Raw genomic sequence first — 144,179 nt, 5'->3', positions numbered from 1 at the left:
CTTGTGCTTAGAAAAATTGAGCTATACTTCAGGCCTTTGATAAATTACTTGAAATAAAATTCAGGTTTTAAAATGAAAAAAAAAAAATCATAGCCATGCTTATTCTTTGAGTGTCAGTCAAGGACCTGTAAATATTTTTTAATTTTTTTGACTATTTAAAAAATATGTTAGTTTTCCAAGCAAAGGGCAAAAACTGTGTGCTTTGCTTAGTCCATTTCATTTGCAGAACACTGAAAATATCTGTAAAAATGATAATACCTCACTCTGGTTAGCCAGAGCCAATTAGATTTGTCAGTGTCAGTCTCTATCTTATTGATCGAAACTGCAGGTAGTAAAAAACATTCGTGGGTTTTCTAAGTGTTCTTTCTTGTTTTGGATTCCTTGTTTAAATCAGAATCTTACTGAACTAGAAATAAGAAAGTTTAGACTCCCTCCTTGTTTTTAGGAATATAATGTACCCAGTTGAGTGGATTTCTATTTTTCAAAGGCATAATAATCCAGTTAAAATGCAGTGATTCTCTTAGGTACTACATAGATTTCACATTGTATAATCATTGCATTCAGCCACCAAATCAATAACTCTCATTAGAAAGCAGTGTTTCTTTTAATACCATTAATTTAGCCTGTTTTGAAGTCCTTATTAAGAATTCACCTAGCTAAACGGTGACAGTTATATGGATTAGACAAACTTGCTCTATTGCCTCTAGTTCTGAAAATAGATTTTAATTATCATATAAGATTAATTAAAAGAAAAATTTAATTCAGTATGACCTTTATTTTTTACATCATGAAGCACTGAGTAACAACATCTATATACTATGCAGATTATGTATAAAATCAATGAATTTATAATGCTGTATGGAAAACAGGTTTAAATCTAAACAAATGAACCTCAGCACTAAAAAATTAAGCAAATGTTTATTACATTATTTTGGATATTGACCTTTGGATACAGAAAGAAAACATTTTGAAGAAGAATCTGAGTCTCCAGATTTTATTTTTAGAGGAGTAGGTACTTCTGGACACCATCTGGTCAGCCCATGGCATTCAAAATAAAACAGTGTTTGGAATATTGAAATTAATTATTAAAATGACAAGGAGAATTTTAAATTTTAACTTGCAGACTTGGGATAATTTTGACTATTCCTGGTATAAAATGACACGGGGTGTATCTTTCTGGCAGAGTTTTGATCTTGTGAAACAACTGCAACAGAAACACATGAATGTTCTTCTAAAAAATACATTTCAATCTCCACTTCAACTTAGTGGATCAATATACATAGGTAAGACTCTTCAAACCTAGAATGCAAGGAATTAATTACGCTGCTATTAAAAATAATAGAGTAACTAATTTCTTTCACATAAATCATTATTTATTAATTTTCTAATGGATTATACACTCACATTTTATTTCTTTTTGGAATTAAAAATGGATTTAGGGCCAAGATGTCAGTAGAAAAGAGGTTTCTTTGTAGAAAAAAAATTGCAGAAAAATATTGATAAAAACATTGGACACAAAAATGTTAGTAAAAACATTGGACGCGATAGAAACAGAAGTGTTAAAAGAAATAAAGAATAAATCGGGGTGTGGAAAATGTATTTCTTCTTAAAAAGTATTTGTAAAAGCATGAGATACAGCTATCTTTACAAATAAATTAAATGTGTATAAATGGAGAAGACTGAACTATAATCCAAATAGTAAGTCTAGTGAAATTTGACATATGATAGATCAACATTTGTGAAAAGAATAGTTTAATCACAATACTAGGTCATGTCTCCTCGCAGTTTTTCTTTACGTAGTTGAAATTAAGAGGGACAGCCTGGAGGATATTCTAAGTTTGGTTGGGCCTATAATCACAACAAAATATTGATCTGCTTTCTCAGATGATGGCATTTTGGGTGCACACCACTCTAAGAAACTAATAATACAAAAGCAATAAATGTTCATTTGTGAGATAGTATGTATAATTCTGATAGAATTTGGTCACCTATTGTTCATTGTTAACGTCAAGGAATAAAGAAACAGTCTATGAAAAGTTTCAGATAAAAACCCAAATGATAGACTAAACATAAAGCTGAGCATTAGTGTTACTTGACATGCTCAGGCAACCTGCAATGTGTTATGAGGCCCTTACTTAATTTTCAGTTTAGATAAGAAAGTTAAATAAATTATCATTCATAGAAGTCATTAAAACAAACTTCACCCATGCATTTGCCAGCCAGAATTCACTGTAAAATTTTCATTATGTGAAAAAACCTGACGAATAAGAATAATGACTTTTGCCACAAGTTGGCACATTTCCCAGGCTAGAACACAGAGAACCTATCTACCAAAAACTATGTCCTTCTACCCCCTTCAGTGAATAAACTACTGTTTTTTGTTTGTTTGTTTGTTTTTAAGTTTATTTCTCTCACATATTAACAAAGACTAAAAGGAAACAGTTCAAGATTTCCTTGGCAACTCTGTGATTATCTGATTATCCTTCTTCTTTCACAATGTCACTTCCAATTTCTGGACCAAGATGGCTGCCTGAGGGCTATAGTCATCAGAGCTGCAGTATGATGAACAGGAAAGAAGAAAGGATGAAAAAGGGAGCATCACTGTCCTTTAATGACTCTTTCACAACGTTGCAAACATCAAAGAGTGAACTGATCTTAATCCTTCAAAATAAACAAGAGTCAGGAGGATTTGAATTTGAATCCCAAGTCTATTTTGGGAATATTTTATAAGACTAAAACAAAGTGTTTTATGTTCTGTGCCTCAGTTTCTCTAGCTACAACGAAAATATAAAATGTTATATTATTCATCTTCCTTACTCAGGGGCTAGAGGTGATGACAAGAAGAGATTGATATGCACTTCAAATATAGACGTGATAGTGATACTTCGTAACATAAAAACAATATTTTATGACTAATGGACAGAATAAATCCTTTGTCTTTCTGGCACAATATGCATAACTTTAAAAGAGTGTCAGAGAAAAAAAAAGCAACATTTTTTTTTTTGGAAGATGTTAAGATGGAAGATGTTAAGAACTATTTAAATGACTTTATAACTGTGTATAAACTTACTTAGAATAGGGATGCATTGAATTGTTTTAAATAAAAAATTTTCTTAGGTCAGAAGGGAAATCATTTTTGTGACTGTGTGAAAAATACATTCTAACATTGGATACAATTCCACAATTAATCTATTGCCCTTTATCCTTACACCCATTAAATTATGTATGTATTCTTGGCATTCAAAGACTGCACATGATATTACTTTGTTTTGCCTATACTTTTAACACAATATATTTCAGCACCTTTTTAATGTGATTCTTCAGGATATTTCAAAAAGAATTATGAAAGATGGTAGACCTACCTGCTGGATATCTATATTTACTGACAATAAAAATTGGTCCACTTAAATTTTAAGGAGATAAGACAATCTCAAATGAAATGTAAAATCAATAACTGGTGCATTTTTATCTGACATACTGGCTAAGCCACATATTAGAGATGAAAGTTAGAAATTAAAATGAACACAATATGGTAATTTCTTTTTTGGTGTTAGATATTCTTTCCTCAATAGAAGAGATGCGTTCTAGCCATTTTTTGTGTGAAATGAATTTATGTTAAGTGAATCTTCCTTTCTGATAGAAAATTAAAAATTTATTCTGTTGATTATAAAACAAGTTCTTATGGACTTGACCTTTGACAAATCTCCTATTGGTGCTTGGTACCAGCATGAGCTAACTTTATGGCCCAAACCAATAGGACAGTTTGCTGAGGTCTGGGAGCAGCATCTCCAGAGAATCCCTAATGTCCGAAAATTTGGTCAAAATCTAAAGTGTATTTTGCTGTACAATGCACTGTTTTTTTCTGGAGTTTTATTTGCCTTCAACAAGTAAGGCAAGATTTCCTGCTTCTGTGATGACGGCAGGCAGGTAACTCCTTTATGAAGTTTGATTTTGCTCCCCGCAGTGAAGGTGAGTTTGAGTTTTTTCCTGTTTCTAGGATGATACAGAGAAGTCTTCAGCCTGAGACCCATCCCTAGGTAAATAGCTGAGTTAGGGTTTTGTCTTGGCTAAAGTTTAACAACAAGCTGGTCTTAATTTCTCTCTACCATTAGAACATTCTGTGATCATATTGTTGGGGTGTCTTGTTGTTAGTGGTGGTGGTTTCGGTCTTTCTTCTACCAGATTTGACCAACTCTACCTGACATGGTCAAATTCGAGTGAGAATTCCAAATTACAGGTAATAAAGCTTCTCTAATCTGGCCAAACTTCTTCGCAGCTTGAAAAGAGGAAACACAAACAACCCACAAACAAAAAAACTAACAAAAAAACGTGCTTGGTTTCTGTGTTTGCTTCCTGTCTTTAAAATGAAATATATTTTATGTAATTTTCTTCCACACTGTATCTCCTTCTCCCTTTGCCATCTGCAGTACCAAAAAAATCTAAAGAAGGCTTCTAGTGACTTGAATCCCTTTAAAGAATTCAAAACAAAGGCACCACTCACTCCTTTTGGGGTGTTCTGTTTTCTTTGTGGAGTTTCAAGAGTCACAGGCAGATTCTTCTTAGGTCTATGGCTCTGTTTTCTTATGTGAAAGGAACATATCTTGGGCCCCCAATGTTACTAAGCTAAAGAAAAAGTAAAATTCAAGCTTGGAATTTCTTAGGGCAAACCTGCCTTACATTCTATTCAAAGCCATTTCTCTGTTCACTGAGATAAATGCATATCTGATAACCTCCTTTAAAAAAGTTAATCAGAAACTCAAAAGATTGCCACTGTTTGTCTCCCACCTACCTGTGACCTGGAAGCCCCCTCCCCGCTTTGAGTTGTCCCGCTTTTGCTTCCAGTTGTCCTGCCTTTCTGAACCAAACAAATGTTTATTTTACGTAGGTTGACTGATATCTCATGTCTCCCTAAAATATATAAAAGCAAGGTATGCTCTGACCACCTTGGGCACAGGTGGTCAGGACCCCCTGAGGCAATGTCACAGGTGGACCTTCTCAACCTTGGTAAAATGAACTTCCTAAATTAACCGAGACCTGTCTCAGATTTTCAGGGTTTATATTTTGTCAATCACAGAGGGATTCTGAGTAGAGTTACCCCTGACCTTTCACAAATCTATCGGTGCTTGGTACCAGCATGAACTAACTTTATGGCTCAAACCAGTAGGACAATTTGCTGAGGTCTGGGAGCACCCTCTCCAGAGAATTCTGGATTTCCCCAAATTTGGTCAAAATCTGAAATTTATTTTGCTGTACAACTCCCTTTTGGGGGGGAGTTTTATTTGCTTTCAACAACAACAACAAAAAGGCAAGATTTCCTATTTCCATGACAGTGGAAGGCATATAACTCCTTATGGATTTTGAGCTTGCTCCCAGCAGGGAAGATGAGTTTGAGTTCTTTCCTGCTTCTAGGATTGTAGAGAGCAGTCTTCAGCCCAAGACCCATCCCTAGGTACATAGCTGAATTGGGGTTTTGTCTTGGCTAAAGTTTAATCACCAGCTGGACTTAATTTCTCCTTACCATTAGAGCACTTGGTGATCATATTGTCGGGGTTTTTGCTGTTTTTTGTTTCAGTCTTTCTCCCATGAGATTTGACCAACTCTACCTGACATGGTCAAATCCGAGTGAGAACAAAGCCCCCTGAGTGGGTAACAAAGCCTCTCAAATCTGACAAAAATTCCTCACAGCTGCAAAAGTAAAACAAGCAAACAAAGCAAACAAACAAACAAAAACGTGTGCTTGGTTTCTGTTTTTGCTTCCTGTCTTCTAAAAAAAAAAAAATATATATATATATATATATTTTGTTTACTTTTCTTTACCCTATACTTCCTTCCCCCCTTGCCATCTGCAGAACCAAAAAAATCTAGAGAAGGCTTCTAATGACCTGAACCCCTTTAAAGAATGCAGAATAAAGGCTCCACTTACCCCTTTTGGGGTGTTTTGTTTTCTTTGTGGAGTTTCATGACTCATGGACAGATGATTCTTCTTAGGTCTAAATCTCTGTTCTTCTGTATTGCATGACCTGACCTCTTTGGCTTGGGGGGTGCTAGAGATAAACTTGCATTGTGAGAGGATTCGACCTCGGCATGAATAATGGCAGATGAGAGCTACAAAGTTACAGGTGACTGAGTACAGTTTACAAGAAGTTGTTTAGGCCATTTTGGTTTCTTTTCCTTTTCTCTCCTAGGAATTTAATCTCAATTTGGTTTGTCTATGTGTATTTGAATGAGAAACTGAACTGTTGTTTTTATAGATAAATGAGAGACTGAGTTTTCTCAGCCTCGAAGAGAGAAGGGCATTTGCTCTTTCCCCCAAAAGCCACCCCTGGGTGACTGGGAGGCTTGTGTGAATGTTGGGGGGTGGGGGTGACCCCCACAGGATGTGGGGTGGCCCTGAAAAAAAATCACCAACAAATATTAATTTAAAAAATGGCTCATCCAGGAAACCCATGTAAGGGCTGATCACCCAGCATTTTGTGGCCTCTCAGAGGTTGTAGACCTCTGGAGAAAGTGAGACCTGTAAGAGGGCGGAAATTACTCAGTGGTGACACACTGTAGACTCCTGTCCACAAGCAGCACACATTGATCCACTACACAAAAACCGTAGGCCACAGCTCACTTTTTCCTTTTATGAAAAAATAATAATAATAATAATAATAATAAGCAGGAAACAAATCATCTAAGAATGGGGAGAAAACCAGGAGAATGACCCTGTCAGGCCTCTGAGCCCAAGCCAAGCCATGGCATCCCCTGTGACTTGCACGTGTGCCCAGATGGCCTGAAGTAACTGAAGAATCACAAAAGAAGTGAAAATGACCAGTCCTTGCCTTAACTGATGACATTCCACCACAAAAGAAGTGAAAATGGCCGGTCCTTGTCTTAAGTGATGACATTACCTTGTGAAATTCCTTTTCCTGGCTCATCCTGGCTCAAAAACTCCCCCACTGAGCACCTTGTGACCCCCACCCCTGCCCGCCAGAGAACAACCCCCTTTGACTGTAATTTTTCCTTTACCTACCCAAATCCTATAAAACGGCCCCCCTTTATCTCCCTTCGCTGACTCTCTTTTCCGACTCAGCCCGCCTGCACCCAGGTGATTAAAAAGCTTTATTGCTCACAGAAAGCCTGTTTGGTGGTCTCTTCACATGGACGCGCATGACAGACCCCCTTTTAAGCACTCTGCATGTTTTATGTCACCTCTACTTGCCCGAGTGAATTGGAATATGGTCATTGTTCACATTTACATTAAGGAAAAAGAGTCCTAAGGTCGACCTGCCAACTATAGAGTTTTTTGGTCCCCTTTTTCTCTATTTTGTTTTCTGCCTGCTTTAAGTCTACTGTTACTTTTCTATACTGAGATAAAAACCACTGTTTAGACGTAACAGGTTTTTTTTTATTGCAAGCCAGCAAATTTGTATTTATCTCATGGCTAAAATACTGAAGTAAAAGTTCTAGGATCTTTGTGTGTCTGTGTATACGTGTGTATGTATGGGTGTGTGTGTATAGATTTGAAGGCTTTTATAATAGATTTCTATAATTTTATGTTTAATTGGGAATTAAATCATTTTAATTTCCATCTAGTTCACCAGACTTTCTCTTTGTACCTTATGATGTACATTTTGCTATCTGATTTTCACTTGAGCTGTTTCCTTTAATATGCAAATTTTAGACTATTTAGCTGACAACTGCTTAGGGTAAGATAGAAAAAAAGGAAAAAAAGGAGGTCTTTATAAGTCTATAAGATGTACTTCTCTTGACATGCCTAATGCATTTATATATTTATGTGTGTGTACACAGAGTTTCACTACTAAAAATATATAAAAGAACTCTCATTAATTGGCTTTTAAAAAGCACTTAAATCAGATACTAAAAAAAAAAAGAATAGTCAAATGCTTTTTGAAGTTCACATGACTTAAGTAAATAAGCTGACTTTAAAATTATTGGCATAGTAATATTAGAAATGCCTCAAGAATTTGCCAGCATATATATCTGTTTGCATTTATTAATCAAGCAATTTCATACTTATCTCTGCCAAATACTGCAAAGTTTTGAAGTTTGGCATAGGGATTCCAAAACTAAACCCAGCCCAAAACAGAATGATCTTTGCTTGTGTAATCTTTAATAAATAAGAAATTGGTATTGGTTTAATTTTCAATGGGTATATTATTAGACTATTTTAGTAAATGGTGTGCCAATATCCTGCAGAAGTAACAGTCCACGCTAGCAATTTCACAAAGCTCTTCCTCACCTGCAGATCACCTAACCCATGTTACTATTGTCAGAGGTGTTCAAACCAGAGTGACTCCATCTTGAGTGAGGGCTAGGAAAAATAAGGCTGGGACTTACTGGACTGCATTCCCAGGAAGTTAGGTATTCCTAGCCTCTAGATATTTAAGGTTAAGGGAACAGATTGATAATCTTTACTAAACAGATCCAGACTTAGGGTCTTGATATCCTGATATCTTGAGAACAGAAGCATTCCTAATTTTGCTTTAAAGATAATAATAATATAAATTCTTGCAAAATACAGTAATTAAGACATTTAATCCTTCATCACAAACCGTTGTAGCAGAGCACATCTCCCCATGATCTTTTTTTATCCCATATATAAGCAGTTTCCTCCTCTTACTTTCAGGAACACCCTACTCTGTCTATAGGGTAGCTGTTCTTTCACCACTTTACTTTCTTAATAAACTTGTTTTTGCTTTGCACTGTGGACTTGCCCTGAATTCTTTTTTGTGCAACATTCAAGTACCCTCTCTTGGGTCTGGATCAGGACCCCTTTCTGGTAACACTATTAAAACACGGAAAAGTATTGATGCTGCACCGTTCACATTACCTGAACTTATTGGTCTGTTTTAAGGCATTTCTTGAGATTATGCCTGAATGTTTACAATTGGCTTGGAAGGGAGGCAATTGAAGTATGAAAGTGAAGTGTAAGAAAATACATGCTGAACTGGTAGTGGCCTGGCAATTGTCTGCTAACATTAGCATATGAATGGACCCTGCTTGTGTTGAGTCCTGTTCTCCTAATGTAAAGACCTGTTATTTGACTTTCAGAGGTATCATCATTAGGACGTATTAGCAAAATGGTGTTTTTGATATTGACAAAAGATTATCATGATGCTAAGACTAGCAAAATATTGAGAATTAGCTAGCTTCAACAAGTCCTGAAGTGAAGTTATATATGCATATATTAGTTAGCACTGCTTTCAGGAAAATGAGTAAAGTTAGATATTAGCCAGTTATGAATGTATCATTTTAACTAGTGCAAGTGACATTACAGAGTTTTCAACTGAATACATGCTGTTGATGTATTTATTAATATTTGAAAGTAGAATTTGAGACTATTTGATTTCCTGAAGTTTGAAATGTTTTCATAAATCCTTATTAACATGTGTGTGTCTAAAATATATGTTTTAATTAGTTTAATATTTATTAATGTAACTTTTGACTATACTATAAAAAGTCAAAGAGCACTAAAGTGCTTCTGGAGAATAGCAGTCCCATGTGCCACCCCTCCAGAGCAAACACTTTTAAGTTTTATCTCTTGATTCATGTGTTTGCTTCCACGTTTTTGGATAATAGCTTTGATTGCTATGTTTGCATTTTTTGTTTCCATATAATATGTATTGACTTCCTTTTTTCGCTAGATGAGAATTTAGTTATCTCACTCTACTTTATCTCTTTTTCAACATTATCAATAGAATTAAATTTCATTTTTTAAAAATTAATATTCAGTGGTTCATTTGTCAGGATTATGTAAATATTGCCCACAACTGGGGTACCTAGGATGCTGTAATTACATTTGCTTTTTTGTATAACTCTTTGCCATATCCCAGTGTTAACTTTCCATCTTTTTATTGGCCTAATTCAATTTAATTTAAACATTATTAAATATGTTAGATCTGTAAAAGACCTTTTAATATTATTTTTTCAGGCATTCAAACAAATGAACTAATTGATTCTTTTCTTTCTTTTTCTCTCAGGGATTTCTTCTGACATTCTCTGGTCTTCTTGATCTCAGCTGGATCTAGAGCTCTCTAAGATGAAATTGTAGCTGACAATGACTTTCCTTATAAGTCTATAGTAAGCTTAATATAAGCCTAATAAAGCTCATAAAGGGCTTTCTATATTAAGCACCTATTCTTTGTATTGCTTACCCTTCTCTTTTCCTAATTTACTACCTGATTTTATGAAGCCCATATGTGGTTGGCAAAATTATTTGAAGGCCTCGAAGATTCCTGACCCCTTATTCCTGTTATTTATCTTGTCCCAGTTATTCAATCAAATTTGAATCTAGGTACTGCTGTGAAAGGATATGACAGATATATTTAAGTGTTTAAATCAGTTGATCTTAAGATAGGGAGATTATCTGGGTATGTCAGGCCTAATTACAAAAGCCCTTTAAAATCAGAGCCTTTTCTCCAGCTGATCATAGAAAAGAAAGTGAGAGTTATGAAGCACAGGAAGACCTCAAGCCAGTGTTGCTGGTTTGAAGATGGAGAAGGCCACATGCTAAGGTATATGGGAATGTGGGCAGCCTCTAGGATATGCAAACAGGGACATTACATCTACTACCATGAAAATATGATTTTTGCCAACAACCTCAATAAACTGGAAAGCAGATTCCCCCTCAGAGCTTTCAGATAAGATCAGTCTTCCTGGCAACATTGATTTCGGTTTCATGGGACCTTAATCAGAGAATTCAGCTAACTCCAGCCAACCCCAGTTCAGACTTCTCACCTACAGAAATTTGAGATAATAAATAAATGTTCTTTTAAGCTGCTAAATTTGTGGTAGTTTATTATGCAACAATATGAAACTAACATGGCATCAATCATCAGTTTCCTGAGATGATTTATAATTTCTTAAATGCTTAAATCTAAATTTGATACTGTGTTTAATATCTTAGTTTTTACTTGTCAACATATTCTGTATTTGAATATCAAGATACATCTAATGGTCACATACTAAAATAGATTTCTCAGGTGTGTTTGAGGTGAGTACCTTTTTAATCACCTAAAATATGGCGATGGGGTTTGTATAGTGTTGATTCAACTAAAGATTACATGCCATCAAATGTACCTAAACTTAAATCAAGGAAAAGTGGTAGCAGCATCTTGAAGATACTGTGTTATATTTTTTGTATACATTTACCTTTCATTTATAAATACCTGTTGTGTTCTAAACATCATGATATAACCTGTGAGGAAACAGAGATTAACAAGATTAAGTGTGGACTCTAGTGACCAGAATATACTTTGCTTCAATGTTTTAATAATTATGCAAGCTTTTTTCAAGAATATGGAATGCATTGTATACTCATACCTTCTTTCAAAAAGTTGAGCAGTGAAAAAAACTAATCAAAGAATGTATTGTTTTGACTCTATAACGTTAAACAATCAATTTAGTTTTTTTCTTACTAAATGACTTTGTTGGTGAAACGTAGCAGTCATATTATGACTTCTCTTGCTTCAGAAATTAATGAAAAACACACTAGTCTCCTGAACAAGTTATCTCAGATAACTTTAACAAATCTATTGAAAATAACACCTTGGTTTTTATTGATATTTGAAACAGCGTTGGATAAATAAATGCATAAACCTTGTCAGTTTCCCATTACTCTAAATGGAAAAGTTGTAAAACCACTCCTTTATATTTGCCACAATGGCAGATTTGTTCCATGAACGGTAATGCATGTTTTAAGGTATGAACAAAATTGATTATGTAACCCTAGATATATAATGGAACAGAAGGCTAATGCTTATGCTGATTCTGCCTTAAGTAAAATCCATCTGTTTACTACTGAGGTAGCATGCAACTCAGCTTTGTTTGAAAAGAACAAGATAAATACTTGAGGCTGTTTTGTATCTGCTAATACAAAAGTGTAGGGAAACACACAGTAAAACTTATATTTTTAAAAGACACCGTTCCCAGCAAACTCTAAGTATTTACCGTCTCTCAAATGTGATCAACCCAGAAAAGGCACATGATAGGATCCTTGCAAATCTTCCCATAAACCCTAGTCAGCAATCATGTGCATACAAGTATTGGAGACACTCACAGAGAAGCAACTGATTATTGAATTTTATGTGGAAGAAATTGAGATGAACAGTTAAAAGGAAATTTATATTAGATTTTTCTCTTATAGGTCTGCAGATGTTTTCTTTTTGAAGCATTATAAAAGCATGAAGCATAGCTTTGAAAATGTCATTAAAAATATGTTTCTGACATAATCATTTATTTCAGAAGAAAATGCTTTGTTCATATTATAGTTGATATTTTCAATGAGGTGTTTTGATCAGCCTTATCAGCTCTTCAGTATTTGCCAAATACCCTCCACCAAAAGTCATGTTTCTTTTATCTATACATAGTTCTATTAAAGTCTGGTACATTTGTGATCAAGATCAAACAATATTTCATTTGAGAAACTTTCTATAACTGCTGTGTTTTCCTCTGCACTTGACTGAATTTGCTTAATCTTCTAATAGAGTGATTATTTCCTTTTTCCTTGCTATGTTTTTAATGATGTATATTTTCCTCAACTCGGTCAAATTGCAAGCTCCTTGAAAACAATGATATGCATCAGAACCAGAACCTTCATACAAGACTGACATAGTGGTGACTTCATAAATGCCCTGTTGAATTGAATCTTAAAAAGTAATCCACGTCATCCATCAGCAAGGAAAGAACAATTAGTATATCTCGATTGAGGATCATTTGTTTCCTTAAAATTACCCAGGGAGAAAAAAATAGATGAGGCCAAGAGTGTTCCTCATAGTCTGCTAAATATAGCCACAACCAAAGGTTTCATAGGAATAGCAAGAAAAGCTCTTGGACACTTGAAAGAGAAGGAGAAGATACAGCAATGCAGGACTGAGGCTGATAATAATCAGCAAATTTGCAAAAGATAGAAATATTTAAAACCCGTAGATTTTATGTCTTTGAATTACTGTTTTATATTTATGTCTTATGTATTACTTACCAGAATGTTGTTCATATTCACATTATATAATATGTGAAAATATTTTGCAAAATTCTAAGGTTACACTGAAATGACTTCTATCATTATTATATTACCTAACCAAATATTGGCTTTGTAAACATCTCTTTCTGACTTCTCAACAATCAGTCCCCAAAGGAACAATTTCTTTTGTAGTATCCTGCTCTTTAAAAGCACCAAATTATAGGTCCATACTGTTTCACTGGCAAAAGGTCCCAAAGAAGTTATTAAACATCCCCTCACAGGAAAGACCCTGAAGAAATATCCCTTTGAAGTGATGGCAAACGTAATAATTGGCTTGGTAATTAAGGTTTTGCATTCATGTAACAAAGTTTTCAGTAAAGCATTTATTAGCATCTATCAGTACTTAAAGAGGAGTATTCTCAGTTTCAAGAAGACTTCACTATTGTCAGAATATATAATTAAACCACTACATAATTTGCACTGTAGTATATAACAAACCTCTTTTAGAAACAAGACAACCTGCAGCTTTTATTTTTTATATTTTAGTTAAAATAATATATGAGTGGAAAGCCATTTAAGAATTTACAAGAGTTACATATACAAACAAATACATACTGATAACACTGTTGCTTTTGTGCATTTATAAAACACAACACATTTAGTTAGTCTTCTGCCTGAAAATCCAGTTAAAGTAGCTTGTTATTAAAAATGTGTTTCAGGAGTTGCCTGGCTCCCTTATAACTTACAAAACTTAACCATTTGTTACCTAAACTAAAAAAGTAGATCAGTAATTGTTTTATTTGGAGGGAAGAGTAGCTTCCATGTTAAGAAATGCTATCTAAGAGAATATGATCTTTCCATCAATGCTAAGCTCTGTTTCTGCATCTGTGAGTTAAAGTCTGTTAAAATTGCTTCATTATAAATGATTCAATGACCGAATATCTATGCAAGAGGGGAAAATGGAGTTCTAAAAAGCCACTGGTACATGCTGAACAGTTCAGACCACTAAGCAATCATTTTGCCAAACAACTGTTTTACTTATGCCAAATTTCTATCAGGTTCTCGAGGCACAATTAATGTCTTTTTATTTTTAAAACAATTTTTGTTTTATTTTATTTTTTTTTTTAGGTTCCAGGGTACCTGTGCAAAATGTGCAGGTTTGTTACATAGGTAAACATGTTTCATGATGATCTGCTGCACCTATCAACCCATCACATAGGTATTAAGCCCAGCATGCATTAGCTGTTTTCCCTAAAACTCTCTCCCCCAACAGTCTCCCCCGACAGGCCCCGGTGTGTGGTGTTCCCCTCTGTGTGTCCATGTGTTCTCATTGTTCAGCTCCCACTTACAAGTGAGAACACGCAGTGTTTAGTTTTCTGTTCCTGCGTTAGTTTGCTGAGAATAATGGTTTTCTTGAATTTAATACAAGAGAACTTATCTTAAGAGAAAATACGGATAACTTCTTTTGCCAAACAGTGAGAATTATGCAACAAAGACAGGGTTGCATTCTAGATATTCCAGGAAAGTTTCAATTTTATGATTTATGTAATTTTCAGATATTAGGTTTCCATTTGTGTTCAGCATATAGAACTGATACACCTCAACATTTCTCCTATTTTTTCTTTTAACTGATAAGAATTCAGAAGAGTTAATTCAGAGTCCAATTATTGTATGTAATTATCTTCTATGATTAATAATATCAAAGTTATTGTTTTCATTTTATTGATTTTGTTGTAATTTTATTTTTGATGATTCTCTTTTGCATTATGTGTAAATTTAAAAGTCACAAATCGTTTTTCAAAAGACTCTAGGACGTCATAATAAATAACTTCCAGAATTCTTTGGAAATTTCCTGAACTCTTTCGTTTCTTGGCCTATTTAATAAAGGCTGTGTACTTTCATAGAATTCATATTTTGTACTTTAATTTTAATCCTCGAATTTGGTTTCTCAGACTTCAATTAATGATTCCTGCAGGGCAGTAAGAAAGAGACAACCTCTGATTTCACAAAGTCATTGTTCTATTTCATGATTTGTTATAATCAAATAAGTATTTTTCAAAAATTTACTTATGTCTTTGACATCTATAAGTACATAGCCAGTGATGGAACTTAAACATAACTGTATACATTTGAACAAATATATTTAATTGCTAGTTAATAGTGTTAGGTTTTGTGTTCCTACCCAAACCTCATATTGAATTTTAATCCCCATAATCCTCACATGTCGTGGGAGGGACCTAGTGGGAGGTAATTGAATAATGGAGGCAGTTTCTCCCATGCTGTTCTCATGATAGCGAGTTCTCAGGAAATCTGATGGTTTTATAAGCGTGTGGCATTTGCCCTACTGGCACTCACTCTTACTCCTGCAGCCCTGTGAAGAGGGGACTTCCGCCATGATTGCAAGTTTCCCAAGGCCTCCTCAGTCATGCAAAACTGTGAGTCAATTAAATCTTTTTTTCTGTATAAATTACCCAGTCTTGGGTATTTCTTTATAGTAGCCTGAGAATGGACTAATACAGTAAATTGGTATTGAGGTAGTGGGGTGCTGCGGTAAGGATACCTGAAAAATGTGAAAGCGACTTTGGAACTGAGTAACAGGCAGAGTTTGAAACAGTTTGGAGGGCTCAGAGGAAGACAGAAAAATGTGGGAAACTTTGGAACTTCTAGAGACTTGGAGGCCTCAGAAAATAGGAAGTTGTAGGAAAGGTGAGAACTTCCTAGAGACTTCTTGGCTTTGATCAAAATGCTGATAGTGATATGGACAATGAAGTCCAGGCTGAGGTGATCTCAGATGGAGATGAGAAACTTGTTGAGAACTGGAATAAAGGTGATTCTTGCAGTGCTTTAGCAAAGAGGCTGGTGGCATTTTGCCTCTGCCTTAGAGATCTGTGGAACTTTGAACTTGAGAGAGATGATTTAGGGTATCTGGGGGAAGAAATTTCTAAGTGGCAAAACATCAAAAAGGAAGCAGAGCACAAATGTTTGGAAAATATGCAGCCTGATGATGGGATAAAAAAGAAAAACCCATTTTCTGGGGAGAAATTCAAGCCTGCTACAGAAATTTGCATAAGTAATGAGGAGTCAAATGTTAATCACCAAAGGGGAGAATGTCTCCAGGGCATGTCAGAATCCTTCACAGCAGCATCTCCCATCACAGGCCTGGAGGCCTAGGAAGGAAAAATGGTTTCTTGGGCTAGGCCCAGGGCCCGTGCTATGTGCAGCCTTGGGCCACCGCCCTCCAGATCCTAGAATGGTAGGTTAACCAACAACTTGGGCTGTGCTATGCACCTGGAAAAGCCACAGACACTCAATGCCAGCCAATGAAAGCAGCCAGGAGAGGGGTTGTACCCTGCAAAGCCACAGGTGTGGAGCTGCCCAAAACCATGGGAGCCCAACTCTTAACATCAGAGTGACCTGGATGTGAGACATGGAGTCAAAGGAGATTATTTTGGAACTTTAAGGTTTAATGATTGCCCCACTGGATTTCGAACTTGCATGGGGCCTGTACACCCTTTGTTTTGGCCAATTTCTCCCATTTGGAGCAGGTACATTTACCCAAAGCCTGTACCGCATTGTATCTAGGAAGTAACTTGCTTTTGATTTCACAGGCGCATAGGCAGAAGGGACTTGCCTTGTCTCAGATAAGACTTTGGACTTGGACATTTGGGTTAATACTGGAATGAGTTAAGGCTTTGGAGGATTATGGGGAAGTCATGATTGCTTTGAAATGTGAGGACATGAGATTTGGGAGGGGTCAGGTGTGAATGATACATTTAGGCTTTGTGTCCCCACCCAAATCTATCTTGAATTATAATCCCCATAATTCCCAAGTGTCCTGAGAGTGAGCCAGTGGGATGTAATTGAGTCATGGGGATGGTTTCCCCTATGCTGTTCTCATGATTGTGAGGAGTGAGTTCTCATGAGATCTGATGGTTTTATAAGTGTGTGGCATATCTCCTGCTGGAACTCATTTTTTCTCCTGTTGCCCTGTGAAGAGGTGCCTTGGGCTATGATTGTAAGTTTTTTGAGGCCTCCTCAGCCATGAGGAACTGTAAGTCAATTATACCACTTTTCTTAATAAATTACCCAGCCTCAGGTATTTCTTTATAGCAGTATGAGAACCCACTAATATATTAGTTTAAATTAGCAAACAATGTAAAATCAACTACCCCAATATGGTGAATCATATCTTTAGCCCAGATATTTCCTCTGAATACCAAGGACATGTTTCAATGGGCCTATTCAACAAAAGCCTATGTAGCTTTTTCAAAAAGCTGCCTATGTAGCTTTTTGAAACATAGCCTATGTAGCTTATTCAAAATCTCCACTTGGATGTATCCAGGGCTTCACATGCTTAAACTCCTGGTAGATGCTATTATCATGATCATCTTTCACATGTAGTACTCCAACAGTCTCCTAAGTATTCTACCTTCCAATTTATTATCCCTGCAGTAACAGGACTGCCTTTTATTCAAATTGCAAACCTAACGAAACCTCATCATCATCTACAATCTTCTACAATTAAATAGCTTCACATCACTCTGTGGTTAAAAGAACAAAAATAAAAACTTTTGATCATGACCTTCAAGTACCCGTGGCTTCCCCTTATCACTTTAGCTTCAACTTCAACTATTTCTCCATGATTTCTACTCTAGTCATGCTGGTCTTCTCATATGCCCTTGTACTTGGAAAGTTCCTGCCCACTATGGGTTCTGGAACAGTCTTCCCTTCCTCTTTATCTTCTTCTTCATTCTTACTTTATAGATATCAACTCCATCAGCACAGTCCCAGAACTTCACCACCCCTGAATTCCAAGGCTAGGTCAAAACCACTCATGACATCAAGTCCTTCTTTTTGTGGTTATTTTATTAATATCTATCTCTTCTTATGAGATTTTAAGTAATAACATAAGGAATTGTGTCTATTTTTTTTGAAAAGTTGTTTCTAATTTCCAAGCCTAATGGTTGATTTATAGTAGGTATTCAATATAACATTCATTGGATGAATGAATTGGGGTTAATAGAAAGATGCCAATCATTCTAAATGAAATCATTCTAAATGTAACAATCATTCTAAATAAAAAAAAATTAGTAATGATATTTAATGAAATCTTATTACTTTATTTCTAAAACCTAGCTCCTAGAAAAGTGACACTAAGATGAAGAGAAAAAACATGTTTTAGAAATATGGGTTTAAAGCGATGATTTGAATAAAGCATTGGGGTAAGCAAGAAAGGGTTTTGGATAAGTCCAGGATAACATGACAGGTGCCAGATAATTTGGAGACGGAATTCTAAATGAAACTCCACCTCTTTATAACTCTCTGGAGGCTCAGTTTCTCCTTTGATGCTTGCAGTGAAACAGCATCTTTTAATAGCTATATGGAATTTTTAAACCATTGAGTAATTTGTAACAGCTTTCTGTACAAGTTAGTGGTCTCAGTTGTCAGTGGGTAAGACAAGTTCTACTAGCTTCTGTCTTAAAACATAATTTTAGAAATGAAAATTCTGGAAACTGTAAGTGTTTGATGAATGTAAGTATAGCCTGGCTGAAACTCTAAGCCATTGGAACTCTGATTCTCCTTGAAGAGAAATTTCCATTTTCTACAGAGAATAAAATACATGGAGATTAAAATATGCTGTGTTGGTGATTTTAAAAAGCCATCAAGAGAATGAAGTTAAAAATCAAAGATGAAACAGATGAAAGCCAGACCCCTGACTCACTGGGTACTCCTCTCCAGGGTAGTTAAGATACCTGGATGGCCAAAAGAAAAAGCTACATAGCCTATGTTCAGAGAATGTGAAAATAGTATTTCTGAATAATAGGATCTTTCCAAATTTTATTTCATTAGTGGAAGTCTTACATTAATTCCCAGTATTCTGCTTTCATCTATAATTTCCCCTCAGATGGCCACCTACATTAAATAAAACAAATGGTACTATAGTGTCACTGACTGAGAATTGTGAAGAATTTGGGGATCTAGAGTTGGAAGAACTCTAATCTAATTTAATCGACATCAGTGTGCAAATATGCACATGGACTGAATTAGATTACGGTTCTCCTCCAGGTGTTAGCATTTAACCTCTGAAGGAGGGGTAAAATGTGATTTTTAAACATTCAAGTATTCTGGGACTTCTTGAAGGCTGTGAGGTATTGTGACGTTTAGTTATATTAACAAAGATGTTGGTAATGCATTTGCAACTGTGATTTTGTAGAAACCTTGCAGAAAAGAAGATACTAATTAAAATGTAGATATGAAGTTTAGATGCAAATACAAAAATTGCTCATATTAAAATATTATTGTATTTAATAATGCACCCTAGTAAAGCATGGTTTTAAATGTTGAAGTGGAACAAATTACTTTTTATCATATGAAATAGTTTTATTTTTCATTTATTCCTTTACACTGACATAAATACAGCAATTAAATTACACTTAATGATGTAACATAATAAAAATATTTCTTGCCTTTAGTTTAATACGTAGGTATAGATGGCTGTTATCCTTTTAAATAGTGTTCCGCTTTCTAACTCCTGCTTTGGCAAACATGGAAAATATTAGGAGGAAATGCCTTTGAGAATTACTATTATATAGTGTGAATTTTAGGACATGGTTACTAATAGAACTGAGCATTTAATTATAAGGTAGCTGGTGATGGTAAGACAGGAGAATGAAAAAAAAATCATTAATGCAATTATTTCCAAAATAGATAGAGATCATTAAAGTTTAGAATCTATTAATAATCATTTTTACTCAAACTTCAAATCTTATATCAATTAATTTTGCCTTTATTCTAGCTAGAATAGTGTAATACAGCAGACTCTTTCTGAATAATAAAATGTGGCATAAATGAGGTGCTGCCACAGCATGCATTGGATTAACAGAAGATAACTTGGGACCCTGACATCCTAGGCCAGGATAACAGATGCAGGCTACATTCACCTAAGTAGAGATGAAAACATGAATCATTATAGCCATTTGCTTTTAACAGATACTTTACAGTATTTATTGCTTTTCTCCAAGAATGGCTTCATAACAAACATTATAAACACATTGCAGGCCCATGGGAAAGATTTGCAGTTAAATGCCGTCTCACACTAAATTAGATTAACAGTTTCTTACTCGTCTCTAGGCTACCCCCCACTTTGTATATATACCAGCTCATCTCATGTCCTTAGCAAATACTGTTTGTTTTTACACTCTCAGAATTATAATACATACGCCAAGATCAACAAATAGAGAGAAAGTGAGCTGCAGGTTCTTAGTTCCAGACATATGATAAGTATTAATAATTGAGTACAACATTCCTTTCCACTGACCTTCATCTGATCTTCATGCCAAAACCTTTCTCAGTATAGTATTCCAGGAAGCTGCTAACAAAGGATTCAACCTCATATGTTGAAACCCCTTTGCTATTGTGGGTCTATGCCAGTACTTTCAAGTCTCTTTGACTTTATAGCACATGTAGTCATGAAAAATGTGGACAACACTACGCTTTAACAGATAAGGCTGCCCATAACTAGAGATTATGAATCTGTGGGTTAGAGACCACCTAGAATGCTCATGAGATTCGATAGCTCAGAACCCACTTGCTGAGCTCTGACTGATCAAGGTGTTGGCACAGTCTATCCAAAACTAGAAACAACACTGGCAGGGCAGGATCTGATGTCAAGTAAGGTTTTCTTTATTCTGTATTTGCTGTGAGTATTATTAGCTGTCAAGCTGTCTTCATAATTGTAAGACAGTTCACAACATCACGAAAAACTTATTTTCCCAAGCCGTGGATTAGATAAAATAAGATCTTTGGATTCAATTAATCTGATACAGGTATGACAAAGCATTCTCTTTTCAAACAATCAGTTTGTCTTAGAGATACCTACAGAATTTCTATTAGCATATATTTCTGTCTACTTTAGTGTTAATGATCCCATTATCTGGCTATGTGTTGCTGTAATTGAAATTAGCCACAGTTATATCCATCATCTTAGCCCTCATAGTCACAGATAAACGATGTGGATTTATAGCAATTCTACGTTGGCATTAAAAAGGTATCCCTTTCAGTTTCTGCCTTCAGGTAAAATGTATACTATGTGGCTTATTAATTCTGATGTATTGATTCTATATCCTTTTGAAACTTTTTTTTTTTTGAAATTAGTATTTTGGATCTGATACTAACATTTGTTCTGACCTCAAAGTCATTTGCATTACCGAGTAGTATTTCCTCCCCATAATTTATGTCATATGTGATCTAGAAGGGGAGATATGTATTAAAATAATTATCTCATTCAATGCAGATAATAGTTTTAAAATATACCGACATGCTTTTCCTTATAATTGTTTGTATTCAGCTTGAGCCCTCCCCTCCCCTGACAAAGAGACACCCATTTGTTTCCTGAAAGGAGGGGGTGGGTGGGTATATTACGATTATTATATAAAGAAAGCAAAGAGATAGTTTGGTTTTTAGATTTTGGTTCCCAAAATAGGGCACAGTGGGTATATTGGCTTCTTCCTCTGTATGGACATACTACAGAGGAGTGTTTGGCAGTATTCTCAGAGCAGGGAAAGTCTGACAGTAGCCTGGGGAAATCGAAATAATCATAAAGATTCCCCACATTAGCCAAACTCTGGAGCAACAAGGTGCCACACAGGTGTTAAGTTAGGAATGCCCGAGAAAGATGTCTTGGATCTGCATTTAAGGGCAGACTCAAAACAACCCTATTCATTCCAGATTGATATGGAGAAAGTTGCCAAGATATTTTTACCAGACCCCTAAGGGTTGGGAAAACTGGTAAATCAAAATTAGTCTAGGACTGATGAAAAGAAGTCACAAAATACAGAGAACTCACAGTCATAGGTCATGGCGGGAACATGAACTTTGGCAACATATATCTGTGTGGAGGACAACATTTTGTAGGAGGTGCAGCCACATTTCAGTGTGCACTGTCACAGGACAGGAACAGAGACACCTCACTGAACTGGAGACCAGTAGATATTCAGAGCACATTCTGCAGTTCACAGGATTCTTCCCTAAGATACTAACTTTGAAATAGAGAATGTGGCAGGCCTATTGAAAGCAGGAAAGGGCATCCTGATAGGGAATTTGAATGTTGTATTAAATCCGAAGTGTCAGGTCTATGTGAAACAAACATCAGATAAAACCAAAATAAGACAAAAACTGTTTCAACATGAGTAAAACAAATATTTTAAGAAAAAATCAATTGAGCTATAATTTATATACCACCAAATGTGTTCATTTGCAGCGTACAATTCAATCATTTTTAGTAAATTTGCAGAGCTGTACAGCCATTACCAATTCCGATGATGAAGAGGGGTGGAATGGGGGCAGGGAAATTAGCAATTACAGGTAACTCACTTTTACAACATTTCAATCACTTATTATACATATGCATAAAGTTATGCATATATATACAGATTACATTTATGAAAATGTATATATATAAACATCATGATCCTATTCTGTAAAAAAGTGTTCATTTTTCATTATTTTATTATTTGTATCATTCATTCATTTAATGATTTTTATATTGAGAAATATGGAGAACACAAGGTAGAATAAAATTGTCTTTCTGTTTAAGAATTTCATAGCTTGATGTGAAAGATAGTCACAAAAACAAACAATGACAGTACATGATGAAAAGTTTTATGACAGATGAATTCCCTGGAATCATTTTATGTCTTTCATACTCCTTACAACTCTATGAAATAAGCCAAACATTATGAATATCTACATTATATAGATAAAGACTCTGTAGACCACAGCAGTTATAGTAGCAAACACAGTGAGAGGAAAAACCAGAAGTTAATTTTATATTTTTTGATACTTAAAACATTTACATATATTTGGCCTTAAAGACAGTAGATTTTCTCTACTGAAATGTAACCCAGTTTTTATAAATGTTACTGAGGCATGCTTTTTTTAATTTTTTGAGAATTTGTTATTATTTTTCAACCTACAATAATCTATTCAGTACCCCCTGTGCCAAATACTGTGCTAGCCATTGTGGCGCCTGCAGGATTAAAAGTTCTTTTGCTATTATCAGTTCTTATAGAGTGATGTTGAATTGTAGGAATGTGAGAATTTGGCTTCCTTACTGATTAGAAAGATTATTAGGAAACTTTCCAACCTGTTGGAGGCGAATGAGGGTTAATGCAAAAAGTTGACTTAGAAAAAGCTTTATTCTAATTGCAGCTTGGCCATATTCTAGTTGTGTGAATTTCAGCAATTTGTTTTGTCTCTCTAAGCCTATTTTTGCTTTTACAATGGGGATACAAATCAATTGATACAACTCTATCTAAGAGGTGAAAATTAAATGTTATATAATAAAAGTGCTCTTTATAGTACCTTCCTCATAGGAGGTAACTTCTGATTATTTTTAATGAATGCATTAGTACACTTAAATCACCTGCATATATTTCGGAACCCTCTAAGCGGTATATTGTGCCTTGATTTAAAAATAATAATAATAACCTGTAATCATAGCACTTTGGGAGGCTTAGGCCCAGCTACTCAGGAGGCTGAGGTGGGAAGAGCACCTGAGCCCAGGGAAGTTGAGGCTGCAGTGAGCCATGATTGCACCACTGAACTCCGGCCTGGAAGACAGAGTGAGACATGTCTCAAAAAATAAACATACAAGTATAAAATACTAATGCAGTCCCTGCCTTCTGGCAGCTTACATTTGATAAATTAAACTGAAAAAAATTGTGGGTATGAAATAGGAAACAAGTAGACAAGTTACAATGAGTCACTTAGAACTTGAGTTCTTCTTATAATATGGGTTAAAATTACCTGTTGCCAGGTTTAAGGTGAATGGTTTACCATACTGTTTTATTTTCCATGGTTTGGATTGAAATGTATCCACTAAGGTCAGAGAACCAAATATTAGCTTTAATTACTCAATAAATATGTTAGAGAATGCCACAGATTTTTTACGATTTTCCTACAAGTCTAAACCTTGGCCTACAAGTCTAAACATGTGGGGATAATTGGGTTTGCAATCTAGCTGCTTGTATAATCCCAGCTTGCCTTACAGTGTAGTGAGAGCTCCAGGTAAAGAGCACAAGTGAGCTTCAACATTTATTCATTTTCCCCTCACACTGGGGAAACTCGCACCAAGGGGTCACATTCTTGCCATCTAACCAATCAGATGAATCAGATGAATCTGCCAGTCAGATTCTTGCCATCTAACCAATCAGATGATCAGATGAATCTGCCAGATTCTTGCCATCTAACCAATCAGATGATCAGATGAATCTACCAGTCAGATTCTTGCCATCTAACCAATCAGATGATCAGATTAATCTGCCAGTCAGATTCTTGCCATCTAACCAACCAGATGATCAGATGAATCTGGGAGTCAGATTCTTGCCGTCTAACCAATCAGATGAATCACTCCTGCTCACATAAGGAGAAGCTTGTGAGAGGTAGAGGAAGAGCAACAATTTCTACCTACAGAAATTATTTTACAGCGTGCTATTAGGTGTGCAAAGAGAGAGAGGGAAAGTTTCACTCTACACATCTGAGGTAGAAGTTTGATAAGAATTAAATGAGGGTGTGTATAAAACGCCGAGCGCACTGCTGCCCATATATTACCTGCTCAGTCAAAGGTCTCATCTCTGGGGAAGAAGGGATTGCTGTGGGCTGTAGGAACTGTGAAGGCCTCGGAGAAGTCGTACTTTGAACTGATGAGTCAAACCTTGAGGAAAATGTTAACATAAAGAGCTTCTGTCTCCGTCAAGAGACGTAACCTCTCCAGTCTCCGAGCTAATTGAGGGGCTTGAACCAGTGGCCTTGGGTCAATTTCGAGCTCCAACATCCAGAGGTGGCATTTGTATTGGGTTACCTGACAATGACTGGACTAACTTCCCCCTCCGACACACACCAGCAGGTGACTGAGCCTCCCTAAACACCTCCTGATTCCTCTTCCACAGCCTAGCTTTTGAGTAGGACTTATTCCACAACTGAACAGTTGGAATTGCTTCTGATCGTATGTGCTGAACTGCTTAGCATTTATTTAATTCTCATTTCTTACTGTGTCCTTAAATCTCTCCATTCTTAACTAGCAGAAGTCAAGAGGGAGCACTTCTTTGATTGTCTCTACCCATTTCAAAATGTCAGAAGGTAATAAAGGGAGTTGTCTGAAACCTGAGGAGCTTCTGTACTGTTTCTGACTGAGAAGTAGGGATCAGAGCTGAGCCTCAGGTATGAAATTATTTTCAGTCTCTGGCTTGCTCAGCCTTCAAGTTCTGTTCACATCGTGCCTTCTCAGACTAGTAACAGAAGGAAAAGCTGAGGTTGTTTTTGTTGTTCTTTGTTTTGTTTTTTTAAATAAAGTAAAAACAGAATGATCAGAACATAACACTGCTGCTGAATGCACAAGGAACCATCTTCTCAAAGGTCCTAAGAGTGAGGGATGTAGCATGATTTGGATTTTCTCCCATGAGGAGCATTGCTGATTTGCTCTGGGTCTCAGGATTCTCCCTGCAAATGTAGATTGTGTACACATCAGAGTATTGGCTGCCACAATCAGAGGGAATGTAGGAATTTCAAAGAGTTTTCAGTTTATGCTTCAGCAATTGCTGAAAACTCACCCTTTAAAGTACAGATATTACTAATTCCCTGTTTCTGCGCTTAATTGCTAATTATACAATCTGTGTAAATGCAAGATATGTGACTTCTCCAGCTCCGCAAATGTCCTTGCAGCTGCCTATACACTCAAATTAAAGCCCAATGCAGCTGTCCTAGAGGTAGTTTTATGTGATTCCCTGAATGGACAAATTCCATTTTGAATGCTGTTTGGAAGTCTCTCCTTGCACCACTCAAAAGTCACTTACATTATGGTTGCTTTCTTCCTGTTCAGCATGTCTTCTCTTCCTGGATGAAGTGAGAAATTGCCATTTTGCTGTTCCTTGCTCACTTAAATGTGAGTTACACAAGCCTTTTTAAAATTTCATTTCCTCTCAGGAAATGTTTTAAAATATCTAATTTATTTCTTTTGGTATCCATCCAGAAAAGTATATTTAGCTCTTTTTAATGCATTGCCTATATCGAATGTGATTTTTTTTTCTTGAAAACCTTATTTCATGGAGTACAAACCTCCCTTTATATTTCTAGCACATTAACGTTATAAAAATTAGTACTTTCCCATACCCTGAGTAATCCAGATGTCAGCAAGTGTTACCAAAACTTGGGCATATGATTAATTGGCTTGAGCCCGGATGACACACCCTGTGGTAGCCTAAGACACTCTTCAAGATGTTCACCAGTTAATGGAGATGTTTTAATGATCACCACTGACATGGGAATCTTGCTCTGATGAGTCCTGTCTCTGTTCTCTCACAGTATCCATTCAAATACGTAACACAGCTTCTCTCTTGGTTTTCATGAAACATGCCACAAACTCTTTGAAAATGTAGTAGAGTTTATTCAAGGTTTGTGAAGGAAAGAGACTGACAGAAAGAATTTGCATTTTCAAAGTACCAAAAAGCTTAATTTCAGTATTAGATATCTGTATTCTAAAAATGCTCACCAAACACCCATCTCTGGAGTATTTGCATAGACATTTTCATTCCATGCAGTTTCTAACCTCACACCATCATGCCATACTGGCTACTTTCTCTCCTCTTCCTCTTCCCACTTCTCATACCCTCCATCCAGGATTGAATGGAGGAATCCAAATTCTTTGCTTCATGTTAGGCAGCTGTATTTGTCTCTCTCAGTCTTGATTTTCAAGCCTGCATATCCAAACCCATACAGCTACGCAGATGTGAAAAATGAATTTCTAAGTAGAAATAGACAGGATTCATCTTTTTAGAGGAGACTTGTAGGTATAAATAATTATTTTTCTTTCACTGTTTTACTTGCATCAACTGTTTGTTGTGAGTTCTTTTATTCATTCAGCAAATACAGCTGTCCCCTCATTCTCTGTATCCACTGATTTCACATCTTTGTATAAAATTAAGCACGAATTGAAAATATTTTAAAACCCCAACAAAATAGCAGTTACAATATAAAAAAATATACAGATAATAAATGATGGAGTACAATAACTATTTAAATAGCAGTTATGTTGTATTAGATATTATACATAATCTAGAGATGATTAAAGTATACAGGAGAATGTGTGAGGGTTATTTGCAAATACTACACCATTTCATATAAGGGACTTGAGCATTCCTGGCTTTTGGTATCCACAGGGATCCTAGAAACAATCTCCCATGAATAATGAGAGATGATGGTATTCTTTTAATGCCTATTATGCAGCAACTTTCAAGTTAGCACTTGTTCTGGGATAAATTTGTACCTGTTAATAGGAGGCAGTATAAACATAGTAGAAGAAAGCCTTAGACACAGAGGAACTTGATTCCAGTTCTGATTGATTCATATTTTCACTTATTCTTTCCAAAAATGGTTGATGTAACCTACTCTGGTTCAGCAAGATATTAGATACAGGGAATGCTGAAATTATTTAGAGCCCCTACTCTCAAACATAGTGGAACAAAGTAGGGAAGAGAGATGCAGATGCTGGACCGTAAACTGAGGAATCTGACCTCTATACAAATCGAGGTTGAATGTGTCTTTTTTTTTTTTTTTCAGAGTCTGTGTTTACTTTTGACTAGCGAAGAGCTTTCAGAAAATTAATGTTGTCTCAAATGAAATCGATTGGCAGAAATCAGAGGGATAGAGGAAATTTACTCAACGCAGAGTTGACTTAAACTGTGGTGAATATTGACTTTCTGGGGTCAAAAATGGATGTATTGGTTTCTTTTTTGTTAACATTTAATATTTCCTGTTATTAATAAGGAAATGTTGCAGCCTAAGTAAATTAAATCAAGATGGAATTTATAATTTCTTTGAAAATAATAAAATTGCTATTGCAGATGTTATTAAACTATTAGTCAATGTAATTTTGTCAGGATTATTTACTATTGATTAGGAAATAACCTGATGAATCATTTGGAAGGATGCTTTTTATTTTTAGCTTTGACTAACAAGAGTGTTTGACAGAAGCAAGTTAAAATAGTGTGTTATACTGCTATAGCTATGCGAATTTACATTAAATGCTTTATTTCAGTATTTTAGTATTTGCTGTTAATAAAGAAAATTATGAATCTGAACACATTTTAGTTGGCCTTTGAACACTTTGAGTTTATGAGTTTGAAAACAACTTCAAATTAAAGATATATTGGGATTTCATTGGGGCCCTTTGGGTCTTTAAAAATTAATCTGATGGAGCATGGTACAGTTAGGCCAAGTTTGCAAAGACATATGAATCCGGATCATATGGACCAAAACATTTGCTTCTCAAGTAAAATCTAATCTAGTTAGTTCCTTTTTTCCATGTTGCATATGTCTGAATTTAAATTATCTATGTTTTCCATCTCAAAGATATGACGTTGCTTTTTTTTAAGCTCTGAATTGTTTCCACCCATTATCTTTTTAAAGAATTCTTTGATTATATTTCCCTTTTATTATAAAAGCACTATTTTGTAACTTTTAGATATCAATCTGTCTCCAGTACGAGTACTACCTCTTTTATGAACAACCTTTGTTTAGCTATTATATCTTATTCACTTATGTACCTATGTGCCTTTGCATATTTTCAACTCTCAATAAATGCTTTTTGAATAGAATTCCCATAGCTAATTAAAAGTGTCAGCTGTTAAAATGGACTTCACACTTCTTTCTTTTGAGGTGAACAATGCACACTGGGATCTGAGAAGGTGGTTTCTTAAATCTCTTACTCTTAGGAGGATACCTACGTTTTCTTAAGTGCATACTAAGTTTCTGGAGATATATAGGATTGCAGTCCAGAAGCTGTGCTATAACTACCAATTCTCCTTAGATTTCAGTGAGGTGAACAGAGTAAAAACATGCTGTTTTGTGAATGCATCTTCTGCATATATGGCACCTTTCTTTATCTTCAAATAGGATCAGTGTTAGTAGATATGGGTTTTCCGTGAAGATAATTAAAAGCCATATAATTTCACAGGTATATATTTGGAGAGGTTTTAAAGACCACATCTCCAAATATATAAGCTTTTGTTTCCACAAAGTCTTGATCCACTTCCTGTGATTAGCCCCATTTTACAGTTGAGAGACATTAAGAGATTATGACTGATCCAGAATTCCAGAGCAACGTATTGAGAAAAATAGGAATAATACCCTGATTGATGCTTCTTAGTTTCTAGGAGAGGGAAATTATATGAATCCATTACGAAAAGAAGACAGAAGATAAAATTTAGAATCTATATCAAATTATTTGTCTCTGAGTCAAATTTCATCTGAAAGCATATTATGTTCTAGGTGTTTGCCATTGGGACAATGTAATGTGTTTAATTAGAAAATATATTTTAAAATATTACTAGGTTGCTCAGCTGTCAAAATTATGTAAAGAAAATGGTAAGTGCAAATAATTATAAAAATATTTAAATGTTCTTATATGACTTTTTAGGAAATGTGCTTCATTTTCTTTTTACACATAGAAATAAAATTTTCCTGGGTTCTTTGGGAATGTGATTGTTATAGTTACATATGTATGTATATTTTTTAAAGAAAATAAGGTTGAGTTTCAGCCTAAGCAAACTGCTGAACCGAAAAATCACTGTGAGAATTTTGATTAATATTCTGTAGATAATTTTCAATCTATTTTTGATATTTTAGCTTAGATTTTGGAAGACAATTGAGAAAGTATTTTTTAACAAAGAGAAATTCATTATCCCAAAATTAAAAGATGAAGAGTGGAGAGTAGATGTATGGTTGACATTTTACAAAGAAAATACTTTAGAGTTAATAATTTCTAGCTGCTACTCTATGTAACACAGCATTCAGTTGATGGCAATTTGTTGTGTTTCCCGGTCACCGTTAAGCTATTACATTTTTTAAAATTTTAATTATTTTATTATTTTCTGCCATGCTAATTGCTTAAAGAAGAAGAGCAGTGATTTGAGTGGTGAAATAAAACAAAATAAAACACAGACAGTTTATTGTCATAATATTTCTAAATTGGAAGTAAGTGTAGCCGAATGCCTCTTATACAAGGGGCCAGAATATCTGCAGTTGGTTTCACATTTAAAAACCTCAGCACCCTTGCACAAGTCACATTGCTTTTCTGACTTTTCAATTCTTCATCTATAAGAATAAATATATATGACTCTTACCTTATCTTCATAGCTATTGTTAATGTCAAATGAGTAATGGAAATGAATAATCTATACAATTGTAAATTAATAATGATGCGGTTGAAGATGATTCAAGGGAATTTTAACACTCTGTGTAGTGATCCGAATTTGGCTATTCTAAACAATTTTCTAATATTTAAATTGTAAGCCATGCATATTTCATGATTTAAATATCAATCATATGTCCACTTATTCGGCTAATATTTATTTAGCACTTACTGTGGTCCAGGCATGATGCAAAGCATTAGGGGCTCCATGGCCCACCTATACCACATATTATCATCTTCTAGTGGAAAAAGCTGGAGAGTAACCTGTGTGAATCTCATATTATTTATTTTACCAGAAAAGAGTATGAACATACATGTATACTTTTATATCTTATCATAATATCCTCTAACTGAAAAACTTATCCAGTAGTTTCTTCTCTATTTTGTATACAGGTCTTTGGCCTCACATAAGTAGGACATGGCCCCAGGAGTTTAATAATCACTCAACTGAGTATTTTAATTAGGAATTAAGTAATTGTATTAACAATTTTTTGATTGAAACTAGATTGAGGGCAAAGATCATATAAATATGTGAGATCACCAAACACCCAGAGAAGTCCTGGGAATAACAGTAGTTCAGTAAATGTGGAATTTGCATTTTAAAAAGGAAACTTGTCTGAGGCAGGTGGATCACCTAAGATTGGAAGTTGGAGACCAGCCTGACCAACATGGAGAAACCCCGTCTCTACTAAAAATACAAAATTAGCCGGGTGTGGTGGCGCATGCCTGTAATCCCAGCTACTCGGGAGGCTGTGGCAGAATTGCTTGAACCCAGGAGGGTTGCGGTCAGCCAAGATAGTGCCATTGCACTACAGCCTGGGCAATGAGATTTGCTAAACTCCGTCTCAAAAAAAAAAAAAATAAGTAAAATAAATAAAAAGGAAACTTGTTTATATAATGAAGTACTTAGACCATCTTATTTTTGCCCTGATATATTTTACTTAAAGAGTTTTCTAAATAAATAAATAAACATATTTATATGTATATACATATGTATATGTATGTGTGTGTGTGTGTGTGTATATATATATATATCTCCCTTTTCAACTATATTCCACTATCTCCAAACAGTATGTCTAATATAGTCACTTGTTCTGTCGAGATCCCCATTGTTTTCTTGTTACAGCAATGTGCGTAACTCTGTGATATGGAGCACAGAAAACTATAATGCTTCTGTTCAGTAAAAGTGGAGAAAGAAGCTATTTTAGGATATATATAGCACTAATCACAATGCCTAAATATCTTAATTATAAATAACATATAAAGAACAATGAAAAGGTAGAAGGAAAGAAGAAAAGAAGGAAGTGAGGGAGGAAGGGAAGGGAAGAGAGAAAGGCAAACTACAGTGGTGTGTACAGAGGTTCATTAAGTGATAGGTAAACAGTGCTCCCTACTAAAACTTTACATTCTAGCCCCCCAAAATATTAGTGTGGCATCAGTCAATTTCATATCTAAAAAATTATCTCAGTTTATTACTAATCATGCCAAGAAGCAAGTGTGTTAATAATTTATAATCTATCTTCGAGACAAGCTTTTACTGTTTCTACATTATTTAAAATGATGTTTTCTTTGTTTGCCTGTTTATTTAATCGATTTAATTCTTATATATTATTCCAATTAAAACTTAGCTAGTTGACATTTAGTCATTTGCTATCCCAAGTTTGAGTTGAAGGATAGAATTTTTAATGAGATCCTTTCAATCATCCAACAAATATTTTTTATCACCTATACTTCTGGATACTTAGCATATAGCAGTGGAATAAAATGGGGGAAAATTATTATTGTTTTCACTGAAGTTATTTACTAGTAGGGGAAGTGACATGGTTTGGATCTGTGTCACTGTGCAAATCTCATGTCAAACTGTAATCCCCAATGTTGAAGGTGGGGCCCGGTGGGGGTGATTAAATAATGGGGATGGATTTTGCCTTGGTGCTGTTCTAGTGATGAGTGAGTTTTTACGAGTTCTGGTCATTTAAAAGTGTGTTGCAGCTTCACCCTCATCTCTCTTTCTCCTGCTCCAGCCATGTGAAGTGGCTCACTTCCTTTTTGCCTTCTACCATGATTGGAAGCTTCTTGAGGCCTCCCCAGAATCAGAAGCCATAATGCTTCCTATACAACCTGCAGACCATGAGCCAATTAAACCTCTTTTCTTTATAAATGACCCAGTCTCAAGAATGTCTTTATAGCAGTGCAAGAATGGACTAATACAGGGAGACGTACCAAACAGATGAACGAGTGAAATATTTAAAATGTCAGAAGAAAATAAATACTATGCATACAAATGAACACAGTAAGGAAGATAGCCTGTGACAATGGAGTGATTTTAAGTAGGGTGGCCAAAGGATGCTTATTTGATTTAATATTTGAATAGTGACATGATGAAAGTGAGGAACTGACACGTGCAAATATCTAAGGTAAAATGTTACAGGTGGAGGACACAATGACTGAAGCGCCAAGGTGAAAATGTACTTGGAATATTGAGGTAAGGCAAGGAGGTCAGTCCAGCTGGAGCTCAGTAAGCAAAAAGGAAAAGGTAAGAGGTTAAAGGTAGGAAGTCAGAAAAAAAAATTATATATTTATATTAGATATGATATATATATATATATATATATATATATACACACATACACACACACACACACACACACACAAAATGGGGATGGATTTTGCCCTTGGTGCTGTTTATAGTGACAGTGAGTGAGTTCTTATGAGTTCTGGTCATTTAAAAGTGTGTTACAGCTTCACCCTCATCTCTCTTTCTCCTGCTCCAGCCATATGAAGTGGCTCACTCCCTTTTTGCTTTCTACCATGATTGGAAGCTTCTTGAGGCCTCCCCAGAATCAGAATATATATATATATACACATATATATATATGTGTATATATATATATATATATGTTATTATAAAGACATCATCTTCTACTGAATGAAAGTGGAAGCCATTGAAGGGTTTGGAATAGAGGAATGATAGCATCTGACAGGATCTTACTTCTGTTTTCAGAGACAAGGTCTCACTGTGTTTCCCAGGCTGGAATGAAGTGGTGTGATCATAGATCACTGTAATCTTGAACACCTGGGCTCAAGCCATTCTCCTGCCTTGGTATCCCAAAGCTCTGGGATTACAGATATGAGTCACCATGCCTGGCCAGATCTTACTTTTTAATGTAATGATTCTGGGTTTTCATTCGAGATAGACTCAAGGGTGGTAAAGACTGAAGTAAGGAGACTAGTGAAGAGGCTATAGCAAGACATGGTGGTGAGTTACACCAGTACCGTAGCTGCAGAAGCAATGAGAAGAATTTCATCACACTCATTCTTGTGTACGACACACACACACAATGTTTCAAAGATGACTTAAAGAGTTTTGCCTTGAGAAAATGAAAAAATGTAGTTGTCATTTGATAAAACATGTAAAATTTCAGGAGGAATAATTTTCTGGCATTTTGGAATGGAAATCAGGATTTGGTAGCAGTCATGCTAATGTTCACATGTTTATAACTTCATAACGTAGTCTCTATCAACCTTACAAGTCATGTGGTATTGAACATAACTTTCCATCATCCTTAAGAAGCTTCAAAGCACTAATATTTTATAACCATTAAATTTTTACTTCAAACTTTTTTGGATCAAATTTTGTATGTTTTTGTTTTTCTACTTTTCACATGGAACTCAAAAAATGTACTTTTAACCTTGGAAGTAATCATAGGGACTCTTGAATTTGAAGTGATACTAAACACCCACACTTCATTTGCATTTGTTTACTACCTTTACTTTTGCAATTTTTAATTTCATAAAGTGTCTCAGGACTTCCTATAAAGGTGTACATATAAAAAAACTCGTATAATCACACCATGCAGAGATAACTATTACTTTCATTCATATTCCTTCTTATCACTCCATAATCCATTCACAACTCACACTTGTGTATATATTGTGAGAATGTTATATACCAGGGAACTGTACTAAATGCTTTACATGGGTTGGCTAGTTTAAGTTATACAACAGCCTTTTATCAGTCATGTTATTACTTGCAAATAGTGAAAACAAACCATGTAGTTTAAACATTAAAAAAACAAATTTATTAAAGAATATCAACTTAAAGATTTCCCAAAATTTGCAAATCATGCTGGGGTGCTATACAGATGGACAATGTCCAAGATTGCAGGACATATTTGGTATGATAGAAAGATCATAATTGCTTCTGTGATTCACAGAGAATGCATGTGACACCACCAATTCTCCTAGCACTGAACACTGGATGTTACCTCTGAAACGTTTGGATCTGCTTTCCATGGACACCCATGCATGATAAATTTTCCTCAAATAGAGTAAGTGTGTTAAAATTCTGGGAAATCAAAAATACTACTGGAATGATCCATGTCTTAGACTGCCCAATACCAGTATATTAATTTTTTTTTTTTTTTTTTTTGAGATGGAGTCTCGCTCTGTCACCCAGGCTGGAGTGCAGTAGTCGGATCTCGGCTCACTGCAAGCTCTGCCTCCCGGGTTTACGCCATTCTCCTGCCTCAGCCTCCCAAGTAGCTGGGACTACAGGTGCCCGCCACCTTGCCCAGCTAGTTTTTTTGTATTTTTTAGTAGAGATGGGGTTTCACCGTGTTAGCCAGGATGGTCTTGATCTCCTGACCTTGTGATCCGCCCGTCTCGGCCTCCCAAAATGCTGGGATTACAGGCTTGAGCCACCATGCCCGGCCAATATATTAATTTTTTATATGCTTAAACCTTCAAATAACAAAAGCACAGTAATAGAGACTCACATAATAAAACCAACCCTTGATAGGCAGGCAAATAGGAAAGCAAGACTAATTTATTGTCTCTCTAAAAGAGGGTCATCCAAATTATTATTATTTTTATGTTGAGCTACAGCTCTCATCAGCAGGTGATTGTGATTCTTCTATAATTTCATTACAATGAATCTCAATGGACTAAACTGGGAAGGTCACCACCACCAATGAACTCTCTTTTGAAAAAAATTACGAGGGAAAAGAGAGAGGAGAAACACACACGCAGACGCACACACACACACCACACACACATACACTCACAATAGTTAGCATAGCCAATCATATACAAGACCCTGCACAGAATCCATGCTGGCAAGGGTGGTGGCAGTTACCTCCAGTATTCAAAAGCATCAAAAATACATAGTAATTAGGTTATTAAACAGAAGTACCAAAATGTATAATAAGCACTGCTGAGGAGTGGGTTATATTTCTAGCTCTGAAATCTAGGATCCTTCGCTTACATGTTCTGTGTGCTGGGGAAAGTTGCTTAACCTCACGAGCCTTCAGTTTCTTCGTCTCTAAAATAGAGATATCAATAATATACCTATCTCATAGAACTATTATTGTAATAATATGAAATAATGCATGTGTCTCCTATTCAAATGTAACTTAAATTTCACTATGGGTATATCTGATTATCTGACTGGTCCTGAAAAGGATCATGTTTGGCTGCTCTTGCGAGTAAATCAGTAACTCAACAGTGGCAGTAGCCAAATGAGCAACAATGAGGTGAAGTTTCAACAGCAGAGGTTGCAATACTCTACATGTTGTATATAACTCAGGATTATTTCAGCAAAAGAATTGTTATGCCTATAAAAATAAGAAAACAAATTTTAAAATAGTTTTCTAGTGCAAAAATGCAAAGATATACTTTATACAATATCTGTTTTGCTTTTGTATTGTATATAATAGAGAAGTAGTATGGGAAAGGGCACACATTGATATAGCAGAAGCATTGGAATAATAATTATGTCTAGCAATTAGCAAACATCTGTCATAGTTCAGATACTATACTCAGCACTTTACATATATAATTTCATGTAATGAACATAGCAATTTTTGAAAGTTGTAAAATTGAATATTAGAGAATATAAGTACCTTGCCCTAAAGTACACAATTTAAAATGGCCATCTGACTTCTACATTATCATGGTAAATCAGGCACTTAAGGATCAGATATGTAATATCTACTTTCTGCCATAGTGCATTCTTATAAACTGCAAGACAAAGCGAATAATTATAAAATGAATAGTATTTTCACAAAGAAACAATGCCATTATTGAAAATTGTATTGTTAACCAATAATATGACATTGAAAATGTCATGCATATATATCAAGAATATGTCATAAGAACAAAGAAACCGTGACCATAAAATGTGCTAAATGTAATAGATATTAATTATGTATTTGATGAATAATAATGCTGCTTCTCTTTTTTGAACTTAGAAAGGATGTTGAGGAATTTTTTCAGTGGCTTCTGTCTCTAAGAAAACTCTCAAGTGGTGAAAAAAAAGCAACTTCAAAGCTTTCTTCTTTCTTCATAAACGTCCTTTACTTTTGTAGTCATTTGGATCTACTCCATTGACTATTTTTTTAAGTTACTATGATAGCATCTAATATTGGGGAAAAAAAGAAAAAACAAAAAGCTTTAAATGTAGTGATTTAGAAGACCTAATTTCTAGCTTCGTCTCTGCTGGAAATTACCTATAATGCCCAAGCAGTATTGCTTCTTTTCTGTTCCTGACTTTCTCCATCTCTATGAAGATACTAGATTTGGTGAACTCTAAAGGCTCCTTCAGGGATAGAACTTTCTAGAAACTGGTATAGAGTACCCAGTCCTTGGATACTGATCTAAATTGTTGGAGAGCAGACGTTTTGTCAATCTGGTTCTGTTGACTATTGATTCTTATTTGTCCGTTCTTACCACAGGATCAAATTATGAAGGGAATCTCTTCTAGGTTATATGACTTGCTTTGGTCATAACTAGTGTTTACAGACACATAGTGTGATATGTCATAGTAAAATAAGAAGGAATCTAGAAGTTCTGAATTCAAATCCTGTTTCTTCATTTACTGAGTGACCTTCAACTAAGTCCCTTAACCTTCTTAAACCTAGAATTTCCCATTAATATAACAGAGGGGATAGTTATTTTCCTACAGGGTAATGATAAAGATTATGTGAAATAATGTATGAAAACATCTTGTGTGTATCTATTTCCTTATAATAGAGGCTGATGTAGAAACTCAAACCCAAGGGCATCTTGATAATTTGTTAGAAAGCTACTCCCTCATGGGACAGTGTGCCTAGACAAAAGAGTTTAGAAGTAGGGTAGAGATGCTAATTAGCTGTCAATTGATTTTGAACTGATCAACATAACAAAGCTTAAATAGACTCTATTGCTATTATCAGTGCCTGTTAATTCACTCAGAGGATGTGAGCAAACTATAAACCTGCAAAGGATTACAGAGGATGCCTAGTGCAGTGAAGCCCTGTACTGAATGAACGAATAAGACCCCAGGGAAGCTTTTAAAAATTACCAGTTTCTAGAGCCGTTCCCTGGATATTATGATTCAATAGATGAAGTGTGGTGGCTAGGAGTTTGCATGTTAAAGAATCTTCCTAGAATATCAATGAACAGCCAAGACTGAGGACAGTTGAACTGATCAGATTCCTCATTTTACAAGTGAGGAATACCTGGCAGAGGGAGGAAGATTGAGATTCCAAAGCAGGAACTTGAAAAAAGTTCTGATACTTAATCCTTTGTTCTTTCCATAATATCACATGGCAAAAGACAGATAGCAGAGTCCGTGGTATTTCCTGCAAGCCAGGACCATTGTAGGTGGTATCCTGGCTGTCTATGCTGAAGTCAGGTTTATGTTCTCATGCACATAATGCGAGCCATGGAGTGCTGGGGCCATTTGTCAGAGACAACCGTCTACAATGTCACATTACCAGGTGGTTAATAGTGTACACTCACCTGAGGTAGGCTGCCACATTAAAATGGAACACAATGACAAGGGAGAATCTAGATGTAAAATTGAAAGGGTCAGAAACTGCTCAGAAGTCAGAGGAAGAAATAAGAAGTGGAAGCCTGAAGGCGTTTTCTGATATTGCCTTGGTATTTGATTGGGATTCTGTTTCTAGACATAGTTAAAGGAAACAAGACCAACTTGATGGTCAAGGTGCTATAAGTAGAAGATCAGCTGGCTTCCCCAATTTTTTTGAAACCAGAAAAGTAGGCTGGGCGTGGTGGCTCACGCTTGTAATCCCAGTACTTTGGGAGGCTGAGGTGGGTGGATCACGAGGTCAGGAGTTCGAGACAAGCCTGGTCAACATGGTGAAACCCCGTCTCTACTAAAAATACAAAAAATTAGCCGGGCGTGGTGGCACGCGCCTATAGTCCCAGCTACTCAGAAGGCTGAAGCAGAAGAATCACTTGAACCTGGGAGGCGGAGGTTGCAGTGAGCCAAGATTGAGCCACTGCACTCCAGCCTGGGCGACAGAGCTAGACTTCGTCTCAGAAAAAAAAAAAAAAAAAAAAAGTAATAGGTTTATATGTATAGCAACTAAGATATTATAAAGTTCATTACCAGAAAGTTTATATCTTGGTCAAATATATTTACCTAATAAGTGGAATATGAATATTAAGATACAGTATTAACAAAGTCATTAAAACTCATGATTTGAGAGAAACTAGATCTGTAGTTGGGGCAACAACAGTTTATTGACTGGAAAAATCTTTCCAACTTTTAGTTCTGGTTAAAATCCTTCTGGGGTAGCAGCTTTTTGTTTCTAACTTTAAAAAGCTCCCATACACAATCAATTGTACTATTTTATTCATTTTGAAATGTTTGACAGTGGAAGGACTGGGAATTGAACGACTTTGATTGCAATCCTGACTTGCCATGGACCAATGCCATGACCTTGCAGAAGTTCCTTTTCCCCAGACTGGTCCCCATTGTACTCACTGGAAAGACATGATCTCAAAGGGCTCTTCAACTCTAAGAGTCAGTGAGAGCAAAGGTTTGGGCAGAGATGAAAATAAGATAGCAGGGTGCATCTGGAAGGTGGAGGATGGAATTGAATCTGATCCTAATGCATCTGTGGGGATCAGAGTTAAAATCAATAATGTATGCTGTTGTTTCTCTTTATCTTTTTTTTTTCTTTTTTTCTCCTAATGTCTTTCCCCATCTATTCAAGCCTTTGTAATATTATGTCTCCTAACTCTAGCTTTAACTCCTGAATTATATTAGGATTTTGCTAAAGTTCATAAATTTTAAGCAAAGAGATGTAGAAAATTGTTAAGGCTTAAAATGAATTTCAACACTCAGTGATTGCATATCCTATGCTTCCTACTGGAAGTGAAAGAAATTTTTCATGGAGTGGAGGGCAGGAGAATGATAAACAATCTGTTTTCTTCAAATTTCTATGAAAATGTGAAAGCATTCATAGGGAGACAAAACTAAATTAGAAACCCTGATAATCCTTCTAGAGCAGTGCTTTTTCTTTCATGAAAGGCATTGTGAACTTTCACCCATAGAAACATTTCAAGCACAATTGAATGCATTTGTAATTTTTGAATCCTATATTTGAAAAACATTTGAAAGCCAAAGTACTAAAATCTAAAGAAAATGCTTTTCTATCGGCCTCCTATCATATTTTATACTGTGATAGTTACATAACTTGAAACATGGTGTTTTTAATGTAGTATTCTCAAGCAATTGTTCGGGGAACAAATACTCACCGTATGGTACACTGGAAAATGCAGAAGAAATTTTGAAATCAGAACAAATTGGACTGCAATCTCCCTCCCACTTCATAGGTAAAACAATTTTGGAAAATCACTAAGCCCCTAGTTTTCTTACTTGCTTCTCATGAAGGTAGAGTGTAATATATGTAAAAGCACTTTATGAACAATACAGGTTACAAGAGAAAGGGAACGTGTTGTCGGCCCATCAGCTCCTCAAATGTGCTTTCATTGGGTGGCAACATCTCTAATGTGAAACTGATATTATCTATATGTGATTACTAAGATTATGATTATTATTCATTTGAAGTATCCTTAGTGCAGGGTTTGGCACAGACTAGTTACTCAATACATATATATTATTCTAGACTTTTCTTTTTTGCTTGCAAAACGTTAAGTTATGGGTATAATAGTTTGATTATTAACATGATCACACTTGAGTTGTTATTCAGAATAATTGTGTCCTCAGCAAATAATCAGAACATTAATAGGCAATGCAAATAAAGAGTTTATGAGTGAATGACAGCAACTGGCCCAACTTCAGCACTAGGTTTCTAATAATTCAAGCCTGCAGATTGTGCCGTATTTTTATTCATTTGCACTGCAAAGTGTTTTTTTTTTTTTTTTTTTTCCTGTTAACTCCTTGTTATTTGGCCTTGTGTCATTTCAGTAAAATAAATTTGGTTCCATCAAATTCATTAGGCAAGCTGTGATGTGGGAAAAGTCAAAATTGATCTTCGCTGAAGCTACTTTCAGACAGTACCTTAAGCTGGGCATTTAAAAGTGGTGTCAGATAAACTTGGCAGCCATTTCTTTCCACAGACATTCTTAGTTGAAGCTTTTGGTCTCTCTTCTTCACTCATGGGATGGTTCCTCTTGTCCTGGTTGCAGAATAGGGCTCGAGCAGTGAGGATTCTCAGCTTTTCTGTTTTACAGCCCTAGAGACTTGGCTGCTGCAGCTGGGTATGAAGCAGTGATTTTCACATGCCTTTTTCATCACTTTTTTCCTATGAGAAGATTGCTTTTGACATTCATTTTCAAGTTACATATCGTTTTCCAAGAATATATCTCTCACAAAAGCTGTAGAATGCCAGTAATAAGTGCATTAGTAGCTAAGAAGCTCAGTCTGGCAACTACCTTGTCTGCTTTAAGTCAGAGTGAAATACTTCCAATAATTTAACTATTCTTAAACAATCACTTGATGTAATATTTAAATCAAAACACTGAAATCTTCTGTGGTTTTTGATCTGTATTAGTTCAGTACTGCATAGATAAAATGTTTGATATCTGTACCTGAATTTGATCTATACGAAGCCAGCATGAAAAATTGAAGGGGGGATTAGATACTTGTTTATTTATTTTAATTTATTTTGGAAAATGATTAACTTATTTATTTGTCAGAATTGATTGTTTAAATGAATTGACTGATTGTACTCTTTTTTGGGGTTGCAGTTAGAATACCCTCAATCGACAGAGTCATTGGTCCAGCATCTTACAAGTATCATCAAAATGGCTATCATACGTAGGAAAGGCAGTAAAGCAATGATATTCACTGGGAGCCCCTTGCGTAGGTCAGGAACTATGTTAATTATTATATCTTATTTCACTTAATTCTTGCAATAATCTTAAAAGGTAAATATTATCCTAATTTTCAAAGGAGGCATTGGAAGGAGAGAGCATGAGTAACTTCCGCAACACTCTAGAGTCAGGATTCACACGTAAGTCAGACTCCAGTCTACAGGAATGTGCCACAACACCAAGCTCCTCAATGACTTGTTTTGCTCTTGTCCTATCTTCCGTGCACTTAACATCTTTATCGCTATGTTCAAAACTAAAATACAATTTTAGTGCTTATTTATCCAGTTTTATTTTTTCAACTTAATACCAGCCACAGACCATTTTAGTTTCCCCATCTCTCTTTGAAAACTATACAATTCAATAACCATATGTGTGGATGTGTCTTTATAATAGAATGAATAGAATGATTTATATTCATTTGGGTATACACCCAGTAATGGGATTGCTAAGTCAAATGGTATTTCTGGGTCCAGATCCTTGAGGGATTGCCATACTGTCTTCCACAATGGCTGAACTAATTTACACTCCCACCAACAGTGTAAAAGCGTTCCTATTGCTCCACCGCCTCGCCAGCATCTATTGTTTCCTGACTTTTTAATAATCGCCATTCTGACTGGCATGAGATGGTATCTCATTGTGGTTTTGATTTGCATTTCTCTGATGATCAGTGATGTTGAGCTTTTTTTCATATGTTTTTTGGCTGTCTGAATGTCTTCTTCTGAGAAGTGTCTGTTCTTATCCTTTGTTCACTTTTTGATGGGGTTGTTTTTCTTCTTGTAAAGATGTTTAAGTTCCTTAAATTCTGGATATTAGACCTTTGTCAGATGGGTAGATTGCAAAAATCTTCTCCCATTCTGTAGGTTGCCTGTTCACTACAATGATAATTTCTTTTGCTGTGCAGAAGTTCTTTAGTTTAATTAGGTCCCATTTGTCAATTTTGGCTTTTGTTGCAATTGCTTTTGGCATTTTTGTCATGAAGTCTTTGTCCGAACCTATGTCCTGAATGGTATTCCCAAGCTTTTCTTCTAGAGTTTTTATGGTTTTGGGTTTTACATTTAAGTCTTTATCTTGAGTTAATTTTTGTATAAGATGTAAGGAAAGGGTTTATTGCAGCACTATTTACAATAGCAAAGACATGGAACCAACCCAAATGCCCATCAGTGATAGATTGGATACAGAAAATGTGGTCCATATACATCATAGAATCCTATGCATCCATAAAAAGGAATGAGATCATGTTTTTCCTGGGACATGGATGAAGTTGGAAGCCATCACCCTCAGCAAACTAACACAGAAACAGAAAACCAAACACTGCATGTTCTCACTCATAAGTGGTAGTTGAACATTGAGAACATATGGATGCAGAGAGGGGAACAACACACAGTAGGGCCTGTTGGAGGGTGGAGGGTGAGGGGAGGTAACTTAGAGGATGGGTCAATAGATGCAGCAATCACCGTGGCACACATATACCTATATAACAAAACTGCACATTCTGCATGGGTATCCCATTTTTTTTAGAAGGAATGAAGAAAAATAAAATAAAATAAAAAGAGTTTAGCTCAGCTTTGTATCCTCGAAAAAGAAAAAAAGAAAAATATGCAATTCAAATTTCCCTATGTACAAACTGAATTCTTAAAAAAAATAAAATTTTGTCTTAAATTACAAATTATAAATGTAAATCTTAAATTATAAATTCTTAAAAAACATGTCCCCCATAGTGAGAAAGAGCTGCAATTAAAACAGTGGTTAGTACGTGCCCAAGACGGCTGAACAGGAACAGCTCCAGCCTCCAACTCCCAGTGTGAGTGACACAGAAGATGGGCGAATTCTGCATTTTCAACTGAAGTACCGGGTTCATCTCACTGGGGCATGTCGGACAGTTGGCACTGGTCCATAGGTGCAGCCCGACCAGCAAGAGTTGAAGCAGGGCGAGGCATCACCTCACCTGGGAAGCTCAAGGGGGAAGGGAGTTCCTTTTACTAGCCAAAGGAAATTGAGACACACAACACCTGGAAAATTGGGTAACTCCCACCGTAATACTGCGCTTTACTAAGGGTCTCAGCAAACGGGCACACCAGGAGATGATATCCCACACCTGGCCCAGAGGGTCCCACGTCCACGGAGCCTCCCTCATTGCTAGCACAGCAGTCTGAGATCTAACTGCAAGGCGGCAGCGAGGCTGGGGGAGGGGCGCCCGCCATTGCTGAGACTTAAGTAGGTAAACAAACCTCCAGGAAGCTTGAATTGGGTGGAGCCCACCATAGCTCAAGGAGGCTGGCCTGCCTCTGTAGACTCCTCCTCTGGGGACAGGCCATAGCTAAACAAAAAGAATAAACCTCGGCAGAGGTAAATGCCCCTGTCTGAGAGCTTTGAAGAGAGCAGTGGATCTCCCAGCATGGAGGTTGAGATCTGAGAACAGACAGACTGCCCGCTCAAGTGGGTCCCTGACCCCTGCGTAGCCTAACTGGGAGACATTCCCCACTAAGTGCAGACCAACACCTCACACCTCACATGGTGGGGTACACCCCTGAGATGAAGCTTCCAGAGCAAGAATCAGACAGCAACACTAGCTGTTCAGCAATATTCTATCTTCTGCAGCCTCTGCTGCTGCTACCCAGGCAAACAGGGTCTGGAGTGGACCTCAGGCAAACTCCAATAGACCTACAGCTGAGGGTCCTGACGGTTAGAAGGAAAACTAACGAATAGAAGGGACAGCCACACCAAAACCCCATCAGTACATCACCATCATCAAAGACCAAAGGCAGATAAAATCACAAAGATGGGGAAAAAGCAGTGCAGAAAAGCTGGAAATTCAAAAAATCAGAGCGCATTTCCCCCTCCAGAGGAACACAGCTCATCGCCAGCAACAGAACAAAGATCTGCACCAAGTGGACCTAATAGACATCTACAGAACTCTCCACCCCAAATCAATAGAATACACATTCTTCTCAGCACCACATCGCACTTATTCCAAAATTGACCACATAGTTGGAAGTAAAGCACTCCTCAGCAAATGTAAAAGAACAGAAATTATAACAAACTGTCTCTCAGACCACAGTGCAATCAAACTAGAACTCAGGACTAAGAAACTCAATCAAAACCGCTCAAATACATGGAAATTGAACAACCTGCTCCTGAATGACTACTGGGTACATAACGAAATGAAGGCGGAAATCAAGATGTTCTTTGAAACCAATGAGAACAAAGATACAACATATCAGAATCTCTGGGACACATTTAAAGCAGTGTGTAGAGGGAAATTTATAGCACTAAATGCCCACAAGAGAAAGCAGGAAAGATCTAAAACTGACACCCTAACATCACAATCACAATTAAAAGAACTAGAGAAGCAAGAGCAAACACATTCAAAAGCTAGCAGAAGGCAAGAAATAACTAAGATCAGAGCAGAACTGAAGGAGATAGAGACACAAAAAAACCTCCAAAAAATCAATGAATCCAGGAGCTGGTTTTTTGAAAAGATCAACAAAATTGATAGACTGCTAGCAAGACTAATAAAGAAGAAAAGAGAGAAGAATCAAATAGATGCAATAAAAAAAGATAAAAGGGATATCACCACCGACCACACAGAAATACAAACTACCATCAGAGAATACTATAAACACCTCTACGCAAATAAACTACAAAACCTAGGAGAAATGGATAATTTCCTGGACACTTACACTCTTCGAAGACTAAACCAGGAAGAAGTTGAATCCCTGAATAGACCAATAGCAGGCTCTGAAATTGAGGCAATAATTAATAGCCTACCAACCAAAAAAAGTCCAGGACTAGACGAATTCACAGCCGAATTCTATTGGAGGTACAAGGAGGAGCTGGTACCATTTCTTCTGAAACTATTCCAATCAATAGAAAAAGAGGGAATCCTCCCTAACTCATTTTATGAGGCCAACATCATCCTGATACCAAAGCCTGACAGAGATACAACAAAAAAAGAGAATTTTAGACCAATATCCCTGATAAATATCGATGCAAAAATCCTCAATAAAATACTGGCAAACCAAATCCAGCAGCACATCAAAAAGCTTATCCACCATGATCAAGTGGACTTCATCCCTGGGATGCAAGGCTGGTTCAACATATGCAAATCAATAAACATAATCCAGCATATAAACAGAACCAAGGACAAAAACCACATGATTATCTCAATAGATGCAGAAAAGGCCTTTGACAAAATTCAATAGCCCTTCATGCTAAAAACTCTCAATAAATTTGGTATTGATGGAACATATCTTAAAATTATAAGAGCTATTTATGACAAACCCACAGCCAATATCATACTGAATGGGCAAAAACTGGAAGCATTCCCTTTGAAAACTGGCACAAGACAGGGATGCCCTCTCTCACCACTCCTATTCAACATAGTGTTGGAAGTTCTGGCTAGGGCAATTAGGCAAGAGAAAGAAATCAAGGGTATTCAGTTAGGAAAAGAAGAAGTCAAATTGTCCCTGTTTGCAGATGACATGATTGTATATTTAGAAAACCCCATTGTCTCAGCCCAAAATCTCCTTAAGCTGATAAGCAACTTCAGCAAAGTCTCAGGATACAAAATTAATGTGTAAAAATCACAAGCATTCTTATACACCAGTAACAGACAAACAGAGAGCCAAATCATGAATGAACTCCCATTCACAATAGCTACAAAGAGAATAAAATACCTAGGAATCCAACTTACAAGGGATGTAAAGGACCTCTTCAAGGAGAACTACAAACCACTGCTCAGTGAAATCAAAGAGGACACAAACAAATGGAAGAACATACCATCCTCATGGATAGGAAGAATCAGAATTGTGAAAATGGCCATACTGCCCAAGGTAATTTATAGATTCAATGCCATCCCCATCAAGCTACCAATGGGTTTCTTCACAGAATTGGAAAAAAATGTTTTAAAGTTCACATGGAACCAAAAAAAGCCCACATTGCCAAGACAATCCTAAGTCAAAAGCACAAAACTGGAGGCATCATGCTACCTGACTTCAAACTATACTACAAGGCTACAGTAACCAAAACAGCATGGTACTGGTACCAAAACAGAGATATAGACCAATGGAACAGAACAGAGCCCTCAGAAATAATACCACACATCTACAGCTATCTGATCTTTGCCAAACCTGACAAAAACAAGAAATGGGGAAAGGATTCCCTATTTAATAAATGGTGCTGGGAAAATTGACTAGCCATAAGTAGAAAGCTGAAACTGGATCCTTTCCTTACTCCTTATATGAAAATTAATTCAAGATGGATTAGAGACTTAAATGTTAGACCTAAAACCATAAAAACCCTAGAAGAAAACCTAGGCAATACCATTCAGGACATAGGCATGGGCAAGGACTTCATATGTAAAACACCAAAACAATGGCAACAAAAGCCAAAATTGACAAATGGGATCTAATTAAACTAAAGAGCTTCTGCACAGCAAAAGAAACTACCATCAGAGTGAACAGGCAACCTACAGAATGGGAGAAGATTTTTGCAATCTACTCATCTGACAAAGGGCTAATATCCAGAACCTATAAAGAACTCAGTCAAATTTACAAGAAAAAAAACAAACAACCACATCAAAAAGTGGGCAAAGGATATGAACAGACACTTCTCAAAACAAGACATTCATACAGCCAACAGACACAAGAAAAAATGCTCATCACCACTCGTCATCAGAGAAATGCAAATCAAAACCACAATGAGATACCATCTCACACCAGTTAGAATGGCAATCATTAAAAAAATCAGGAAACAACAGGTGCTGGAGAGGATGTGGAGAAATAGGAACACTTTTACACTGTTGGTGGGACTGTAAACTAGTTCAACCATTGTGGAAAACAGTGTGGCGATTCCTCAAGGATCTAGAACAAGAAATACCATTTGACCCAGCCATCTCATTACTGGAGATATACCCAAAGGATTATAAGTCATGCTGCTATAAAGACACATGCACATGTATGTTTACTGCAGCACTATTCACAATAGCAAAGACTTGGAATCAACCCAAATGTCCATCAGTGACAGACTGGATTAAAAAAATGTGGCACATATACACCATGGAATACTATGCAGCCATTGAAAAGGATGAGTTCGTGTCATTTGTAGGGACATAGATGCAGCTGGAAACCATCATTCTCAGCAAACTATCTCAAGAACAGAAAAACAAATACCACATGTTCTCACTCATAGGTGGGAATTGAACAATGAGATCACTTGGACACAGGAAGGGGAACATCACACACTGGGGCCTATTGTGGGGAGGAGCGGGGGAGGGATAGCATTAGGAGATATACCTAATGTAAATGACGAGTTAATGGGTGCAGCACACCAACATGGCACATGTATACTTATGTAACAAACCTGCACGTTGTGCACATGTACCCTAGAACTTAAAGTATAATAAAAAAATAAAAATAAAAAAATAATAAAACAGTGGTTAGCAATTCCCAGTCTAGTAGTCTAACAAATAGATACCTTGTACGTTCAATGTTTTATTTTACTTTTCATTGTGTTAAATAATTTTTACTAACATTCACAAATTTCAAATGAGGACAATTTAAAAATACAATTAGCTCAGAGCAGAATTCCACAAAATTAGTCCTTCATGCTTGAGCTGAGTGACCTGTTCATGGACCAACAAATATGTCAGTGTCCATCTCTGAAGGGCAAGATTTCAAGTCTCAAAGCTTCTCACACTGCATGTACTGAGAAAGTATACTTCTATGTGATTGTCTTAAAACTGAGTCCTACCAATGGAGATGAAATGGTAAGAAATTTATAAGTCCTCCTCAGAGACAGAAAGTACATTCCCACACTTATCACCTCCCATAATTGTTAAGGATCACAATTATTATAGTTATTTTATTGAACTCATATTATGTGCCAGTAATTTTGCGAGAGGCTTTATATACACCCTACTAGCTGCCTTTTTAGGAGGTATAATTAACCTTATATTCTTTGATTCAGTAATTTCAAATGCTGAGGCTTACAACATCTGTCATTCAAAAAGAATCACTCACTGACTCTAAAGTCCATTTTTTTTCACCATGTTATAGCTGCTTCATTTAAATAAAGGTGAAAGGAGTTGAGAGATGTGTCTGCTATGTACAGCATCTGAGATTAAAGAAAAGAAAACCACAGAACAACTAAGAAGTGTCCTTATGTTTGTATATTCAGAATCAATCAGTGATGGTGTGTAAACATCTACAGATTTGCTTTGCTTCTTTGTATTGCTTGGGGTGTTGAGAGTTACAGTTTATAGTATCATGTCTTTTTTTTAAGAAAAAAACAATTCTATCTTTGGAAAAAAAAGGAAACTTACTTATAGTTTAAAAGTGTCATTTCTATAAAAGCACATAGAGCCAGTTCCTGAGAATTTTCACTGATTTTGTGTATGACTTTCCAGAAAAGCCTTGTCCATTCCAATAGGTGACACAAGAAAAAGTAATATTCTGACATTTTCTATTTGCTATAAATGATTATTAAAATAAATTCACATTGTATTCAATTTTTAAATAATTTGGTAACATCATTTAATGTCAATTAGTTAAATCGTATAAGCTTATTTGTAACTCTTCCTTATATTTTAGAAATGTTAATCCATTATTATTTGTTCTTTTTGCTTTTGAGGGTTTTATTTAACTTTTAAGTTCAGGGGTACAAGTGCAGGTTTCTTACATAAGTAAACTTATGTCATGGGGCTTTGTTGTGCAGATTATTTCATCACTCAAGTAGTAAGCCTAGTACCCATTAGTTATTTCTCCTGATTCTCTCCCTCCTGCCACCTTCTGCCCTCTGATAGGCCCGAGTGTGTGTTGTTCCTCTCTATGTGTCCATGTCTTCTCATTTTTTCACTCCCACTTATAAATGAGAACATGCAGTATTTGGTTGTCTGTTCCTGCATTAGTTTGCTAAAGATAATGGCCCCTAACTCCATCCATGTTCCTGCAAAGGACATGATCTCATCCTTTTTTTGTCTGCATAGTATTCCATGGTCTATATGTACCACATTTTGTTTGTTCAGTCTATCATTGATAGGCATTTAGGTTTTTTCCATGTCTTTGCTCTTGTGAATAACGCTGCAATGAACATACACATGCATGTATCTTTTTAATAGAATAATTTATATTCCTTTGAGTATATGCCCAGAAATAGGATTGCTGGGATGAATGGCATTTCCATCTTTAAGTCTTTGAAGAATCACCACACTGTCTTTCACAATGGTCGAACTAATTTACACTCCCACCAACAGTGTATAGGCCTTCCCTTTTCTCTACAACTTCACCAGCATCTGTTATTTTTTGACTTTTTATTAATAGTCATTCTGACTGGTGTGAGATGGTGTCTCGTGGTGGTTTTGATTTGCATTTCTCCAGTTATCAGTGATGTTGAGCTTCATCAGATTGTGTGGGTCACATGTATGTCTTCTTTTGAGAAGAGTCTGTTCATGTCCTTTGCCCACTTTTTAATGAGGTGTTTTTTTTTTTCTTGTAAATGTATTAACTTTCTTATAGATTCAGGATACTCGACCTTTGCTAGATGCATAGTTTGCAGATATTTTCTCCCATTCTGTAGATTGTCAGGTTACTCTATTGATAGTATCCTTGACTGTGGAGAAGCTCTTAGTTTTAATTAGATTCCATTTGTCAATTTTTGCTTTTGTTGCAATTGGTTTTGGCATCTTCCTCATGAAATCTTTGCCCATGCCTACATCCTGAATAATATTGCCTAGCTTGTCTTCCAGGGTTTTTATAGTTTTGGGTTTTGCATTTCAGTCTTTAATCCATCTTGAGTTGATTTTTGTCTAAAGTGTAAGAAAGGGGTCCAGTTTTAATCTTCTGCATACACGGAATCCTTTCACGATTGCTTGTTTTTGTCAAGTTTGTCAAAGATCAGATAGCTGTGGGTGTGTGGTCTTATTTCTGGGTTCTATATTCTGTTCCCTTGATCTATTTGCTTGTTTTTGTACAAGTGTTGTGCTGTTTTGGTTACTGTAGCTCTGTAGTGTATTGTGTGGAAGTCTAAGTGTCTTTGAAGGTCTCTATGAATTTGAGTGCTTCTATGTTGGGCACATATATATTTAGGATACTTAGACCTTCATGTTGAATTGAAACCTTTACCATTATGTAATGCCCTTCTTTGTCTTTTTTTATCTTTATTGGTTTTACGTCTGTTATGTCAGAAACTAGGCTAGCAACTTATGTTTTTTTTCTGTTTTTCATGTTCTTGGAAAGCATGGAATTTTCCTCCTTTTTTTTTTTTTTTTTTTGAACCTATGTGTGTCTTAGCATGTGAGATGGGTCTCTTGAAGACAGCATGGCAATGAATCTTGGTTCTTTATCTAGTTTGTCATTCTGTGTCTTTTAATTGGGTCATTTAGCCCATTTACATTTAGTATTACTATTGTTATTTGTGGATTAGATCCTGTCATCATGATGTTAGCTGGTTATTTTGCAGACTTGTTTATGTGTTTGCTTCATAATATCACTTGTCTGTGTACTTCAGTGTGTTTTTTTAGTGGCTGGTAATGGTCTTTCCTTTCCATATTTAGTGATTTCTTCAGGAGCTCTTGTAAGGCAGTTCTGGTGGTAATAAATTTCTTCAGCATTTGCTTCCCTGGAAAGAATCTTATTTCTGCTTTTATTATGAAGCTTAGTTTGTCCAGATATAAAATTCTGGGTTGGAGATTCTTTCTTTAAGAACATTGAATTTTAGTGCCCTATTTCTTCTGATTTATAGGGCTTCAGCTCAGAGGTCTGCTGTTAGTATGATATACTTCCCTTTGTAGGTGACATGGCCTTTCTCTCTGGCTGCCTTTAACATTTTTTCTTTCATTTTGATCTTAGAAAACCAGGTGGTTATGTGTCTTGTTGATGATCTTTTCATAGAGTATCTTACTGGGGTGCTTTGCATTTCCTGAATTTGAATGCTGTCCTCTCTAGCTAAGTTGGGGAAGGTTTCACAGATGATATTCTGAAATATGTTTTCTAAGTTGGTTCCATTCTCCCCATCTATTTCAGGTGCACCAGTCATATATTCAGTCTCATTACATAATCTCATATTTCTCAGAGGTTTTCTTCATTCATTTTCACTGTTTTTTCTTTATTCTTGTGTGCCTGTCTTATTTCAGAAGGGAAGTCTTGAGCTCTGAGATTCATTCTTTTGCTTTGTCTATTCTGCTATTACTACTTGTGATTGTAATGTGAAATTCTTGTAGTGTGTTTTTCAGCCCTATCAAGTCAATTACATTATTCTCTATACTGGCTATTTTGTCTGTTGGCTTCTGCAATGTTTCTTTTTTTATTATTTGAACGAATATTTATTTAAAGTTTCCAAAGTATTATGAAGACACTGTGCTAAGCTGAAGGTGGAATATGCAATATAAAAGCAGACATAGTCCCTGTCCTCAGGGAGCTTACCATCTCATTGGGGAAACAATCAGCAGACAAATAAAGAAAAATAAAATTAGTGTCTTAATAGATAGCAAAGTCAATTCTTTAGGAAGAAATCATATTCTTCTTTAATTTTCTTTGTAATGACATATTTATTTAGTTATTTATTTAAATTTCAATAGTTTTGAAGAAACAAGTGTTGTTTCAGAAAGGTAGTCTTTAAGCACTGAGGTTCTTTCCTCCACTTGGTCTTTTCTGCTATTACTACTTATGATTGCATTATGAAATTCTTGTAGTGTGTTTTTCAGCTCTATCAGGTCAATTACATTCTTTTCTATCCTGGCTATTTTATCTATGAGCTCCAGTAATATTTTATCATGATTTTTGTCTTCCTTGCATTGGGTTACAATGTACTGCTTTAACTCAGTAAACTTCATTCCTCTCCATATTCCGAACTCTACTTCTGTCATTTCAGCAATCTCAGCCTCAACATGTTGCAAACACATTCTTTAATCCAATATCTCATGTAACTGTAATATTTGTTTATGGTTGTTAGTGTTTGTTCATGAGTTTTGCAATTTGCATTGCTTAAATTCTTACTATGCGGTCAAAACTAGGTATCTCTTTCTGTATTAAATTTGACTTAGGTATTAAGCTTAAAATCCATTTCCCATCCATTTAAAAATAAAACCATTCATGAATATATTCTCCTTGTACTTTAATGGTTTAACATTTAAATTAAATTTAATAACTTTTGAAAATGTCTTTTCAGATGTATCCTTAGTCATGTATACATCATGTCTGAGGATGTAGACATGAGAAGTAAACATTTCTCAATATTTATAGCAATCTTTTAGAAATATATGTAAAGCAATTTTAAACTGCAATATTTTTTAGGTCAAAAATTCAAACTCTAGAATTATATAATATATTCTCCTTGTACTTTAATGGTTTAACATTTAAATTAAATTTAATAACTTTTCATCAGATTATAAAAATTGATATGTAATCATTGTGAAAAATTCAAACAACACATAGAATTGTAATAAAGAAAGTAAAAGGAGCCAAAAATAGTAGCATTAAAAATTTTCAGTGTGTTGAAAATGTCTTTTCAGATGTATCCTTAGTCATATATACACCATGTCTGAGGATGTAGGTGTGTGTGTTGTCCTAAATGCTCCATGCACTCTGCTATTGCCACTCCAAAATATGTTGTGGTGCCTTTTTATGTCAATTAATACAAATATTTTTCATTACCACCAACAGTTACATGGTGCACCATTTTGTGGACTTGTTAAAATACATTTCATTAACCATCTGTTTCCAGTTTTTTATTATTTAGACAGTTATTTGATAAGATCATTTGTGTGCATATGTGTGTGCATGTATACCCTCATCTAATTGTCAGGTTAATCCATTATTATATATTTCTAGACTTTGAATTTTTGACCTGAAAAACATTGCAATTTAAAATTGTTTCATATATATTTCTAAAAGATTGCTATAAATATTGAGAAATGTTTACTTCTAACATCTGCTTAATCTTTACAAATTTGATACTTAAAAACTTCTACATCTCATTAAAAGTATATTTGAATGTCAGAGAAGTTAGCACATATACTCCCAAGTATAACATTTTATTAAATTCTCAATTTAATTTTCCAAGCATAAGAAGTTTTTACTTGAAGTGAAATGGCAACACAAGGTAAGAACAGATGTAGCATATTTTGATGTATTTTTTTTGACTCCATGCAGTTGCAGTTATACTTTCTTTACAAATTGGCATCTTGCTTGATTTGTGAAGTTCCAGACTTTCTTTCCCACTCCTCTTTTATACACAGAGCTAGTAATTTTATTGCAAAAGAACAGAGCAAAACAGTGTATCCTAGACCATTTCAGGGCATGTGTGCATGATTTTAAAACCAAAATTAGTTAAAACCAAAATTAGTATCAGAAAAGCTACATTCTCATTCAGGTGGTGGTAAGGGAGGGATTGAAAAATTTGAATGCATCAATATAGGATCCTGATATCATTAAACAGTATCTGCCTCTATCTTTCTGGTATTTCTAGATGAAAATAAACAAAGAGGGTATCCCATGAAAAGAAATAAAAATATGACAAAAATTATGAAATATTAGAGAGAATATTGGTATCTACAAATGCTATCCTCCCAGTAAATATGGTTGTACACAACCACATGCTATGGCTGTATGAACTTCATTGCTGCAGTGGTATAAAATATAAGCCAAGAAGCTTTAAGAAATGAGGATTAGAAAAGCCTTTACTCTATTTTAAAAGGTTTGAATTTATTCAACAGATAATGGGAAACATTCAATAATTTTAACCAATGAAGTAATATGTACATGTTTGAATTTCAGACCTGATATTTTTGTGGAGAGTGGATTAGAGAAGTACTCACATAAAGAAAAAGTAGAGAGTGAAGAGGCTGTTGAAACAACACTGGCAAAAATTAATGGTTGAATGAGGAAAATAAACTTTTAAGAGGCAAAAGTGATAGGACTTTGTAAAAGATGTTATAAATAAAGAAGGGAAAAGTGTCAAAGATTACTGGTTCATATGTTGAATAGGAAACATAGGATTTAATACAAGTTTTACTTTTATCAAGAATATATTATAAAGTGATAAGTTCAAGAGTATTAAAGATGTGTGCAAATGGTGATTATTATCATGCCAAATCAAATTTAAGATAGACAAGAAGGAAAGAAAACATATCAAATACATGATAGTCAAAAGATAGTAATATTTATGGTTCTGGTGGGAGCAAAGAATGTTGGAATTGTAGTTCTAGAGGAATTGAGCCAGAAAGATAGGAAATGGCAGTCAGAGAGTGGGTTGCTTGCCATTGAGATTACCTAGTATTTGCAGTTATTGGTAGTTATTTTCAGATATGAGTGGGAGTGAGTGGCTGAAGTGGGATGGAAGGCATAATCATTGGAAGAGAGAAAGTTCAGGAACTGAGAACCCTTGGTGTTGAGAGAATTTTCCATAGGAACGTTAAAATCCTTGAGGATCAAGACAGGAATAGGGACTACAAAGCACAGAGCTGCATGGAACATAGTTCTGAATTAGCAAAAATTCTAATGGCATTAAAACTTTAAAAGGCAATCATGGCATTGTTTCTTAGAGATTCCCAGTGTGATCATAAAACCTATATCATCACTTTTAAAAAGATTCCCAGTCCATAGCCTATAATAAGGGCAAGTTTACACATGTACCATTTAATGAAATCAATCTCTCATCACAAGTGAATGGGATACAGATGGACACCTGACCATTATATTCTCATCAGACCACTCAAATACTCTTCACTAGAAACTTTAATTGGGGTCCAGTGACTGGGTCAGTCATTAGTGGGAAATGTAGTTCAAGAGTCATGTAGAGTCATGGGCAGAGGCTCCAATTCTGGGGTATCCCTGATTAGTCATGTGTATTTGCTGAGAGTTAAGGAGAGAAGGCTTCTCTGAGAGAGAAGCAGGAGAATGGAGCAGCACACAGACACATGGACATAAACACACACATACACACACACAGAAAACTATCTTGATTCTAAATTCTCATGAGGTCACGTTACATTTCCTATTACTATATTCTGTAAATGCTCATGTATCCTTACCATACTTCTAATATTTAGCTATGCTATTTTGATGGGATTCCTTCTCCATGCAATCACATTTGCTTTATGAGAGCAGCTACAATTTACGCATTCATTCAATAAGCATTAAATGAGCACTTACTAAGGGCCTGGACTGTGGGAAGCACTATGGAAGATAAAATCATGAGCAAAATATGGTTTCTGTCAGTCAGAAAATCAATAGTGGAGAAAACAAATATAAAATATAATTAAAACACAATGTAATGAGTGCTAAACTAGAGATGAGTGGTAAATATTATGATCTCATTAGACAAAAATTCAATATGTTAGTTAATCTGAAAAATCTGGTAGAGTCAGAAAAACCCAGTAGAATCAGGTCAAATGAGACAAAATTTAAATTTGCCTTGAGCAATAAGCACATATTTGCAAAGTGAAAAAGTTTGAATGTCTACATGGAGAAGTGAAGGTCCCTTAGAACAAGAGTCTTGAATAATTCCAAAATTCAAGGGTGTGTTCGTCTGTTTTGCCTTGGCCATAAAGACTATTACTGGAGACTGGGAAATTAATAAAGAAAAAAGCTGTATTCGGCTCAAGGTTCTGCAGGCTGTACGAGCATGGCACCAGCATCTGCTTCTGGCGAAGCCTCAGGAAACTTACAACCATGAAGAAAGACAAAGGGAGAGTAGGCAGGTCACATGATGAAAAAAAGGAGCAAGAGAGAGACGGAGGAGGTCTCAGACTCTTTTCAACAAATATATCTCACACTCACCCATTACTTCAGGAAGGCGCCAAGCCATTTGCCAGGGATGTTGCCCCATGGCATGATTCAAATGCCTCCCATTAGTCCCCACCTCAGATGTTTCAAGATGAGATTTGGAGGGGACAAATATCCAAACTATATTAGAGGGTTACGTAGATTGGACAAATTAGCAAAGGAAATGTGAAAGAAAAGGCAAAGGTAAGAAACTAGGAGACTGTGATATCATACAAACTCAGGGCAAAGAGTGCTTCAAGGAGGTAGGTGTCAATTACATTGGACATTACTGCGACATTAAGAAATACAATTTTTGAAGGTTTATATTACATTACTGATACTGGTTTCCTTAGTAACCTTAGTTGGAGAAGTTTCAGTACAGCAGTGAGTGCAAAATCCGGTTGAAACGCCTTAGTAGTATGTGGGAAGTAAGGGATTGGAGAGAGTTAATACGGACAATTAATTTTAAAAAAATGGCTTTGAAGGTCAACAGAGCAGTAGCTGAAGACAGAAGTAAAATCACAGGATAATTTTTTTAAAGATGTAAATATTTGCATGCGTTAAAATGGAGCTAAAGATCGTATCATATGTCAGTGAGTAGAGAAAGAATAATTAAATGATCTTGTGACAATCAGTAAAAGGTTATAGAAAGAGTAATTAAATGATGGTGTGACAATTAGTAAAAGGTTATGCACAGAGATGTTAAGCTTGGCTTTATTTACAATAACCTGGAAAGAAATGAGCCGTAATGTCACAAAATGTCCCAAAATAAATTATGAAAATCTTGAAGACTTTTCATAGGATTTGGATAGATTATTGTGAAGAATTTAAAAATAATGTTTCACAGTAACATTAATGAGAAAAATTATAGTGGCCAAAAATTAATGAAGTGAAAAATAAAAAGTACAGGGTAATATATAAAGCATATTAACTATGATTCCTATTTTGCCATTCAAATACACACAAACACTGGAAAAAGACTGGAATAAAAGAAAAGAAATTGTTGAGCAGTGATCTCGGTAGTAAGACTAATGGTGATTTTACTTTAAAAAAACTCAATTTTTTAACTTTCAATAATAAGTATGTATTATTTTTATAATCAGAAAGAAACAAATACTGTTCTATACTAGATGAGTTAAGTATGTTATATATTTCTCTAGGAGACAAAAATCCTATGCTTCTAAGAATGAGATTTATTCTCCCATCAATTTATTATATCATTATCATCGCCACCATCTCTCTTTTTAAAATTTATCTCCTACGTTACCCAGAGTGCATCATCCAAATATTTAAAAACTCTGAACATGAACTACTAGGCTTTTCAAAAGGTATGTGTAGCGTGTGTGTGCACGTTTGCATTTAGATGATGGCAAAAATGTGTTTCAGGGTCTTTTTTTCACTCTATTTCACACCTACTTTAATTTTTCAATCCTGCATTCAGGAGCTAATATATTTAGAATAAATTCTAATGAAGCCATGGAAACTATTTAATGTTATGTCAATTATTGGTGATTGTGTGGGCAAAAATGGAGCCTGTATGGCTGATTGGAAATTTTTTCTCTTTTATAAAAAAAGAAATCTTGAAGGGTTCCAATTTGCTATGATTAACGATACAAGTAAGCTGAATTTATAACTCCAATAAGAGCAAAGAAAGATATTTTTTCAATGTGAACTGGAAAAACTGTGAAAATCATGACACCAAGATGTTACCTTCCCATTATATTCTTAAAGATTTCAGTTTCTTATTTTTGAAATAATTTGAGGTGAAAATACCCAGTATTAACATTTAAAGTAGTAAACTTTTCTGAAGTGTCTTATTGTCTGAAAGCCTTTAACTGAACTTAGAGCCTCAATGTGAACACTATCGGGGTCACATGTTGTCCCTAGCACCATCTGGTCACACAGAGAAGTCCTTTAGAACTACTGCAGACTTGGGATTGGAAACACATACTGTGTTCTATCTGAAACTGTTAGCTTTCATTGTGAATTACCCATATGTATCTATGAAATCCAAGATGGTCATTCATGGTGGGTGACTCTGAAATGAACCAGATCAGCAATCTAATATGACAGTATATCGCACAATGAAGATGACGACAGCCCAGGATTTTCTGGATTTATTTAGTATAGAAATGAGACAGAGAGAGAGAGAGAGAGAGAGAGAGAGAGAGAGAGAACTCAGGATGGTCTTTCACAAAATGGATTAAGGACAAACTATTTACTTGATTGTGCTGTCTGAGTCAGTCATTTAACAGAAAGATCAGAAAATTTAAATTTAAAAATCAGCCCATTCATAACACATAAACCAAATGAGTTAGGGAACCTCAACTTCTCCCTAATATTCTTTAAGAGCATGAACATTTTCACATTTCAAAGAAAAACAAAGAAACGAAACTAGCAAAAGTCAATATGAAATTAGTATTGGAAACCTTTACAAAGGAATAACACATTTGATAAAGATGGCACAGCAAGTGTCCAATTTAACTAACCACTTGTGTCCCAAGCATATGGAAATGACTGATAAACTATCAGAAGGAAAGACAAACAAAAACACAGCAAATTCAAAAGCAATATAATTTCTCTATGAACCAAAAGGACAACAGAAAAACAGTGTTAAAATGGGCTGAAGGTGCAGCTGTGCCAAGCTTTCTGTTTGTAAGCAGACAAATGGAACGAGGACTTGTGCTCCTGTGTAGTATTAGGAACTTAGCGTCCTCTATAAAGACAGGTTACCAAAGCCAAGCTCATTGCTAGAAATCAGGCCCTGAATTATCACTTCCCATCTTCTTTAGCTGGGAAAATGTTTGGGACTATGAAATTTTAAAGAACTCAAGAACTAAGAAATTAAAAATATAAAGATAGGATCTATGACCAGAAACCTTTGTTATCTGCTTGACAGCTCTGTGATTTTCTCTTGTTTATGATTAATGAACGGCATCATAAGAAAAACTAGAGTCTGCATGGCACTTAAGGGGTTCGGTAGATAAAATTATACAAACAAGCAAAGGGAGTTCATTCGAGATAAATTTTCTGAGTTTTGTGTGTGTGTGTGTGTGTGTGTGTGTGTGTGTATGTGTGTGTGAGAGAGAAAGAGAGAGAGGAAGAAAATGAGAAAGAAAAGATTTTTCCATTAAAGATAAGCCTGCACAGAAAAATTCTAAAACATAATAAGAAATTTCATGCTAAGAAAGGCAAACAAAATAATCAGCATTATGAATATATATTTATTACAAATTAAATCAATTTAAAGAGACAATATGTAAAGACTATGAAACTGATAGGTTTAAACAAAGGAAAATTACAAATCAATATCCACAATGTCATTTTCTGCCACTTTTCTACAGAGATCAATAATACTATTTTGAAGAACAAAGAATGGGGACTTGTCCTATTATATATCAACATTTATCAAAAAATGGCAATTATGACAGAGAGGTATTGTTGAAATGATTACAAATGGACAAGTAGAACAGAATAGACATCCTAGAAACTGGTCTACTTACGTATGAAAACTGAAAATATGAAATAGATGGCAATTCAAATATGTGGGGGAAGAATAAATGATACCGGAAAATTGGTTATTCATGTGGAAAAAATAAAATTAGATTGTGCATCGCAGCAGGTCAAAACTAAATCCAGGTGGATAAAAGAACTGGATGTGAAAATCAAAATTGCAACACGTTTAGAATACTATATAGAAAACTGTCTCGATGACGACAAGATAGGAAAATGTGCATTACAAATGATGAAAAAATGATAATATGAAGAAAATAATTCTATCACTGGCTTAGGTTGTAATAAAAAATATTTGGTAACATTACCAAAAATGAAGCAGAATGAAAAGTGGAATCTTGGGAAATTTTATTTGAAAAAATGAATAGCTTGAAAAAGATTAATATATAGAATTGATAAATAGCTACCAATAAAAATAATGGTTAGTTTATAGTACACCCGTAAAATGTGAAAATCTGCAGCTGTTAAACAATAAAACAGTTCTATATATTTTGATAAAGAAATAAATCTATGAAATGCTATTAATGAAATCAAGCAAGATTTAGAACAGTGTGTATAGTATGCTACCTTTGAGTATGTACATTTGAAAAGCACATACATTTTCTATACTCAATAGGTTACAAGATGCAACAACAACAAAAATATTCTTAGGAAAGGAATTTGGCTAAAAAATAAAAGGTAAGACAATACCAGGGGCTAGAAATGGGGTACTTCATATACTGCCAATGTAAACTTAAAATGGCATCAACAGGTAGCAATTTCATAGTTTCTAATTAAGTTGAATATGTGCATTTGTTTGATCCATCAGTTTCACTGTAAGTCATACACCTGGAACAGTGGTTCTCAGAGTGAGCTGGGGACCCTTGGGGAGGTCCTTGAGATGCTTGTAGATGGTCAGGAAAGGACAAGTTATATTTATATTATTACTAAGATATTATTTGTCTTCTTCACCATATTGACTTGTGTACTAATGGAGTAAAATCAATGATGAGTAAAACTGATAGCATATTAACATGAATCAAGATGGAGTAACAAAACATACTAGTAAACATCTTAGCTTTCATGATCACATATTCACAGTGGAAAATAAAAGACAAGAAGAAACAAGCAAGTTTTATTTAACAATATCTTTAACGAAACAGAAAAAATTAGTAATTGCACTAAATCTTAAACCTTGAGAATGTATCTTTAAAAAATATTATTGGTGACAAAATGGGAGGTACATACAAAGTACTTCTACTTTATACCAAAGTATATAATGTCTTAAAGAAACGTACTTCTGTGATTGAGTTCCAAATGGAACTAGCTGCCTTTATTCATAGACTGCCATTTTAATTGAAGAGATAAATGACAAAGCATTGTTTTCTACTTACTAGTTTTTCCTTCTATGTTTAGTTGACATATAATACTTGTATATATTTATGGGATACTGAGTGGCACTTTGATACATGTATACAATGTGTAATGATCAAATCAGGGTAATTAACATTTTTGTCACTACAAACATTTATAATTTCTTTGTGATGGGACATTCAAAATCCTCTTTTCTAGCTTTTTGAAAATGCACAATAAATTACTGTTAACCGTATTGACACTACAGTGCTATAGAGCACTAGAAATTATTCCTCTATCTAGCTGCAATTTTGTATCTGTTAATCAACCTCTCCTCTATTCCTCCTCCTCATTACCCTCCCAGTCCCTAATAACTACTATTCTATTCTCTATTTTTATGAGCTCAGAGCTGTTTTTCAATTCCAACATGTGAGTGCAAATATGTGCTATTTGTCTTTCTGTGTCTGTCTCATTTCATTTAGCACAATGTCCTCCAGGTTTACCCATGTGGTTGCAAATAACAAGATTTCATTCATTTTTATGCCCAAATAGTATTTCATTATGTATACATACTGAATTTCTTTATGCATTAATCTGCTGATGGATATTGCATATCTTGGCTATTACACATGGGGGTTTGGGTATCTCTTTGATATATGGATTTTTTAAAAATAAACACCCAATAGTGGAATTGCTGGATCATGTGGTAGTTTTATTTTTAGTTTTTTGAGAAACCTCCATACTATTTTCAATAATGACTTAAAAATTTACATTCCCACCAACAGTATACAAGGGTTACCTTTTTTCCACATATTCACCAGCCTTTGTGGTTTTTTGTCTTTTTGATAATAGTAATTTTAACTGGGATGAGATGATATCTCATTGTGGTTTTAATTTACATTCACTAATGATTAGTGCTCCTGTACATTTTTTCATATACTTTTGGCTACTTGTATGTATTTTTTTTTTGAAAAATATTCAGATTCTTTGCCCATTTTGTAATTAGAATTCTGTTTTATTTTGTTTCGTTATGTTGTGGGTGTTTTGTTTTTTGTTTGTTTTGCTTTTGAGTTGTTTGAGTTCCTTGTATACTCTGGATATCAGTTCCTTGCTGGATATATAGTTTGTAAATATAGCCCCCATTCTTCAGATTGTCTCTTTGCTCTGTTGTTTCTTTTGCTCTATAGAAGCCTTTTAGCTTAATGTAGCCTTATTTGTCTATTTGTGTTTTTGTTGCCCAAGCTTTTGAAGTCTTTCCTATAGCATCTTCGCCTACAACAATGTCGTGGAGCTTTCCATGTTTTCTTCTAGTAGTTTTACAGTTTCAGGTCTCACATTAAAGTCTTTTATGTAATTTGAGGTGATTTGTGTATATGGTGAGAAGTAGACATACAGTTTCATTCTTCTGCATGTGAGTATCCAGTTTTCCCACCATCGTTTATTGAATAAGTTGTTCTTTTTCTAATATATAATCTTGAAATAAATGGATTTATTTCTGGGTTCTCTATTTTATTGAACTGGTCTATGTTTTCTGTTTCAACACCAATTTCATGGTGTTTTGGCTACCATCGCTTTGTCAAACTATTGTTATTTAGACAGGCTTTTGGTAGACATTTTCTGAGAAGTGAAGGGAGTGTACCACTTCAAGGAAAACAAATGAGAGTGGTTGTTGCCAATGATCTTACTTGAAAATTCAAGCAAAAATGGGAATTTTTCAAAATTTTTTATCTACCATGCAATCTTGACCATTTCCTAATACTTAAAGACTTTTCTGATGAGTTTGGCAATGAAATTCATAAATATAATTTTTTATATTGTATAAATGAAAAGATGTGCTTTTGGAAGGTCTACATACTTCAGGGAACCACTGTTTTCTAAATCACCAATTGAAGATGCTACAAATTAGTCATCAGTAAAAATCCAAAGTACAAGAAAAACGAATGGAGTTTAACATAAATAAGTATACAACTTTCTATTGATTTGGTTTCAGATTCTACATTGCAAATAACCTTTAAGAAACTACCACCTATTGAGTTTTGGTGTAATATCAAAGAATATCCTTAATTACCCAAAAAGGCTTTTAAAACACTGCTCTCTTTTCTTACCTCATTTCTGCCTGGGGCTGGATTTTATTGATATACTTGAAAGAAGGCATTTCACTCCAGATTGAATTAGGAAAATTCAGATGGCATTTTTTTATTTTTTATTTTTATTTTTTGGTCAGAAATCAAAGATATTTTCCAAAATATAAAATGATGTCACCTTTCTCACTACATGTCTTATTTTATAAATATAATTATTTCTCATAAGTGTCATGTATTTTAATGTGTAATTGCTTTATTATTGTTATATTTAAATTAGTTAAAACATAAATATATTAACTTTTTTAGTTTTAATTCTTAAAACTAAATACTGATACATATAATCCACATAAACAAAAGAAAGTCTCTTTGAGGTCTGCAATAATTTTTAAGAGAGTAAACTGGTCCTGAGACCAAAACATTTTAGAACTGCTGCTCTAGAGAAAATATTATTTTCGATTGTTGTAAAATACACAAAATTTACCATCTTATTTCAAGTTTATAGTTCAGTAGTGTTCAGTATATTCACATTGTTGTGTAAACTACATAAATTCTTGAACAGGAACACAAAAAAATGAAAAAGATATTCAATGAAGCATCATTTATAACATTGTTTATAACTGTATTTAGATTGTTTATGTGGGAAACAATGTATCTATCAAGAAAAAAGTTAATTTAATATTAATATCTATAAATGCTGTTGTGTGTTTATACAATGCAATTATATTTTTCCATTGAAATGAACAAATTAAATCTACATATATCAACATGGAGAAATTCCAAAATGGTAGTGCCATGCAAGAAAGTAAGCTACTGAAAAAGTGTATAGGTGAATATAATTTATCAAAATATGTAATGTATGTAAAGCTTGAAAATATGCAAACAGTGTTGAATATTGATTATTGGCATATACACAGGAAGTAATAATATATAGATGTGTGTAGGAATGATTTATACTTATTCAGAAAAATGATTACTTCTGGAGGGGCATGGAGAGAGATGAATTCAGGCAGGGCCACACTGGGGTTTAACCATATCTATATATCTTTTCCAAAAAAGAAAAGAAGAAAATAACTGAATATAATTAACCAATGTTAATTAACCAAAATTAACCACTCTGTCACCCAGGCTGGAGCGCAGTGGTACAATCATGGCTTACTGCAGCCTCAATCTCTCGAGTTCAACCAATCCTCCCACCTCAGCCTAATGAGCACCTGAGACCAGCGGCACCCACCACCATGGTGGTTTTTGTATCTTTATTTTTTTGTAGAGACAGGATCTCTCAATGTTGCCCAGGCTGGCCTGGAACTCCTGGCCTCAAGAAATCCTCCTGCCTTGGCCTCCTAAAGTGTTAGAATTATAGGAATGAACCACTGTGTCCAGCTGGAATTTTCCAAAGATGGAAAGCTGGGTAGTAGTAAAAATATGCTCTCCATGTATCCAAAATACTATTCTGTATATCCCCAGTGAGAGAGATTGACAGCGAATAAAAGTATCCTCCTTTCCTTCATTCAATTGACAAATATTCCTTGAGCACAGGGGATACAATTGTGAGCTGAAATGCATTTCCTAATCTCAAGGGGCTGACATTCTAACAGAACAACCTATATAGACCCAGGCATTGTTCTTATGTTAATGTATTTAAAGATGATCTTTATCTTGAGATGAATGGGAAGTAGCTTTAAATGGTTTTGAATTTCATCAGGTTCTTTTGATCACTGGGCTGAATTGTTGCCCTGGGACTGAGTCCCTACCTGTTCCTTATCACACAATTCAATAAAAAGGTACAGATATTCATTCATCAGATATTTATTGAGTGCTCCTATGTTCCACACACTGTTCTATGTAATATAGATACAGCAGTGAACAAGACAAAGTTCCTCTCTTAATGGAGCTTGCAATCAAGTTCAAAATCATATAAAATTCAACTATCAGTCAGTTTATGCATTTATTTATTCAATAAATATTTATTGAATGATCATTATGTGCCAGACACTCTTCTAGAAACTGAGAATAAGAGCGAACAAGACAAAGTTTTTGTTTGTTTATCTTTTTTCTTTATGATATTTCCTTCAAGGGGAGACAAATAATAAGACACCAAAAAACAGATACTTGGTAAGCAAGTACACAAGGTAACATATAGTTGTAAGTATTATGAAGATAACAGAACAGAGTGATGGTTGTGAGATTGATGGGTGAGAGTTGAGAAACCCTTTCTAATGAGATATTTACACAGTAATATGAAATACATGGACAAATGAACCATGGATTTCTGGCAGAGAAGAGGAAATGCAAATGCCCCAGGAGGAACATGCTTGGTGCATTTGAGGAGCAGCTAGGAAGCCAATGTGACTGTCACTGAGTAATCAAGGAGAGCTCTTGGAGGTCAGACCAGTGTGGTAGGAAAGAGCTGGATCATGGAGGAGACTGTCTCAAAGAACACCTCTGTAAATGTCTGTGACACAATTGTATGCTATAAATATTGCAACGAACTTTCTTCATTTAGCCATTCAAAGGCCTTTGCCCCTGACCTTTTGGTCAGATTGAGTAGTTAATGGGGTTATAATCCCAGAAACTGAAAGTAGAATGGGGTAAAAAATTCCTCTTCGGTTGGGCTTTCACTCTTAGACACTGTTATAGTAAATGAGAGAGAGCCAGGACACAAGAGGTGCACTCAGTTCCATAGGCCAGGTCACCACACAACCTGGCACAGAGTTCAACCCTCATATTTGATTATAATCACCTAGTTGCACAAAATGTAAACCTGACCATGACCATTAACTCCTCCTTGTGCCTCAAATAATGGGGTTAAAAGAAAGGACTTAGAACTAGAGTGTCTATACTATTAGTGAGAGGAGGGGCCAGCTGGGCTTCCTGAGGCTCAGAAAGCTGTGAAACTCACTCATTTCCTGTATCAGGACTTACTTCGGTCCTGGATGGATAATATTGAAGATATATGCTTAAACTATTCCTAACCCCAGGATTTGTGCATGTGTTTTCTTCCCCAAGAAAGATATAAACAGTGAAAATTTTGCTGTAAGTTTCCGTGTGTCCTTTCTCCCTCTCTCCCTTCCCCCTCCCCCCGAAACTAAAGTAAAAGGAATGTTAACTGCCTGTTTTTCTGTGACCAGCAGACCTTATGTATGCTCCTAATTCCAATTCCTTGTAAACATACTTTGTAAAGTCCTGTGAGATCCAGTCTCCTTTGCCATGCCACCGCAAGGTCATAAAGTAGATAAAACCTAAGTTGCAATTCTGGTTTTCCTCAAGATCTAAGACATGTCACAAATGGTTAATTGTCTTTGTTTCTCGCTCTGGTAATGAGAGACAGGACTAGCTGGATTTCCTAGGCCGACTGAGAATCCCTAAGCCTAGCTGGGAAGGTGACCGCATCCACCTTTAAACATGGGGAGTGCAACTTAGCCCACACCCGACCAATCAGAGAGCTCACTAAAATGCTAATTAGGCAAAAACAGGAGGTAAAGAAATAGCCAATCATCTATTGCCTGAGAGCACAGTGGGAGGGACAAGGATCAGGATATAAACCCAGGCATTGGAGCCAGCAAGGGCAACCCCCTTTGGGTCCCCTCCCCTCATATGAGAGCTCTGTTTTCACTCTATTTCACTCTATTAAATCCTGCAAATGCACTCTTCTGGTCCGTGTTTTGCTATGGCTCGAGCTGAGCTTTCGCTCTGGTCTACCACTGCTGTTTGCCGCCATCACAGACCTGCCACTGACTTCCATCCCTCTGGATCCAGCAGGGTGTCCTCTGTACTCCTGATCGGGCAAGGCGCCCATTGCCACTCCTGATTGGGCAAAAGGCTTGCCATTTTTCCTGCATGGCTAACTGCCGGGGTTTGTCCTAATCGAGCTGAATACTAGTCACTGGGTTCCACAGTTCTCTTCTGTGACCCACGGCTTCTAATAGAGCTATAACATCCACTGCATGGCCCAAGATTCCATTCTTTGGAATCTGTGAGGCCAAGAACCCCAGGGCAGAGAACACGAGGCTTGCCACCATCTTGGAAGTGGCCTACCGCCATTTTGGAAGCAGCCCACCACCATCTTGGGAACTCTGGGAGCAAGGACCCCCCAGTAACAGTAACATCATCCTGCCGCACATATTTCCGTGTTAAAGGATTTAAAAGGCAATTATATTATCAAACTCTGGCTACCCATTGGGGACCCCTTCCACACTGTGGAAGCTTTGTACTGTCACTCTGCTCAATAAAGCCTACAGCTTTTTCTCTCTCTTGGTCCGTGTCTCCATCACTCCCAGCAATCCACAGCCACACCAATTCTTTGGCGTGGCTAGGCAAGAACCTTAAGCGTTACATTAGGTTGGTGCAAAAGTAGTTGTGGTTTTTCCTGTTAAAGGTAATGGATTAATAGGATTTTGAATTCACCTTTCTTAGCTGTGTGACATTAGGCAAATGGCTACATTTCTCTACTTCTCATTCTCCTTACTTGTAAAATGGTGTTAATAATCAAATGTTTGCCATAGGGCTGCTGTGAGAGTTAAATGTAATAATTCATGTAAAATCTTAGACTCATGCATGCCCCATAGTGTTTTAAAATACTGGCTGTCATCATCATTATTGATCTTATTATATTTTAATGATAATGTTTGTGTGCTGTTTTTTTTTTTTTTTTTTTTTTTTGAGATGGAGTTTCGCTCTTGTTGCCCAGGCTGGGGCGCAATGGCACAATCTTGGCTCATCGCAACCTCTGCCTCCCGGGTACAAGTGATTTGCCTGCCTCAGCCTCCCCAGTAGCTGGGATTTCAGGCGTGTGCCACCATGCCCGGCTAATTTCGTATTTTTAGTAGAGGTGGGGTTTCTCCATGTTGGTCAGGCTGGTCTTGAACTCCCAACCTCAGGTGATCCACCCGCCTTAGCCTCCCAAAGTGCTGGGATTACAGGCGTGAGACACCGTGCCCAGCGGCAATTATTGTTAACCCAATATCCATTAGTTTAATTCATCTTTCATGTGATATATGAATTTCCTAAATCTGCTTGTTGGGGATCTGCCCTCAACTTTAGTCAATTCTAGACATTCCAGCTAGTGTGGTCTTTTTGAAGTTTCATAATGATAATGTACATGCTCTTGCTTAAAAGCAGTGTTTTCGCAGAAAGCAGTGGCTCACACCTGTAATCCCAGAACTTTGAGAGGCCAAGGTAGGCAGATTGCCTGAGTCCAGGAGTTCAAGACCAGCCTGGAAAATATGGTGAAACCTCTTCTCTACTGAAAACACAAAACATTAGCTGGATGTGGTGGCAGGCGCCTGTAATCTCAGCTACTCAGGAGGCTGAGGTGGGAGAAACACCTGAGCCCAGGAGGTCCAGACTATAGTGAGCAGAGATCACACCACTGCACTTTCAGCCTAGGCAACCAGAGTGAGACTGTCTGGAAAAAAAAAAAAAAAAAGCAATGTCTCCACTGCCCTTATGATATAAAGATCAACTTCTTAACATGACTTTCAATGTGTGTCATGATCTGTTCATGGTTTTCTAATTTCATTTCTCACCACTATTTTCCTCAGATACTTAGTGTCAGCCTCTCTTAACTATGTTCAATATTCTAGGTGCATGATGCTCATCTGTCTTGGCCTATAGAAGTTGTTCTTAAACTATGATCTATGGACCAGCCACATCAGTATCAGCACCACCAGGGAACTCATAAGAAATGCAAATTATTAGGCTCCACTCCCAAACTATTGAATCAGAAATTATGAGAGTGGGTTCTGGTATATGTTCTTTATGAAAACCAGCAGAAGATTCTGTTGCACAATCAAGTTTGAGAACCGCTGGTCTGGATATCTCTCTTTTTCCAAGGTCCTCAAGATTTTGCTTGAAGAACGTACAAGAAATTTTCAAGACCTCATCGTAGATCTTACCTCTTACTCTCTAAGAAGGCTCCTTGCATGCACTTTCCATTGTATTTGTTCATCTCTCCCTTTAGACTATGATGGTTTGGAAAGCATAGAAGTGTTTGCATAGGTTTTGCATACCCAAAATACAGCATAGTACCTTAATGTATCATATGTGGTTCAAAAAATTATATAGAAATAAGTGAATGAATAAATAAATAAATAAACAGGTAGTATGAGAAAATATTATCTTAACAGTGGGCACTATTAAGAAGAGAACCATGTTTAGGAAAATGTTTTCACATGCCACTTATGGGTAAAAAGTGACATCCTAAAGGCATGAATTAGAATGGAAGGTAAAAAACAAACAAACAAACAAACAAACAAAAAAAAACAGTTAAACTGCTCTGCGTAAGAGGTGAACAAGAATATCTGAAGTTGGATAAATAAAAGACGAGATAACCAAAAGACAGAGGTTAGCCAATATGACAGAAAGATGAAGAATTTTAGAGAAAAGTTTTCGAGTGGAAAAAGTCCAGTGAGGCTTTTAAGAATAGATACATACAATGTTCATGTCTAGGTTTGTGATACTGCAATCAGAGGTGTCCTCTGTCGGCCATCAACTATACATTAAAGTATAATGAAACTGAACAGCTTGTGTCACCATGTTCCGGAGATTAATGTGGCACACCAATACAAGAAACTATGTGCTGCCCTACAGTAACCTCTCTATGATGTCTCTAGAGATAACCTAATTGTCAGGAAGAAGGCAGTGGTCCAGAAGTCCCAGGCAGTGGAGTCAAGGAAGGTGCAAGAAGCTGCTTCCACATAAAAATAATTCAATCATAGATATATCTTTCTTCTTGTTATTCTTGTCATTGTTGCTGCTGCTGCATCCCTCAAATATAGTAGACGGAGGCCATCTTCGTAGGTGGAGGACGGTTAATATCAGTGTTACATATTTGATAACTTTAAATTATATTCACAAATTCTTTGATAGGCTTCCCTTCAAGAAGTGAAGCTGAACTCATTTTCAGTATGAGCTAGACTTAGCAACTTGCTTCCAGTGGTGAGAATATGGCAGAAGTGATGACATGTCACTTCCGGTGGGTACAGAAGGACTGTGACTTCCTTCTTGCTGTTCTCCAGCACCGCCCCCCTCCCCAACAATCAACTCTCTTCCTTTGCCCTCTATCCAGTAGCCAGTGAGGAACTGAGGCCACCTAAGTGGGCTTGGAAATGAGTCCCTTAACCCCAGTGAAGCCTTCAGATGATTGAAGCCTTTAGATGATTGAAGCACTGTCCAGTAGCTTGACTTGCAAGATTGTGAGAGACTCTTGAGCTGGAACCAGTCAGCTAAGTAGCTTTTGGATTTCTGACCCATAGAAATTGTGATGTAGCAAGCATTTGTTTTTTAAGCTTCGAATATGTAGATAATGCGTTACACAGTAATAGATAATGGATACACATATGGTTATCCTATCTTATGAGGAATAAACTGAAATCTCAAGAGGTCAATGGGTTTGTCCCATGAACAAAAAGCGATAAATTCTTAGAACCGTCATTCAAACCCTAGCCTTTTAACTCCTAATTCATTAGTCCTACCATTATATCAGACTGCCATCAGTCATGTGTAACTTATTTATTATATTCCCAAACCTAGAATATAATTCTAAAGGCATTATTAAATCTTAATCAGAAATATCAAAATATGAAGATCCCTGATTTAATCATTCTCTTTGTGTATCCTAACCAAGAACATGCATACCAACTCCAAAACTCCAAAAACTAATTATTAGAACAAGAAAGTACCAAGGGACCTTTGAGATATCTGTAATAAAGATTCACTATGTACACAGAGAGAATTAACCCCTCAGAGAGGAAATTACTGGAAAATGCCACAGCCTGAGTTAGAGATGGTACAAAGATTCACCTCAACTGTACAAAGACAACGTTTTTGAAATTTAGTTTTAATGTAGTTACAAGTTGATGTGCTCAAGACTTGGCACAATGGCTGGCACAGAATGTCAAAACACTCTTGACACAGAGTCTCGCCCTGTCACCCAGGCTGGAGTGTCACCCAGGCTGGAGTGCGTGATCTTGGCTCACTGAAACCTCTGCCTCCTGGGTTCAAGCAATTCTCCTACTTCAGCCTCCCAAGTAGCTGGGATTACAGGTGTGCACCACCACACCCGGCTCATTTTTTGTATGTTTAGTAGAGACAGGGTTTTACCATGTTGGCCAGGCTGGTCTCGAACTCCTGACTTGTGATCTGCCTGCCTCAGCCTCCCAAAGTGCCGGGATTACAGGCGTGAACCACCAGGCCAGGCCCAAAACACTCTTATCTAACCTCTTGATAGATTAATAATGCTCTCTATCACTTCTGTAAAATACAGTGATGAATGCTCTAAGGCATACTGAGAATTCACAGCTAATTACCTACCCACCTGTACGCATCTGCTTCCACCTGTTGAGTTGTATGCTCACCAACAGCCATTATGTTCATTTCCAAATCACTTTATGCCAAATGTACAAATTATTGTAATAACTTGATTTAATCGAAAATTACAGAAACTAATTGAATATAATTTTAAAATGAGGGGTATCCTTTTTATGAAACCTCAAACTATTGGAAAAGATTTGATAGAAGAAATTTGTTAATTAAAAAATGTTTTAGAATTAGATATGGGAGAGAGATTAGAAAAAACAAGAATCTAGAAGCATTCTGCACCTTAATTGCTTAAGGGGGTGTCCTCAAGTTTCTGCTACATTTCATAGAAAGTGAAACTTGATATTAGAGATGATGCCTTATCATGTGGTTTACAATGATAAGCTTAGTCAAAGGGCCCATGCACACTTAAAAGGCCACGAGAAAGAAAAATGAGGCCAACACAGAGAAACATAAATGTTTGTTTATATTATGTGAAATTACATAAGTTGTCTAAGATAAGTATATGTAATTTGTAAATGATTCTCAGCTTCAGCCAATGTTTTCGATTAATCAGCTAAGTATTGGTCACAATTATATCAGATAATAAGGCTTCTGCTGTAATGTATATGAAGTGTGTAATAAATGAATTAATGCAAACTTTGACGAAATAGATAAAACAAGACACCCTACAGATGTAAGGCATTTTTCATTTGATTCGGAAATTTGCCAGTACTCACCTAATTTACACCGAAATTTCAAGCTTGTTTTTCATTGTTGTGTAATTAGAAGACATCTGAACAAAAATAAAGAACTTCAAGTCTTTTTTGTTTGTTTCATGTTGCGCTTATCTCCCTCCTTGGCAGGGTAGGTTTCTTCCTTTGGGTGTTTTGTGAAATTTCTCCCTTGGAAGCTCTAGTTGATTGGCTTCCATACTGGGTGAGAGTTTGTAAGCAGAGTAGTTTTTCCAGTGCCATCCACAATGTGATGGTGGTTTCTGACAAGAGTTTCCAGTGCTGCTAAGCAACCATTACTGATGGCTAAAAATAGGGAGCAACCATCATATTTATGGGACTCTGAAAGCTTAAGGAGCTTTTACAAGCCAATTGCTTTGGTACATAATTACTATAAGATTCAGCTTTTGAAATGGATTAAAATATATTATATGTGAATCTGCAATAATTTTCTACAGCCAAAACTGTTCCTCAGATTAAAGGCTTTGTTTGCACTGACTTATTTTCTATTTAAAAATATTAACTGTATATCATCTGGTAGACATTTTCTTCACGTGTACTTATTTCCCTGAATTAAAGAGATGCAATAATATATAAACAATACAAATATGGAGGGTAGATTGGAAACTTCCTTCTGAATGAACTGTTGATTTCTTCACACTTGTGTCTTTATATATTACCATTTTAGCATGAATTCATTTACCTCTGCATTATTTCATATTTGCATTCATTCATTCAACATTAATTACTTATAGTTACCATTTTTCTATCTCTTTTCAACCATCCCTCTTTTCATCTCTGCATTTATTTATTGACCTAGCTGCCCTGCAAGTGTCCATCTTCATCAACTCTTTATCTCTCTAGCTATTTGTCTAGTATCATATCATGTCCTCTAATTTATTCAGCCATCTCTTTATTTTGAAGTTGTACTTAAAACCATTCCAAAACTTGCATCACTATCCTTTTCTGACTCCTTATATATAAAAAAATGACTCGTAGCACCTACCACTCCCCGCAAATAATACGTCAAATTTCAAGCTCCATGAGGGCAGAGGACATATGTCTCTTTGTGCTTACCTTGTGTCTGCAATCCTAGCACAGTGAGTGACTGGCCTTTAATAGTTGCTGAATACATATTCATTAAATGAATGCATAAATCTCTCTCATGTGTTTATATACCCATCCATTTCTCACTCTTTTTGCCAACACTCCATCAGTTTCTTTCACATCATCATCCTTTTTATCACCTATGTTCACTTCTATAAGCTGTCTGTCAGGTTCTTCACTCATCGTCCCAACTATTCATATATCCATTTCTATACCTAAAGCTCCCTATCTGTATCAAGCAGCTATCTAACATTTTGTTAATATATTACAAGATATTTTTATTTGTTCATAATTACATCTATGCCTCTTTCTTTCTTTCTTTCTTTCTTTCTTTCTTTCTTTCTTTCTTTCTTTCTTTCTTTCTTTCTTTTTTTTTTTTTGAGACAGAGTCTGGCTCTGTCACCCAGGCTGGAGTGCAGTGGCCGGATCTCAGCTCACTGCAAGCTCCGCCTCCCGGGTTTACGCCATTCTCCTGTCTCAGCCTCCCGAGTAGCTGGGACCACAGGCGCCGCCACCTCGCCCGGCTAGTATTTTGTATTTTTTAGTAGAGACGGGGTTTCACCGTGTTAGCCAGGATGGTCTCGATCTCCTGACCTCGTGATCCGCCCGTCTCGGCCTCCCAAAGTGCTGGGATTACAGGCGTGAGCCACCGCACCCGGCTGCCTCTTTCATCTCCTTGTCATTCATTAATCCATCATTCTCCACCATGCTTTTAACCTAAGTTATATTGTGTATCATTTTAATATCGAATGATAAGGTGTGCAGTTTCCAGTGAAAGGCCCAAAGGAAGGATGACAGAGAGTTTGCACCTTTCTCCATTTATTTTATACAAATTCAATTATATAAATTCAGCAAATAAAAATAAAAAAGAAGAGAAAAAAGACACAGCAACTTAAGTAGTGCCTGTCACTTCATTTAATGAATGTAGCCAATAAATGAAACATGATATATCTATTCCTAAAGTCCTTCAAATGAGATTACAAAATTTAAGAACAGATATTCATACAAACGGCCTTGAAACACAACCCGACTATTTTTTGTGTGGCTCACCCAGAAAAACAGCAATTTGTTCCAAATTTTCAGTTAAAAATAGCTATGTCGGATCTACTAACCAACAGTAGTATGCTTAAGAGCACATTCCTATCTCCACCCATTCAATGTCACAGCCACCTAACTGCATATAGTAGAATAATTTTAGAGTCCATTTCAAATGCATTTTTCTTTTCTACAAGCCACAATTGATTTTACCGTGATCTCAAATTTTTCTAAGCTAACAATCATTTTAATCATTTTGTCTAGTCTCTCAGTTTCTTTTATAATGCAGAATCTTCCATTCTGGATCCCCTCTCCTCACACTGTCAGCTGGACTGCTCTGTAGGACTCTTAAATGGCTGCAATCCTGAAATTTCCTTTATTGCTTTATTGGATTCTATGTCTTCATCTACCTCGCTTTGTATTTTTCCTAGAGGATATTCTCAAAAAACATCTTGAAATACATGAAATGAACGTGTTCAGGCCCTTCCTGCTTGGTTCTTCTTCTTTTTTTTTTTTTTGAGACGGAGTCTCGCTCTGTCGCCCAGGCTGGAGTGCAGTGGCGCCATCTTGGCTCACTGCAAGCTCCACTTCCCGGGTTCACAACATTCTCCTGCCTCAGCTTCCTGAGTAGCTGGGACCACAGGTGCCCGCAGCAACGCCCAGCTAGTTTTGTTTGTTTTTGTGTTTTTAGTAGAGATGGGGTTTCACCGTGTTAGCCAGGATGGTCTTGATCTCCTGACCTCGTGATCCGCCCACCTCGGCCTCCCAAAGTGCTGGGATTACAGGCGTGAGCCACCGCGCCCGGCCGAAAAGTTCCTTCTTTTACCTTTACATTTGATAGTTTAGAGAGCGAAAACTTTCTCACATCCGTGCATTTTCTTCTCAAAGTTTGAAGCATTTCTTTGTTGGTTTCTCGCATTCAGCATAATTGATGAAAAGTTTGATGTCAGAACTACACATTCTTTTGTAGGTAACTGCCTGCTTTTCAACAACTCCAGCCCTAGCTCTCAGGAGGAGTTTGCTTTTGTATTTTCTTTGCTGTTAGAAAACTTTACAACTCTATAGAAAAGAAAGGTTATCAATTTTCATTTATTGTTCTGGGTATTTTGATATGAAGAGTTCTGTATTCTTTGGGAAAGTCTCTTCTATTATTTACTGAATATGTTTTACTCATTGATTCTGTATTCTCCCTTTATAGAATGCCTAATAATCATATATTAAAACTACAAACACTAATTTTATATTTTCCACATTTTAAATCTTTTTATTTCATTATTTTATAAGATGTATTTAAATTGAACTTCAAGTTTTTATATTAAATAAAATATTTATTTGTTTGGTGATTTAAAATTTGTTGGTGATTTTAAATTTCCAAGACATTTTTCTTTTTCTCTGATTTTTCTTTTTCCATAGTTGTGTGTTTCCTTTTTTTGGGGGGTGGGGATTTTCTATCTTGTTTCACTCTCTGGAAACTTACTATAGATCTTTTTAAAGTAATTTTTATTCTTTTAATTTTGTTTCTTTCATCTGAACTGATTTGCTTTTTTTCTCTTGTTTTCTTTCTGTACATGTTTTTCTTAGATGTGTGGTGATATTCCTTTGTTCATATTTTAGAAGGAAGCAGCAAAAACCTACTAGAGACTGTTGTTTACTTGGTTGGAGATTTCAAATGATGGGTTTTAGTTTATCACAAAAAAGAGTAGAAGCTTGAATGTATGTTCTGGAACTACTAAATTGCAGAATACCCATTAATTTGCTATGAGCTGAAAATATCCAAATAACCTCTGTTTTGTTTAACTAATTTTATTTCTTTAGTCAATAATTTTAACTTTTTTCCAAGCAGTTAAATACATTACTACTCGGATTGTTCCACTTCTGGTGTTACAGGGTGAGAATATTCTTAGACCTGTGACCCAGTGAAATTGTGGAAAATTATACACGTATTATATGTATATGATATATTTATACGCATGTGTGTGTGCACGCATGTGCATGTGTGTATACATTTAAGTCTCAGGAAATGGTACTAAATGTATATAGCAAATTGAGAAACCTTTATTCCAAAAATCTATTAAAATTCTTCAAGAATTGTGAGAGTCTGTGGTTATTGAACTAAGAACCATTCTCTTCTTCCTGTGTCAGAGCTCAGTGAGCCAGAAACTCCATTCCAGACGGATGCAGCCCAAAACAGAGGAATTCTTCTGCCTCCAGCTTTTAGTCACAGGACTAACCTCTCAGGAAGCATGGGCAGGAAGTCAACATTTCTCATCCGGTCCCCAGCTACCTGTTGCTAAACGTAAATTCTGGATGAGTGAAACTAAGAAATAGGAGCTTCCTTTTTCTTCCCAGCCCACGCTTGTGAGACTAAGGCTCTACCTTGGGTGAAGCACTGCCAAGAATATTGGGTCACTGATTAGCCTTTTCCCCTCTTGCAGGATGGCAACTTCATGCTGGGAGAGGCAAGCAGAAGATCTGAGTCTACTTCGTCCCCCACCCTCCCCCGGAACTGAGCACCCAGCCTTAAACTAGGAGTGTCACTCAGAGATAAGTGTGACGTTGTCTCCATTTTCAACTCCAAAGCCATGGCTCAAGGATTTTGCTTGGGAAAAGAAGCAGGCTATAAACAGAGTGTTCCATGTATCGTCCCAAAGAAATTGATTTAATTTGCAACAGAGGATGGAGAAGTTCAAATCTAAAAGTGTTACTATGGACTGAATTTAGTACCACCCAAACTTACAAGATGAAGCCTTAACCCCCAAGGTGATGGCACTTGGAGATGGAGCCTTTGAGAGAGAATTGGGTTTGGACAAGGTCACGAGGGTGGGCTCTCACTATGAGATTCATACTGTTATGAGAAGACACACAGGAGCTCGCCTGCTTTCTCTCTCTCTCTCTCTTTCTGTTTCTCTCTTTCTGTCAGCCATGTGAAGAAACAGCAAAAAAGCAATCATCTACAAGCCAGAAAGAGAGCCTTTACCAGAAACGTATCATGCTGGCGTCTTGACATTATATATAACAGAAATTTATTGCTCACAGTTTTGGTAACTGGGAATTCCAAGATTAGGGCATGGGCAGATTTGTTCTCTGGTGAAGGTCCACTTCCTGGTTCATAGATGGCAGTTCTATGCCGTACCTTCGTATAATGGATGTGAACAAAAGAACTCTTGGGACCTCTTTTATAAAGTCATTAATCCCATTCATGAAGATTCCACTCTCATGACCTAATCACATCCCATAGGCCCCAGCTCTTAAGAACATCACATTGGATATTAGATTTTAACATATTTTGGAAGGGAGTCACAACCATTGTGTATAGCACCAACTTCAGATAATTATTAGAAATCACGTCTTCATTGTGGTTTTCTTCCCATTGTGTTTATTGTTGTGCATTTTTGTCATTTAGGAGGCTATAAAAACAGCTTGTTTGCTGGAGCTTTGCACATCATTGCTTCATTCAAAAGAGAATCTCAGGAAATTACTGTGATGTCTATAATCTAACAAAGAGAATCATGGATGCACTAAGTATATACTGTGAATTTAACTCAGATGCTCATGAACAAATGATTTCTTTATACTTGTATATCAGCTCCTTTATATTAAAGATGTAGCTAATTAAACATATGTTTATGTTTTATGATTATTTTAGACATTTTTCTTCTTGAGTTTTGCTTGTTTGTTGCTAACCAAATTGTTTGAAAATTCTTAGGAAAATTACTTATACCTACAAATCATGTATGATGTCTAATTTAAACTCTAAACAGACTCTATTTCTCATGTTACATAGTGGAGAAGGTATAACTCCATATGGTGAATTGTTATTTTGAACTTGAAGTCTTAACTTGGTTAACTATATCACCACAGAGAGGCTATTTATCAATCTCATGAGCATAAGCCAGTCATTACTATTTTAAGTATGAACATATTCTTAGTTTCAGGCATTTTTGTATTAATTAGCTAACCAGTTGTTTTGGCTTCTGATACATCTGTTAGTGGGGAATTTTGTTTTAATTCAATACTTAAATAGATTAAAGCCTGTGTATGATTGAGAGATGTGGAAATATTCCTGCATATACACCACATATGTGCAGAATTTAAAGGTTAAACATTTCTATCTCCTATTAAAATGTCATGTAATTAAATGCTGAAATTTAAAAAGCTTATTTTTGTTTAAAATACACATGTTCTAAATTTAGAAACTTTAAAATAAAATTTTACTACCTCATTAGTATTTTTCAATTTAAATTAATTTTTTTGGTGTGCTTTTTAGCTTTTAAGTTCAGGGATACATGTTTAGGTTTGTTACATATGTGACTTTCAAACTCTAACTGCAGGAAGTCATTACTTCCAGTCTGTTATGTTCTGGTCATTCATTCCTCTATCACTATTACCATCCACAGAGCCCATATAAGCCATATTGGCCCTCAGCATTTCTGATGGAAGAGAATAAAGGTATGGTTTTTTTGCTTTCTTTTACAAAATCAAATGTTACTTTACACGAGGTCAATGGTTCCTAAGCCTGGCTGTGTACCACAAAGCACACTTGGAGAGATTTTTAGTTTGTTTCATTTGTTTGTTGTTAACTATAAGTTTCCAGATTCTATTTCAAATCTATGAAATGAAATCTCTATATGTGGTATTCAGGGATATATATATATATATTTCAAGCATGTCCTCTAGTGTTTCTAATGCCACCTTGAGACCACAGAATCATTTGAGGAAACCAATGTAATTGACATTTATTACACTCCTCCACATCGGTATGAAGGGCATGTGAGCCTGGATTTTGTAGTGTTCACCACTAAATTCCCCATATAAAACATAGTATCTGCTAGGTCTTAGTCCTTCAGTAAACATTAGAATGAGAAAATCAATGAGTTTATGAATTTAATGTCTGTATCACTATAATGCAAGTGGAAGGAACAGAGAACCAGGGAAGACCTCAGCCTGAGAACAAAGGAAGACAACTTAGTAACAATTACCCCGTTATCAATAGAAGAATAATTCCTTAAGGATTTGTCAGGACCATTTGTCGTTGGAAATCTGATTTTAGGAGGCTATAATAGCAGCTTGTGTGCTGGAGCTTTTCAAGTCATTGCTTTATTCAAGAGAGAATCATAGAAACCTACTGTGATGTCAGTAATCTAGCAAAAAGAATCATGGCTGCACTAAGTATATACTGTGAATTTAACTTAGATGTTCATGAATGAATGGTTTCTTTATACTTATATATCAGATTGTCTATAAAAGATGTAGCTAATTAAACATATGTTTTTATGATCACCATTTTAGGCATTTTACTTCTTGAGTTTTGTGTTTGCTCTTTGTTGCTAACCAATTTTTTTTGAAAATTCTCAGGAAAATCACTTTTACATACATATCATGTATGATGTGTAATTTAAACCCTAAACAGATTCTATTTCTCATGTCACACAGTAGATACTACTGTATTCTCTGATGATTCAGTGATTGCTGTACAAAATGATTTTTAAACTCACACATGTCCCCTAAACCATATCAAGCAGGGTTGATTGATTGTATATCAATCAGCTTCATCTTTATTTTTTATCATGTTCAGAAATGGCAGCATAGGTATTAAAAGCGTATTAACATCCTTACAGGTTGGCTGCAAAACACGCCATCAATATTAGCTGTGGCCTGTATAGTCACAAAGGTTTTCTGTTCTTTTTAAAAATTGTACTTTCTGAGGCTTTTAAGAAATTTATATTTTGTAGTTTCTTTCTTTGGGGGGTGGGAGGTGTACAAGGAAACAAAACCTCAATTCATGAGCCTTTTAAACATAGTTGAGTTTATGTGTCCCTCACAGATGTTTTTGTTTATGTTTCTATTTTTTATATATTCTTTTTTAACCATTCAGTAGAATCAGATGATTCAGTCTTCCTCACCAGCCCAATATTATTATTCCATTTTTCTACAGATCTTGATTCTCTATAAGATATACAGATATACCATATGAACTCATTTCTTTCCTCTCTTTCTACTTTTGAAATTGATCTCTTCATTATTCTAAGTGTGTTTTGATAATATTCTCTTCATGCAATAATTCCAAACATATTATTGACATATCTCCTTTGCCCCGAATACCCATAAGCATCATTACTCAAAATAGGGAGGATAGAGCTGGGAGTGGTGACATGGCCTGGATAGGCTATATGTGCCTTTAATATAAATTCAATAATTTAGAACAATAGTTTTCAGAAAAAAAGTGTTGATTTTGGTTTTGACTACAGTAATATGAGCATGCAAACAAATTTGCCCATTGAATGATACAAATTATTAAATCTTTTCCTGCCTTATGATTTAGTAGATTTATATGTGTGCGTGCTTAACCTTGCCTTGTCATTTGTTAGCTTGTAATGAAATAAAATAAGAGCCAGTTTGTGAAAAACAGAAATGATGAAATTAAATTGCATTATAAATTAAAGCATATACTCCCCTCATTTGTTTCAAGCTTCAAAAGCTTGTGTAGGCTCAAGTCCTGTGGCCTTAACTACATATTTGGATCTTTACCTGGGTCTTCAAAGTCCATATGCTAGTAATTGAATTTAACCTATTTCCATGCTCCCAGTCCCAAACTATCTCCTTTCTTATACCCATCTAAGGCTATATATGTTATCCTCAAGAAACAGAAGTGAAGAGAAGATCAGACATCGTCCCTCACTATATTGTGAGTGTGTTGAGGTAGAGCCTCCTTATTCAAGGACAGTCTAAACAGAGACCCCAGAGTTGCCAGGCTTAACTGAAATGCAATTGAACGTATATTATGGTATTCTAGGTTTATACCATTTCTTTTCCAACCTGAGTTAATACCATCTCATATAGAAACCAACATTGAAAATATTCTACAGAAAACTATCCTATTGATAAAAGTGCACAAAATTCTTACTGAGCCCTATAGCCATGCCAAACAAAGTTAATTTAAAAAAAGGAAGATTACCTTATATTTTTCCTTAAGGTGCCAGTGTCTGACAGGAAAGTTAGATACACACATAGATATTTGCAATGAAATGTGATAAGAGCTCTAGCACAGAGCAAGATCAAGTGACTCAGCTATGAAAGTCTGAGAATTCATATAGGCACTATTACTCTGCAATAACTAGTCTTTACTAGCATATGAGAAAGGAAAGGGTATTCTAGACCTAGTGCACCTGATTTGAAAACATGGACAATTTTGCAAATAAGAAAAGGTTCTATGGGCTGAAGTGCAGGACATATACATTGATGATGGGAGAGGGCAAGAGGAGAGCAGTCAAAAGTGCCACCAAAGAGCAGTTAAGCTCAGTTTTTAAGGGACTTTGCATACTACACTACACACTGGAACTCCATTCTGTGGGCAATCGTGAGCTGTTGCAGACATTTAATCTAGATTGTATTTTTGGTGTAGAAATAATTATCTGGATAGAGGGTGGAGGATAGTTCAGAAGTAGGATGAGGCTGGAGACGAGGAAAACTAGGAAGCTTAAAGTATCCTACTACTTCAGGTAAAATTGAGACTGGAGAAAACACTATTAATTGTAATATTATTTCTCACTTATATTCATTTTCTGTCCTCTCCTTGTGTTTCTTTTCTTCACAGTGTTCTCTCTGCACGTTTCTTGTTCATATGTTTGGCATTCACATACACTGATGATTTCTGGAATCTTTTACCAGGCAAATCTGTTGATGCCAATGGATGGTTGCCATGCCCACATCTGACTGCAAAAGCCAGCTTCTCTTTGGAACAAAAGGCCAGATTTGGCTAATCACACTAATAATTTAGAAACAGCTAAATGACTTCCACCTCTTTGCAGGTGGAAAGATAAAGATATTTTCTCTAGAATGCCAAATGCTGAGTTGTGTTTCTGATGAAGTTCCCTTTACTCTTTTACATCAGTAATCTGACGAGTCTCACAGTTTTCTCCTCTTGGTTGTCTTCAAAACCCTTGATGAACTTCCTCTTTGTTATACTGCGATTTATTCTGCAGTGTGATAAGATATTTTTCCCCAGTACAAGGACTTTGCAGGGTTTTGTCTGACCAAAATGATAAAGGTACTTAACTGTTCAAGGATTTAAACAAGCACTCCCATCCCCTAAGTATGGCTAATCCTTTTTTAGTGTGTTGTTTGCCTCAGTTAACAATGGTATTTTGACAGTGTTATGGACTTAACTTCTTTATGCCTGTGGTGAGCTACTGCCCAAGAAAAGTATCAATATTCATATTGCATTCTGAGAGACCCTCCTGTCCTCTGCTTTCCTGTTCTTCCTGTATCTCTATGATTACCTTTTTCAATTATATCTCTGTGTGTGAATAAGTAGGGACTACGTTTTATAATTCATGATTACACATGGATTTGGTCCTGTGAGAATGGGTAGTTGTTAAATCCAAATGCTAATATATTTCAAGAAAAAAAGTGGTGCTAAAAACCAAGGCTGGAGGGAAAAATGCAGCTTATGTTTTTTTGGGGAGTTCATCCAGGAAACTGAGAAAGGTTGATATCATTATTGAATATCTTTATTCCTTTCCATCTGCCAAAATGTGCCAAGGGAATAATTGTTCCCTTGCTTGATATTTTGGTCTATGTGCCATGTCCCATCAGACATTTCAGGTAGACATTTAAATGGACAAGTACAATAACTCATAATATCTGTTCCACACACAGCTGCTTATCTGCCATTGTGACTTTATATAAAACCTACCTGCACTCTGACTCGATTTACTTTCCTATAAAGTTGGCACTAGCACATAGAATTTTTTCTGATATTATGAGACTATGTTTATTGTTATTGTTGTCTGTGAAACACATCAAAATGATCCCTAAAGAGAGGGATGATTAACTTCTTAGAGAAGACAAGAGGGCATGATATCATAATAACTCATTCTTTAATTTATTCAACTAATATTTGTTGAGTGTCTGGTATTGCTAGGCATATAGCTGTTTTCATTAATCTGACAAAATGTCACATGTAGACAGGAATTTTGAGGGTTTCTGTTTTTCTAAAGGTCCAATAAACGGCCTGATTTTAAAAGGCATTATTTTCTTTTTTGTGTACATATTACTTAAATAACATTAAACAAGCGATAGACAAGCAGATTTCAGATCAGTTGCAAAGAATACTTGAACAGAGGTAAAAAAGAGCTGTCAAAAAAAAAAAAAAAAGAAAAAACTGATGGACTTCCTAGTGATGTGTGCCTGTCATCAATTGCCATACTCATACAGGATCAATTTTTGAAGAGTCTGATGGATTTACTTCCATGTGGGAAGTTAGACTACATGATGACTCTCAACTATCAGATTCCTTTATTCCATTTATGTCTGTAAAGATCTGTGTAGGCAGCCCTTTGTGTCATCTCATACCTGTGTCTTGGAGCAAGCCATAGCACTTATTTTTATTCTCCTCCCAAATAAAGCAATAAACAGTTTACAGAACGTTTGGTTAAAGAATTAGAGGAGAGTAGTTTATATAAGTTGAACATAAAATTTCACTTTAAAATCCCTATCAGATACATTTCTTCTACCCCAAGCGTCTTTTGTTTAACTCTAGTTGCTGGGTTTTCTTTTACTAGCTCCTTCTTTAAGTGGCTGGTACTCCTGATCTTACTTCTTTTCTTCCAAAGACCCAGTACCAGCTCCCAGATCTTCCAAAATATCTGTCTGTTTTTCTCCTTGTTATGCAAAATTGTTTTAAGACGTAAAGTTCTTTCAATACTCAATTTCCACACCTATTAATTATTACAAGGAAATACAGATCTCTCAGTTCTTTCACTACTCAATTTCCACGCCTATTAATTATTACAAGGAAATGTAGATCTCTCAGTCACCAGGATTCATCCTTGGAAAATGGAGAGACATTTAAGAAAAATACAATATGTGTTTCTCCTGCCATATATAAAACATCTTGCACAGTGTATAGCACATAGTAACCACTACATAAATAGCTACTGCTATCATTGATTTTATTTATGTATTCATTCAAAAATACTTATTTTGTGATTACTATGTGTTTAGCACTGTTCTAAACATTGAGGCCATGTCTATGAGCAAAATAGACAAAATGTCTGTCCTTATCAATATTACATTCTCGTAAAAGGAAACACTTAGAAAACATGATACAATAAAATATCAAGTAAATAGGTAATACATACGAAGAAACAATACAGCATGATAAGGGTACGGGTAGAGATGGAGTTAGCTACTAGGGGGAATATCCAGCAAACATTCTGATTCAAAACTGCTGTTCATTTGGAGTTAATATTAACAATTGAAATAATTCATTTTATGTAAAATAAAAAAGCGTCTTCAAAATAGCTTGTCTAGTCTTGGATATATGTCTGTCTGTGTGTGTGTGTGTATAATTTAAAAACAGGCAAAACTGAATTAAGTGTAAATGATAAATATACATATATATACACACACATATACATATATGCACACACACAAATGTATATATTTAAAATATTTTTAAAAATAATCTTTGAAAAGATAATCACGTAGTCAGTGTTCCAAATGCACAACATTTGTGAAGTATTCATGGCAACTCATGGAATACTCTGAAAACTATTCCTTATGTATACAAAATCTACTTGCACTCTGACTCGATTTACTTTCCTTTAAAGTTGGCACTAGCACATAGAAATTTTTCTGATATTATGAGACTGTGTTTATTGTTATTGTCTGTGAAACACATCACATTTTCCTTATGTAAAATATTTGAATGTCAGAAATAAGTATGAGGTCAGGGATAGATTCTGCTCAATGCGTTTAATATTGCTTCTTTGAGCACAGCCCAAGATGTACTTTACCTAGGGAACACTAAAACTCTTTGTCATGTCAAGAAGCACTCTGTGGAAAAAGGAAAAATTATGTGTATCAATTATCATATATGTAACTAAAAGCCCTGTCCCTAGATAATGGTTTGTACTGATTTTGGCTATTCTTCATTGGTATGCATGCTAGTGAAGCCCTATTTTCTCAGATAGGCCACCTCTATATAGCTGCCCCAAATATTTTATGGGTAGAAAAATAACAGAATTGGAGATTTAGTATTTGACACAGAACTTGTTCTGATTAAATATACTAGGTCTTCCAAAAATGCAAAACTTGTTCACATTAATTTAAAATAAAGCCATCCAGCTTTTCCTTGTTGGCTGGGGTCCCCATGTTGGATCCTTGATTAATTGCTAACACTAAAATTGAGTGAATGGGAAAGCAATTAAAACACAGACTCCGCTAACCTGTGTTCATCTTTGAGGGCTTGAGGCAATGGACTGTAGTTGATGGGTAACAGTTTCTGAACAAGAGTTATCACATTTGACAAAAATGCAGGGTGTTTTATCAAACTAAAATTTCAGATAAACAATAAATGAGTCTTTAGTATGAGCATGGCCCCCATATTGTATAAGGCATTCTTATGATTAAAAAGCAGCATTTTTAAAACCTGAAATTCAAATTTAACTGGGCATTCTGTATTTTATTTAGAAATCCTATTCACAACCACTGATATTTGACTTGCAGGGTTGAGTAAAGTTGGGCAGCAAAGTGAAGTTCTGAAGAACTGGGGTCAAAGAAGCTGAAGTTTAGAGATCTGGAATCTATACAAACTATGTAAGGGAATGGCAATGGCATGTTCACTGTGTGCCAAGAATTTTGCTGATTGCTTAAATGCATTATCTCATGTAGTCCTCATAAAAATCCTTCCACTAAGGTAATGCTATGAGGAAGGAGATTTAGTCAGTAAAGATCGCAAAGCTAATGAATGGCAGAGAAGGAATTTGAACCCAGGAAATCTGTCTACGGAGTCCATGTCCTTCATCCTCTAGTCAGTGTCTCCTATTTTGGTTCAACGTTATAAAAAGGCTGGTTTTATAGATTCATTGAAAGTTTCCAAATTCCAGTCTTTTGGATATGTTGAAGAAATATTATGGCCTTAAAGTCGAGAGATGCTTGGGGATTTCCAATGAGACTATTTACAACTCTTCTGAAACAATCTTTGCACCTGGATTTTGTAAAAATAGAGTTGACATATTCCACCAAGTGGGTTCCATGTTTTGAGGCAGTATGACACACTGACAAATTACTGGTGCCATTTAACACTCTACACTTTAAAAAATAGGATGACTAGCACTCATTTGTCAGACATTTACTTAGCACCTATTTTGTGCAAAACCACTACACTAAAGGCTATAAGACAGTAGGAAATTAAATGTCGTAGCCCTTCTTCTCAGAGAATTTACAATTTAACTGGAGAGATAGACAAGTAAACAATTAACTCTTCAAATACCAGGCAATGTAAAATAAGACCTTTAACAGAAGTGCAAGGAGAGTGCATTGGGAAAACAGAGGGGAGTATATTCTCTTTGAGAGACAAAGGCAGAAGACTAGATAAAGGATGAAGTGTAGAGACACAAGGCAAATAAAATGACAAAGTTAAAATAAAATTTGAAAACACTCAAAAAACCAAGCATCTCTATGGTTATTTTGCTATGGAGAAATTAGTAATTTAAACATGCAAAAAGTTGGCAATCATACAGTAACCCTGGTTTAGGAGTAACATAATGCGCTTATCACATTTTGCATCTAAATTATTTTTCTGATGTCACCTTATACAAACTTTGTAATTAAATTTCTTTATATTTTTGGAACTAATAAACTTGGATTTTATTAATCATTTTAAAGTTGTGTAGTCACAGCAAACAGACAGGTAGAAGATATACGACTGAATAATGCATGCTATAAAAACAATTGACAAATAAATGATACAGAGAGTCTGAATTGCATATGTTAAAATAAAGCTGCAATTTCATCTATGTTAACCTAAAAATAAGATCATTCTAGTTTTGAAACATGGTACACATTAATAAATTACATGATGAATTTTTTATATTTGTTCTATTACATCATGATTTGAGTTACAGAGTTATAACACATTACTGAACTTTGTTATTTAATGACAATAGCTTTTTATTTGAAAAGCTAGATATGCTTAGGAAATTATGTCTTCCCAGATATTGCTTCTTTCCATTGTGAGAAACTTTCTTTACCATGTATGCTAAGAAAATATTGATCTATTATTCTCAATTCAGATAATCCTTCTTGTTTCAGATACTAGGAACTTTGTAACCACAGCATAGCCAAAGTGACAGCCATTATAATTTCTGAAAGTCTCTGAAATATAAACCATGAAAGCAAATTGGAAATATTATAGATGATTGTTTAACTTGTCTGTGCCCTAATTTTCTCCCTGTCAAAATGAGAACAATAAGCTTATCTATTTCCTAGGGTACATTAGGAAATTAAATGAGATAATATACATGAAGTATATACCACAGTACTTAACATAGAATAAAAAAGCACAACTAAATTATCATCTGCCAGAATATAAACTCCATGTCGATAGGGCTTTTTTTTTTTTTTTTTCACTGCTGTAGCGCCCACCCCCAACCACCCTCCCACGAAAAAGAAACAATCATGAACACATAACAGTTGGTCAATAAAAAGTTTTGGAATGAGTGTAGCAGTGTTAGAAATACTCTCCATTTTTCTTCATGGATAAGTGTTTTATAAAAGATAATTATCTCTCAAAATTGTGGCCTCTTCATAAATCTGCCTTTGTTAATATTTTATAGATCATTCAGTAAACATCTGTATACCAAATACTTGATCTATTACAATAGAAAAGAGGGCTGAGAGCCCAAAATCTCCTTAAGCTGATAAGCAACTTCAGGAAAGTCTCAGCATACAAAACCAATGTTCAAAAATCGCAAGCATTCCTATATACCATTAACAGACAGAGAGCCAAATCGTGAGTGAACTCCCATTCACAATTGCTTCAAAGAAAATAAAATACCTAGGAATCCAACTTACAGGGGATGTGAAGGACCTCTTCAAGGAGAACTACAAATCTCTGCTCAAAGAAATAAAAGAGGACACAAACAAATGGAAGAATATTCCATGCTCATGGATAGAAAGAATCAATATCGTGAAAATGGCCATATTTCCTAAAGTAATTTATAGATTCAGTGCCATCCCCATCAAGCTACCAATGACTTTCTTCACAGAATTGGAAAAAACTATTTTAAAGTTCACATGAAACTAAAAAAGGAGCCTGCATTGCCAAGACAATCCTAAGCAAATAGAACAAAGCTGGAGACATCACGCTACCTGACTTCAAACTATTCTACAAGGCTACAGTAACCAAAACAGCATGGTACTGGTACCAAAACAGATATATAGACCAATGGAACAGAACAGAGGCCTCAGAAATAATGCCATACATCTACAACCATCTGATCTTTGACAAACCTGATGAAAACAAGAAATGGGGAAAGGATTCCCTATTTAATAAATGGTGCTGGGAAAACTGACTAGACATATGTAGAAAGTTGAAACTGGATCCCTTCCTTACACCTTATACAAATTAATTCAAGATGGATTAAAGCCTTAAATGTTAGACCTAAAACCATAAAAACCCTAGAAGAAAAGCTAGACAATACCATTCAGGACATAGGCATGGGCAAGGACTTCATGACTAAAACACCAAAAGTAATGGCAACAAAAGCCAAAATAGACACATGGGATACAATTAAACTAAAGAGCTTCTGCACAGCAAAAGAAACTACCATCAGAGTGAACAGGCAACCTACAGAATGGGAGAAAAACTTTGCAATCTACCCATCTGACAAAGTGCTAATATCCAGAAACTACAAAGAACTCAAACAAATTTCAAGAAAAAGCAAACAAACCCATCAAAAAGTGGGCAAAGGATATGAACAGACACTTCTCAAAAGAACACATCTATGCGGCCAACAGACACATGAAAAAATGCTTATCATCACTGGTCATCAGAGAAATGCAAATCAAAGCCACAATGAGATACCATCTCATACCAGTTAGAATGGCAATCATTAAAAAGTCAGGAAACAACAGATGCTAGAGAGGATGTGGAGAAATAGGAACACTGTTGGTGGGAGTGTAAATTGGTTCAACCATTGTGGAAGACAGTGTGGCAGTTCCTCAAGGAACTAGAACTAGAATTACCACTTGACCCAGCAATCCCATTACTGGGTATATACCCAAAGGATTATAAATCATGCTACTATAAAGACATGCACACGTATGTTTATTGAGGCACTATTCTCAATAGCAAAGACTTGGAACCCACCCAAATGTCCATCAGTGATAAACTGGATTAAGAGAATATGGCACATATATACCATGGAAGAGAATATGGCACATATATACCATGCAGCCATCAAAAAGGATGAGTTCATGTTCTTTGCAGGGACATGGATGAAACTGGAAACCATCATTCTGAGCCAACTATCACAAGGGCAGAAAACCAAACACTGCATGTTCTCACTCATAGGTGGGAATTGAACAATGAGATCACTTGGACACAGGGCGGGGAACATCACACACTGGGGCCTGTCAGAAGGTAGGGCGCTGGGGAGGAATAGCATAGGAAAAATACCTAATGTAAATGATGAGTTGATGGGTGCAGCAAACCAACATGGCACATGTATACCTATGTATCAAACCTGCACGCTGTGCACATGTACCCTAGAACTTAAAGTGTAATAAAAAATAATTAAAAAAAAAAGAAAAGAGGGCTGAGATAAGATTAAGTCTCCCGCATTATAGATGGTGAGTCCTTCACTCAGTTATCTATTCCTTAATTAATTCAACTGATCATATATTAAATGTCAGGCCTTAGGAAGATGTTACAGAAATAAAGATGAATAAAAAGGCACTACTCCCCTAGAGGAGCTCTAAGCTCGCATGTTTAGCCAGAAGTAAAAATGTAGTTGCAATATGTGCTATAACAGCTACCTATAAAGGTAGAAATGCTGAACAAGGGATAGAGGGACCAGGTTTGCTTGGAAGCATTGATCTGGGTTCTCATACAATCAACAAATGATTCAAGGCAGGAAGGGCATGGGCACCATACTTAATTAAAGGAACACTTTTAGGAATATCATATTCTAAAAGCAGATATATTTTTCTCAAAACAGTCTTCAGTTGGTGAAATATCATAGCCTCTCACCTATCTTTCTCTGCAATCTATTATTTCACTTTGAAGCTCTTTCTACACTCTGATGAAGAAACCTGAATAAGTCATTCATGTCGGTGCATCAGATAACTTAGAAGGCTTTGGAGGTTACCTATTTCAGTTGTATTAGTACTTTACATTGAGGAAAAAAATAATCAAAGATAGAAGGAAGGCGATATCCCTTGGGCAGGGATTTGTAGAAAGGCTTTACCTGAAGCCTGAATCCATAGCCTCATTGGATCTTGGAACCAAGACCAATTTTTCTTTAGCTCATCAGTTGCTTTCCAGAAATAGAGATGAAGATAAATCAAGTGTCTGGGGCTCCTACATGTGATTCATTTGCAAATGGTAGTGTTTTCTAAATGAAACCTCAGTTTAAATTTTCTGGGGATGGATTTTGCTCTCTATGTGCTTAGAAATTTTTGTCTAACACCTTTCAAGCCTAGTTTCCCAGCTTTGACACTACTGAACCATAATCAAGATAATTCCATACTATGTCCATCAATTCAAGTGTAATATATGTGACATTTGCAGCCAAACAATGACATTATTTTCTCATTTTCTATTTGAGAACATAATAGCTTTGTTGGTGTCCTGACTGCAAAATCAAGTTGAAGTATTTTACTTACACCATGAGTTCTAGCTTCTCTGAAACCATACTGTTTAGTTCATCAGGGAAAACATAATCTCACAACTGCTAAAATTGTCCTGAAACATAATAGCAGAGAAGCTTTCAAATGGTGAGCAAAGACTTATGGCAACATGAAAGGAGGCACATTTTAAAAACAAATATGTATATAAAACAGAAAGTTTAATTCTAAAAGCATGATATTAATAAACCCCAATCTGATTTTTCAGATACACTTTGGACTCCACATTTTTAATCGTTCAATAGATCTTGGTAGAATATAGCGCCAGAAGCCATTATTCACGGGTTTTTGCCTTGTGGAAATTTCAAACTGTTAAGTTGAAGGTTTGGTAAATAAAAGTTAAATCACACATACTGGAATTTGGCCCATACTTGAACAAAGCTCAAATTTTAACAACAGTACTCAGGATGCAAGAAGATAGTAAAATTTATTTAGTTGAAATCTTGCAAAGCACCTCATAAATGTCATGTGCTGGAAATATATACCAAACAATTAGCATATACTATGTCTAGGGTAATGGTTGATAATAGCGCCATGGCTTCTGCCTTGTTTTGTAACATAAATACAAGGTATAATGGCTCCGGAAAGAATATTTGAGATGGCAAATTTGTCTCAGTGGCCAAGAGGTAATAATATATTAAAAAGCAGCCCAAGATCCCATGAATTTTGACTGATTACAAAATCAGTTATTTTACGATCACAGGTGCTGTCCTTGGCCCCCACTCCAACATAATGAATCACCACAGAATTCAAGTGAGAACTGCCAATACCATTAAGAAACATTTGACATAATTCAAACATCTTTTATTTTATCTCTAAATCCCTGCTTCTGAAATAGAAACTTCTTTTTTTCACATTTATTGTTCTCACATTATAAATAATCTTTCTTTCTTCCATTAGGCAGGACTTTAAGCACGTCAAATTATTTTTCTCTATTATAACCAAGTTTTACCTTACCACACTGTGCCCTTTTGACATAATAAATAAACAGTACCACCAAAATCTTGCTTGCCTTGTAAAAGGCCACATTGGAAATTAGTTGCAGGGTCAGAAGTGGAACATAGGTTATCCAAATAATACTTATGAGAAAATCACACTCATCTTTATATTACAAAACAATAGAGAACAGAACTTGTGGACTGCTTCCAGGAATAGAAAGCAAAGGTAAAAGAAAGAGCAGCACACAGTGATTATTTATGTTCTAATGAGTCATTTAACTTTCATAACATTATTTCTCAACAGGGGCTATTTGAAAGCACAGATAGGTACAGCATAAAAACAGACATTTGGTACATCTTTGGTTTTACAATTTAATGGGGAGGTTATTAGAAATAAAAACAAGTACAAAATGTCTCCTTACGAGGGTGTTAATGAATAAATAAACAAAAAGGTTTAGAAACACCATTATAGAACATGTTCTAGGTCTGGACCAGAAAAATAAACAGACATATATTAGCTTCCACATATGAGTGAGAACATAAGATGTTTGGTTTCCCATTCCTGAGTTACCTCACTTAAAATAAGAGTCTCCACTTCCAACCCAGGTTGCTGTGGATGACATTATTTCATTCCTTTTTATTGCTGAGTAGTATACATGTGTGTGTATATATATATATAGTTTTCTTCATCCACTCATTGATTGATGGGCTTTTTTTTTTTTTTCCAATTGCAAATCGTGCTGCTATAAACATGCATGTGCAAGTATCTTTTTCATATAATGACATCTTTTCCTCTAGGTAGATACCTAGTAGTGGGATTGCTGGAGCAAATGGTAGATCTACCTTTAGGTGTTTAAGGAATCTCCACTCTGTTTTTGATAATGGTTGCATTAGTTTACATGCTCACCAATAGTGTAAAAGTGTTCCCTTTTCACTGCATCCATGCCAACATTTCGTATTTTTAAATTTTTAAGTTATGGCCATTCTTGCAGGAGTGAGGTGATATCACATTGTGGTTTTGATATTCTTTTCCCTGATCATTGGTGATGCTGAGTATTTTTTCAAATGTTTGCTGGCTGTCTGTATACTTTCTTTTGAGAATTGTCTATTCATATTCTTAGCACACTTTTTGATAGGATTGTTTGTTTTTTCTTGTTGATTTGAGTTCTTTGCAGATTGTGGATATTTGTGTTTTGCCAGATGTATAGACCGTGAATATTTTCTCCCACTCTATGGGTTGTGTGTTAACTCTGCTATTTCTTTCTTTCTTTTTTTTTAATTTATTTATTATTATTATACTTTAAGTTGTAGGGTACATGTGCATAACGTGCAGGTTTGTGACATATGTATACTTGTGCCATGTTGGTGTGCTGCACCCATCAACTCGTCATTTACATCAGGTATAACTCCCAATGCAATCCTTCCTCCCTCCCCCCTCCCCATGATAGGCCCCGGTGTGTGATGTTCCCCTTCCTGAGTCCAAGTGATCTCATTGTTCAGTTCCCACCTATGAGTGAGAACATGCAGTGATTGGTTTTCAGTTCTGGTGATAGCTTGCTAAGAATGATGGTTTCCAGCTGCATCCATGTCCCTACAAAGGACACAAACTCATCCTTTTTGATGGCTGCATAGTATTCCATGGTGTATGTGTGCCACATTTTCTTAATCCAGTCTGTCACTGATGGACATTTGGGTTGATTCCAAGTCTTTGCTATTGTGAATAGTGCTGCAATAAACATACGTGTGCATGTGTCTTTGTAGCAGCATAATTTATAATCCTTTGGGTATATACCCAGTAATGGGATGGCTGGGTCATATGGTACATCTAGTTCTAGATCCTTGAGGAATCGCCACACTGTTTTCCATAATGGTTGAACTAGTTTACAATCCCACCAACAGTGTAAAAGTGTTCCTATTTCTCCACATCCTCTCCAGCACCTGTTGTTTCCTGACTTTTTAATGATCGCCATTCTAACTGGTGTGAGATGGTATCTCATTGTGGTTTTGATTTGCATTTCTCTGATGGCCAGTGATGATGAGCATTTTTTCATGTGTCTGTTGGCTGTATGAATGTCTTGTTTTGAGAAATGTCTGTTCATATCCTTTGCCCACTTTTTGATGGGGTTGTTTGTTTTTTTCTTGTAAATTTGTTTGAGTTCTTTGTAGGTTCTGGATATTAGCCCTTTGTCAGATGAGTAGATTGCAAAAATTTTCTCCCATTCTGTAGGTTGCCTGTTCACTCTGATGGTAGTTTCTTTTGCTGTGCAGAAGCTCTTTAGTTTAATGAGATCCCATTTGTCAATTTTGGCTTTTGCTGCCGTTGCTTTTGGTGTTTTAGACATGAAGTCTTTGCCCATGCCTATGTCCTGAATGGTACTACCTAGGTTTTCCTCTAGGATTTTTATGGTATTAGGTCTAACCTTTAAGTCTCTAATCCATCTTGAATTAATTTTCGTATAAGGAGTAAGGAAAGGATCCAGTTTCAGCTTTCTACTTATGGCTAGCCAATTTTCCCAGCACCATTTATTAAATAGGGAATCCTTTCCCCATTTCTTGTTTCTCTCAGGTTTGTCAAAGATCAGATGGCTGTAGATGTGTGGTATTATTTCTGAGGACTCTGTTCTGTTCCATTGGTCTATATCTCTGTTTTGGTACCAGTACCATGCTGTTTTGGTTACTGTAGCCTTGTAGTATAGTTTGAAGTCAGGTAGCGTGATGCCTCCAGCTTTGTTCTTTTGACTTAGGATTGTCTTGGAGATGCGGGCTCTTTTTTGGTTCCATATGAACTTTAAAGCAGTTTTTTCCAATTCTGTGAAGAAACTCATTGGTAGCTTGATGGGGATGGCATTGAATCTATAAATTACCTTGGGCAGTATGGCCATTTTCATGATATTGATTCTTCCTATCCATGAGCATGGTATGTTCTTCCATTTGTTTGTGTCCTCTTTTATTTCACTGAGCAGTGGTTTGTAGTTCTCCTTGAAGAGGTCCTTTATATCCCTTGTAAGTTGGATTCCTAGGTATTTTATTCTCTTTGAAGCAATTGTGAATGGAAGTTCATTCCTGATTTGGCTCTCTGTTTGTCTGTTACTGGTGTATAAGAATGCTTGTGATTTTTGCACATTAATTTTGTATCCTGAGACTTTGCTAAAGTTGCTTATCAGCTTAAGGAGATTTTGGGCTGAGACAATGGGGTTTTCTAAATATACAATCATGTCATCTGCAAACAGGGACAGTTTGACTTCTTCTTTTCCTAACTGAATACCCTTGATTTCTTTCTCTTGCCTAATTGCCCTAGCCAGAACTTCCAAGACTATGTTGAATAGGAGTGGTGAGAGAGGGCATCCCTGTCTTGTGCCAAAAGAACTGGGGTTTTTTTCATTTATTTGTTGTATTGTTTTGTTTCGATTTCCTTTAATTCTGCTCTGATCTTCGTTATTTCTTTTCTTCTGCTGGGTTTGAATTTGGATTTCTCTTGTTTCTCCAGTTATATGAGGTGTGACATTAGATTGTCTATTTGTGCTTTTTCAGACTTTGTGATATAGGCATTTAAGACAATGAACTTGCCTCTTAGCACCACCTTTGCTGTATTCCAGAGGATTGATAGGTTGTGTCACTATTATCATTCAGTTCAAATAATTTTTAAATTTTCATCTTGATTTCATTGTTGATCCAATTATCATTCAGAAGTAGATCCTTTAATTTCCATGTATTTGCATGGTTTTGAAGGTTCCTTTTGGAATTGATTTCCAATTTTATTACACTGTGGTCTGAGAGAGTACATGATATAATTTTGATGTTTTTAAATTTAATGAGACTTGTTTTGTGGTCTATCATATGATCTGTCTTGGAGAATGTTCCACGTACTAATGAATAGAATGTGTATTCTGCAGTTGTTGGGTAGAATATTCTGTAAGTATCTGTTAAGTCCATTTGTTGTAGGGAATAGTGTAAATATACTGTTTCTTTGTTGACTTTCTGTCCTGATGACCTGTCTAGTGCTGTCAGTGGAGTATTAAAGTCCCTGACTATTATTGTGTTGCCATCTATCTCATTTCTTAGGCCCAGTACTAATTGTTTTATAAATTTGGGAGCTCCAGTATTAGGTGCATATATATTTAGAAGTGTGATATTTTCCTATTGGACTAATCCTTTTAACATTATATAGTGTCCCTCTTTGTCTTTTTTAAACTATTATTGCTTTAAAGTTTGTTTTGTCTGATATAAGAATAGCTACTCCTGCTCATATTTGGTGTCCATTTGCATGAAATATATTTTTCCAAACCCTTTACCTTAAGTTTATATGAGTCCTTATGTGTTATTTGAGTCTCTTGAAGACAGCAGAAACTTGGTTGGTGAAATTTTATCCCTTCCGCCATTCTGTATCTTTTACATGGAGCATTTAGGCCATTTACATTCAATGTTAGTATTGAGATATGAGGTACTATTCTCTTCATTGTGCCACCTGTTACCTGAATACCTTGGGTTCTGTTGTTGTTGTTGTTGTTGTGTTTGTTTGTTTGTTTTGAGACAGAGTCTCACTCTGTCACCCAGGCTGGAGTGCAATGGTGCAATTTCAGCTCACTGTAACCTCCGCCTCCTGGGTTCAAGCGATTCTCCTGCCTCAGCCTCCTGAGTAGCTGGGATTAGAGGTGCATGCCACCACACCTGGCTACTTTTGTATTTTTAGTAGGGATAGGGTTTCACTATGTTGGCCAGGCTGGTCTCAAACTCCTGACCTCGTGATCCACCTGCCTCAGCCTCCCAAAGTGCTAGGATTACAGGCGTGAGTCACCACACTCAGCCTGTTTTTTTCTTTTTTTTTAAATTGTGTTATTGTTATATAGGTCCTGTGAGATTTATGCTTTAAGGAGTTTCTATTTTGGTGCATTTCAATTATTTGTTTCAAGATTTAGAGCTTCTTTTAGCAGTTCTTGTACTGCTGGCTTGGTAGTGGCAAATTCTCTCAGCATTTGCTTGTCTGGAAATGACTGTATCTTTCCTTCATTTATGAAGTGTAGTTTTGCTGCACACAAAATTCTTGGCTGATAATTGTTTTGCTTAAAAATAATAAAGATAGGACACCCATACTTTCTGGCTTCTAGGGTTTCTGCTGAGACATCCACTGTTAATGTGATAGGTTTTAGTTTTTTGTTTTTGTTTTTTTGAGACAGAGTCTCACCCTGTTGCCCAGGCTGGAGTGCAGTGGCATGATCTGAGCTCACTGCTGCAAGCTCTGCCTCCTGGGTTCACAACATTCTCCTGCCTCAGCCTCCCCAATAGCTGGGACTACAGGCACCCGCCACCATGCCCAGCTAATTTTTTGTATTTTTAGTAGAGGCGGGGTTTCACTGTATTAGTCCATTAGGATGGTCTCGATCTCCTGACCTCGTGATCCTCCCGCCTCAGCCTCCCAAAGTGCTGGAATTACAGGCGTTAGCCACCGTGCCCGGCCCTGATAGGTTTTTCTTTATAGGTTACTTGATATTTTTGCCTCATAGCTCTTAAGATTCTTTCCTTCATCTTGACTTTAGATAACATGATGACTATGTGCCCAGGCAATTATCTTTTTGTGGCTACTTTTGTATTTTTAGTAGAGATGGGGTTTCACCATGTTGTCCAGGCTGGTCTTTGAGTTTCTTGTATTTGGATGTTTTGATCTCTAACAAGACCAGGGAAGTTTTCCTCAATTATTCCTTCAAATATGTTTACCCAACTTTTAGATTTCTGTTCTTCCTCAGGAACACCAATTATTCTTAGGTTTGTACATTTAACATAGTCCCAAACTTCTTGGAAGCTTTGTTTATTTTTTAAAATTCTCTCTTTTTTATCTTTGATGGATTGGGTTAATTCGAAAGCCTTGTCTTTGAGCTCTGAAGTTCTTTCTTCTGCTTGTCTGATTCTATTGCTGAGACTTTACAATGCATTTTGCATTTCTTTAAGTGTGTCCTTGATTTCCAGAAGCTGTAATTGTTATTTATGCTATCTATTTCACTGAATAATTTTCCTTTCATAACCTATATCATTTTTCATATTTCTTTAAGTTCAACTTCACCTTTCTCTGGTGTTTCCTTAATTAGCTTAATAATCAACCTTCTTAATTCTTTTTCTTCCAATGCAGAGATTTCATCTTGGTTTCGATACATTGCTGATGAGTTGGTATGATGTTTTGGAGATGTTAAAGGACAATTGTTTTGTCATATTACCAGAATTGTTTTTCTGGTTCTTTCTCATTTGGGTAGACTACGTCAGAGGGAAGATCTGGGATTAAAAGGCTGCAGTTCAGATTATTTTGTCTCATGGGGTGCTCCCCTGATGTGGTTTCCCTAGGAATGGGTTTTCCTGAGAGCTGAACTGTAGTTACTGTTTTTGCTCTTCTGGATCTAGCCACCCAGTGGAGGTACCAGGCTCCGGGCTGGTACTGGGGAGTTTTTGCAAAGAGTCCTGTGATGTGATATAGCTTCAGGTCTTGCAGTTGTGTATACCAGCACCTGCTGTGGTTGAGATAGCAGAGGAGTGAATTGGACTCTGTGAGGGTCCTTGGTTTAGTGTGCTGGTTTTGTGTTGGTTGGCCTCCAGCCAGAAGGTGAGTGCTTTCGAGAGTGCATCAGCTGTGGTCTTATAAGAAGGGTGGAAACTTGTTCTAGGGACACTTGGTTAAGTATCAGGTTTCTCAGATTGTGGGCAGGGCCATAGAGCTCCCAAATGATTATGACCTTTGTCTTCAGCTTCCAGAGTGGGTAGAGAAAGACCACCAGGCGGAGCAAGGATACGCATGTCTGAGCTCAGCCTCTCCTTAGGTGGGGCTTCCCAGTCAAAGGGAGTTATGTTCCCAGGGGGATTATGGTTGTCTCTGCTGAGACAGACAGGTCACCAGGGAAGTGAGGGAAAGCCAGCAGTCACAGGCCTCACCCCTCTCCCACTCAGCCTGGAGTCCTAAAAGCTGGTCTCACTCCCACTCTGCTCCCTTCAAACAGCACTGAGTTGATTTCCAGGCAGCTGGTGACCAAGGCTGAGAACTTGCCCTAGACCAGGGGCATCCCCATTGAGAGAGGAAGCCTACTCACAGTTTTTCGGCATCTCGGAGAGCCTGCAGCATGGATCCAGTTCCTTCAAGGTCTGTGGATTCTCATGGCTTTCCTGGTATGTTCCTGCCATAGTTCTTGGAGCAAAAGTTCACGATATGAGGTCCCACACATTGCTCTGTCCATCCAAGTGGGAGCCGCAAGCTAGTACTGCTTCCTATCCATCATATTAATCCATTCTCTTTCTTGAACCTTTTATTTATGACTTTATTTTCCAGAGAATAATGTCAATTATTTCACTGTTACATCAATTTATTTTGCTTATCTGGATTTCAACTAGTTTGTATGATGGATTATTATATTATTCATTCATTACCACATCAAATATAAATTCATGAGCTGTATAATCATAATGAAAATCATTATAATTTTCCATGTTGTCACATCAAATGGAAGGCTTTCAAATTGGTGCCACTATACTGGTAAGGCCAGTGCTCTCTCTCAAAAGCAATAGTGAAAATGGTTTTACATGTCCAGCCTTCCTATTAGCTTTAAGTGAATCCACTCCAAAATTGGCTGTACTTAAGCACTCTTACTCAATTCCAGATGATCTCCAGGAAATCTCATTTATCTTCATTTCTACTGATAATAGACACAGATTTTTGGAAAAAATCAGAATGAATTGTGTATGCAGAAGAGCTCTTCAAAAACACCTAGATATATCTGTCCAAGGAATATCTTTTGAAATAGCTATTGGAAACTAAAAACCTTCAATGGAGCTTTTTCTCTCATCTCCAACTTAAAACTTTTAAATAGAAGCTATTCATCAAAAGTTGCCCGCATGATGAATCAATAGAAGTTTACTTACCAGGTTGAGTCTCTTCTATCACAGAACACATGCCTAAACTGCAGTAAGTTACAATTCCCCCAAACAAGCATGATTAAGTGGGAATGCTGTATGTAATATGTATGTATGTATGTAAATATTAGCCCAAGTCAAGTATTATTAGGTGGAAATCTACAATAGATGACTCACTATCTATGGGAAATATTTATTGCCACATTCCACTGGTTTGAAACATTTGATTATTCAAACTTACATTTACCTAGGTATTTATTTTCAATATCTAATGAGCAATTCGTGGACTAAATTAGGTGGCAACAGCTCAGTGGGTGATTTTTAAAACCGCCTAAGAAAGTTTGACTTGCTAGAGTTTTAGCATATTGAATGATGGAAAGAACCAGAAGGGCGTTTTTTGAATACTAATAACATTTATAAATTCAAGCTCTACATATGTTTATTGACTATCTATTCTAGCAGACACTGCTAGTTATTGAGAATAAATGAGACAAGGAACAACACCTGTTTAGGAATACCTCATAGTTTGGTAGAAAAAAATGAACAGCTATAGCATGTAAAGCACTGTAATAAAATATGAAAAATGTTATATGAAACTGCAAAGAAGAAAGAATCTAAATATGCCCAGAAAAACAAAATAGACCTTCACAAGGAAATGGCATTTTATTCTTTCATTCATTCATCAGATAATTAATTTGTACCCATTAATCACTAAGCAGGAGTGCTAAGAAATGGCCTTTGCTTATTTGCCCTGAGGCAGCAGAACTTGACTTAAACCTCATGGCCATCTACTCTATAACTAACATGAATCTAATAAATAAAGACAGTCTGTAGAAATCATACCTTCTCACTGAGTTCCCATTATGATTTTCTAAATTAGATTAAACAGACCTAACAACCAACTATGTGCCAGTCACACAAGATGTTTTATATGAAATGTGTAATCTAATCTTCAATAATAATCATAGTTTGAAAGACAATCAACTTTTACAAACATTTACTTATTAAGCAGTTCCCCAAGAGCAGGCACTGTAGTGGATGCTGGGGTCCCAAGAGTAAGATGACATGAATTTTATCTTCATGTAACCCTTGGTCCAGTGAGAAACATACGTGTGTATAGAATTCTGATATGCTATGTGAAGTGCTAAGATAAAAATATGGCAAATGTTACTGTGGAAGCATTCCAATGTGTGGGCTACCAGAAGGTCTTCTTGAGGGGTACTTGCTTGAATGAGACTTGATAGGTAGGTAAGTAGGGGTTAGTTAAACACAGATATAGAGGAAGGACATTCCAGAAGGAGGTCAGGCTGATGTTATGCATAGAGGTATGAGAATGAGAGCTAAGACAGGTGTCATTATCTCCAATACAAAGATGAAGGCACTGAGGCTCAATGAAGTTAAAGAACACCTCCAGTACTCCCCACAGGATTATTCCATTACTAAGTGGTAGAGTCAGGACTAAAACCCTAGCCAGTGTGTCTGCAAAGTTCATATTCTTTCCATCACCTTAAGCTACTTCTTCATCAGAATTTAACATTTAATCCTGGAGACTTGGAAGTCTACACACTCTAGGGGGAGGAATAAAATTGACTATAAATGCCAAGAAGAAAGGCATAAGACAGTTAAAGGAAATTTAACAACAAAAAGACAAAGAGCAAGTAACAGAAAGTAAACAAAGAAGAAGCAGTGAGAATCCAAGTTATAACATAAATAGTTGTTAGTAAAACCTCTTAAGTGCTGTTATTGAGAGAGCTTGAGTTGGTCCAAATTCAGCCTTCTCTAATTTTCACTATCTCTTTGCCTAGTGAACACATTGTCTATCTCAATCATTGCAACATTTGTGTTTCGATAATGTGAAGTCCAATGGAAGCCCTGACTCTTTGATTTACAATTCTTTTTCTTTACTGATATATGTTACACATGCAAAAGGCTCCACACTAATTTTCCTGACATCTGTTCATTGATACAAACATGTTTTATAAAATAATGACTGAATTGGTGGTCTTGAAAGACAGAAGTTCTCCCTGAACATTAATGGAACCAATCATTATAAACACTAGGCCTTTCCATCACTTTTTTTGTACCTGTTTGTCATTATGTAAAGTCAAACAAAACAGAGCCAAACCAAAATGCACACCATCATATTTCCAGTAGGGAGAACAAAGAAAGCTGGAGATCTTACATTTGCAGGTAAGTCCATTTGGAGGTGGTAGCCAGCTGCTCTTTGATGCATCTACTTGATTGATGATTGGATGACTGAGGAATGGAATTAGTGTGAAATATCTATGTAGCCCATTGCTGTCCCTGCTGAGAGTTGATTTTTAGGATTTGGTGTTGTTTTGCTGCATAATATTACAGAAATGTGATGCACTGTCTTACATTCAAGTAAAAAAGGAATAAAAGTTAATGAGCTATTTAGCTCAGTATTGGGGAAATTTATTTGTAAATTGATGTATTGAAAGTGATGCATCCACAATCAGGAACAGCCTAGTACCAGCTAAATATACCACAGTAGAAAAATTCTAGCCAGTTTTCCACTTCTGAATGTCTTTTGTTTTGTCACAAGAGTGTGTGTTAATTTATCTTAATCACCTGGCTTCATTGCTGTTGTATTTTAACTTTTCTCTCTTTCAGTTCATGAAACATCTTTTTTTTCTCTTTATTTTCTTTGTTAATGAAGGGCTGATCGTGTACATTCTCTGTTAGAAGGCAGACAGAGAATGCAATTCAGCCTTTTCTCTTACAGTCAGTAAACACAAATAAGACAAGAGTAGATGCTGTAGAAATTTGTAAAGTAAAAACAAAAACAAGTGTTTACTGCATGCTTTCTTCCCCTGCTCTCTCACCACGGCTCCTGGCTCCCTCCCTACCTTACAATGAAAGCCAGCATCAGCTATTTACATGTTATCCACAAGGAAGCTATATTTAACTTCTGCTTGCACCAAAAATAGCTTTAGCAAATAGTGTTTTGGCATCATACAATATTACCAATGTATATTGCATGATTATGTCCCATCCTCACCACTACCACACAAACACATACATTTTTTAAAAAGTCTTGGGGATCTGTGTCCAAAATATCAAAAACACTTCTTTAAAAACTTTCCTCAATTAACCAATTTGAAGAAAATGCAAATTACTTAACTAAATAATAGAGGCGTATTCCCTCAGATACAGTGGTCAGAAGTATCTGTGGCAGATATGGATGCTGAATGGAAATTGAGGCAAGTCTCAATAAAATTAAGGTGGAGGCCTCTTGAATGTTCAGCAAGGTTATGACCATTTCACCAATTAACTATTTTTTCATAAAAAGTCCTGGCATATTAAGGGGTTTAATGGAGATTGAAAGTTTGACCACAGGGCATTATATGACCATGTAATCTAATTTTTCCACCATAAACTATGTACTATTCAAACATGAAGTGCTAAAAATCAGGCCCAGCAATAAATAAGTTACCATCAGGTAGTGGTATTACTACTACTACTACTACTACTACTACTACTACTACTACTATTATTATTATTATTTTGAGATGGGCTGGAGTGCAATGGCCCGATCTCAGCTCACTGCAACCTCCGCCTCCTGAGTTCAAGCGATTCTCCTGCCTCAGCCTCCTGAGTAAAAAAGTATGAGTTATAAGGCAGGTCTTGAGCAGATCCAGCAGGAAAAATAAGTTGTAGGAGCAGATAACTTATATTACCAATGTAACTACTCCTGCTAGATGGCTATAACTATCTCAGCCCACACCTATGATCTCCTAGCTAGTTCCTAATGGCCAGTTGACTGCAGAAAATTAAATATTTGTGGCTGTTACAGATGGAGCCCCATTAGTAGAAAGTGGACGGTGGAGGTGCTAAACCCCCACTCAGGAGTGGCCCTAAAAGACACAGATGAATGAAATCCTCCAAATAGACATAATTTTAAACATTACATTTTGTTGTCCAGTTTTTCTAGAAGGAGAGAAAGCTTAAAATATAAATTCATGGCCATTCCTGTATGATCAGGAATTTGGAAGGAATAGAATTGGAAGTTTGGTGACAAGGAGTTCTACAGAAGAGGTATGTACATAGACCTCTCAGAATGGGCACCTAGGAATCGCTGTCCTTCTGCTGTTTGCTGAATGGACTCACGAACAAAGAAGACATAATGCCTAGAATGAAGGTAATTTATAGGCTTTCCTTCACCAAGATGATCTGGTTACCACAACTCCCGAGTTCCCAAAGTGCCAATAATAAAGCTTAACACTCTGTCTGTTTTATGGTACTACAAATAACCCAGCTATCTGAAGGAAGATTAGTTTTTCTAGATTCCTTCCATCGTTGTGGAGCCATAATACTCACATTGGAATGAAATTTATTTGGGATTTGCATATTGTTACCCTGCTGGTCTGAACATTTATCAATTACTTTAATGTTTTATGATGCTTTCCAAAATAATGGCTAACTCTTCCTACAAAAGTGAAATATGTATTGTTGCCTATGAAATTAAATGGCCTGTAGCACAAAAGCAGCTGCCCTTATGAAATGCTAAACTGACCAAATGAAGATCCAATTAAGGAAGCAGCAAGGACATAACTTTTGGAGTTTGGAGGGTTGTCCTACGCAATGCTGTATACAGTGTAAATCAGAAGCAAAATTATAGTGCTGTTTCTCCCACACCAGAATACATGGATCCTGGAATCATGGAATGGGATGAGACGGAAATGAGACATGGTCCACTATTTGAATCTATATCAAGTCACAGACTGCAGCTAATGTCCTCTCTAGTCAAATGGTCAGGGACTTGGGAAGAATAAGATTTGAAGACACATGACAAGGAGATTTGGGGAAGAAGTGTGCATAAGATCACTTCAGAAAACTCTGAGTGTAAGAATATTTGCAGCCCATGTAAATCTCAGAGAAAGATTTTAATTGCAGAGAAGGCTCTAACTTTAATGAACTACTTCATGTGTACAAAAAGGTATTCAAAGATATAACAAAAACCTCTGTACCCACTAACCAGATTAAGAAATGAAGCATCACCAGTACTGTTTGTTTTGTTTTGATTTGTTTTGTTTTGAGATGGAGTCTTGTTCTATTGCTCAGGCTGGAATGCAGTGACGTGATCTCAGCTCACTGCAACCTCTGCCTCCCGGGTTCAGGCAATTCTCCTCCCTCAGCCTCCTGAGTAGCTGGGATTACAGGCACACACCACAATGCCTGGATAATTTTTTTTTTTGTATTTTTAGTAGAGACGGGATTTCACCATGTTGGCCAGGACGGTCTTGAACTCCTGACCTCAAGTGATCTGCCTGCCTTGGCCTCCCAAAACGCTGGGATAATAGGCATGAGCCACCGTATTCAGCCCATAAGCATCACCAGTACTGTTTAAAGTACGTAGGCAATGTTTCATGATTTCATTATCTATACTCTCTATACACTCCCCCAAAAGAAACTATTTTGAATTTATTTATTTACCTGTTTATTACATATGAAGATATGGGTGGGAAGATAAATTTTTGTGTATTACATCAACAAAAATATATATAACATTTATTCTTATGTTTTTGCATTTTATGTAAATGTGAATATATTATCTGGATCCCTCTGCAAATCAACTTGTTTTTATGTATTTATTCATATATTGTTTGTATGTATTGATTCATACGTGTGGGTGTGTGTATTTTTAAACTTTTAAGTTCAGGGGTACAAGTGCAGATTTGTTACATAGGTAAGCTTGTATCATGGGGATTTTTTGTACAGATTATTTCTTCATGCAGGTATTAAGCTAGAACCCACTGGTTATTTTTTCTGATTCTCTCTCTCCTCCCACCCTCCACCCTTCAATAGGCCCCAGAGTGTGTTGCCCTCTATGTATCCACAAGTTATCATTATTTAACTCTCACTTTTATGTGAAAACATGTATTGTTTGGTTTTCTGTTCCTACATTAGTTTGCTAAGGATAATGACCACTAATTCCAACCATGTCCCTACAGAGGACATAATCACGTACTTGTATATGGCTGCATAATATTCCATGGTGTATATGTACCACATTTTCTTTATCCAGTCTATCATTGACAGGCATTTAGGTTGATTCCATGTCTTTGCTATTGTGAATAGTGCTTCAATGAACATCTGCTTGCATGTGTCTTTAGAATGGAATGATTTATATTCCTTTGGGTTAATGGGATTGCTGAGTCAAATGGCATTTTTGTCTTTATGTGTTTGAGGAATCGCCACACTGTTTTCCACAACGGCTAAACTGATTTACGCTCCCACCAACAGTGTATAAGTCTTCCTTTTTCTCCAAATCCCCACAAGCATATGTTATTTTTTGACTTTTTAATAATAGCCATTCTTGGAAACCATCATTCTAAGCCAACTATCACAAGGACAGAAAACAAAACACCACATGTTCTCATTCATAGGTGGGAGTTGAACAATGAGAACACATGGACATAGGGCGGGAAACATCACACACCAGAGCCTGTCAGGCGGTGGAGGGCTGGGGGAAGAATAGCATTAGGAGAAATGCCTAATGTAAATGACGAGTTGATGGGTGCAGCAAACCCATGTGTCACATGTATACCTACATAACAAACCTGCAGGTTGTGCACATGTACCCTAGAACTTAAAGTATAATAATAATAAAAAAATAGCCATTCTGACTGGTGCAAGATAGTATTTCACTGTGGTTTTTATTTTCGTTTTTCTAATGATCAGTGATGTTGACATTTTTTCATATGACTGTTGGTTGCATGTATGTCTTCTTTTGAAAAATGTCTCCTCATGTCATTTGCCCACTTTTTAATGGGGTGGTTTGTTATTTTCTTGTAAATTTGGTTAACTTCCTTATAGATGCTGGATATTAGACCTTTTTAAGATGCATAGTTTGCAAAAGTCTTCTCCCATTCTGTAGGTTGTCTGTTTACACTATTGATAGTTTCTTTTGCTGTGCAGAAGCTCTTTAGTTTAATTAGATCCCATTTGTCTAATTTTGCATTTGTTGCAATTGCTTTTGGCATCGTCAATGTGAAATATTTGCCCACGTCTGTGTCCTGAATGATATAGCCTAAATTTTCTTCCAGGGTTTTTATAGCTTTTGGTTTTAAGTTTAAGTCTTTAATCTACCTTGAGTTGATTTTTGTATATGGTGTAAGGACATGGTCCAGTTTCAATCTTCTGCGTATGCCTAGCCAGTTATCATAGCACCATTTATTAAGTAGGGAATGGTTTTCCCATTGCTTGTCTTTGTCAGGTTAGTTAGTAAGTTTGAATAGTTGTAGGTGTGGGGTCTTATTTCTAGATTCTCTATTCTGTTCCATTGGTCTATGTGTCTGTTTTTGTACAAGTACTGTGCTGTTTTGGTTATATAGCCCTGTAGTATAGTTTAAAGTCAGGTAGCATGAAGACTCCAGCTTTGTTCCTTTTGCTTAAAATGTCTTTAGTTATTCGATATTCTTTTTGGTTCCATATGGATTTCGAAGTAGTTTTCTCTAGTTCTGTGAAGAATATCAATGGTAGTTTGATAGGAATAACATTGCATCTGTAAATTCCTTTGGGTAGTATTATCATTTTAACAATATTGATTCTTACTACCATGAGCAAGGAAAGTTTTTCTATTTGTTTGTGTCATCTCTGATTTTTTTTGAGCAGTGCTTTGTAGTTCTCCTTTTAGAGATCTTTTACCTCCCTAGATAGCTGCGTTTCTAAATATTTTGCTTTTTTTGTCACAATCGTGAATGAGAGTTTGTTCCTAATTTGGCTCTAAGCTTGACTGTTATTGGTGTATAGAAATGCCAGTGATATTTTCAGTCTGATTTTTGTATCCAGAGATATTGCTGAAGTGGTGTATCAGCTTAAGAAGCTTTCGGTCTGAGCCTATGGGGTTTTCTAGATAGAGAATGATGTCATCGGCAAACAGGGATAGTTTGACTTTCTCTCTTTCTATTTGGATGTCCTCTATTGTTTTTCCTTTTGCCCGATTGTCCTGGCCATGAATTCCAATAATATGTTAAATATGAGTGGTGAGAGAAGACATCTTTGACTTGTGCCAGTTTTCAAGGGCAATGATTTCAACTTTGACCCATTGATGATGTTGGCTGTGGTGTGTCACAGATTGGTCTTATTGTTTTGAGGTATGTTCCTTCAATATCTAGTTTATAGAGAGTTTTTAACAAGAATAGATGTTAAATATTATCAAAAGCAATTTCTGCATCTATTGAGAAAATCATGTTTGTTTGTTTTTTTATTCAGTTCTGTTCATGTGGTGAATCACAATTGTTGATTTGCTTATGTTGAGCCCACCTTGCATACTGTGGATGAAACCTATTTGATCATGGTGAATAAGCTTTTTAATGAGTTGCTGGATTCGGTTTGCCACTATTTTGTTAAGGATTTTTGCATCCATGTTCATCAAGGATATGGGCCTGAAGTTTTCTTTTTTGTTGTTGTATCTCTGCCAGGTTTTGCTTTCATGATAATGCTGGTCTCATACAATGAGTAAGGGAGGAGTCCCTTCTCCTCAAATATTTGGAATAGTTTCAGGGGAAATGGTTCCAGCTCCTCTTGGTATATCTGGTAGAATTCAGGTGGGAATTCATCTTGTCCTGGGCTTTTTTTTGGTTGGTAGATTACTTATTACTGGCTCAATTTCAGAACCAGTTTTGTTATTGTTCTGTTAAGGTATTCAATTTCTTCCTAGTTCAGTTTTGAAAAGGTGTATGTGTCCAGGAATGTATCAATTTCTTGTAGATTTTCTAGTTTATGTGCATAGAGGTTTTCATAATATTGTTTGATGGTTGTTTTTATTTCTGTGGGGTCAGTGGTAATATCTGCCTTGTTGTTTTTTATTGTGTTCATTTGAATCTTTTCTCTTCTCTTCTTTAGTAGTCCAGCTAGCAATCTATCTATTTTATTGATTAAACAAAACAAAACCAAAAAAACAGCTCCTGGATCCATTGAGTTTTTGAATGGCTTTCCATGTCTCTATCTCCTTCAGTTCAGCTCTGATTTTGGTTATTTCTTGTTTTCTGCTAACTTTGGGTTTTGTTTACTCTTGTTTCTCTAGTTCTTTTAGTTGTGACGTTAGGTGGTTAACTTGAGATATTTCTAACATTTTGGTTTGGGCATTTAGTGCTTGAAATTTCCCTTTTGACCCTACCTTAGCTGTGTCCCAGAGATTCTGGTACATTTTATCTTTGTTCTCATTAGTTTTGAAATACTTTTTCATTGCTGCCTTGATTTCATTATTTACCCCAAAGTTATTCAGGAGCAGGTTGTTCAATTTCCATGTAATTGTATTGTTTTGAGTGAATTTCTTAGTTTTGATTTCTAATTTGATTGTGCTGTGGTCTGAGAGAGTGGTTGTTATGATTTCAGTTCTTTTGCATTTGCTAAGCAGTATATTACTTCTGATTATGTGATTAGTTTTACCATAAGTGCCACAGGGCAATGAGAAGAATGTATTTTCTGTTGTTTTTGGGTGGAGAGTTCTGTAGATATCTATCAGGTCAATTTGATCCAGTGCTGAACATCTTTGTTAATTTCCCGTCTCAGTGATCTGTCTAATATTGTCAGTAGGGTGTTAAAATCTCCCATTATAAATGTGTGGAAGTCTAAGTCTCTTTGAAGTACTCTTAGAACTTGCTTTATGAATCTGGGCTCTCCTGTACTGGGTGCATATATATTTAGGATATTTGTTGAATTGAACCCTTTACCATTATATAATGTCCTTCTTCTTCTTTTTTGATGTTTTCTGGTTTAAAGTCTGCTTTTTCAGAAACTAGGATTGTGACCCCTAATTTTTTCTGTTTTTCATGTTCTTGGTAAATTTTCCTCCATTCCTTTATTTTGAGCCTATATATGTACTTTACATGTGAAATGGGTCTCTTGAGACACCATGCCAGTGGATCCTAATTATTATCTATCTATTTTTTTATTTATTTATTTTTGAGACAGAGTCTCGCTCTGTTGCCCAGGCAGGAGGGCAGTGGCGCGATCTCGGCTCACAGCAAGCTCCACCTCCCGGATTCACACCATTCTCTTGCCTCAGCCTCCCGAGTAGCTGGGACTACAGGTGCTCATCACCACGCCTGGCTAATTTTTTTTTTTTTTTTTTTTTTGTATTTTTAGTAGAGACAGGGTTTCACCATGTTAGCCAGGATGGTCTCGATCTCCTGACCTCGTGATCCACCTGCCTCGGCCTCCCAAAGTGCTGGGATTACAGGCGTGAGCCACCGCACCCGGCCTGGGTCTTAATTCTTTATCCAGCTTGTTACTCTGTGTCTTTTAATTGGGTCATTTAGCCCATTTACATTTAATATTAGTATTGATATGGGTGAATTAGATCCTGTCTCCATGATGTTAGCTGGTTATTTTGCAGACTTGCTTATGTGGTTTCTTTATAGTGTCACTCGTCTGTGTATTTCAGTGTGTTTTCTTTAGTGGCTGGTAATGGTCTTACCTTTCCATATTTAGTGCTCCTTTCAGGAGCTCCTGTAAGGCAGTTCTGGTGGTAATAAATTCTCTCAGCATTTGCTTGTCTGAAAAGAATCTTATTTCTCCTTTGCTTATGAAGCTTAGTTTGGCTGGATATATAATTCTGGAAAGGAATTTCTCTTCTTTAAAAATGTTAAACAGTGCCCTCCAATCTCTTCTGGCTTTTATAGTTTCAGCTGAGAGGTCTGCTGATAGTCTGATTAGTTTCCATTTGTAAGTGATCTGGCCTTTCTTTCTTGCTGCCTTTAACATTTTTTCTTTCATTTCAACCTTGGAGAATCTGGTGATTATGTGTGTTGGTGATGGTCTGCTCCTACAGTATCTTACTAGGGTCTCTGCATTTCCTGAATTTGAATGTTGGCCTCTCTAGCTATGTTGGGGAAGGTTTTATGAATGATATTCTAAAATATGTTTTCTAAGTTGGTTCCATTTTCCCCATCTCTTTCAGGCAAACCAGTCAGTCATAGATTCAGTCTCATCACATAATCACACATTTCTCAGTGGTTTTATTATTTCTTTTTTATTCTTTTTTTCTCTATTCTTGTCTGTCTGTCTCATTTCAGAAAGGAAGTCTTCAAGCTCTGAGACTCATTCCTCTGCTTGGTCTATTCTGCTATTACTACTTGTGATTGCATTGTGAAATTCTTGTAGTGTGTTTTTCAGCTCTATCACGTCATTTTCATTCTTCTCTATACTGGCTATTTTGTCATTTAGATTCTGCAAGTTTTTATCATTATTTTAACAAATATTTATTTAAAGTTTCCAAAGCAATACCATGACACTGTGCTAAGCTGCAGGTGAAAGACTCAGCCAGAAAGCAGACACCTGTCCTCATGGAGCTTACCATCTCACTGGGGAAACAATTAATAGGTAGACAAATAAATATAAAGTTAGTGTCTTAATAGACAGCTAAGTCAATTTTTAGGGAGAAATTATATTCTTCTTTAACCTTCTTTGTGATGATAGTTTTTTTTTAATTTTTAAATTTTATTTCAATAGTTTTGGGGAAACAGGCGGTGCTTGGTTGCATGGAAGAGTTCTTTAGTGGTGATTTCTGAGATTTTGGTTCACCTATCACCCAAGCAGTGCACACTGTATCCATTGTGTAGTCTTTTATCACTAACCGCCTCCTCACTTCCCCCCGAGTCCCCAAAGTCCATTATAATAGTCTTATGTCTTTGTACCCTCATAGCTTAGCTCCTGCTTATAAGTCAGGACATACAAAGTTTGGTTTTCCATTCCCAAGTTACTTCACTTACAATGATGGTCTCCATCTCCATTCAGGTTACTGCAAATGCCATTATTTCATTCCTTTTTATGGTTGAATAGTATTACATGGTGTATGTATGCCGTTTTTCCTTTATTCATTTGTTGCTTGATGAGCATTTAGGCTGGTTCTATATTTTTGCAATTGTGAATTTTGCTGCTATAAATATGCCTGTACAAGTGTACTTTTTGTATAATGACTTTTTTTCCCCTCTGGGTAGATACCTAGTAGTGGGATTGCTGGATCAAATGGTGATTCTACTTTTAGTTCTTTAAGGAATTTCCATACTGTTTTCCATAGTGGTTGTACTAGTTTACATTCCCACCAGCAGTGTAAAAGTGTTCCCTTTTCACCACATCTATGCCAACATGTGTTATTTATTTATTTTTTAATTTAGGTCATTTTTGCAGGAGTAAGGTCATATCTCATTGTGGTTTTGAGTTGGATTTCCCTGATAATTAGTAATGTTGAGCATGTTTTTCCTATCTTTGTTGGCCATTTGTATATCTTCTTTTGAGAATTGGCCATTCATGTCCTTTGTCCACTTTTCAATGGGTTCATTTGTTTGTGTTCCTGCTGATTTGTGTGATTTCCTTGTAGAATCTAGATGTTAGTCTTTTGTCAGATGCATCATTTGTGAATATTTCCTCTCACTCTGTAGGTTGTTAACTCTGCTGATTATTTCTTTTGCTGTGCAGAAGCTTTTTAATTTAATTAAGTCCCATCTATTTATCTTTGTTTTCATTGCATTTGCTTTTGGATTATTGGTCATAAAGTCTTTTCCTAAGCCAATGTATAGAAAGGTGCTTTCTATGTTATCTTCTGTAATTTTTATGTTTTTAGGTCTTAGATGTAAGTCTTTGATCCATGTTGAATTGGTTTTTCCATAAGGTGACAGATGAGGATCCAGCTTCACTCTTCTACATGTGGCTTGCCAATTTTACCAGCACCATTTGTTGAGTAGGGTGTCCTTTTCCCACTTTACTTTTTTGTTTGCTTTGTCAAAGATCAGTTAGCTGCAAATATTTGGCTTTATTTCTGGCTTCTCTATTCTGTTTCATTGATCAATGTGCCTGTTTTTATACCAGTAGCATGCTGTTTTGGTAACTATAGTCTTGTAGCATAGTTTGACATTGGTTAATATAATGCCTACAGATTTGTTCTTTTTGCTTAGTCTTGCTTTGGCTATGTGGAATCTCTTTTGGTTCCGTATGAATTTTAGAATTGTTTTTTCTAGTTCTTTGAAGAATGATTATGGTATTTTGATGATAATTGCATTGAATTTGTCAATTGCTTTTGATGCTGTGCTCATTTTCAAAATATTGATTCTAACCATCCATGAGCATGGGATGTGTTTCCATTTGTTTGTGTCATCTACGTTTTCTTTCAGTAGTGTTTTGCAGTTTTCCTTGTAGAGATCTTTCACTTGTTTGGTTAGGTATATTTCTGAGTATTTCAAATTTTTTTGCAGCTGTTGTAATGTATTATCATGATTTTTAGCTTCCTTGCATCGAGTTACAATGTACTCCTTTAGCTCAGTGAACTTTCTTCTTATTTATATTCTACTTCCGTCATTTCAGTCATCTCAGATTCAGCTCAGTTTCCAACCCTTGTTGGAGAGGTAATGCAGTTATTTGGAGGGAAAAGGAAACTGGAATGGCTGCTCTGTTGAGACTCTACATAACTCTGGGTATCAGACTGAAGGCCTTAGTAGAGTGGGTTCATGAGGGGATCTCCTGACATGTGGGTTGCAAAGATCCATGGGAGAATCATGGTTTCCTGGGTCACACATTCACTCACCACTTTCCTGGGTTGAGGAGGTTCCCTTGGTTCTGTGTTGCTCCCAGGTGGGCCGTCACGCTGCCTTGCTTTTCTCCATTCTCCAAGTTGAGTTGTTTCCTTGATTAGTCCAAATGCGAGTACCTGGATGTTTCATTTGAAGGTGCTGTATGTTCTCACCACTTCCATTCCTCTCCATGAGAGTCATGCACCCTAGCTTCTGGTTGGCCACTCATCCAATGAATCTCTTATTTATTTGTATTTTTGCTCAAAATAAGAACAACCCATGATTAATGTTCACTTATGTATAGAATTCCAATATGTTAATTTATTATGATTCTAGTCACTCATCTTCCTTTTGAGTACCATATAGGTTGTTTTAATTTATTTTTGCCATCACAAATAATTCTGTGGTTTTTTTTTAACCTGTCTTCTTGTGAATTAAACTTATCTTGGGTATTCTCTGTAACTTATTATATCGTTTGAGTAAAAAACCTTCCTTTCTCACCACCAATTTGTACTTAATATGGTGCATTATAAATACACACACATATATGTGCACTTATTTGTGCAGCCTAGCTGCTACTGCAAATAGACAAGATAAACCAGTAGACAAACTTTATGCATGAACTGCAACCATGCCTTTGGCTCAACTTCAACCTTCTGAACATAAAAACAATATAATTTACGTTAAATTTCTGCCTTACAAATGACATGCAAGATACCTTGTAAAGCCCATGGTAACTGAGACCTATGGTGGGAGGAAGATCCTGGGAAACATAGTTCAACTTTTAGTAATAAAATACAATATAAATTTACCAGATTAACCATATTTTATATTCCTTCCTTTTTTGTCTCAGTTTTGAATCTTCATTTCTCCTACTATTGACATAGGTTTACTGATGGTAATCATATTTCATAAATTAGTCCATGAGTTGAAAAGCACTGTGAATGGCCACAGGAGTATAAGGAATGGAAGGAAAAACACCAAGAGATCCTGACTTGAAAATGAAAGAAGTACTTCAGGAGAATTTGAGTCTTCATTCAGAGAGGAGATAAGTATGTTTTGGGTTGTATAATGAAGAGTTGCATCATGTTGAGAAGGACATTGTTTTGGAAAGATTAAGGAAAGGAGCAGTACAAAGTCTGGACCATGTTGGGCACTATCATCTAGCGATTGTGTACAAAAAAATGGGAAAACTTTCCTTTTGGGAAACTTTCTCTTTGTGAATAGATTCAGTGGGAAGGAGTTTCTTCATGCCTGACTCCTACTGTGTATAAAAAATAGTAAAGTCCTTCTAACTACTTTAAAATCATTATTGGCACTCCGAAACTTCAGTGAATTTTATAATGATGGAACAAACATGTGGAAGTCATTCAATGAAATAAAATAACTTGTACACAGTAACCCCAAAAAGAAATAGCAGATTTGTAATACCGTAAGTGAACAATAATGAAGATTCAACAAATAATATTCATTTACCAAGTGTTATTAGTAACAGACTTCAGGAATTTTCTTTCTTTCTAGAAAAACCAACCAATCATCCATTCAAATATCCAGTGTATTTGAATGTCATAACTTGTTTATTTCTACTTGTTTATAATGTCCTGTCTGAGACATTTATCTTTTGTACAGTTTTCTCATTGATAACAGATACCTAAATGCTGTTCTACAGCCCAGATTTAATTTTCCTAACCCAAAGCTTTGTTACATAGAATTCTGCTTTGATACCCTTTCCTCTTCATCCTTGGTTTTTCTTCATTCTAAGTCCATGAGAAGTGAAATAACATCCCTGTGTTATTAGTAAAATATACAAATACAAATTTGTGCATACCACAATTTTCCACAATAGCTTGACTCCATTCTAGGCATACTTCTAAGTTAATAGTGAGAATTTATTGTAGGGGAGTGACCTTCTTTATTTTTAGCTAATATATCAGATAATACAATTTCTAGGGGAAGTAGTTCTCAATTCAAAAATGTTATCCATTATCCATTATATACACACATATTTGTGTACCTATCAGAGATTGGGTGAGTGTAGAAGTAATTATGTAGTGATATTTATCTAATGGTCTGAACCTTGATAGTTATGGTACCTAAAGTTGCTGGCATAACTTACTTATTGTTAGACTGCTTTATCATCGACACTACAGTGTCCTGGCTAATTAGAATGTCATAGGAAGCTGGTAACCGTTTTAATGTAATAGCATAAAATCTGAAATTGCAATAGGAGAGTGCCTGACTGCCTAGCTCATTAATGACTCTCCCTTAAATATCAGAGGCAGCCAAGATTTTTAGATATTCCTGTAGAAAAAGACAAAATTAAATAAACTTCAAGTAGAACATTTTACCTCAATGTGGCCTGTAAAAACAGAGTGAAACAGAAAAATACATGATAACGAATTAAAAGTATTAAGAAAGTCAAAAGTACATTGCTTTCTGAATACTGATTTCTACTATTTGTGAAAAGTCATGTAATGAAGAACTCTAAATTTCCTCCTTCAGCTGTCAAAAGCCAATTATGGACAGTAAATTACCTGTATAACAACACTGCATAAATATTGCCAGAGTATGTTAAATAAAGTGACATCAACGATGACAGCTTATTTTTCTCCAAAGGCATATTATATGTGAAAGAAAAAAAAATCATTTTTTCTCTTTAGAAATGGCAGGCAAATTATGGCTATCAATTTATAAATAAATATAACATTGGTATGAAAACTGTCAAATTAACAATAATAGCTACTGCGTATCAGGCACCTACTTTGTGTTAGCCAGTGTATCAGGTCCTTGATAAATAGTACCAGCAATCCTTACAGCTTCTGTGAGGCAGGTAACTATTTTCCCTATTCACAATAAGTACACTAGAGCCCATAGAGGTCAATTTTCTTGCCAAAGGTTATAAAGATAATTATTGGTAAATCTAGTATTTCAACATTCTCCATCTGATTCCAGAAAGCTTGCTCTTAACCCATTGCACTATACTACTCTTCCCATTTAAGCATGCTGTTTCACTGTGATTCTGTCACAGGGAGCAACATGAATAAAATAAAATCAGTCTACTCTCTGAATGAATGGGACTTTTTTTGTGTGTAGAATTTGGAAATTCCATGTAATGTAAATATCTCAAGATCAACTTACAGAGAATTATTTGATTCAGCCAATTTTCAATGAATTCTTGAAGAGTTTAATCATCCAAGTTTCTTTATCTTATAGGAAGCACAAAGGAATCAAATTGAATCTATACATCTAGATTTTTAAGATCATGATATAGAGTTAGATTTGCAAAACTAAGAAAATAGTAGATGTTTCCATTTAAGAGTATAATTAGAATGAATACAGGGAGACTTGAGTGTGGAAAGTTTTCAGTAGATAATCTGTTTCTCAGATTGTCATCACTTTAAATATCAACAGGAGAATATGTTACAGGCATGGCATAATTGGGAGCCCATGATGCTAAGTTTCTACATTATGGTATCAGATTCAGATAGGTCCAAGCTAAAGATTTCTCAGCTGTCTTCGTCATCAAAAATCGGGAAGATTAGACTCCAAAGTTGAAGATACGTTCTGCTTTTATGCTGACATCACAATAACATCGAGCTTCAGTGACTTACATGTCAAAGATCTGTGGACCATCATGTAATATATGTGATAGTGATTGTAACATGATTACAACTGTGTGTGCTTTTTAGCTTTTAGCAACTTCCTTTGGACACATTCCTACACTGAATTGTTCAGAAAGTGTTGATCAGTTTCTTATATTAATAGCACAGTTCTCTCTCTCTCTTTCTCTCTCTCTCTCTCTCTCCCGGCCTCTAGGCTGCACTTAGATTTCTTCTTCAGATTAAACCAGCTATAAATTCGGTTATACATTTACGACAAAGATGGATTTTTAAAAGCTGATATGACTTAGATACAGAACCCCCTTAAGAGACAAAAACTTTAATAAAATTCATTTCAACATTTCAAAGTATTTCTTGTGTCTTCTGAAATGTAATTTCCATTTGCCTTATTCCCTAGTATAAAACTATATTCTCCTTTTTCAAATCTCCCTCTTAGCACATAATTCATCTGCTAATTTTAATAAAATACACACTTTCCAGCAAAAAGAGAAGATTATCAAGGAGAAGTACTCATTTTCCTGTTCCTCCATTAAGAAATCATAATATTATGATATTTATAATGGATATGTAAAGGTTTATTATAATTAAGGCAGTTCCATTGCTGAGATGATGTTAAGGAAAAAACGAATTGGGCTGACTCCAGTAAAACTGATGGTTTTCTAAACCCAGAAGTTTTAACCAAGTAGCATACTCCTCACTCTAGAGAAGCTACAGATGAGATGCTATGTTCACTGACTTTTTTGAATAGCTAGTAAATATTGACATGTGAAAATTTATCATCAAAATAGTCATGAATGAAAAAATGTGATAGTACATTCAAATTTATGAAGAGACAGTTTCGAAATAAGAAGCTAATGAAGTTATTTAACAACTCTAAGCAATACTATTTTTACAGCTCTAACAAGCACACCTCAAAAATATACCCTTTGCTATAGAATTAATTTGTAACAAAGGCTCCATGAAATTTAAGCTATTGAATAAAGAATTTCAGGAATGTTAAATCAAATAAACAGGTTTTACTAAATAGGCATGGTGTTGCTTTACTTGTTTTACTATTACTTCCTTTTTCCATGATACCGACTACTCTACTTGCACATTCAGTGAACATGTTGGCATCTTATTTATGGTTTGTAACTTTCATGGTTGGGTTAATCTAATAAAACTTGACTATCGTCAGCCAAATTTTAGTGGGAAGATACAAAATCAGAGAACCATCATTATTTTTTTCACATCTACTAACTACTCTGGCCCAGTTTTGCCGGGGTGACTAATATAACAGGAAAATCTATGCCATGTCACTACCCAAGTTAAAGTATTTGCTTAGTTCATTTACTCAATTAGTATTTGCTAAGCTCTTACATCCTGAACACTTCAAGGTGCTAGAGATAAGAGGTACTCACAGTTCACTTAGCAGACAAACAAGAATACAGTTGATGAGGGTGTACTCTAAAATTAGTGTTCCACCACAGGACAATGAAGGATGCTATGTGAACATCTGGAAGAGGATCCTAAAGCAAGGGTCCCCATTTGCCGCAGAATAAAATCAACTTCCTTAATGTGACTTGAAAAGCCACCATGATCTGGTTCCTTTTTACCTCTGGATTCTCACAGCCTCACATTTTTTGCTTCAGCAACACTAGATAGTTTGTTATTGTGCCTAAAATACTATGCTGTTTCCTAATTTTCCTCATTTTACCCCTTCTGCTTAGAATATTCTACTCGATTCTCTCTGCCTGGTAAGCACCCACCACGTTAGCTTAAGTATCAAGATGTAGCTCCATGGCTACTGCCTCCACAGCGTCTTCCCGGCTTTCCCCACCTCTACTGCTTTGTGCCCCATGTTCTCTCTTCTGTCAGTCCTACCACAGCACTCGTGGTGCTTTGTGTTGTTAATGCCAATATTTACAAGACCTCCCCACTAGACTCTTAGTTGCATGAGATTAGAAATGAGGAATACTGACTCATGCCTGTAATTCCAGCACTTTGGGAGGCCGAGGCGGGTGGATAACCTGAGGTCAGGAGTTCAAGACCAGTCTGAAAAACATAATGAAACCCCATCTCTACTAAAAATACACAAATTAGCCGGGCATGGTGGCAGATGCCTGTAATCCCAGCTACTTAGGAGGCTGAGGCACATGAACCACTTGAACCCGGGAGGTGGAGGTTGCAGTGAGCCGAGATCAGGCCATTGAACTCTGGCCTGGGTGACAGAGAGAGACTCCACCTCAAAAACAAAAAAAAAAAAAAAAAGAAAGAAAGAAAAGTAAAAAGAAATGAGGAGTTCTAACCATGTTATTAGATTAGTTAATATTCATACATAAATTTCCCATGACTATAGTACTATCATGTCCATTATCTCCTCAACAAATCTCCAACCAACCTCAACAAATCTCTAGGAATCTCCCCCTTTTATTTTACAGACAAGAAACTGATGATCAATGCAATTTAAGTGACTTGCTTAAGTTTACGCAATTAGTAAGTGGACAAATCAGTTGTGGAACCTATTTCTAGCCAGTTCTTATTTCAATGTCCTGGCTTCCATGTCCTGCTGATGTCTATCACATAAATGAATACAGTTCTTCCATACCAACGCATCTCTTTTCACAGCAAAATGTTCAATCCTGTGGCACAATGATAGGACAAAGAAGTAAAGCAGCTAATCAGCCCAAATTCATTCCTCCAGGACAGAGAACTATTTCCTAGGAAACCAAACCTGGGCAATTTTCTCAAAAATCAAAAGGAACAAATAGATGGCATTTAGTTATTAGAGGCTATTCAGGAAGGAAGCCAAAAGTATTCATTAAGGTCTTAAAAAAATCCTTCTATTAAACCACCAAATCAAAAAGCATTAATATTATACAATACTCATACTGGGCTTATTCAGTGGTAAAACCCTAACATCAAGAGAAAAATAGATTTAAGTGGAAAATAATTCAATAGTGAATTTTTAATAATGCTCTAATGTCCCTAACTTGAAAGTACTGTTTTCTAAGTAAATAATCAAGTTAACCCTCAACTAAAAATAAAGTTTGCCTTGTCTTTTATTTTCCCTTTTAGAAAAATCCATCACATGGTAATGAACTTGCCCTTTATCAGCATAACACCACAATGCTAGAAAAGAAAAGGAAAAAGAAAATGCAGTTGTTCTGTGTTTGTGTGTGTATATATATACACACACACACATACATATAAGTTATATATACATATATATGCTTTGTAACTTATGGATATGTATGCATATGTATGTAACTTATGTATATGTAATACATGTCTTTTTTGAGAAAATTTATGTACACATAAAAGCAGGTTTTGTTTCTCTCTGTGACCTCCCCAACAACACACACACACTACAAGCACATGACATATGCACTCACAGATATGATTTTTACATATAAAATGCTTAAGAAAAATTGCCCCAGACGTATTTGTTTGAGCCATGTATAATACGAGGCATGCTTTAAGAGGGATGACAGGGCTGTGTGAATTGCAGAGAATTCTGTTCGCTTATAGGAAGTTGGTGCAATGAGGCTGTCCAAGGAAAGGTAGGCTTCAGTGCTTGCACCTTAGCCCAGGTTTTCTGCAATGTTGTTAACTTGCTCTTTGTTTTGTTTGTATTGCGCCTCTGGAATCTTATAATTTATTGTTGTCCACTTGGAGAACTTTGAAATTTTAGAGAAAAAAAATTAAAAGGTGACTATGAGAGACTTCTCTATATTTATATTGTATTTGTTTACTCCATTGTAGTATTCAATCTAAAGTTGTTTTCTATTGGGCATAAGGGCATATGAGCCTTAGGGTCTTTTATGATCCTTAGCATTCTAGGGGTCATCTGCTCTTCTGAAGATGACTGCAACTTGTAACCCACAAGATCTACATAGGCACAAGAGCCTCACTAAGCAATTGGTTATCAAGCGCTGCCTCTCTTCTTGATACTACAAGATGGGGCTTTCCCAGACCTTACAGATGATAACTCAGAAGAATGTTTAAGCATCTGACTGAAAGATCAGGTACACATCCCAAAGCAGGGCCAAATATTAGCACACCAGATTAGTAATTCATATAACTCCCTTCCATGTACTCTCATGCTACCTCCTGTTCACGGGGGTAGGAAGCAAGAAGGAATAGAGGACTCATCTTGCCACATGGACAACAAAGCCCTTAGAACTTAGTACATTTTATAGATAGATGTCAATAAGGAGAGGCTGTAGTGCTAATTTCAAGATTTAGTCCCTTCTGGGCCAAAGGCTGGGTATTTCAAAATCAGAAATGACATAAAAGTAGGTACAGAGGCAGTCATGATAGGACCCAATGTTACTCATCCTGTAAAATTACAAGAACTCTTCATCAAAGCCTCTGAGGCCTAAGTGCTGTCACTTATTTCATTTTTGCAGCATGCAGAAGTATAGCCAACTAGTAGGTATTCTGTTTTCTTTATAGCCTTCTGCTTTCTTAGTGGTGAATTAAGCTGATTTTAATATCCGCTAGCAACTAGCCATTTACCTTGATCTGCTGCCTGAAAGTGTATGGTTCCATTCCGTTCCGATCCTTTAGGACCCTCTTCCAAATGTTCACATAGCATCCTTCACTGTTCCTTTCAGTTCACCCCGAAGATCCCGTCAGTCTTTCGAAGTCACTGAGGGGGCAAGCCTGACCAGTTCTCCTTAACATGTGAATTTTCTTCAGCACAATATTTGCAAGTGTCCATTGGATCATGGCTTTGAAACCAGTTTTGATTTAAACTTAATTCTCTGAAGTTTCTAATAGGTAAATGGGGGTATTAAAGGGTTTATTTACTTTGGAGAGAACATATTAGAAAAATGAATCCAATTTATGTAGTTAATATTTCTCCACTGACCCCAGAACAAAGTTTGTATTTCTGCACATGGTTTTCAAGCACCTCACTGATCTGATGTCATTCATCTTCTACTGTTCTTAGCTCCACCTTGCTTCGATTTTTGTAGATCTTATTCTCCAGCATGCCTTCATTTATTTTCTTAAATTAAAATTAAGTGGCTTATATTGTTCTTTTGCTTAAATCTTTTCAATGCCTTTCCATTAACCTCAGGATAAAGTAACAAATCTAAAATATGACCATGAAAATCACACATGATCTGACACCTGCCCACTTTCTTATTAATAATTCCTGCTTCATGACCCTTTAAATTCCTCTAACATTCCCTACTTTTTCCCCATTTTACAATCTTTACATATTCTTATATTTCTGCCTGGGATACTTTTTACTAACATATATAACATCACTTTAATTTATCATTAAATATCACTTTGTCACAGAGCCCTTCTCTGACCACCTACCTAACCTACATTCATTCTGCTGTATACTGTATTATAAGACACAATCTCTCCAGCTGCAAATCTGTGAAATCAGAAACGTTGTGTGCTTTCATAATACAACGACGAGACATGCATAGAATAGACAGTCTCTTTTCAAAAGGGAGAAATATAAAAGGAATGATCCCAAGTAAATTCAAAACCTAATAGTACATACTCCATTCAATCTTAATGCTTGAGATTAAGCACTAAGTGTTAAGACTGGGCATCTCTGGCTTAATGCTTTGCCTGCCAGACTCACCGGGGGGGGGGCTTTCCCAACTTCTGGACACACTGGGTTTGCAGTGTCACCCTGACAGCTCAGCAGGGTGCTGTTGTGGTTTTCCGGGGTGGCCCTTTGAATCCTGCAGTTCTCGATTAAGGTTGAAGTTGTGCCACCGGGGTTTTATAAAATGGCTACACCTTTTGAAATCAAAGCGAAGGCATCCTTCCCCCACCCTCCTGCCACACCCCTGTGCATTTTGGGCCTGTGTAGGAGTGGCAGAATTATTGATCTCTGAATTGTCTTTGGAATCCTTCTTCTCTTGTGTTAAAGAGAGCAGGTGTTCACAGTATCTATAGTTCCATAATCCAGTCCTGTATGATCTAGGAAGTCTAAGTTTTCCTTCATTTTCTTTCATTTCCTGTTTGCTTCAGTCCCAGTATAATCTCATCTACTAGTATAATCTAAACTAGTATAATCTCATCTCTATTTCTTGTTTTTGTTAAGGTGGTTGATTATATCCCTGGTGGTTCACACCCACACTAACCTTCTTATGAAATGGTCTGCTTACCCCACCCTTAGTTTTGTTTCCTGAACATCCTTTATTGTTTTAGCAATATTAAAATGCCGAGAATTTTCCAAGTCTTTAATTTCTAGTTTCTTTTTGCTTAGCATTTTTATGTTTAATTCATTTCCTTCTTCCCAACTTCTACTATAATCTGTCAGGAGGAACCAGAAACTTCAATCCTTTTTGCTTAGAAATCTTCTTAGCTAAATATTCAATTGTCATATTCTTTGCCAGTTTATTACAAGGATTGCTTTTCTTACAGTTTCCAATAATATGTTTCATTTTCATTTCCATGTAAGATCTTATCAGACTGGCCTTTACCATTCATATTTCTGCCAACATTCTACTTATGGTTATTTAAGTATTATTTGAGAAGACAGAAGATTTCTCCACAGCTCTATTATTTTCTTTATAAGCTCTCACCATAATTGCCTTTAAAAGTACGTTCACAGCAATCTAGGTTTTCTCTAACATGTACCTCATCCCAGTCTCTATCCATTATTCAGGTGCAAAGCTGCTTTCATATTTTTAGTTGTTTATTACAGCGGTTATCCCATCACCAAGGCTCATTACTAATTTCTCTCTTAGTCAGTTTGGATCACTATAAGAAAACACCAGAGCCTGTATGTCTTATAAACAATGGAAATGTATTTCTCACCGTTCCGGAACCCGGAAGTCTGAGATCAGGATGTCAGTATGATTTAGTTCTAATAAGGGCTTTCTTCGGGGATGCAGGCTGCTGACTTCTCATATTTTCACATGGTGGAAAGAGGATGAGATTGCTCTCTGGGGTTTCTTTTGTAAGGGCACTAATCCCAGTTATGTGGGCTCGCCCTTCTGAGCTTACTGCTTCCCAAAGGCCATACTTCCTAATATCTTCATATTGGGACTTAGTATTTCAACATATGATTTTGCAGGGACATAAATATTTAATCCAAAACAATACCCAGCATAATACTTGTGATAATATTCTTGTGTGTAAATATCTGTTATTGTTTGTTTTCTTCACTGTACAGTAAGACCCCTGAAGGCAGAGTTTATGTCAGTATTCCCAGGGCTCATGAGCACATAATCTGGCACACAGCAAGTAGGTGGTAAATAATATGAGATATATGAATGAATAAATAAATAAGAATGCAGAAGAAGCAATAATTCACTACAAACAGTATGTTTGTAGTACAAACATACTGAAAGAATGAATGAAACCTAAACTTGCCGAATTAAATTTGTCCTGCGTTTTTCCAAAAAACTTTTCTCTGATTATGTTTTCCCTGGGAATTCCTTCTAACCAATCTTCATCTGTTGATAATTAATAATTTGTATTTCCCCAGTTACTATCTTAAATGTGTCCAATTATATAATGTCTATTCAGTTTCCCTGTCAGAATTGATTTCCTTCTCACATGTATCATGTGCTTATAGTATTGCTTTTTTGCTTCTTTCTTAGAGAGATTATTTATCACATTCTACTGTAAACTATGCTCAAAAGTCTGTATATTTTCCCCAGTTTAGACTTTATGCTCGTGGGGAACCTGAATCAGTACTGTTAATACTTATTGAAGGAGACTATAGTTGACAGCTGTCTCCTCTGTATACATTTCTTCCTCCTTCCAATGAAATGAATGTTTAATTGGGTACATAGACACCAAAACAAGTAATATATTTCTCAGCCTCCTTTTTAGATAGGTTCAGGCAAATGACTAAGTTCTGACCAATGAGATACATGCTGAAGTAGCGACTTCTGGGTTGTACCATTGAAGGAAATGGGTGTGGCTTTGCCCTCCTGTGTTTCTTTTCACCTGACTTGGAAAGCAAGTGAGGAGTCATTTTAGAGTCATCTCAAACAAGCAGAGAGGTACAACATCTCACTAAGGACAGAGCAAGAAGATAGACAGAGTTCAAGGCCTAGCATCATGGATTATAGTCCAAGCATAACAACTCAGAGAACTTCATGGAGAAGATTTACCCAACTATTTCAGACTTTGTCATGCAGAAAAAGCAAATTTTTATCTAATTTCTGCCATTGTTATGTTTGCACCTCAGTTACAGGCAGCTCACTGTACATATTCATTAATACAAATGTAATTAGAAACTTTGCAGTTTACATACTTTTCAACGGAATGCCCAACTTTCTATAAGCTACGTGAGCAGCATTTCACAAGATCCTACTAGTAAGTAGGAGTGCCACCATTTTGGATACCTTTAAATGCTTTAGCTTCATTTGTTTAGACATTTGAGTTAGGTTGTTGTGCTCTCAAAAAATAATTATACTTTTACAAATAAGTATATGAATCTGGCCAGTCTGCCACATTTTCAAATACAGAAAATTTCTTAGCATTTGCCATACTTCCCAGTCAGTCACTTAACTACTTACTGCTTGTGAACATGATTTGCAAATATATATATATATGTGTGTGTGTGTGTGTGTGTGTGTGTGTGTGTGTGTGAGACTTAGTTTTAGTCTATAATGTAAAATCATGAGAAATATAAGAGAAGTCCTCTTTATGGTTTCTAGCTTTAAATTTATGTTAATGGGAGACAGAATACTGCTCACAAATTTGGAAGGTAAATGATTTTTAGTCAACCATAGATATGCATTGCAAACTAAGAATATAAACACAATTCATTTTTAGCAATAAATGACCGTGAATCTAGGCAGACATGGTATAAACAATAATGCTACCTGTCTCCCAAGGTAGTTAATTAATAATAATCCATTTGCCCCTCAAAAATGCCACTGTTTGGTTAATAAATAATAACATGTTCATCTTTGCACATCCCAAAACTTGTAGCTGAAACACAAAGCTATCAGGTTGGAATAAAATGAGGTTCATTTATTAGAATAGTCTAATGGGCCTGAGAGTGCAGGAACAGAAGATGGTGACAGAAGATTATGATAAGTAGTTCCAAATAGGGAAAGAAATATATGGAAAGGAATGGAAGACAAATATCTCCCATCCAGCAAGGTGTATCTATTAAAGACAAGTTCAAAAATAAGTGGTCAACCCCTGTTGCTGGAACATAGGGTAAGATGCTGAGAAGATGATTTATCTTAGTGCCTTTTAGGTTATAGAGCTTATTTCTGAATATCAGAGATGGAAACAGAAATTTGATCTCCATTATCACCATAATTTAATTTTTAAAGGGTTACATCAATATATTACCAAAAATTGTTCCCCGGTATAATCTTATATAGGGCCCTCTGGTACTTTTAAACTAACTCAGCTGTAATTATTAGTATTTAGTAACATATGCAGATAGTTAAAAACAAATGATACATAATAGCCCTAGAAGAGAAGTCTAGGTTTTCATCCTTGACCTTCTCATCATGGTCAACAGTTTAAACATTCACGTTCAAACACACACACAAACCCACACACACCTTTTTGGTGGTAATAGACAACATAAATGATAGGATTAGAACGTCATTTCTTTAACTTTAGGCAATTGTCTTGCTTGAAAAGTGAGAGATTTAGCTTAATTGTGCTAACTTCCATCTCCTGGCTTCCTTTTTCCTGAGAATGTTACTGATTATATTATTATATTTAATTCTTCTGTTACCTTTATACTTTTTTTTTTTTTTTATTGTGAGACAGAATCTCGCTCTGTCTCCCAGGATGGAGTGCAATGGTGCGATCTTGGCACACTGCAAGCTCGGCCTCCTGGGTTCACGCCATTCTCCTGCCTCAGCCTCCGAAGTAGGTGGGACTACAGGCATCCGCTGCCATGCCCAGCTAATTTTTTTGTATTTTTTTTAATGGAGACGGGGTTTCACCATGTTAGCCAGGATGGTCTTGATCTCCTGACCTCGTGATCCGCATGCCTTGGCCTCCCAAAGTGCTGGGATTACAGGCGTGAGCCACTGAGCCCGGCCACCTTTATACATTTAATAATATGCTTAAATATTTATCATTTGTTCTATGAAATTTACTTTGAAATATTTTATTGTGAAATAAAACACACATTTGGAAAGGTACATGGAAGAAGAACATACAGCTCAACGATGTCAATACCCATGTGCTTACCACAAAAAGTAAATAAAACAGTGATAATAACCCAGAAGCACTCACATACTGTTTTCCGGGAACGTGCCTCTACATTCTCCATAAACGTTACTGTACCCCTGACTTATATGTTAATAATATTTTAGTTATTATTATTTTTTTTTTTACCACTTGCAATCTTAAAGACCATAATTTTGTTTCCCCTACTTTGTGTTTTATAGAAATGGAAGCACACCTTATGTTTTATTTTGTGTTGTGTTTGGAGAGGCCTGGCAAAACTTACAATTATGGTGGAAGGCAAATGGGGAAGCTGGACCTTCACATGGATGGAACAGGAGGAAGAGAGAGAGCGGAGGTGATACACGCTTTTAACCAACCAGATCTCACAATAACTCACTATCATGATGACAGAACCAAGGGGAGATGGTGCTAAACTATGGAAAACACTCCTATGATCTAATCACCTCCCACCAGGCCCCACCTCCAACATTGGGCATTGCAATTTGACATGACATTTGGGCAGATACAAATCATATCAATAGGTATATAATTATATCTGTTATTTTTGCTTTCTCTGTCCTCTGCTATTCTCTTCCTCCTCCTCCTTCTCCTCTTCTTCTTCATTTTACTTCTTTATTTTCTCACACACATTCTCGCTCTCTGTCCAGGTGTTTATTATTATTTTTTTGTTCTTTGCAAAAAACATTTCTTTGTAATTGTTTATCCTCCCTATAGCATATGTCTTTAAACTATTTTATTAATTTCAACACTGACCTTGTAATTTCTCACTATAATTTCCATAGTTTTATTTTGATTATTTAACATTTATATTAATATTTGAATTTCACATTTTTACCTAGCACTGAAAATGAATATTCTTATTTAGATAAACTGAAAATGTTTAATTGTAACATCTAATAAATATATTTTAGTGAAATCACTAACATATTTGGGTGTATATGTTTCATCTTACACTATGATTTATATTTATCCTCTCTGATCTAATTTTCTTTTCTACTGCTTTTGATATTTCTTTTAGATAGATCTAGTATTTAAAACTAGCATTTCTCTTTTTTTCTTGTCAGTTTGGAAGTTTCACGTACTTCCAAAACTTTTTCATTGATTACCATAGACTTTAAAACATGCATCTTTGAATTATCAGTGTTTAATGTTAATTGATACCTCAATCACTTCCAGGAACCTTGTAAAAGGAAGAGGATATTAGAAATATTTGAATATTTAAATCCATTTATCCACTCAAAACTTATTTGCTATTTATCGCACCATGAGCAATTATTATTGATTAGAACACAATGTTTATATAAATTTACACATATATTTAAGTATTTGCTGCTCTTTATTCCCATCTTTATCTCCAAATTTATATCTGAAATTATTTTTTTCTGCTTGAATTGCTGAGGAATATCCTTTATGTGTGTATATGTTTGGGTGTGTATGTGTATATATACATAGATATGTACACCCAATGCATGCCTACTGCTATTGAATTCTATCAGGATTTAGTTTTGTTATATAAGAAAGTCTTAATTTCCTTTTTATTCTTAAAGAATATTTTTGTTGGGTAAAGAATTGTAAGTTGGCTTGTTGCATTTTTCTGTTAATGGGTCAGTTATTAGTCTAATTCTTACTTTTATAATATTTCCTCTTATTTTATGTTAGGTTACTTTTTAAAAGTTAACTGTTGTCTTGATTTTTAAAGTTTTTTGTTTGCTTGTTTTCTGTGATGTGTTTAAGTGTATTTTTACTTAAATAATCCTGCTTTGGGCTTCTTGGATTTATTGAACATGAAAATTAATATACTTCATGAATTTTGAAAAGTCCACAAACATAATGTCTTTTGAATGATTCAAATAATGCTTATATATCGTATTTTTTACCTTTACCTGCTGGAATTCTAACTAAATATACATTAACATGTTTTAACATTTAAAATGATTTTATTATACAAAATACTTTATTTAAGAAATTAATATAACGTGCATAATAAGAACATATTGAAATTAACTTCTAATCTCAGATAAACTTCAGAATAATTCTGTGAAGAACCAGATAAATGTCATCAGAATTTTAATCGGGTTTCAATTAACAGGGCAGAGTTTTGTGGAAAAAAAAAAAAAGGAATCTTAGCAAGGTTAATCTTCCCCTCCTGGAACGTGCTGTATCTTCCATTTCAGAAATCTTCATCCCATTTTATTTCTATTTTTGTTTTTAGTGGTAATGGATAGTTTAAAGAAAATAATTTGATTTTTGTATAATTAAATTATATTTATACTCTACTGAATTATTCATTTGATTAATGTGTCTTCCTTTCCTGAATCATAATGCTTATTTCTAGCATTGGCTGAGAGTTATGAGAAAATATTTTATTGTAGAACTAAGAGTTGGCCCCTTTTTTCTTTTTTAAACAGCTTTACTGAGATGCAATTCACATATCATAAAGTTCATCCATAAAAAGTATGCAATCCAGTGGCACTGACTATGTTGACAGAGTTCTGCTGTCATCATCATAAATCAATTTTAGAAAATTTTAATTACCCCATCCCCTAAAAAGCCAAACCCAAGACCAGCCCTCACCATTAGCATTCTAGCTTTTTCCCCAGGTCCAGGCGACTTCTAATCTAATCTATTTTTGATTTCTATATATTTGTCTATTCTAGACTTTTCATATAAATTAAATCATATATGTTTTCCAGTATTTTGTTGAGGACTTTTGCATCAATATTCATCATAGATAGTGGCCTATAATTTTCTTTAATTGATGTGTCTGTCTGGCTTGGGTATCAGAGTAGCACTAGCCTCATAGAATGAGTTTGGAAATATTTCCTCCACCTCTATTTTTCAGAAAAGTTTGAGTAGGTTTGGTATTCTTAATATTTGACAGAATTCAGCAGTGAAGCAGTCAGGTACCAGGCTTTTCTTTACTGGGAGATTCTATTATGACTTCAATCTTGTTACTGCCTTCTCACTCATGGCATTTTTCTCACTCTTGCTGGTGCATGTATCAGTACAGTACTCCATTTATTAATTGCCAAATAATATTTTATTGCATCATTATATCCCATTTCATTTATTCATTCATTAGTTGATGGGAATTTGTGTTGCTTCTATTTTTGGCTATTATAAAAACTGCTGATAAGAACATCCATGGTCCCAGTGTTATGTGGACATATATTTTCATTTACCTTGGATATTTACCTAGGATTGGAATCACTTCATCACATAGGAGCTCTGCGTAACATCTTAAGGAGCTACCAAACCGTTTTTCAATGAAACTATTCCATTTACATAGCCTCAGGTAATGCATAAGGGTTCCAGTTTCTCCACCAGTAACTAACACATTTTATTTGCTGCCTTCTTTCTTATAAACATTGTAGTTCATGTGAAATGCTATCTCATTGTAGTTTTCCATTTCCCTAATGGCTAATAATTTTGAGCATGCTTTTATGAGCTTATTAGCCACTAATAACCTTCATCCATTCTTTAATTTATGGTCATTTAGATACTTTCTATATTTTGGCTACTGTGAATAATGCTGCAATAAATAGGGGACGGCAGATATCTCTTCTGATTTCACTTTTTTTGGATATTTACCCAGAAGTTGGATTGCTGGATCACATGGAAATATGGTAATTTTTAACTTTTGAGAAGCCTCCATATTGTTTTCCATAACAGCTGTACCAACTTACTTTCCAACTAACAGTTTGCAAGTGTTCCCTTTTCTCTACATCCCTGCTAACACTTGTTTGCTTTAGCCGTTTTGATAGTAGCCATTGTAACTGCTGTAAGGTGGTATCTTATTGTGGTTTTAACTTGTATTTCCTTGATAATTAGAGATGTTTAGCATTTTCTCATGAATCTGTGGACCATTTGTATGTATCCTTTTGAGAAATGCCTGTTCAAAACATTTACTCAATTTATAACTGGGCCATTTTCTTGTTATTGAGTTGTTTATTGTTATTGACTTTCTTGTATATTTTGGATATTAGCAACTTATCAGATGTATTGCTGGCACATATTTTCTTCCAGTCTGTGGGTTGTCTTTTCACTCTATTGAATGTAGCCTTTTCTGTGTAGCAGCTTCTAAATTGATGCAATCCCATTTGTCTATTTTTGCTCTTGCTGCCTATACTTTTGAGTTCCTAAGAAATCATCCCCCTATATTTTTTCTTGTAGTTTTAGAGTTTCCTGTTTTATGTTAAAATATTTAAGCCATTTTCCATTGATATGTGTATATTGTGTGAGATAAAGTTCCAATTTCATTCTTCTGTGTGTGAATATCCAGTTTTCCCAACATAATTTATTGAAGAGACTGTATTTTCCCCAATATATGTTCCTGACATTTTTGTTAAAAAGCAATTGACCGTTGCATGTGTTTATTTCTGGGCTTTCAACTCTGTTCCATTGGTTGATATGTCTGTTTTTAGGCCAATACCATGCTGTCTTGTTTGGAATAGCCTTATAATATATTTTGAAATCAGGGAGTTTGATGCTCCCAGTTTTGTTCTTTCAGCTTAAGATTGTTTTGAGTATTCAGTGTATTTTGTGGTTATATACAAATTTTAGAAAGTTTTTCTATTTCTGTGAAAAATAGCATTAGAATTTGGATAGGAATTGAATTAAACCAGCATATCATTTTGGGTAGTATGGATATTTTAACAGTATTTATTCTTCCAATTCATGAACATGAGACCTTTTCATTTATCTGTGTCATTTCAAATTTCCTTTATCAATGTTTTACAGTTTTCAGTATCTGTCTATATCTGTAAATAGATAAATAGATAGATATTTTCTTTTCCCTTTTTTGTATTCAAATAGATACCAAATTCTGGTATTTGCCACGTGTGTGTGTGTGTGTGTGTGTGTGTGTGTGTGTGTGTGTGTATGTGTTACCATGGAGGAAGAATATAGTTGAACATAAAATATAACTTATTACAAGAAAATCTTATTTTCTTGGCTTCTGTCTCACAAAACACTAAGCTTATTCAGGAAAATATTCCATGAGTCTAATAGGGAGGTGAGGGAATAAAAGACTAAATTTGGGAAAGCTATTTCCCTCTGACTAAAGAGATTCTTCTGGAATAAAAAGGAAAAAGAGTCTTTATATCCCATGAGTGACATGGCCTAGAGTTCTGCTTTTAGTTGTGCCTTAAAGGCAATATTTTAAGAAGAAATAGCTCTATGGTTCTGATGCTGATCATTCTTCCCTTTTCCCCAGCCATGGTTTGAAGACAACAGAACCACTAGACTTGCAAAAGTCATATGAATTTGGACAATGGTTTTCTGACCAATGACTGATGATAAAAGAAGCCTCTTAAATGCTGAAGTGCTACATAACTCTATAGTTTTGTACTGCCCTGGGGGAAGAGTCTCAACAGCGACTTTAGATGAAGTTTCCACCGGTGTGATAGCCTAAAGACTTGATGTCAAAATCAGTTGTAACCAAATTAAGAAATATTTAATCTCTTGTTGACTAGAGTTTGCGGACTTTGAATTATATCCACTACACTTGACTATTATTTCTAGCTATTCAGTGCAGTTTATATTTAAACTCACAAGCTATCTATAAATATTCTCCTCATACTTCAAGACCCAGTTCAAATGAATGCACCTTTAAGTTCTCAACAGATTTATTTATCTTTTTTCTTCATAGTGAAATAAAGATACATATACAGACATACACACATATATACACATGTGTATGTATATATATATGTGTGTGTGTGTGTATATATATATATATAGCCTGCATCATACCTTATCACTCACCAAATTTATTATAGTTAAGCATTGCTCTTCCTTATTATAGATGAACATTAGAAGAGTGAGGTTTTTTCACACAGTCACACCTTTGCATAACAACATTTCAGGCGACAGACCACCTATATGACAGTGGTTCCATAAGATTATTTGCCTTATTTTTACTGTTTCTTTTCTATCTTTATATATGTTTAGATACACTAATACCATTGTGTTATAACTGTCTACAGTGTTCAGTACAGTCACATGCTATACAGGTTTGTACAGTGTTCAATACAGTAACATGCTATACAGGTTTGTAGCCTAGGAGTAATAGGCTACACCATATAGCCTAGGTGTGTAATAGGCTATACCATCTAGATCTGTATACTGCACTCTATGATGTTCACACAAAGTCACTTAATTTATCAGAACATATCCCAGTGATTAAGCAACACCTGATTGTATTAAATTCTGTGTTCCTATGTCCTAGTAGAGTGACTGGAGCCTGATTTCTGTTCAATATATTTTTTAAATTGTATTATTATTTTTATTATTATTTTTTTAGAAATTTAGTTTAATTGGTTCATTGTGCAAAAGCTATAAATTAAAAGCTACTCGACATAATAGACTTGTTTCAACATACAAGATTTATTTTGGCACTACATTGCGGTTATTAATTAAGCCATAAATAATCATTTACATAGGAAGCCAAAGGCTTCTTACAAAAAATAAAATATTCAATAATATGACCCTTAAGGGACATTTGTCTTGCACTGAGGAAGCAGCTGAGGTCTTGGTAGTGACAAAAAAATAGACTCAAAGTTTTCCACTTAGATGAGGAAAGTATAGCAAGAAGTAATCTGACCATGATTTGATTAACACATGAGACATAATTATGTTTGTTGCATATGAGTAATGGAAGTGGATACTTGGGAAGAGAAATTATACATATCATTGGAAATAAAAACATACTTGGGAAGTAGATTTTAAAGGAATTGCTGAAAGAAAGATTTAAGTAACATAGCAAGTCAAAAGACAATGGTATTGGTAAAATGTTAGTAATGTTACAGACTATAAAAATGTCATTATCTTAGCAAGTACCATTTTCCAGAAAGGGAAGAAAGAGATAGATGTTAGCAGCAAGGAAGTTTGGAAGCAGGAGTCCAGGTAGGATTATAGTCTGTGGAAGGATGGATAATTTGTAGCATCTGCCCAAATCATTCTAGTCCTCCCCGCACCACCCTCCACCCCTTCATGCTCAATCTACACTTTATCCAAAAGTCAGAGTGATATTTCTAAATGTAACTCCAGTCCTATCACCCTTGATTTCTTATTTAAAACCATTTAATGGATCCCTATTACTCAAAAGACAAGGTCTAATATTCTTAACATGGTACATTAGGCACTTCATGAATCGGCTGATGCCTCTATCTCCAGAATCATTGCCATTCACTGTTCCATAATTCATACTTCGCCCAAGTGAAACTACTGTGAATTTCTTGATATAGATAAGCTTTGGTTTAAAATTGGCTTTAATAAAAATAAGAATTTGTTGGCTCAAAAATTTAAGACAGTTTCAGTCATTCAATCCATGGAGAGAATGAGGATTTAGCTAGGCCTGACAAACACTAGGTACTAAAGACGTGACATGATACGAGCTTTATTTCATCTCTCTTAACTTTGCCTTTGTCAGCTTATTAGATTCATTCTTTCATAACATAAAAAAAGGTGGATTTAATGACGTTCCTCCAAAATTGATATTTTCCAGGAACCTCAGAATGTAAACATATTCGGAAATAGGCTCTTCACTGATGTCATAAGTTAAGATGAGGCCATACTGGATGAGAGAGGACCGTATATACAATGACTGGTAATCTTATAACAAGAAGAGAGAATACACAGAGATACGGAGAGAAGAAGGCCATGTGAAGACAGAGACTGAGATTGGAGTTGATGCTACTGCAAGCCAAACAACGAGGATTGCTATGAGCCACCACAAGCTAAGGAGAGGCAGGGAAATATTCTTCCTTAGAGTACTTAGTAAAACACTGTTCTACTGCCACCTTGATTTTGGACTTCTGGCATCCAGATCTGTGAGAGAATACATTTGTATTGGTTTAAGTCACCAGTTGGTGGTAATTTGTTATGGCAGCCCTAAGACACTAATAAAATGACCAGCCTATTTAATGCTGCAACAAAACTGCCTAACCCAGATTCCACTTTCCCCCTCCTTTTTTCTTTTCCTATAATTGATGACCTAATAATTTTCTACTATAGTTCGTTGATCCCAAGATGCAATGCTGTTTTTTTCACATCATATCATCTCTGAAATTGGAATGAATTTTGCAGTGAATGGCCTGTCATATTTATTTGCCAATGAATTTGTTTTTGTTTTTAGTGGTACATAAAACCGTGGTGTTCCTTACAATTAATAACATCTTAGAGGCAATAACATATGGTTGATTTATCTATTATTTATGCTAATTTTTTTCTGTTTCCCTCTACTTCATCCACCCAGATACTACATGAGGCAATGGGTCTTTGATTTGTTCACTGCTCTATTCTCAGCACCTAGACTGATGTTTGGCATGCTGTAGGGACTTAACACATTAATAAATAGTATATTATCAGCAAATATTTAGTGAACTTAACCAAAGTATATCTCCAGACATTAAGAAACAGTCACTTGACCATCTGTCATTTTTTTAATGAGCCATTGGTAGAAGGCTTTTACTTCTTCCTTTCCAATTAGTTCGAAATTGCTATTATTTGTTATCTAGGCATGTTAAAAATAACTTGCAATGATTTCATATTTTGAAAGTTTAAACATTCCTCATAATGAACATTTCTGATGAAATAAAATCATTCTAAGTCACAGGGATGTGAAGCTTATTATTTTAATTTTAAAGATGAGAAAACTAAGGTTCAGAGGTGCTAAAGCATTTTGTCTAAAGTCATAGGTCACCAAGAATTTCCTAGTACTCTTCTTCTTAACCCAGTGCTCTGTTTTGGGTCTCCTAATGTAATCCAGTATGTAAATGCTACAATTTAACACATATAGGACTTCAGAAATCCTTGCAGATTTTCATAGTTTTCTGGGAATTTTTAGAGTATAAAAGAGAAACCAGAGGAACAGATGGCAATGAATTATATATAGCAGCATGTTTTTAAATGGCATAAGTAATCTACATTTCAAATATATATTTGTGGAGGCAGATATGTTAATCAGATATAGATATAGTTATATGCATATGTAATATGAGTAACTGTATTATAAATATATCAGAGAGATAAACCAGCTTGGTAAGGGCATCCCTGTATCCCTACTGAAGGTGCATTCATTCACAAAAATCAAAATGTACATTGGGGTTTAGATCTATAGCCTTCATATAAATCGACACACTATTATTGTTAAGAATAGTTTTAATTGTTCTCAAATATGCACCATATAATGAAATATAGCAGACTTTACAGCACTCTATTTTAACAAAAATTGGATATTAAAAAAAAAAAACTGGCGTGTAAAACCAAATCATACGGTGATTATCAAGTGAATCAGAATTGCTTTAGACTTTGGGACTTGTTGCATTCTGGGATTAACTAGAGTTTAGCTTAAAAGACACCGTGAAAGATCCTAGAAACTGCCTTGGGTTCACTCCCTGCCTGTACATAGCTTTCTAACTCTGCCGGATTATTTAGTTTTATGTCATTCTCAAACACAATATGTAAGACAGGTGAGTATCCAGTGTTGGAATGGGCTAGGATTTAGTTGACTGTGATATTTTGTTGCAAATGTCAAAAGCAATGGAGTTTCTTACTGATGTTTCACTGAGAAATACAGAAGTAAGAGATGCGAAAACAAAGTTGATTAATACTATCCATAAGTTTGTTTTTAAGAAGTTCTCAGTTTCACATTCAAGGACTTCCACAATATAGATCTAGCCTAATTTTCTATTCCCATCATATATTACCTTCTACTCTGCACTATGCTCTGGTCAAACTCAATTGTGTTTTTCTTCAAAAATTTTCCATAAACAATACTTTAATTATATCCTCTAGTCACATTTCTTATGTAGAATTGTATATGACTTTCTTCTCCCTCTTCCTTTTCAAGCTAATGTAACTTAGTAATTAAGGCTCCAAACAATGGAGTCAGACTAAATGAAGGTCAGATTATAACTCTCTCACCTGTTTTCTTTGTAATCTTAGACATGTGACAAAATTTCTCTGATCATTGAGATCTTCATCTGTAGGTTACAGTAATGTAATATGTACCTCATAATCAAAAGCAAAGAAATAATGTATAGCACATGACATTAGGTTGTGGTGAAAGAAATATAATATATAAATTTATAAATGTATAAATATATATGTGTGTATATTCAAATATATGTTTATGTGTGTATTCTAAAGCAGGTTCCAATTTGTCAAAAGGCAGGATGACTTATCCAAGCTAGCTCAGGGTTCATCTAAGAGCACTTTGGCTACAGAATGCATATGCCCCCACTCTTTTCATGTTTTTCCTAAGGAAATTAAGTTACAATTATAGCAGTTTCCTCATGCTGTCTTAAAGTATCACAAACTGCCTGACTTAAACAACAAAATATATTTCGGTTCTGGAGTCTACAAGTCTAAAATGGAGGTGTCATCAGGGTTGGTTCATTTGAAGGCTATGAGGAGAGGATGTATTCCAAGCCTCTCTCCTTAATTTATAGACGGCTGTCTTCTCCCTGTGTCTTCACATTGTCTTTCCTCTGTACATGTCCATCCCTGTCCAAATATCTTTTCTTTTTTTGAGATGGTGTCTTGCTCTGTCGCTCAGGCTGGAGTGCAGTGGCGTGATCTCGACTCACTACAACCTCTGCCTCCTGGGTTCAAGTGATTGTCCTGCCTCAGCCTCCAGAGTAGCTGGGAGTAGCTGGGACTACAGGCTCATACCACCACGCCCAGCTAATATTTTTGTATTTTTAGTAGAGACGGGGTTTCACTGTGTTGGCCAGGCTGGTATCAATCTCCTGATCTTGTGATCCAGCTGCCTTGGCCTCCCCAAGTGCTAGGATTAAGGTGTGAGCCACTATGCCCAACCAAAATATCCCTTTTTTTGAGAACACAGTCTTGTATTAGGGCCCACGCTGAGGACCTCGTTTAACTAGATTACATTTGCAAAGACCCTGTTTTCAAATAAGTTCACATTTAAAGGTACTGTAAATTAGGACTACAACATCTTTGGCAGGGAAATGATTCAACCCATGACAAGAATTAAGGCAGTGAAATAAGCCAGACCCAGAAATGCAAATGTCACATGTTCTCACTTGTATGTGGGAGCTTAAAAAAAAAAAAAAAAAAGAAGTGATCTCATAAAGGTAGAGAGTAGAATGATAGATGCCAGGGATTGGGAAGGGGATGTGGGTGGGAGGGAGGATAAGGAGAGGTTGGTCAATGGGTGCTAACGTACAGTTAGAGAGAAAGAACAAGTTCCAGTGTCTTTAGCACAGTAGAATGACTTTAGTTAACAACAGTTTATTATATATTTGAAAATCGCCAGAAGAGAAGACATGAGATGTACCTAACACATAGAAATGATAAATACTCGAGGTGCTCAACACCTGCAATACCCTGATTTGATATTAAGCAGTCTATACACGTAACAAAATATCACATGTACTCCATACATATGTAAAATATTATGTCTCAATAAAAATAAATTTATTAAGAATTAAGACAGTAAAAATGGATCTGGGAGCAAGAAGGGACACAAGTTCAGTGTAATTGCTCTGAAGCTGAAACTCAGAGAGTAGAAGTGCCAGCCTGAATGCTTGCTGTCCACACTGAATAGAGACAGCTGGCCAACCAAAATTTGTGAAACTTGCTTCGCATTCTCTAAATTATTTTTTAAAATATATTTGAAGGAGTTTAGAAGGTGCTGAAAGTATATGCCCATGTTAAATTAAAACAATTTCTATGAAATTATAAAAAATTAGCCTTAATGTGGAAATTTTGAATTAGAAATTTCTCTAGGAAGTACAAAGCCTTACTTTGAGGTTAAATTATGACTTGATAGAATTCAAATTATTATTACTTTCATAGAAATAGTAATAATGCATATAGATAAAATTACTTTCAATTGACTATCCAATTGACTTAAATAAAGAGATCGAAGTTATGTATTTACTTTAGAAAGAAGCTCTTTGGGAAGCTACTTGTGAAGTTTCTATACCAATGCATTTAATAAGAAACTCAGAGGTCTTTTATTTTAGTCAAGTTACAGTGCTAATAATTCAACTTGTAATTGGATCTGGCATACAAATCTATAATCCAAATCAGGCTTTAGAACAAGTGCCCACTGTATACAGAATGTCTCCAAGAAAATATTATACAGGATATTATAGTCCTGGGTGTGCTCACACGTCAACACACTTCAATAAGGTTGATATTAATTATTGTTGGCATAAAGCTTTGCTGCTGACTCAGCTTCTTTTCTAAAGGTATGTTCCCGTCCAGTTAGGTAAGAGTGGTCAGTTTTCTGGCTCCAAAATCTAGGATGTTTGGCTTTTCATCTTCTTTCTCACTGTGCCATATTGCTCTGCTCTACCTTACCATCTGCCACCTGACTCCTCACCCTCAAAAAGTATATCTGCATAAGTTCAGAAGAAAGAAAAAGGAATGAAGTCAAAGTGATCCACTTTTTCCTTGCAAGGTCATATATTTGAATGCAGTATCTTGGCTGTTAAAAAGAAAAATAATACCTTTTTACATAATTAAAGCAAGCACAGGCCTCTGTGCCCTGTTTCCATCTATTTCCTTTTTAACAAATGTCAGCAACTTGGCTGAATATCTGAGTACCTGAGTCATAATTCCCAGTGTTACATTGCTTTATTATCTATAGTCTCTCCAATCCTCAGATCAGAGATACATGAGAAAGAAGCCCCAAGCTGTCTCCCTCTTGTAGCAGGGCCTCCGAATCCCTAGGAATGTTGATCTTACCTGCTCCTTGGTTTAGGCCCTTTCCTTTGTATTTGCACATCAAAATAATACTACCTGACTGCTTTCCCAGTTAAATTCTGTCCTAATCTACCTTTTTTTTCTTTCTTCTTTTTTAAGAATCCAAAGCTAAAGGTAGATAAGGGTGAGAGGAAAAAGCAATATTCAAAAAACAATATGAAAATTCCTAAGAGGTCCTAGACCACATAGGAGCAACTATTTATCCTTTATTCAGCATATATTGTATTGAGTATTCACTGTTTACAAAACACTATGAGGGATCTCAGAAGGCATAAAGCTTAGTCCATCCCCTCAAGGAACTGCTGACTAGAAGTGGAGTCCATGGGATATAAACAAGGATGACATAAAGTAGAATACAGTAAGTGTTGTAATTAGCATACAAACAACGTTCTGTAGAAGGATAGAGAAAGCAGTTATTTGTTCTGATTATAGGAATATTTTCTTTTTTATCTTCCCTGAACTTTTAAGTTCAGTGGCACGGGTGCAGGAAGTGCAGGTCTGTTACATAGGTCAACATGCGCCTTGGTGGTTGGCTGCAAAGATCCACCCATCATCTAGGTATTAAGCCCAGAATCCATTAGCTCTTCTTCCTGATGCTCTCCCTCCTCTCCCCCACTGACAAGACCCAGTGTCTGTTGTTCCCCCCAGCCATATGTCAATGTGTTCTTATAACTCAGCTCCCCCTTAAAAGTGAGAAAATGTAGTGTTTGGTTGTCTGTTCCCACTTATTAGTATTACATAGTGTATATGTATCACATTTTTTTTATCCAATCTATCATTGATAGGGATTTGGGTTGATTCTATGTCTTTGCCATTGTGAATAGTGCTGCAATGAACATATATGTGCATGTATCTTTAGAATATAATGATTTATATTTTTTTGGGTATATACCCAGTAACGGGACTGCCAGGTCAAATGGTATTTCTGTCTCTGGGCCCTTGAGGAATCACAATACCGTCTTCCACAACAGTTGAACTAATTTACACTCCCACCAACAGTGTAAAAGCATTTATTTTTCTCCACAACCTCACCAGTATCTGTTGTTCTTTGACTTTTTAGTGATAGCCATTCTGACTGGCATGAGATGGTATCTCACTGTGGTTTTGAGCTGCATTTCTCTAATGTTCATTGATGTTGAGCTTTTTTTCATATGTTTATAGGCTACCTGTATGCCTTTTTTTGAGAAGTGTCTCTTCATGCAGCTTCTCCACTTTTAAATAAGGTTTGTTTTTCTTTTGTAAATGTCTTTAAGTTCATTGTAGACTCTGGATATTAGATCCTTGTCAGATGGAGAGCTTGCAAAAATTCTCTCCCATTCTCTAGGTTGTCTGTTTGCCCTCATGATAGTTTCTTTTGCTTTGCAGAAGCGCTTTAGTTTGATTAGATCCTGTTTGTCAATTTTTGCTTTTGTTGAAATTGCTTTTGGCATTCTTGTCATGAAATATTTCCTTGTGCCTATGTCCTGAATGGTAGTGACTAGATTTTCTTTGGGGTTTTTATAGTTTTGGTTTTTACATTTAAGTCTTTAATTCATCTTGACTTAATTTTTGTATAAGATATAAGAAAGGGACTTACCTTGTCTCAGATGAGACTTTAAACTGTGGACTTTTGGGTTAATGCTGAAATGGGTTAAGATGCTGGGGAACTATAGGGAAGGCATGATTGGTTTTGAAATGTGAAAACATGAGATTTGGGAGGGGCCAGGGGAGGAATTATATGGTTTGGCTCTGTGCTCCCACCCAAATCTCACCTTGAATTGTAATCCACATAATCCCCGTGTGTCAAAGGGAGGACCGGGTGGAGGTAATTGGATCATGGGGGCAGTTTCCACCATGCTGTTCTCATGAGAATGAGTAAGTCTCATGAGATCTGGTGATTTTATAAGCATCTAGTATTTCCCCTGCTTTCACTCACTCCATCCTGCTGATCTGTGTAGAAGGTGCCTGCTTCTTCTTTGCCTTCCACAGTGATTCTAAGTTTCCTGAGGCCTCCCCAGCAATGAAGAACTGTGAGTCAATTAAACCTCTTTTATAATTAACTCAGACTCAGGCATTTCTTCATAGCAGCATGCAAAAGAACTAATACACCTACCAACCAAAAAAAAAACAAAAAACAAAAAAACAGAAAAAGCCCAGGACTACATGGATTCACAGCTGAATTCTACCAGATGTACAAAGAAGAGCTGGTACCATGTCTACTGAAACTATTCCAAACAATTGAAAAGGAGGGACTCCTCCCTAACTTATTATATGAGGCCAGCTCCATCCTGATACCAAAACCTGGCAGAGATACAACAAAAGCAGAAACCTTTAGTCAAGTATCCTCCATAAACATCGATGCCAAAATCCTCAATAAAATAACTAGCAAACTGAATCCAGCAGCATATCAAAAAGCTTACCCACCATGATCAAGTTGATTTCATTCCTGGGTTTTAAGGCTGGTTCAACATATGCAAATCGATAAATGTAATTAATCACATAAACAGAACTAAAGACAAAAACCACATGATTATCTCAAGAGATGCAGGAAAGAGTTGTGATAAAATTGAACATTCATCATTTTAAACACTCTCAACAAACTAGATACTAAAGGAACATACCTCACAACAATAAGAGACGTCTATGACAAACCCACATCCAATACCATACTGAATGAGCAGAAGCTGGAAGCATTCCAAATAAATCATGCTGCTATAAAGACACATGCACACGTATCTTTATTGCAGCACTATTCACAATAGCAAAGACTTGGAATCAACCCAAATGTCCATCAGTGACAGACTGGATTAAGAAAATGTGGCACATATACACCATGGAATACTATGCAGCCATCAAAAATGATGAGTTCGTGTCCTTTGTAGGGACATAGATGCAGCTGGAAACCATCATTCTCAGCAAACTATCACAAGAACAGAAAACCAAACACCGCATGTTCTCACTCATAGGTGGGAATTGAACAATGAGATCACTTGGACACAGGAAAGGGAACATCACACACTGGGGCCTATTGTGGGGAGGAGAGATGGGGGAGGGATAGCATTAGGAGATATACCTAATGTAAATGACGAGTTAATGGTTGCAGCACACCAACAAGGCACATGTATACATATGTAACAAACCTGCACGTTGTGTACATGTACCCCAGAACTTAAACTATAATAAGAATAAAAAAAAAGAAAACCAGCACAAGACAAGGATGCCCTCTCTCACCACTTCTATTCAATATAGTATTGGTAGTTCTGGCCAGGGCAGTCATGCAAGAGAAAGATATAAAGTCAGCACAAAAGCTTCTTAAGCTGATAAGCAACTTCAGCAAAGTCTCTGGATACAAAATCAATGTGCAAAAATTGCTAGCATTCTTACACACCAACAACAGGCAAGCAGAGAGCCAAACCATGAATTAACTCTCATTGCAAACTGCTACTGAAAGAATAAAATTCTTAGGAATACCTCTAACAAGGGAAGTGAAGGACTTCTTCAAGGAGAACTACAAACCACTGCTCAAGGATATTTTTTCAGGTGTGGCATCTGACTTGAATCCAGAAATATGGGTAATGTCTTAGTCCATTGGTGCTGTTATAACAAAATACCTGTGACTAGGTAGCTTATAAATAGCAGACACTTATTACTCACAGTTCTAGTGACTAGGAAGGCAAAGGTCTAAGTGCCAGAAGATTTGGTGTCTGGTGAGTGCTGCTCTCTGCTCCAAGATGGTGCCTTTTTGCATCCTCACATGGCTGAAGGCAGGAAGTCAAAAAGGACCTAGCTAGTTTCCCCCAGGCCTTTGTTGTTGTTGTTGTTGGACAGAGTCTCACTCTGTCACCAAGGTGGGAGTACAGTGGAATGATCTTGGCTCACTGCAACCTCTGCCTCCCGGGTTCAAGTGATTCTTCTACCTCAGCCTCCTGAATAGCTGGGACTACAGGCGTGCACCACCATGCCCAGCTAATTTTTGTGTTTTTAGTACAGAAGGGGTTTCATCATGTTGGCCAGGCTGGCCTCGAACTCCTGAACTCAAGTGATCCACCCACCTCAACCTCCCAAAGTGCTGGGATTACAGGTGTGAGCCACTGCCTCCGCCCCCACTAGGCCTTTTATAAGAGCACTCATTCATTCATGAGAGTGAAGCCCGCATGACCCAATCACCTTCTGAAGACCAGATGACTTCATATTGTTGCATTGGGAATTAACTTTCAACATAAACTTTGAAAGGCACAAAAATGTCCAAACCATAGCAGGAAGGGTTTCAATAATTAAGAGCCTACCATGCTGAATGTTTTCATCCTAGGAATGGAGATGTGGACTTTTAAAGGCAAGTGATCTGATAAATCATTGTGCATCTAAATACTCAACTCTAACTTTTCCCAATATTTTCCATTATTCTGAAAGCTTTCTTAATTCACTTGGGCCAAGTCAAAACCATTT

Source organism: Macaca fascicularis, chromosome X (genome assembly GCF_037993035.2).
Source record: "Macaca fascicularis isolate 582-1 chromosome X, T2T-MFA8v1.1".
NCBI lineage: Eukaryota > Metazoa > Chordata > Mammalia > Primates > Cercopithecidae > Macaca > Macaca fascicularis.
The sequence above is the reverse complement of the archived record's forward strand: the minus strand, read 5'-3'. Positions refer to the sequence as shown.